At 29.0% G+C, this 113,341-nt stretch overlaps 3 protein-coding genes and 1 long non-coding RNA gene across 8 annotated transcripts in view; 3 read left to right on the top strand and 1 right to left on the bottom strand.

Moving 5' to 3' along the window:
* Window positions 1-3,947: 3,947 nt before the first annotated feature.
* On the bottom strand, window positions 3,948-99,322 carry LOC126743017 (protein Wnt-7b). 4 transcript variants are annotated; one of them, XM_050449940.1, is made up of 8 exons: window positions 80,610-81,278; window positions 77,698-77,980; window positions 61,630-61,727; window positions 61,393-61,521; window positions 15,290-15,561; window positions 4,841-4,977; window positions 4,565-4,788; window positions 3,948-4,491 (listed from the first exon to the last, which is right to left on the bottom strand). In XM_050449940.1, exons 3-8 carry the CDS (start codon window positions 61,646-61,648, stop codon window positions 4,340-4,342), a joined length of 933 nt encoding a protein of 310 aa, XP_050305897.1. In that variant the 5' UTR covers window positions 61,649-61,727; window positions 77,698-77,980; window positions 80,610-81,278; the 3' UTR covers window positions 3,948-4,339. The 4 variants fall into 4 exon arrangements, with proteins under 4 accessions (XP_050305897.1, XP_050305893.1, XP_050305895.1 ...); XM_050449936.1 differs by lacking the exons at window positions 77,698-77,980; window positions 80,610-81,278 and adding an exon at window positions 98,914-99,322; XM_050449938.1 differs by lacking the exons at window positions 77,698-77,980; window positions 80,610-81,278 and adding an exon at window positions 94,356-94,591.
* On the top strand, window positions 40,112-45,357 carry LOC126743018 (STAM-binding protein-like). The gene is made up of 2 exons (XM_050449941.1): window positions 40,112-40,688; window positions 44,940-45,357. The coding sequence occupies exons 1-2, from the start codon at window positions 40,211-40,213 to the stop codon at window positions 45,254-45,256; spliced, it is 795 nt and encodes a 264-aa protein (XP_050305898.1). The 5' UTR covers window positions 40,112-40,210; the 3' UTR covers window positions 45,257-45,357.
* On the top strand, window positions 60,869-61,875 carry LOC126743019 (uncharacterized). The gene is made up of 3 exons (XR_007662757.1): window positions 60,869-61,279; window positions 61,372-61,545; window positions 61,611-61,875. It is a non-coding gene; the product is annotated as an uncharacterized LOC126743019 (long non-coding RNA).
* Window positions 99,323-113,235: 13,913 nt separating the features above from the next.
* The window catches only part of LOC126743243 (proteasome subunit alpha type-5), a 6,111-nt gene continuing 6,005 nt past the window's right edge, over window positions 113,236-113,341 (top strand). For both annotated transcript variants that reach the window (XM_050450240.1, XM_050450239.1), the window contains exon 1: window positions 113,236-113,341. This exon is cut by the window's right edge and continues 40 nt beyond it. The gene's annotated coding sequence lies outside the window, so the exon portion shown is untranslated.

The following is a 113,341-nucleotide window of genomic DNA, read 5'->3' as shown; positions in this document are numbered from 1 at the left end:
TTACAGAGTGGTTTTGAAAATTTTAGTTTTAGTAAAAAAACGGTCCTAATTGAATTTTTTCCTTAGAAGACGATTATGTTATCTGTTTTATTGTAGTGATTTAGGATATTGAGATAAAAAATAAACTTTTGATTTTTTTAATGGAACACGCTGTATATTTTTAAAAACAAAAATCCACTTTATTTTTTTTTGTAAAAATATAACACTATGCACTTATTTTTAAAAGTGGCCAAATAAGAGCCAATTTTTATAAAATAATTATTTATCTATTATTTTTAATTTTAATAATGTTCATGCATCTCTATGGACACAATGCCCTATTGTTTTTTAGGAAGGCCATGATTGAGTGACAAATTCTTATACAACTATGAATTTAAAAAAAATTATATTAATTATTTTTTAAATTATTTATTATTTATTTTTTCATAAAAATTATTCAAAATTATTTTCATTTTCTCTTACACAAATTTCACATAATCTCTTAATGTGTCTTATCGCATTTAAAAGTACAAATTCTCTATAACTGTGTTATTATTGATTACCGTAATTGTTCAGAATTTGTATTCTGCACCATTTAAATTTTATATTTCAGGTAGCTCCTCAAAAAAAGTCCAAAGATCTTGGCCATCTTATGGGACCATTAGTTCGTATCCATTTTTGCCGATATTAGCATTATGTCCTGGTGCACCAGCTTTTATTTTTTTGATATTTGTTTATCATGGATTGTCTTGATATAGACGATTTCTACGAATGAAAATGTTGAGATGTATTTATTTGATGAATGTATTTATTAGTTTTTATTATTCAACTGATATTGAATGTAATTTATATTTTTACTTTAAATGTTATATCTATACTATATTTTAATGTATTTTTTTCATTAAATTTAACCATCGATATTAACGTATTGTTTAGTCGATATCTCTTTTTTTAATTTATTTTGTTGTTGTTTCTTTTTCCGCCAAAAATCCCCTTCTCCTTTTATTCTATTGCAAAGCCCTGAGGATAAATTAATTGTCTTCTTTAGTCTTTGACCAATAAACATACAACCATGTCATTTACTTGAAATAACTCTGGTCACTAACTAGTACATCAATTAAGTCCATAGTGTTATATATTTTTAAAAAGAAAAAAATAACACGGATTTTTCTTATTGAAAAACCCCTATTAAAACTCTTATTTCTATCATTTTTTAAGATATTGCTTTGCGGTTTTCGCGAACCTGTATCACTTTTTTTTAACTTTTAAAGCCACAAACAGAAATATTCCTACTACTTCTGTTCTTGAAAGGGCAAAAGTGACAATATTTACTTTTGGATATGCTATTATTTATCAGGCCCTGTATAAGATAAAAAAAATTAAAATTTCTTATAATAGATATTTTTATATAAAAGTCAGTGACGTTTTTAGAAAAAAATTTTAAAAGCAATTTTTTTTTTAAGGTTGGGGTATTAAATTTCGTTAATTGAAATCAGGAAAGTCAAATAGAACGACAACACGTATTCAATGTAAGAAATGAATTAATATCAGCTTATTGCTTTCGGCCGTACATATCATCAGGGATATGACTACGAAAAAACATCAACACCTTAAAATTTTAAAGATGAAAAGTAGCAAAGAAAATACAAAGGTTACTTTTTAAAAAAAATAAAGCGGTGCATAACTCTCTTTCGAAAATTGTTCCATATGTGCAGTTAAAATCAACCGAACAAGTAGCCATCCTATCTCTTAATTCACGTAATTTTGAAATTGGTTTCTTCACTAAAATTAAAAAAACGCTTCAGTCTATTTTAATGTTATTGTCAAATGCATGTTGTATAATTTTCGATTTTTAAAAATCATTGTGTTTTATGTAAGATTTATTTTCAATAATTTTTTTGGTAATAATCTACCGGTTTCACCTATGTAAAATGTACCACAAGTGCAATTTACCACAAGTGAATTTTATATATTACATTTTTATTTAGTTCATTTTCATTGAAGGTTTAAAAATAGTGATTGTGTTAATCTTGTAAACCTTTTTTTATTAAAATATCCATAAAGGAAAGCTGAATATCAGCCTTTTTTTTCGAAAGTAAATTTTATAGTAGACTCTCTGGTGTTAATGTAATTTAAAAAATTATTAAGGTCTATTTCGTTATGTTGATATATAAAAAAAATATCATCAATAAAAATTCATTAATACAATATTGACAAAATTCATTATTATATAAGATTTAAGTAGTTTTTATACAATAGGTTAAAAGCTCTAAAATTGTACTAATATTGGCCTTCTGCCAAATTATTACCACTCTCTAATTTTTTTAACAAAGGCTTACAACGTGAAAACTTACCAAAAGGCCACGTGTGATAAAAGAAATTGTAGAAAGTTTTTCTTGAAAGTGATTGAGAATTTTTAATGTATGAATCAGAATTATTAGTGTATGGGGAGAAATTAGTTAAAAGATATTTTGCAAGAGGGTGAATAGGTGAATTTATTCTACCTATAGGTCTTAGGGAACATTTATTGTTCCCCAGCTAATTGCTTTCAAATTTTTTCTGTAGGATCTTTAGGTAATTTACAATAATTACCATCATAATTTATTTTTGTAAAAGAATCATAACTTCATCTGTTGGAAGAATTTAATAACGTTATCTATAGGAATCTTTTTCCAGAAGTGTGATGCGATGTTTTTTAGGTAAAACGTACACTTTTAGATATAACACATGACATTCGCCAGAGCAGTTTTTATTGCTTCCATAACATCGACAAATTTTAACTCTTTGGCCGATACTTCTTAAGTATCTAGCAGTTATCTTCTCTTTTAATTGAAAGTACCTAGAATAAACAAAATCCTTCTAAGACAATGACTTAGAATATAAATGAGATTTGTCAGGTTTTTGGCAGATAATTGCTTATCGCTTAGGAGTTATTCTTTTTTCTGATTTTAAGTGAGTAAAATATACAAAATTCTTCCAGGACCGTTAAATAATTTGATTAATTTTCCAGGCAGTTGAAATGATTTTTTTAAGTAGCAACTTACTGGACTATAAACAAGATTTTCGTAGCTTAGAATAGATCAAATTCTTCCATGAAATTAATAATCTAAAGTAAATGAAAGATTAGGTCCAATGTATGGAAAATATGTAAATTGATGTTAAATGATTGGAAACAAATGGAAAAAAATGCAATAAAGTAATAAATTACTCCAAATGGCTCGAATATATGAAAAGTTTCGTCAAATGCCTAAAGAACATATAAATTGACTCGAAAACCTGAAAAACAAAAAAATATTTGAATTTCGTAGGAAATAGAGTAAACAGCCTGAAATAAAAATCACTGCCAATGCTTCAAAGACCATAACTCTTTTTTAATATCAACTACTTTATAACATCAAATGCTTAAAAAGCATAAAAAATTCAGTGTCTATGATCCTTAAACTGATAATAACAAAATAAAACAAAAAAAACAAAAAATCGAACTTAACGAGCTTTTACATCTTTCCATAATTTATCAAAATTATACCATGGATCAATGATCAATTTTATTCCTTTTTTTTATTCTGAAATTCTACGTCACTGATTTGACCGCACGCGCTGTTTGATGATATTAAGCGAAATTAGATCGACTACTCACTGGCATTACTCGTTGTTCTTTAACCTTATCATGTAAACTGGTAAAGCCTGATTGGTTGGCTTCATATCCATTCAAAAAACATTAACGAGAAATTAATTAATTAATTAGTTTGTTAAAAATTGGATGGCTTTCGTCGATTCACTGGAAAGCATACAAAATATATTTCAGAGGCTTGAAATTTATTTCTCAGTTTTTAGCGTAAATTAAGCTTGATTGAAAAAAAAATTAAATTTTAGAGCAAATTTGAAGTTATTTAAGTTAAGTACTTTAAAAGCCTGGAAGATAGAAAAGAAATTTACAATATGACTTTCATATGTAAATAATAACAATATAATTTATAATATTTTTTATTATATTAATTTAAAATATCTCACATTATATTGCTATATCATACACGTTTCCTTCTTCTGCCCATACGTATGTACATTAAACAATAATTCAACTAAACTAAACGATTAAAATATACAAACAATATTAATCTTACTTAACTCTACATTGTCAATAATGCTGATGATTACTTAAGTTCATACGAATACTGTTTATTGTCTATTATTATATTATTTACAACAAATAAATATTAAAATAGCTACAAAATAAAAATAAAATCACAAATACGTTCTGTGCTTTGTTGATTTGTGAAACCTGGACGCAAACAGTTTTAATACTTTCATGAGATTCTTTTATCTGCTTAGCAAAAATGTCATTATTTAAATGATAATTTGTTTATTTGCAAGTGTATTCTTCTGTTTTTTCACTACAAGTGTCACATTCCACCCTACAGCACCAGTGGAACTTGCATCTGCATTGGGTGGTTTTTATGTATTGGTGGGTGTTGTATCCTCTGCCGCAGCACATTAGGTCACAACCATCGGTACCTAGAAACAATGGGAAAAAAATTTATTGCATAGGCAAATATCCTTGGAATTCAAGTATGTAAATTTTTCTTACCTCTTGACGTTCGATTGCACGATCTCCCAACTGTTCCCATACTTCCCGTCGTCACGTCCCTTTCGCAATAATTCGGAGACATTTGCAAAAATATCAGCTCCGCCTTCTTCGGGGTTTTCTTGGTGGGCAACTTACCTTTGGTAAGCACCAAATGGTGGGGTTTACGGTGCCTCCGCATGTGAACGTTTCTTGGATTGGGGCCTTGAGAAACTGCTACCACTGGCCTATAGTCACATACATGATTATATACTTATAGGTGAAATTATTAGTGATTACCTTGCTCTATAGTACTTCTCCATTAAGGCGTCACCTATTTGCCTAAATGTCGGTAAAGTTTTCCAACAGGTTTTCATCGTACAACTCCCTGATACTCCGTGGCACTTACATTCTAGTTGTAAATTTAGTTTGACTATCTGTAATCGAAATAAAAGAAAATATTATTTAATTCATCAAAATATCAGGTAATATTACTCATCAATATTATACACATCGATCGGGAAAGAGAGTTTTCAAATGCGCATTCGCCAAAATGTCAGGTAAGTGTGTTGATTTTATTAGTATACATATTAATCGGTATAGGGCATTATTAAATTTCTTTCCATAGTAAAAATGAGAAAGAACAAGTTCAAGAAACCCATCGAATGGTTCTCACGACCCTGCCAGCCCAAAAAGTCTTTAATTGACAAGCCATTGTTGAGTGATATGCCCGCCCCCTGCCAAAAAACGCAACGTTCCTCTCTTAATTCTCGTTTTTACGCTGTTATCTGAATGAATGCAAACGCATTATGACCGAGGGTTTATTGTATTTTTTTTTTGGTAATTTTTAAATTAATTAAGGTTCCTCTTGGGTGGTATGAATGGTATTGGAATTGTGGGAGATGGTTTTGCATGTTCTCTGGTATGGTCCTTTACCGTATAAACCTGCAATAGGGAATATATTTAACTTTTTTTCAAAATCTGCTTTCTTGAGCTTCGGTCTACTTTGAAAGTTTTTAAAATTACTTTAACATGAGGTTTATTAGCGTGAAAAAAAATTTGAGGCAAATTCTTACTGGAAATAGGAAAAAGCTAAAGTCTAAAAAATTGGGTTGAACTGTCTAAACGAGACAGAATAAGAGATTTAGTTGCCTGAAATGTTAAAGAAAAATCAGGCAGAATATCCTGGAAATAAAGAAAAATTAGTTTCTTATAAAAATCCGCTTTCTAAACCCCAAAGTTTAAAACGCTAGATTTAAGTGCCTGGAAGAAACCAAATATTTTAATTCATAAAAAAGTTTTCAACAAAGAAGTCTCTGTACATTTCTCTAAAAAAAATTATAAGAATGAATAATATAAAACGTTTAAAATGCCTAGAATCTAAGTACAACCCTTTTTGGTCAGACTTAAGGCCTATTTAGGTTGATCAAGTAGTGCAAAACCACCAGGATATTTTTCTTGTCAACTACTTAAATAAGGAGAAGTTGGATGTTTCTTCCAGACAGTTGAGGTGGGAAAATGATTCTTATTATATATTTTTTTGAGTACTATCGAAGAAGGATCTTTCCTGGAAGAAAGGAATTTGTATATTTCTTACAGGCCAGTTGAGGAAGAAAGTGGTTAATTCCTGTCTAGAAAAAAGAACTTTTTCCCGGTGTTCGTTTGAGTGCCTGGAAGATATCTTAAATTTATCTGTATTTTCCAGGTAGTTGAAGATGAAGAAGTAAAAACTTCTGGATTTTTTTAAAAAATACTCGAAAAATTGAATATTTCTCCTAGGCAATTAAAAAAGGAATATTTTTAAAAATCCAGAAAAAAAAGATCTTTCTAGTAATAGCATTTCTTCTAGGTTAACGAGAAAGTCATATTAGATTAAAAAAATTATAATAATTTCAGGCCTTAATGGCCAATATAAAGGTCCTATTACAACTTTATTCGGTTAGATGATGAAAATAGTATACCGTATGAAATTTTGCTTCTTTTGGTCTTATTTATACACACACATTAAAATCAGAAAGCCTGAAGTTTAAAAAAATTGCTTCAAGTGCCTGGAAGAGACCAAATATTTTAATCTACAATAAACTGTTTAAAAATTACTTTAAGTGCCTAAAAAAGTTTTAAAAAGAGGCTTTGCTACCTGAAATTTTGCCTCCTTTAATTATATTTACACTCATATTCGAAACATAAAATATTATTTTTTTTTTAAATAATTCTATTTATTATAGTGTGAAGCCTACAAATTTATTTACCTTACCTTATTGTATTTACCTTAAAGGGTTTAAAAGTGACTTGAACTATGTAAAAAAAGCATTTTACTCGAGATTTAAGCACCTTAAGTCTTTTTTTTTCATGAAGAATCATATTAAAAACAGGGAGAATTAAGTTGTTATTCACAAAATCTGCTTTCTTAATCTTAAAGTCTAAAAAACTGGCTTGAACTGCCTGGACCAAACAAAAAATTATATTAATTTCAAAATTAGTAAAAATAGACCCCAAGTTGTTAGAGAAATAGGATGTCCTTTGTCTATAATAACCTTTTTATTCACTATATTATCACTGGTTTTTAGATAGCATCAAAAATTTACAATATTACGCCTCTTGAATTAAAAAAAAAACTCTATTTCAAAATTAAGTGTTAAATTAAGTCCTGGATTCTGTTTTTAATTTTTTAGGTTAAACAGTCTGTAATTCTGCTTTGGCTGTTTTTTCCTTTTCTACTTTACTCTTTTATATTTATCGTTGTTCTTCTTTATGTTAATGTAATTAGATTATATTGGGTACAATTTATTAGCTTATAAGTATAATACTGTTTAAACACTAAAATTTTATTTCTTGCGAACTAAATATATGCACATTTTTTTAATGGAAACACACAGAAATTTAGAAGTGCATCGTGTTTCCAATAATTATTTTTAAAAAAATCAGGCAAATTTAGTTTATTCTAAAAATCTGCTTTTTAAAGCTTATAGTTTAAAAAACTGGATTCAACTGCCTGGATAAAACAGAAAATTATGTTCGTCATACAGGGCTCAAAAACAGCCTTAAATATATTTTTTTCAGACAGAATAGATTCTATACAAATTAGCAAAAATGTAGTTTCATGTAAAATTTAGTTTTTATATCCAGAATTTTATAAAACTGGCTTCAACTACCTGAAATTTTTTTTTAAAAAATGGGACTTCTACTTTAGTTCCTAATATCTAAAAAGGTGATTGCAAAGGCCAGAAAAAACCAAAATCATTATTCTACTTTAAAAGAGAACATTTTTTTTTACCATCAACGTTTACATCTTCATAGATCTAAAGTAAAACTGTAAACCTTAGGCGTATAAATCAAAAACAAAACAAAAAATGCGTATGTCCCTTACGTTCCATGTTAACAGTAGACACGCAAGGCCTGCGGCCAAACTATTTGTCACGAACATATGCATATAAATCAAGAAATTGTTGTAATGCTATAAAAAAGGCGAATAATAACGCTCCTTGGGCGCCCCCGGGTGATACTCTGTAACACGCCAGCAGTACTGTTAAGTTGTAACATTATATATCATTTTGGTGGTTTTTCTTGTGTATTGTAAAGTGGTACCCACTTGTCGTACCATATACTTAACTATGCAGATTTATTGTTGTATGAGGGACCATGGTACAAAAATGCTAATTGGTAACAACAACTATTACCTAGGATAGTAATTTTAGATAAAGTGGATCGAGTTTATATTTTTATTTATAGCCAGTTTTTAGTAGTGGTACCCGAGAGAACGATCTCATCTTCAAGTCACTTTAGCAGTTCAAGCAAGGAAAGCTAAGATTGTTTTTGACCTGATGTAAGGAAGGACAATCTGAATTATTTGAGCTCATATTTCGAACTGTAATTGTTAAATTGATTTATGCGATGCAATAAAACAAGTTAAAAGAAATACAAAAATATCAGATTTATTTATATTATAGCAAATGTATTTTATACAAATTTATCAACAGGTCTCGAATACCAACATTTACGGTTTTAATTCAATAGATCCTAAATGGGGTGTGGAAATTTACATATCATATTCATAAATTTGAGGTGTCAAGGTTGATTAGGCCATACATACTCTGTGTATGTATTTTTCATTTAAGGGATATTTAGTGTCTATGTTTATAAAACATATACAGGGTATCTACTATAAAAACCGCCAAACTTTAAAAGGTGATTATACAAGTCATTTGCAACAAAAAGTCGCATAACATTTTGTCGAAAAGTTCTTAGTTCTTCTGATATTTAACATTTTTTGATTTTATCAAATTTCTTTGTTTTTTTTTATATAAACAAGAACATCTCCGTTATTCTTACCACCACATAAAATTTAGATATACCATCTGAAAGAGAACTAAATTTGCTATAAGATGGGTATATTTAAGGTTTTAAGTAATTTTATGTACCGGGTTTTATCAGAAGTTAAATGTAACATTTGGGAAAGGTGCAAATTAAGTGATATCTTCTTCGTTGTCGTTTTTCTAAAATTTGGTAAATAGGGACATGTTTTTTTTTCAGAAAAAACTACTGCGTTTAATATGCTTTCCAATGATATACTCATTTTTGTGATAGCTATTTGTTTTCACAGCAATATCATGGGCAAAAGAAAGAAAACCACAAAAATTGAAAATTTTTAAATTCTATATTTCTTGATCTTTTGAGCACCAATGCGGTGAGTATGTATTTGTAGATCTATCTTCCCTAACACAACAACCCCACAAATTTCCATTAGAGAAGCCGTAAACAAATAACATATCGCGATATTCATTCTTTAAGAAAAAAGGCAGGTTTTCCTTCTTTTGTAAATGGCAATGAATCCGCAAAAGAAGGAAATTCACAAACCATGTATTACTTGATTTTAAAGCAAAAGCATAAATATTTACAATTTGACAAGAACTGTCATTAAGTTTTCACTTCAACTTAAAGTAGTTAAATAAGTAATTTGATTTAAACGTGCTTAAAAAAATAATGCCTAGTTTCACAAACATTGAATATCGGGACATCTTAATTATTTACGGTGTCGCAAATGGAAACTCGCGGGAGGCAGCAAGGGAGTATGCGCTTCGTTTTTCTAATAGACGGCAACCCCATAGAAGTATATTTGCAGACGTGTTCAGACGCTGTGGGGAAGCTGGTTCCTTTCGAGGTTTGCGGATTAGAGAAGGTGGTCAAAATGGGCAACGCTGGAGACAAGAACCTGCGATTATGAGAGCTGTTACAGAAAATAGATCTAGAAGTACTCGCCTAATTTGCATCCGTTTCATTTGAAAAAAGTTCAGGATTTATTGCCAGTGAATGGTGAGGTGAGGCTTCAATTCTGTACGTGGTACTTGAATAAGTTGCAAGAGTGGTGAATAAATCAAATATTTTGGACAGATGAAGCAACATTTACAAGAGCCGGAGAACGACTGTTGTTTCACATTTTCAGTATATGATAAGGGTCAACGTATGGATAGGATTAATGAGAGGTCACCTTTTCGGGCCAGTAATACTTCCTGATCGGCTCAGTTCCAATGAGTTTTCAAATTTATTAAATAATGACCTTGTTAACTTCTGGAAGAAATCCCCTTGGCCGCTAGACAGGAACTTTGGTTTCAAATGGACGGCTGTCCAGCCCATAATGGCAGAATTGTGCAAAATTCCTTGAATCAATGCTTTGGGGTGAAATGGATCAGAAGATACGGTACGGTAAGATGGCCGCCCAGAAGCCCTGACTTTTATGTCTGGGGCACGTTAAAATCTAATGTTCATAGTATTAACATTAATACTCGAGACGAACTAATTAATCGATTTAGTGTGTGCAATAAAATGCGACAAAAACGCGTTGGGCTGTTGATAGTGCCAAAAGAAGATGAATCAAATGTATTGAACAAGAGGGAAGACATTTTGAACAATTGTTATAATTTTATGTTTGTTTAATGAAATTTTGATTTTTTAATTTTGGTCAATCAAGAAATATAAAATTTAAAAATTTTCAATTTTTGTGGTTTTCTTTTTTTTGCCCAGGATAGTGCTGTGAAAACAAATAGCTATCACAAAAGTAAGTATATCATTGCAAAGGATATTAAATGCAGTAGTTTTTGCTGAAAAAAACCATGTTTCTATTTACCAAATTTTAAAAAAACGACTATTTTTGCATATTTCCCAAATGTTATATTTAACTTCTGATAGCACCCGGTACATAAAATTACTCAAAACCTTAAGTATACCCATCTTATAGCAAATTTAGTTCTCTTTCAGATAATATCTCTAAACTTTATGTGGTGGTAAGAATAACGGATATATTCTTGTTTATATGAAAAAAAAAACAAAGAAATTTGATAAAATCACAATACCAGAAGAACTAACAACTTTTCGAAAAAATGTTATGCGACTTTTTTGTTGCAAATGACTTGTTTAATCACCTCTAAAGTTTGGCGGTTTTTATAGTAGACACCTTGTATACTAGGCGTGGAAATACAGCGTCCTTTGAACTCGAAGATTCTGTATCTCACACCATTGCCAAATTGTTCTGCAAACGTTACTAAAACTAGTGCATATTGATATTAAAACAATTTTTATTGTAGGTTTGCTATAGGTTGTTTCTGATCAAGATATAAACATTGGGTTTCCTTTAAGTTAATTTTTGATAAATAAACAGTGTTATATTGAAAGGGGAGCCAGAATGATAGTAGCTCAGTGAGTAGAGAGAATTTTAAGCAAAAAGGAGAGACCTAGTAAAACAATTTTTAACAGATCATTGCTTTAAGTTTTAATTGACTAGAAGGCCAAAAATTGCAATAATAGAAAAGTGGAGAGGTTCAGAAAATGTGTGTTCTTGTGAAAATTTTGCTGAATATGTGAGGAAAGCCTCTGCAAGGTTAAACCTTGATCTAATAATGACTGATGAGAAAATTAATGCATTTTATTTACAGTATCAACATAGGATGGATGCAATGGACTTGTTTTACTTGATAAGGGCTTTAGTGGCACCAGTTGTAGAAACCTATCTCCTAGATGTAAGGGAATTGTTGCAATAAAAAGTTAACATTTCATATATACTTTTTCATTCCTCCAACTTTCAGGCAGTTCGGTATTGTAAATTATTTTTATAAAATGATTCGAATATGAATTTTATAAAATTATTTTTATAGAATGATGAAGAATGTTCAACTTATGGCATTAAAAAAACCATAGATAATATATTTGAGAAAAAACCAACCACATGACAAAGATGAAGTGAAATATTTGGGCGTAACAGTTAATTCATTCTTAAAATGGAACAAACATATTTTTAATGTAACAAGAAATCCAAGATTGTTGACATATATGTTTATTTAATAAGAAGGAAAATATTGAAACAGAATCAACTTTATGCACTGTATTGCTTATTAGTGTAATCAGTACTAACATTTATGTTGTAAGGAAATCTCATCTCATGTATGCATCAAAACATTGAAGAGTCATGCCAATACTGCCCATAATGTAATCATCTAAGTAAACTACTGCAATTTTTAAAATCTTTGGTAAATTGCAACTAACTCCTAATAGGTAACTAAAGATACTTCGGTCATCCTTCACTAAATTGATTGAAAATATTAATCCTACATGTTTCGGGCATGTAACATGTCCATCATCTATAACTCCTAATAATTTTATGAAAATCTTGTTCTAAAGAATTCCAAAACTCGTTAATTTTTTATGTGATTCACAACAGGCTCCCCAACCCTTTAGCGAGGCATCAATACAAATTTCCTTTCTACAAGGATCTTTTTTATTTGTCGCTTACTTGTACCTAAGTTTTGTCATCACCATATATACAATTTTTTAAGTATTTAGGAATTAACATTGTCTTGGTAAAAATTTACGATGTAAACAAAAAATCTTTATTGTTAATGAACCGAAAACATAAATACGGGTGTCGTGTTACAGGAGAATCTTATTAAAATAAGATAGATGTTACTCAAAAGTGCCGTGAATAAATTCTTAAAACAAAATGTGTGGTGTATATCAATATAGTATACTATATCAATAATCTAGACGAAGAAATTCAGTATCTTACTAGTAATATTTGCTCATTATTTAATAGACATGCACCCTTTACGACGTCAAAAAGGTCTAAGTCTTATACTTTGTGGATAAGTGCAAATGTGCAGCATTTTATAAAATAAAGCATTGTCAAGTCTAAAAATTTGGTGGATTGGGCATATCCTAGACAGATGCGTAATCTTGTGGTGGGAATGATTAGGCGAGAAAAAAGAAATTATCTGCAATTTCATCAGAACATCAGAGATAGTAGGACAGTTATGAAGAGCTATTAATAATCTAAGTCTAAAAAATGTCCTTAATCGTTCTATTTTTTTAACTCTCCGAGATCAAAACAAAATTAATGACTATTTTACTTCAATTTATAGCCCGTTAGGTAATTGCCCGGAAGAAGTTGCTAATTTTCAGAACAAGCAGTTTAAGCATGATCTAAATTTTTCATTTCGATTAGCCAAAGTTGAGGAAACTTCTAAAATAATCTTGCACATGGTTCTGATTCAATATCAGCGTCAATGTTGCAACACTATATTCCAAAGCTATCTTAAATATTACGCATATTATAAACTGTTGCCTAAAAACCGGATATTTCCCTGGTATGTGGAAAATTCCTCTCTTAACACCTTTGGCTAAAATTATTAATCCAACTAATTTCTGCGACCTTAGACCAATTTCAATTATCCCGGTCATCGCTAAAGTTTTGGAAAAGTTTATACAGCCGCAAATTTATGACTTTCTCACCTCCAATAATAATATTTCGCATAAGCAATCTGGGTTTAGAAAACAACATAGCGCAACATCTATCTCACTAAACGTTACCCAAGAAATAATTTCTGCAATGGATAAAGGTGACTCCACAGCACTTATAATGCTTGACTTTTTCAAAGCATATGACACCTTAAATCATCGTTTGCTTTTAGCTTTGATAATGATTCTCAAATGTTTTTTTAGATCCTACTTATCCAACAGAAGGCAAATGGTGGTCTTGGAAGATCACACTTTTTCAAATACCAAATATATAACGTCTAAAGTACCTCAGGAATCTGTTTTGGGACCTCTCTTATTTCTGATGTATGTTTCTGATTTGTTTAAAGTTGTAAAATACTGCCAGATCTAGGGGATATACGTAGATGATATGCAAATTTATCTTTTTTTTTAAAGCTGAATCTGTATTAGAGGCACCAAATAAAATAAACGACGATCTTTCCAGAATTTCCTTCTTTTCCTCTCAAAATAATTTAAAACCCAATCTTTTAAAGTGTTGTGTTATGGGCTTTACTTCTAAGAACAAAAAAAGATTTGCATTGCAAGTATGGTTGAATGTGCAAAAAATATTGGATTGCTTTTGGATGATGAATTGCGTTCTAAGTTTCACGTTTCTAATGTCATTAAAAAGTCATACTATTCTTTAAAGCCATCGTATGCAAACAGAAATATAATTAATTTTAAAGTAAAGAAAGTACTGTGTGAGTTTTTAGTATTACCTATTATGAATTACTGCAATATTGTTTGTTTTCCATGTTTACGACAAAATCACTGCGTACCGTTTGCAAAAACTGTAAAATCAATGCTGCAGATTTATTTATGGACTAAGAAAGTATGCGCATGCAAAATCTATTCTCTTTGCAATTGGCGGTTTTTGTGCATAGACTGCTAGCGTCGTCTACTCCTCCCTACCTCCGCGAAAAACTTACTTCTCAGAAAAATTAACAGGAAGCAAATCTAAGATTTATAAGTAACGTGTCAATTCCTAGATATTAAACAGCCTTCTTTCGTCATAGTTTTCTGTATAATAATGCTGTGGCAATTTACAATGACCTTGTTCCGAATCCTATAAAAGAAATGTCAGTAGCGGGTTTCAAGAAAAAACTAAAGCTGCATTTGTTAACGAAACAGAATAGCTACATTGTCAGTAGGTATTTCTTATTTTATAATTTTTGATATTTATGGACCAATGGGTGTATATGTTTATTTTTATATTACTATTAGTGTTACCATTATAAATGTTACTGTTTTTTCTTTCTGTTGTGCTATCTAAAATAATTTTGCTTAAATTTTTTAAATAGGTTAAGTAAAGCCATTATTTATTTATTCTCATTATGGTTTTCTTTTAAGAGTGCTAACCATTTTTTGCGTTCAAAAAGTTTTATAACGAATGTCTTGATTGATATCTTAAAAACTGCATATTTCATGTACATCTCTCCTATGCCATTCTGGTATGGGGCCACACAGCCCAGGTACACAAGGTATTCGGAGTAGAGAGGAAAGCTGTAAAGATAATGACAGGTTTAGATTTTAGAGATGCCAGGATATGTATGTTAGTAAGCGTTTGATGACTGTATTATGGCAAACTATCATACGCGTGGAGAATCTGTATTGATAATTTTCTGGTTAAATAACTAAATGAATTTTCTTCTTTCATTTTTCAAACTTCCTACAGTTTGTATCTTTTTCCACAATTGTAAGCAAAAATTTCGGAATATGAGCGAATGATCCTTGGACTATTTTCGTAAAGTAAAAAGTATGATATTACGAAAATCTTTTCCAAACATTCATTCAAGGTGTAAGCAAACATTTCAGAATTATCTGCTATTTTCAGCCATGGTGTCCAAGAAATAACGTCAAATCTTCAAGAGGACTACTTACTTTAAAGTCAAAAATCTTAAAAATGAGCATCCCTTTTAGGAAGAAAAAACCACTTTCCTCAAAACTAACCTTTCTTCCAGCCTTATTGTTATGCAAATTCATCAGACTCCTCTCGTCCCCTTCGAACTCCCGGGCGTCCATAAACTTCCGAGCGAACCTGGTGCCGTACTCGATGTCCACGCTACACCCGCCCCATTTCCAACCTTCGGGCGCTGGCTCCTTATAGCGGCTCGGGCCCTGGCACCCGCATGCGCTGATGTTACCTCTGGCACATGCCGCTGTTATTGCGAAGGTCACACCCGCGCTGCTTATGGCATAAGTGAAAGCCGCTTCTCTGGAACCTGGAAACGACATTTTGTCTAGTTAATTTGAACCATTCTTTTACCTTGTTCAGGCAGTGGAAATAGTTGTTACTTCCTGATTTAGATTTTTTTGGAAATATTTTCTTTGATCTTTAGTTATTTGGAAAAAATTGAACAAGAAAAATTAATTTGCCCGATAGAGTTTTTGTTACTATTTTCAGGTATTTGAATTATTTCTTTAAAAATATTTTCCAGGCAGCTTAATAGTTTTTTAATTTTATTTATATTTATTATATATCGTGCATTTTCCTTTTCATATTTAACTATATCAAAGAAATTAAACAAGAGATTTTGATCTGCCTGGAAAATTTTTTCACAATAAGCATTAATGATTTATCTCAATTTATTTAAAAGTGTTAAAACCGTTTTTTATGTATTTTAATTAGAATATTTGAAACGTATTAACTTTTGCAATTTTCAACTGCTTGAAATGAATTGATTATGAGGAATTTATCTGCCTGGAAAAAATTATTATTATTATTATTATTATTACTATTTTCAATGCAGTGTCTTCAGTAATTTATTTGAGATAATAATTAAAGCCATTGCTTAGTCCTCGAAGTAAATCTATTAAGAAAATTTATTTTTCATCTGTTTAGAAGAAACTTACAAAAAAGCCAAGCAGTTTAACTCATGCCCCATTAAAGCCCCCCTTAAAACAGAACTATATTATAGTGAATAAATTAATCGCAGTGAATAATTTAACCATGTTTCATCTCATAAAACCCATAAGAGCCTTCAAAGCACTCTCAAAAATTTTCAATTTCTCATAACGATAAATATAAGGTCCCTAATGAACCGGAATAATCTCAGGAACGACACGTCGGCATATGTCCCGCTGTGGTGGCCATGTCATCGCATAAAGTTAGATTATGACATGCCCATAGACCAACATCATATAACAAGAACGTCCCGCTGGCAGAATTATATTATGTCGTTCAATAAAATGCATGTAAACAAGCAACATTTACACTGATACGACGTTATTATTAGGCCATGTTTATTCATAAGTTTCATTCTCGGGCCAATCACGGTTTAGAGATAGTTTTATTAAGTGCATTCTTTATCGTGAGTCTTTTATTACTTAAATTAAAGGTTGCATTTACGAGTGTGTCATTAAATAAGTTTTAATTACACACATCATAAAATGATTCCTTCGAAAAATTCATATTATCGATGCCCTCGTGGGTATATATTATGACTCGAATGTAAAGTACCACCTATAGAGTTGTACCCGATAATATGTATGTATATTAGTGCGGAAAAAATTACACGCAATTTTCGATTTCCTTTGTGGTTCAGGTGTTTTAAATAGCCTGATAAAGGGCACGGCCCATTTTTTAAGATTTTCCAGGGACGGATTTTCAGTTGGCTTTTAAATATAGGAAAATGTTTCAGTGGTTGGTAATATCTTAAGTTGATTTGACCTCAATCTCCTATCTAGGTCCTTAATACCACAATCCAGAGATGTTCAGATTTTATAGAAAAGAAAAAGAAAATCCTCCTCTATTGCTCTCTCTCTCTCTTACTATCCCAAGCCTCACTTGACACTGCTAAACTCCCATTTTAGACAAATCTACTGCAACAGCATATTCCATCTTTTTCTCGGTCTACCCATTGATCTTCTACCATCTCAAGGAATACTGTCTTTATCGATCTATGGATTTCCGATCTTACCTCATGACTTATTCGATTCACTTTTGTGTCTGATTATGTTTACATCTCCATACATTGCCACCAATTTAGAAATATGGCATTTTTCCCACTTGCTGCTGTTTCATCTCTATTGGATCACTCTAAAGGCTTTCCTTTTATTCATAAGATTCTTATTTATTTTCTGCTGAGTGAGGGTCCAGGTTTAGCTGCTATATGTAATCACTCAACGAATCAACGAATTACCTACTTCTTCTTTTAGACAAAAAAAAACCTCTTACATGTCTCTTACTGAATGAGTCACTGCATCTAAATCATCCGCAAAAGCCAACAGCAGTTTTGAATCTTGATACACAAAACCTGCATATTCCATCATCAAATTAATAAACTATGATCAAATAATAATGGTGATAGAAGTCTTCTTGTCTAATCCTAATGTTACACTGAATAGCGTTGATGTTCTGTTTCCGTCACTTTCTTGTGCATATTTATGTTAGCTCTTCTAATTTCTTAACCAGTTATATGATTGCCGGAGATTCACGTAAATTTGGTGGACATCTAGGATGAACTTTTTTAATATTTGTCTGATGAAAAAAAAAATTGATCCATCGTTGACCTTCCTGCACGAAATCCACAAAAAGAAAATCGATAATTTTTTTGCCCTAATTTTTAGATGCAGTATTTTAAGTTACGTGAGAAAAATATAATTCCACGTAAATTAATGTATCCATAAAATGAAGACAATTTTGGCATGTATTTATCTTTATCGTGAAACCCAAATATCAAGAAGGATCGTAATGAACTTATAAAGTCCAGATAATATCAAAATAGATCCAATGTGATATTTATTTGATCAGGAGATATGATATGTCCTGTGTCATTATCAATATTATCACTATCATAATATTCTTTCTTTTTTTTACCTCTTCTGATTAAGTTCTTCATCAGTTTCCTTTAGAACCTCTTAGAATTGTGCCTAAATTGTGAAGCCTAAATTATTTATTTTAATCTCCTAATTCAAATCTCTTTATTACTCATTTTGAGGGATTTTATGTTTCTTCTTTTCAGATAGGGGGCACATTATAGGCAGTTAAGCAATTGGTTAATTTTTATTATAACTTAAAACTTCAATACAGAAAATCTTTTTTCATTTCTTTAATTATACTCCAGCTGAATTGAATCTTCTTTATTACAATCAGTATTATTATCGCCATCATTCTCTTCATATTTAAAAGATGACTTTTATCACTGATTATCATTCAAGTCTTCTGCCGCTTAGGAAATTCTTTTATTACACCTAATGAACCTAAAATTTAACGAAAAAACCGCTGTTAAGCAAAGTATTGTTTTCGTATCCGGTGGGTCGTTTCTTTTAGATCTGCCCACTCTTTATAACGTTCAATTGAAGCGCATCAATCGGTTGTGAATCAGTGGAACGTGGGCCGAAAACTTCAACGAGGGATGCTAATATTCGGTTTTAATTATTCCCATTATATTGTGCAATTTATTTCGCTAAATTCGTACTCACTAAGGACCGTACTCACGTTTTAAAGATTCAAAATAGGTTTGTGTTTTGTTAATTTATTTCGAGGCAGTTTTCAGTTTTTTAAAGAGAGATTATTTAAAAAAATATATTTTTCCAAATAAATTTGTCGCTACGCCTATTTATTTTAAGTAGTTAGTTAGTGTTGAATTGAAGTTTTCTCAGTAGGTTCAATGTAGTCGAAGTCATTTGTTAATCTAAGAAATGAATGCCTTAAATAAATTAAGTCATTTTTCTAAAACATTTTAACCTGTTTTACTATTTTCCATTTAATTTCTTTTCCACTGATAATTTGACTTCAGCTAATGGAAGATATGTCAAAAAAAGGTTAGTTTTTGTTTCCTCTTTTCAGGGCAATTTTTCACTTATTCCAGGCAGTTGAATTAAGAGATAAATGTCTATTTTTAGTTTCAGGTAAAATACTAATTTTTTTATTTATTTTCTTTATGATTCTTTTTTTATTTCAGGCAGACGAATTAGACCCATTCCAACAACGAGTAGAACTTCAAATTCAAATTGCTTATCTAAAAATGTGTTAAAAATCATTAAACGAATAAAATGTATTTTATTTAATTTTTAAATCTGCAGTAATTTAGCACCTTAAAATTCGTATAAAAAATTGGATAGCTCAATATCCTGGACAAGTTTGACACCTCTTAGGCACCAGTAGATTGGAATAAGATCCTCCCTATATCGTGTTCCGTGGACTTCTTCCTGGGTTATGAATTTAGAGATTTTTCTTATTGTATATACCAAATTTTCCATTCTCATTATTCTGACAGCCCTTCGTTGAATAAACAAGGATGGCATACCACAGATACTTGAAGATATCCAATGAGAGATTGTCCTTTAGATTTCGAAGCAAAAATCATTTTTTTCTAATAGTTTGGAGTCAATAACCATTAGAAAGGGGGTCAACAATAATTCCTATAAACCTTGTTTCATCGGATAATGACTTAAAGGCTTGCAGTACTCTGGTTGGAAAAATTACCCTTTTAGGTCAAAATTAAAAACTAGGAGCACGTAATGTTAGGACATTAAAAAAGCGAACAAGCCACATATAATAATAAAGAAACAATGTTGATCTAGCAGTAAAATGAAAATCGACTAAAGGCACGTAGAATTATGATAGATAAGATGGATAAAAAATAAATTTGACAAAAAAATAACTAAGAAGGCGAACGATGAAGGTCTACTAATAAAACTACTAGTATAGACTTCACATTGTTCACCACATACAATAATAACAAAGTTGATCTAGAAATAAAATAACTAGAAGGCACCTAGAATTGCGACAGTAAGAAAACAAAGTTAAACTTTAAATATGCTAATTAAAAAAGAAACATAACTAGGAGCACGTAAGTGTTCAACTGCCTGGAAGAAATTACTGTTGTGCTTTTCAATGTCTCTATGTAGTTGATGTCATCATTCATCCAGGAAAAATTACGATTTTTTATTAGAAGTGTAATTTTTTAATATTCGATGCAGTTGAACTGATTTTTGAATTTAGGTAGTTTTTCCTTAAATTATTTTATGATTTATTTTAACTCTCTGGAAGAAAATATGATGTTATACAGCTTTAATTTTTTATTTCGTCATAAATATTATTATCAGCTGTCTTGACTTTGGTTGTCTTGAAGAAATGGTTATTTCAAACAGTTGCAACAATTTTTTATTCCAGAAGCGAATTAAAAAATTCTATGTAATTTTTAAGTCCGTTAAAGTAGAAAAGTCAGTTTTTGTTTTCCAGTTTTTTTAACAGTTAATTTTTAGCCATTTTCTTAAACGAAATTTTTCAATTATTCCAGGCAGTTGAATTGACTTTTTATTTCTTCGCCTTTCTAACTACGAAAAGAACTTCAACTGCCTGAAAAAAATTACCAAAAACAAAATGTGTTAGGCTGTTAAAGCAAAATTTTGTAAGTAGTTCACGTTATTTTTAAGGCAGTTAAAGTAGAATGTCGATATTTGTTTCCCAGCTTATGTTAACAGTTAATTTTTGGAAATTTCTTTAACTGAACTTTTGATGCTTAGAAAAAATTATGCACATATTTACTAAAGGGATATATATTCACTATATTTAGTATAAACAAATATTTTCTCAAAATTCTTTTTCAAAAAACACATTTAAAAAAAAAGATCCAGCCGTCTATAAGCATTAACGAGATCTGTCGGCAGACATTAAATATGACACCCAGTTTCTTTTATTGCTAATGAGAACCGGCCATTTTCAGTTTCTGTTAAATGATAATAAATAATCTCGTGGATATAATGTTGTCTTTTTAATAGACTATTAAGCATTTCCTTATGAGTGATTTAATTGGCAACATGGATACCTGGTAGTCCGGTCATACGTTATTAGTACCGCTCGGAAAAAAAATCGCTAAAAGCTCGTTAGTGGTCTTGAATGGGTTGTCGGGTAATTAATTAAGCTACAAATAAGGCTTAAGTTAGATATAAATTAGTCGCGAGGTTTGAATAATAACGTTGTCAGTTCGGGTGAAGTTCGAGTGGAAAGCATTAGCATTGCTAAGGTAATTGCCTTAACTCTATTTCACTGAATGATACATCAATCATACGTTCAATGGGCAATAAGATTTTGCTATTTCTAGAGAATAGTAATGCGGAAGAAATAATTCTAATTGTTTCACTATAGGCACGGTCAAGGAAGAATTTGTATGATTAGATGTATCGCTGTCATGTTATGCTGACACGCCTTAAGGTATTTAATAAAAGGCATATTTGCCAGAGAACTTTGTCAGATGATATATGGGCATTTTGTACCTTTAACCTTTTTTAATGTTCCAATGTCTACCTATTTTGTTACAAAAATTAATTTTATTTTTTTCTAGGTTGCTTAATCAACTTTTAATTTTTTTTTGAGAAAACGTGTAAATTCAATGATTTTATTAGAAGAATTTGTATTTAAATTTCCTAATATATAATGTGATTCTTTTTATCTCAATTTTTAAGTTTGATCTCCCATCTTAATTTTTTTTTTAGCAAAAGAAGCTAAAATAGGTGTTTAATAAATTTAATAACAGAATGTATGTAATAAAAATTTCTTTCAATACTTATAAATTAATTTGTTTGTAATGTTTTTTATGTTTGACTTTTATCGATTCTCCAATTTTTATCTTTCTAACTCTTATTTTAAAGGATATATAACATTTGGCAAAATTGATTCTTAATGATTTTATTAGACCGATTTGTGTTTTCAATTTTCAAGATTTATAAAGTTTTCTTCTGAAAAAGCTCAAGTAGTTGTGCAATGACTTTCGCAAAAGAATTTGTATTTTGTCAAATATTTAGTTTTCCAACTTTTTTGGTCTTACAGGTTTTTGTCCTTAAAATTTATAGTTTTTTATTTTTTTAAGGATGGTTTTTTAAACTTTACCAATTTATGTGAAGTATCCATCCAATATTGAATAATAAGATTTTTATATTTGAATTTTTAATTCCTTAGCTCTCTTTGCTTTAAAGATACAAGCATTTTTTCCTTATAAAATTTTGTTTTTTTTTTTAATTTTTTTTAATTTTCAAGCTCTATTTGTTGAACATTTTAATTTTCATATTTTTAAATTACTTTGTCCTTGTCAATATTTTTTCATTTATTTTTAGGATTGATTTTTTTGATCTTTTAACAATTCGGAACTTTAGGAAAAAAAACAGTGAAACAGGTATTTTATGATTTTTTGTATTACAATTTTCATCTCCTTTGCTTCAGAAGGATGAGCATTTTTGTCCCTAGAAATGTTTACCGTTTTTTTCAATTTTTTAACTTGATTAAGTTACGAACTTTTTGGGAAAATCCTTCAATAGGTGTTTAATTAATTAATAAGAGAAACATGTGTTTCAAATCTCTAACTATTTAGTTGCAGAGATATGAGCATTTTGTCCCTAAACATTTTAATTTTTTTTTAATATTTTGAAATTGTTAAAGTCAATGTATTTACGTGCTAAAATAGTTATGTAATGATTTTATTAGAAGAACTTCTGTTTAAATTTTCAGATTTCTCAATTCAATTTTCAACATTTTAGTTTTACAGAAATGAGCATTTTGTCCCATATTCCAGGAATTTAATTTTTTTTTAACTTTTAAGGTTAATTACCCAATTTTTAACGATTTTATTAAAAAAATTTGTGTAATTCTCAAACATTTTAAGAGCATACTTTTTTAAAATACAGGGTCTTTATCTATAACCTGACACATTTTAACTCCTTATAACGAGAACGGAAGTTAGTAAATGACACCTTTTTGAAAATTTTCCTACAATAAATACCTATTAAATAACATTCTCGGTATCAAGTGACAACAATAACAATTGTAGTTTGTCAAGGAGGCTGTGAGGAGGCAGTCCCAATAATTTGATTTCTATATGTATTTTTGCATTTTTTAAAGATTTTGAAAGGTTTAAATATGTTTACCACCCGGGAAAAAGCACGTTGCGTGTTATTATTTAGTGAATGCAAATCAGTTACGCAAACGAGAAGAAGATTTAGGCTGATTTTTGAAAGGGCTTCACCTTCACGCAATTCTATACTTTATTGGGTACGCCAATTTTCCCAGGAGGGAATAGTTAAAAGAAAAGTTAGAACAAACCTAAATGCACTAGATAATCTGTTGGATGATATTTTGCTGGTAAAAGAAGTGTTGTCCTTAAACAATAACCAAATATCTATTAGGAAGATAGCTCAAACGACAAATATGTCAAAAAGTAAAGTACATAAAATTCTAAAAATAATTAAGTTTAAACCCTACAAAATTTAAACTTTCCAAAAAATAGAAAATCGCGCCTGCGATGTGCGAAACACTTAACTACTAGATCTTTTTAGAAATGAGCCGGATACCAATTTAATAATGTCTGATGAGGCAACATTTTACATCAGTGGTCGAGTAAATAACCATAACTGCCGAATTTAAGGATCTGAAAATCTTGAATTGAATTTGAAAGAGATTCTCCTAAGCTGAACGTTTGGTGTGCAGTATCGAAATCTAAAATTTATGGGCCATTTTTCCCTCAAGAAGCAACAGTGAATGGAAACAATTACACCGATATGTTGAAAACATTTTTTTATCCTCAACTTCCAGCAAAACTCCAGAGTCGCAGGGGATTCCTTAGATATTACTTTTGGTAACAGATGGGTAGGGCGAGCAGGTCCAATCGAGTGGGTACCTTATTCTCCCGATCTAACCATTCCAGATTTTTGTATATGGGGATATGTAAAAGACCGTTGCTACAATCCAACCCCAAGAAATTTGGATGAACTGCGCATGTAGTAAAGGTTTTCAACCAAATTACACCGCGAATGCTACAAAACGCTTTCGGCAACTTATTTTTCAGTCTACATTTGTGTTCCGAGCAAAATGGGGGTCATATTCAGCAGCTAATTTATTAGTTATAAATTAAAATTAATTTCTTCAATTGCTTGTTGTTGAAATTGTTGTAATGTAATACATAGAATAAATACTTTTTATAGACATGGCAATAGCGCAAATTATTTAATTATGATCATGCTAAAGCGATACATAGGCAATTACCAGAAAATGTTTATCAATCACCGAATATGTATTCTAGGAAAATTTTCAAAAAGGTGTCATTTACTAAAATTGGCTCTGTAAAAAAAAATAATGAGTTTAAGACAATTTATACATTTTCGGAAAGGGGATTTAACAGGCTTTCATGTGAAATTAAAAAGTACAGGGTGTTACATTTAAAATTTTTGAGAAATCAGCCTTTGGAAATCATCAATTTTTTTCCTCCTATTTCAGGTAAATGTTGAAACTTGGCAACACTGTCAAAAAAAAACTTTAAAAATATTGATGAAGTTCTGTGAAAACCGCACATTGTTGTCATTTTTCGTTCTCGACTTATAAGCAGTTAAAATGTGTCAGTTTATAAATGGACACCCTTTATATTATATTATTCGAGGACTACTGATGGGTTTGCTTTTAGTGAATTTTTACTTTAATTTGAAAAAATAACGTATGTATAATCAATGGTTATTTAGTTGTTATTCCAGAAGAAGATGAAGAAGAAGAAGGAAAAGAAGAAAAAGGATTAAATATAAGGCTATTATTCAATAATTTGATAAATATTGCAATAATTAAAAAAAAATCCAAGGATAGATAAAAATAATTTAACGGTACTTATTGGTATTTAAAATAAAGCCAAAGACCGCAATAAAATTAATTTAACAAGAAATTAAAAAATTTAATTAAAAACCATGGTTAACATGTTTTTGTTTTTATCTAAGATTAAATTTAGAATCAATGTCCAATTAATTGGAAAAATGATACCAAAACCTTAAAAAAAAATTAAAATTAAAAAATTATGTTATATTTATAAGCCATTTAATGGAAAAATTACCTCTAAATTTAAGTCGATTCAATTTAATTAATGATAATCAATTTAAAAATATTTATTAATTAATAAAATCTTAATTTGAATATATTGAATATATATGGTGATCATCAAACAAAGTGAAAAAATCCTAGATTTTAAAGGTAAAATCCAATAAATTAATAAAAATTCTTCAAATTTTAGAAGAATATCCAAGAATTAAAAAAAAATAAGTTAATTTTATTGGTATTTGTAATAAGATCTTGAAATTGATCTTGAGTGAAAATCCAAGATTTTCAGTCAAGGCAGGTCTGTTCTATTTTGAATTAAATTTAGGGTAACTATCCAATGGTTTGGAGAGAAAAAAAAACAATATTTTAAGAAAGGATTCTTAATGATGATTTAATCCAAGACCATTTTCCAGAAAGAATTTTAATAAATTCTTAAAGTCTTAAAAAAAATTATGAATAGACAACCTAAATTTAATATTATCTATTAACAAATCTTAGGTTATCAATAAACAAAGTGGAAAAATTGTTGATTATAAAATCCAAGAAAAAAAAGAATTTTTGATATTAATCAAAAGTCAAATCCAATAAATTAATCTAATAGATAACTCTACAGGGAAAACTGAAAAGAATCCTTAAAGTTTTAAAAGGAATTCATGAAAAGGCGACCTAAAACTGTAATAATTTAATAATAAATATAAGCAGGTCATTACTGATCAGAGTAAAAAAACCTTTGATTTGAAAGGTAAAATCAATTAATAATCCAAAGTTAAATTCAAGACCATTATCCAATAAATTGGTAGAAATTCTTAAATTTTAAAAGAAAATCCAAGGATTTAAAATAATGATTGAATTGTATTAGTATTTGCAATTAAATCAAAGGCTGCAACCCAATAAATTTCACAATAATTCAGATATTTTATTGAAAATCCAAGGTTAAAAAAACGAGTTTATTTTATTTAGAATTAAATTTAGGACAGTTATCCAATAGTAAAATTCAAGGAAAAAAATTAATTCATAATTCAAGGTCATTATCTATCTCTTGAATTTAATTGAAAATCCAAAGTTAAAAAACGAGTTTCCTTAATTTAGAATCAAATTTAGGGCAGTTATCCAATAGTTCAGGGAAGAAAACATTTCAAGAAAAAATTTAAGTATAAAATACTTAATGATGATTTAATCCAATACTATTCTACAAAGAAAAATTGAAAAATAATCCTTAAAAGTTTAAAACGAATTTTCTGAAAAGCCTACCTAAAGTTGTTATTATTTAATTTTAAATATAATGTTATCGTCGATCAAAATAAAAAAAACCTTTGATTTTAAAGGTAAAATTCAAGGACCAAAAATAAATTGATAATCCGAAGTTAAATCCAAGACCACTATCCAATAAATTGATAAAAATTCTGAAATTTTAAAACAAAATCCAAGGGTAAAAAAAATAATGTGTTAGTATTTGCAATTAAATCAAAGGCTGCAAGCCAATAAATGTAACAATAATTCAGAAATTTTATTGAAAATCCAAGGTTGAAAGAAACGAGTCTATTTAATTTAGAATTAAATTTAGGACAGTTATCCAATAGAGTGGTAAAAACTCTTAAATTTTATTGAAAATCCAAAGTTAAAAGTTTGTTTAATTTAGAATTAAATTTAAGGCAGTTATCCAATAGTTTGGAGAAAAAAAAACATTTCAAGAAAAAATTTGAGGATATAAATATTTAATGATGATAATTTAATCCAATACTATTCTACACAGAAAAATTGAAAAAAAATTCTTATAAGTTTATCCAATAAATTGGTAAAAATTCTGAAAATAAAAAAAAAATTCAAGGAGTAAAAAAATGCTGGAATGATGTTGGTATTTACAATTAAATCAAATGCTGTAAGCCGATAAATTTAACAGTATTTCGGAGATTTTGTTACAAATCCAAGGTTCAAAAAAAACCAGTCGATTTTAATTAGAATTAAATTTAGGACAGTTATCCAGTAGTAAAATCCAAGGCCATTATCCAGTAAACTGGTAAGAATTTGTACATTTTTAAAGAAAACCCGTAAAGTATTGACAAAATTATGGGTAAATCAAAGGCCGTAATCTTATAAATGTCACCATACATCGGAAATTTTAATGAAAATCCAAGATTAAAAAATGCTTAATGCTGAGCATTTTGCTGGCAATTATATTTATTTTTAATTTTTAACTTTTCCTTCACTCCTTTCCACCCGGAATTTATTCATATAAGTATTAACATATTATTCAATTAAACTCGTCACAACAATATAGATTTTCCTTTTAATTCAAAAGTGTCTAATATGTATTTGAACACCCATCTAGAATTACCTAGAATGTGGGCTAAACCATTTGATTTTCGAGCGGAATTAACCGGAGATTTGCATTGCAGGATACACCTACTTCCTAATGTCTTTATTGCCGCAAAGAGCTGTTGACTTTTAATGGGTTGTTTCTTATATTTTTTACGTGTAAAGTTTAGCGGCAACAGCGTGAATTACTTGTGGGTGTGCAAGTTTATGAGAATTGTAAATTTTCAACAGGATCCAAGAAATATTTAATAAACCTCTGATTGATCATTCATATAAAATATTACCTATACCATATCCAATGGAAAAAAAAACTTGAACTATTACACAGAAGGTGCCAATCAACCGGTTTTATTTCCCTATTAAGTGATTAAAAAAGCTTAAGATTGACACCTTACCACAATATCTCCATAAGCAAGATAAACAAACATTTTCATACCGACTTAAGCTCATATTAGATATGCAAATCTTCTTATGATAATCACGTTTTAAGCCTTATTATACGGATTTTCTTTGCATTATTGACTGACTAATTTATCAGGGTCTTAATCACTTTCAATAATTTAGGATTTAGTAACGAAAAAATGTTCATATTTAGGATACGGTATAAAATTAAAATTACAGAAAGTGCGTTTGTAAAAACAGCGCTCTGTTCTAGAGACCTCACAATAGAATTAAGAGAGATGAGAATATTAAGGTGGCATGTGTATTCAATACTATGTTATGGAATAGATAGTTGGATGCTTAAAAAACAAAACATAAGCAAACTACCGTCGTTGCTCAGGATATCATGGATAAGAAGGAATACAAGAATGGAAATACTTCGAGATATTAGCATAGAATATGAAGAAATTATATTCTAGTTTTTTTTCGTAGGGGCAAAGTGCTTCATTTAATCATTTATTGAAAAATACTAAAGTATAGGGTGAGTCTTATTTGGACTTTTTCTATTAGATAAATGTTTAATAAATTACAAAAAGGAGTCAAAGAATCTTATAGCTATATAAAAAAGCCAAAGATAAAGATAATAATTAATTGAAAAAAGTTACAAACAAATATTGTTTATTTTGCTTAATTAAAAAACCAACTTATAAAATTGTCAAAAATTGAAAAGTGCAACGATGAAAATTGTAAATAAAATTTATTTTTATATACTTTCAACAGATGTAGATTTTAATAATATATATATATTATTATTTGAGAAATTGAGTTAACATTTATTTTAGCATACCTACCTTAAAAAATGTAACCAAACTATCCCAACATATTTTCATAGATACATTCATAAAAAATTCTTTTTGATTTACATAATGTTTTACATTATGTAAATAGCGCGCCCTAAAAGTTGATAAATACTGAACATTTTATTGACAATTTATTGACTTTTAAATTATTTCATTAGATTAACATTATAATAGAAAATATATATAATACAAACATACATACACAAGACTATGGTATGAGACAAAGAATATAAAAAAATTACATCACTTGGTTAATATTTATTATAGGAAATAAAAAAGTGAGGTTATGGACGATAACTTCTTAAATATTTATTTTATCACAAAACTCCTGAGAATAAAATATGTTTATTTTTTCAATTTTATTAAGAAAATATATCGATTTTTTTTCGATAATAATTATAAATATTGATTTATTCGAAAAAATAAACCGATTATGGAAAATCTCGCTCTGTATAAATCTAATGACAAAAACGTGTATGATTTGTTATAGTAAATAAAAAATAAAACTTTTTCAATTTATAGATTTTTTAAAATAGGCAATACTAAACAAGATATGAGAAAAACAAAAAAGTGAGGTTAAGAACGATAACTTCTTAAATATTTATTTTATCAAAACTCCTAGGAATAAAATATGTTTATTTTTTAATTTTATACAGGAAATATATCTAATTTCTTTAAAAGTAATTATACAGAGTGAGTAATTAAGAAAAAATGCACTAATTATGGAAAATCTCGCTCTGTATACACCTAATAATAAAGTTTTTTATTACGTATTATAGGAAATCAAAAATTACTCTTTTTTGATTTACACCTCTTCATGCACAGGCACTTGTTCATAATCAATAGATATGCATTTTTAATTTAATTTTCCTATGGGTTAATTTAATAGAGAAACAAGAGTATAACGGGCTTCTCGTTTTTAGTAAATACTTTTGTCATTTTTCGACGTAGTAGAATGTGGTGATCAAGGTAGTCGAACGACCTACTGAGATCCAGAAAATATCAATAAGGCGCAGACTGAAGTAGATTTTCCAACCAATTTATTTTAATATATATTAATAAATTTATTTTTCTGAAGTTAAGTATTTATTGACTTCTTAATACTGAACCTAACTAGAAGAGAAAAATTAATCTAAGACATATTACAAATTGCTGCCTGCTTGACTGCCTGGAATAGTATCAACCAAAGTTTCAAAAAAAATCACCTTAAATGCCTGGAAAAGCTTTCACTAATAACATTAAGATACCAGTTTGTATTTTGTAACTCTGACAATGAGTGAAACATTGTAAAGGTTTATTGCTGCTTTATGGCTACCGACTTTTCCTTGTGCTCCTATGTAATGGGAAATTGATTATAACACTATAAAAGCAAAAAATTACAATATGTAGAACACAGGATATTAGTATGAAATGCTTAGACTAATTACGCAAAGAAAGATAAATGGAAAAAGCAGCATTGGCTGAAGGCCAATTTCTTGCTTGGAAAATGTAAGCGATTGATTTAACTGTAGCTCAATGAGAATAAAGTAATGTGAAAATATCAATAGTGATATCCAACCTTCTTATGATAGTAGACGGAATACATTAAACTATATTTTATTTCCAAACCAACATGGTTGTCCACAAACAAGGTAGAATAATTTGCAGATAATGATTTCGTTTCGTTCAGAATGGTCGCATGCTCGGCACCGATATATTTCGCTCTCGTGACCCTATGGGACTCAAGAATCAATTAAAAAGTCACCGTATATCAATAATCGGTTGCCTTATAAATAAATCTATAATCGTAAATAACCGTAACATATTTTACGAGGTGCTTAATTAGCGATTATATAAAAGCGGTTATGTAAGAATTTAATAGCACTGAAAATGATAGGGTAATAGAGTTCCTAATAACGCCAGAAGATTAGACCTTTATGACCGGAAATTATGTTAAGTTAGTTTATAAATTGGTTGTACTTTAATGGTAATTTTGTCTAAATCAAATCATGTTATCATCGGAGAAAACTGGAAGATTAAAAATATCATAGGGAAAAAATTAAAAATCTTTATTATAAAGCAACAATTAAAATTACCAAGTAAATAACTTATCAGACAATTAGTTAGTTCTAGGCATTTAGACAGAAATTAGTTTTCTGCAAAAATATTATGTTAACAATACAGAAAATAAAATTCCTTATTCCTTTAGAAAATTAAAAATAACAATTTGTTATCAAAGTTTCTGATGAAAAATTTTAAAATGACAATTAAAGCTAATGTTTAAAAAAAAATTCAACTTTCTGGAATCTAAAATAATGTTAATAATTGCAAATGAATAAGCAGTGAAAAATTAGAAATTTTTGCAAAAAAAAAATTACAAATCCAAGTTGTCTACCTCAACATCAATAAAACAAAAATATGAAAAACTTAAGATTTCTGCAATAAAAAAACGTAAAAAAAAACAAAATTCCCCATGTAAAAATCCTAAATTTGCTTAAAATTTAATAAACAAAACCTAATTTTTGATCTCTATAATATTCACGATTAAATAAAGAGAAATAATGTTTAACTTACTTCCAGGCATTTGAAGTCAATTTTTTTTGAGAAAAAAATCCTAATTTTCTCCAAAAAAAACAATTTGGATTTCAAAATTTATCTAAAATTTAAAATTTTAGGAACAAATAACGCTAGTGACTGGACAAAAAAAATTAATTACTTCTAAGCAGTTAGAGCCAATTTTTAGGGACAAATTGACTGGAAAAAAACTAAAATTTGAAATTTCCCTAAAATTTTAAAAATACAACAACGAATTTCTACTTAAAAATACCCAAAACTTTCAAATTTTTTATCTCTGTAAAATATCAGATGAATGGAATAAATAACATTGAAAACAATTTCCTGGACTTTTTTTGTAACTCACTAGAAAAATTAGTACGAAAAAATAAAACAAATACAAATAACAAGATACACTTTTAACAATTTGTGCCACATCAACGGATATAAAACCCAAAAAATGTTAAAAGAAAAATAAATTAAGAATAAACAATAATGAACTAAAAATATCGAAAGATATAGAGGAGTTTACAGAACCCTGTAAACCTTCTAACGGAAGATAAACGTTATTAAAACATTAAAAATCATATCAGCAAATATATCCACGGTCTTTCAGTTCAAATAATGAAACCAAGAATTAAAGCAACACTTTACAAAAATGGTGCTAAATTTTACCAAACCTTGCACAAATAGATAATAGTTTTTTTTTGCAACAATGCTTTGATTATATTTTGTTCTTTTTATAATTAGTACCAAATTTCAAAAAAATATATTTATATTATTTGGTACATAAAAAGCCTCTTATTTATACATATTACGATTACAAATATAGGCAAATCCCGTGAACTATTAAATATTATTATAAACAATGGCCTTTCTGGCTTTTTGGGAATTTTTTATCAAAAATTATATTCTTAAATTTATATTCTCTCTAGAATTAAAATTCTCAGGAACAAATGTAACCTTAGTGGCTGGACAAAAATAAATAATTATGTTTGTTACTTCCAGGCAGTTGAAGATATTTTTTTTGTGAAAAGGTAAAGTATATAAATAATATAAAAATATAAAGTATATAAAAATAAAAATTCTGAAAAAAAAAAAGTTAAAACCCTAAATCACTTGAAAAAAACTTTATAAATTTCTTTACAAAAAATTCTAATAGTCTCAAATGTATAATATCTGTAAAATTTTTAATTTCAGAAACAAATAAGAAAAAGAAATTATTTTGTTATTTGTTTTTTCCCATACTTTATTCCCATACTCTTCTAATTCTATAACTGAAATAGGGATATATATAAGAGAATTCAACTTTTCCACCTTTTTCTATATCATGGCATCATTTTCTTAATAGTGTCTGGATCGCCTGGGAATAGTGTTTTCCCCCTTTAACTTGTCAGATTATACTCGAAAAACCACATTTTATTCCCATACTTTTCTAATTCTGTAATTGAGATAGGTATATATAAATGAGATTTCGAGTTTTCCACCTTTTTCTATATCATGTTCTTTATAGTGTTTGAATTTCTTTTCAAAAAATTTCAAAATTCCCAAATTTATGATCTCTTCCAGATACCTGGAATAGATAAAGTTAACATCTGGCCAAAAGAATCGATTTATTCATTACTTATAATTACTTTCGAAAAAAGTGCAGCTCTCTAGAAAAAATTAGAAAATAATGCTGATTACTTTCAAATTAATAAAACACAAATAAAGAAAATTAAAAAATTCTAAAATAAAAAAATTTAAAAAGCCAAAATTTCCCCAAAAATTAAAATTCTAAATTTCTGCAAGAATTTAAAAAGCGTTACACTAAAAAAAATTTCAAAACTCCAAAATCCTTATATTTTTTTGAAATTTGAAATTTCAAAAAAAAAATAATTTTTTCATTACTTCCAGGCTTAGTTAAAGCCAATTTTTTAGAAAAAAAAGGTAAACTATTTAGAATAAATAAGGATTAATACAGATAAATAGAAGATAAATAAAGAACATTATAAATAGAATAGATAAAATGAAGTTAAGTCGGCAAACTTGTAATTATCTATAAACTCATATAAATTGTGATATAAGGACCTATTTTAATTAAATTCAACACAGTAGTTATTCTTAACTTCTTTATTTTTTCTAACTAATTTTAGGTCTGTCAGTTATTAAACGTTTATGTTTAGAAGTTTTTCAATTTTATTCTATCTATATTTAGTTATCAGTTTTTTTGTAAAAGTGAATCTATTATTTTAAGTGCTAATGCATTAAGTATCAAATATACAGGTCATAAGTTACTTTATTTGAATCTTTATTGCTTTTAAATTAACCATTTTTTTTGGCTTTTACATCTACCCAAGGAAAGCTGAAATTTGCCTTTATTTCGAATTAAAATAATTTTTGTATTGTATTGTAATGATTTGAACATTTAATTGCATTTATGGAAATATAAACTATTTATTATTATAAATAATACAACATGAAACATTCAGATTTTCTGAAAAAAGGATAAAAATCCAAAATTTTGTATCTCTGTACGATCCAAAATGTCAGAAATAAATAATGTTAACGGATGGCAAAAAAATGTTTCTTCATAACCTCCAAGCAGTTAAATCCAAAAAGTTACTCTACAAGAAATAATAAAAAAATACTGCAATACAACACAACAATTTCTGAAAGAAATAACTTACTTTCAGTAACATACTTGGAGCCAGTTTTCTAAAGGAATATAGAGATTTTGACAGTAGTTTGTAGTCTCAAAAAGAAATAGAAAAGCGTTTGGAACACAATATGGAGAAATAAACACTCGCTGTTTAATAACCTTCAAAAAGCGTGTGATATTGTCCCAGTGACCAAGTTGTGGCAAGTGCTAGAGAAGTTATACGGAGGTAAGATTAGTTCTATAAAGATTTATGACAAAGGGGACTACTGAATTACATCTACACTCCTCAAGATTATTTGGAGGAAGTTTTGGAAATCTGAACTTATAAGTACTCCAATGGGAGATCATTAACAGCTTACATTTTGTGCATGAAGTAACACTTGCAGAACATCAGGATGATGTCATGAAAAAGGGGTGAAAAATACAATTAATACAGAGAGAACACAAAAGACACAAAAATCCTAAATACCGATTGCTATAATTATAGTAAGCATTACAGATTATGGTCCGAACACGATGAAAATGGCAACTAGTATACAACTAAATAGTAAATAGTATACTCTGGAATAACCACATCACTTGGAACACAAAAACAAGAATATACAAAAGTATCATAGAAAGAATTGTAACATATGACTCAGAGCCTTGGATAATAATTAAGAAAGACTCGAAAGGATGAATGATCAGCGATTGCCAAAGCGAATGCTACAGTGGGTGTCCAATAACCGCAGGGAACCAAGAAGAATCTTCTGAAGATAGAGGTCGACAACCACATAACTGGAAACGATAAAACTGGTAGTTCATAACATATTGAGGCCTGTAATAAAGTTTTAAGTAAAGCATGTAAAAAAATACCTCGTTAATAACTCCGTTCACCTCCAAATCGATTAATTTCAATTAAGGCACCTCGCGCTTAAATCTATTTAGCGCTTTTCCGTAAATTTATTATCTCCCCAAGTAGTGGTATCGGGATAAATCTTCAATGTCCATTTACAGTTTGTTTACCGGCCGACTCCTTAATAAATAAAAGTCGCATTGGCAGCAAATTAAGATAAGCTTTAAATATTAGTTGTCGTCTAATCCGCGCGCCACTACTATACCAGCCACATTATTTATTTCTTTTAGTTGAAAATAATTTGTTCGCTTTATTTATTTTTATTTTTTTTATATGGCGATGGCTTATTAATTTGGGTATTCGTGCATTCATTATGGGATTTTAATTTGGGTTTGATTAAAAGAAACTGGTTTTTTGGGTAACGGTTGCCTTTTGTGGATATAATGCCAATGGGTGATGTTTGCTTCTTTGTTCTCTTTGCTACTCTGATGTATGGAAATATAGTGATAAATTGAATATTTAGTTGGCGATTTAAGCCAAACTTTTTACTTTATAAAAAATCAGTAGTTACATGTAATACCCACATAAAAAAAAGTGCTGTGGGCAATTGAGATTAGCTTATTGATAAAAAAATTAAAAGGATAAAAACTAATTGCTTAATAATTCCAGGCAAAAAATCTCCTGAAGCCAGTTTCGGAACTTTCTGGAAAGAAAATAATAAATAGTTGAGTTTTCTCTGAAAAAGTGAATGTTATTTATGTTTACTATATACAACTAGTTTCACCTGCCTGGAAACAATAAAGATTTTACGAACTCCATAATTGATTTTCAGAATCCTTTTTATGAGTTTCTTTTTTCAAAATTACGTTGGCACTTATCGCAAATACATTTTGCGTTTAACCGACCGAACCCAATTATCCAATTTAGCTTATCTTAATCCGGTGGCCGTTTTAAAACGGCGACCTTTTAAGAACTCATTACTTTTTTTTCTGGTTGAAAAAATACTGAAAAAATTCGTACACATTAAAATCTGTACGATTTGCATACCGCTTCAATTACCGGGCAGGCAGATAAGGCCAGTGTGGGCAGCGGACATTTTAAACACAGGTGGTAATTACTGTGTTACATCTTAATTAAGAAAGTTCATTTAACGCCTCTTAAGTTAATTAATTTCTTTTTCTTTTCATGAAATGTTTGATTAATATTTACTTGTACATAGCTTTTCTCTATCTAGCTAAGCATTAATTTGTTTAAACTGACTAGAAATAAGGCAAACTCGTATTTTTCTTTAACATCTAAAGTGTTATTATTTGTTATTTTTTTCTATATAGAAGTTTTTACAAAGTTTCTTTTAAAAAAATTAGATTTACTAAACATTTCTATTCCATTAAAACAAAAAGTTTCCACAAAGTTTTTCAAAAAAGTCAATCCAAATTTTCTGTTCTTTCTTGCGAATAACTTACACGTAACTTACTTTTTCTTTTGCAGAAATTAAGAATTTTTTGGATTTGCCAGAAATTAGTAAAGAAATGTCTTAGTCGTTATAACGTTAACTTTTCAAACAAAAATGATGGTAATTATTTTTTTTTTGTAGACATTAATGCGTTGTTTAGATTAATCTATAAATAATGAAAAATATTTTTTTTTTTTTTAATTTTTGATTTTAATTATATGGCACTTTTGAGTTCATTCCTTCAAATGCCTGGATATAATTAAAATTTTTCTTTTATTTTTTAATTCGTTTACGTCATTTTTATTTTTTGAGCAATTTTTTTTAAGTTAAATAAGCCAGTTCTCTATTATATATATTGAGAAAATTTCGAATTTTACACCTAATTTATGAAATTTTTGAATCTACATATAATTTAAAAAATTTGTCAAAACGTTTTTTTTTCCAAGTTTATTAAAGCAGTTTACATTTTTATTTTTTGGGAAAATTTGTAATTTTACACAAAATTTGAGAATATGGAATTTTTCATTGGTTTTTCAAACTTTTTTTTTTGGCCTTTTTAAAAAAAAAACTGGCCCTTAACTGTCTGGAGACATAATTGAAATGTTTATTTTACTTTCCAAGTAAAAAATATTTTTTTTCTTAGTTATTGACACAATGTTAATTTTTTTTTTGATAATTCATAAATTTTGCAAAATTTTGCAAAATACCCTCTAAGTAATTAATAATTTTAATTTTTATCCGAGTCGGTAACTCTATTTTTAATTTTTACGATGTTAAATTTTTTTGACAATTTTTGCAAAAGACTGGCTGAGAAGCCATTGATGGAATTTTTCATTTAATTTTTTTTTTTCTAAATAATTATGAATTTTAATTTTGATCTAAGTAACTGAATATTTTCAAAAATTGAACAGTATTCTAGATTTAAGAAAAATGGAACAGTTGGGTTCGTTTTTTAAAAATGTTAATTTTTCAGCCATTTTCTTCAACTGCCTGGGATTAATTAATATTTTTTTATTTTAAATTATTTGGATTTACCTTATAAGAAAATATATTTATTTCTTGCAAAAATTGACACAATTTTTAATTTGTTTTTTGGTACTGTGATATTATCTACTAGCAACGCAATAATTTTGATCTTTACGTTGTTTGTATTTACAGAACATCTGATGCTGATGTAAATGTTTTTTTCCAAAAATTACTAAGCTGGCTTGAGTCTCTGCCGTTAAAAAGCAAATTCATTTTATGTGGCGACCTAAACATTGATTTTTCCAGTGTGCGTGCTGCTCAAGAATCTCTCCAGTCCATTTTCGACTCTTTTGGCTTAATCATGCCCATTAAATCACCTACCAGAATAACTAAAACCAGCTCTAGTACAATGTCGTATCTTCCTTTGAGCCAGATTTCGTCGATTGTACTGTCTTAAGCTCAGGTTTCTCAGACCATGAAGCAGTGTTAACAAAGTTTTCCATAACTAAATCTAAAAGTAAAAATGTTCCACGCAAATTAGGCCGTATTTTCTCGGATAAAATTTTTTTATATTTTAGGCACCTTTGTCAATCAACTGACTGGAATATTCTCTCTGACGACGTTGATTCAGAATTCTCTAGATTTGTAAGAACGTTATCTAGTCTTTCTCACAAATCCTTTCCTTTGAGACTCTTTTAAAAAGAAGCAACATAACTCCTGGTCTACCCAAGGCTTGCGTACATCTGCTAAGAACATGCGCTTATCTTAAGAAATTTTCAGACAGCGCTTTTTTTCATGAATACGTAAGACTTTACAAAAAGATTTATCAGAGAACTTTAAAAGCCGCCAAGGATATTTACTATAACAGGAGACTGGCTAAATCTAAAGATGTGGCTAAGGAAACATGGTCGATTGTTAATGCTTTGAGAAATAAGCCTTCTTTGTCGAATACTATCTCCACTTCCTCTGAGAACCTTAATGATTATTTTGTAAATGTGGCAAATAATTTAATGAGTACCATAACTCCTTCCCATGATCCACTTTCATATCTTCCCATTGCAAATGAGAATTTCCACAGTTTTTTCTTTGCGCCCGTAGTGTTACCAGAGCTTTGCAGTTCAATTAGGGAAATCAAAAACAAAGGCTCTTCTGGAATTGATGGACTTACTCTCAAAATGTTTTCAAATCTGCCCGAATGTATATTATGTCATCTTATTACTCTAATTAATCAGTCTTTTTAAAAAGGTGTTTTTTCTAACTGCCTTAAGTTGGCGATAATAATTCCGCTACATAAAGGAGGAACAAAGATAAGTCTTCCAACTATCGCCCTATCACTCTTCTTTTCACACTTTCAAAAATTATTGAATGATTGGTTAAAAAAAGACTTCTATCATTTTTGCTAAAATATAAAATACTTACTTCTCATCAATTTGGATTTTTAAATAGCAAATGCACAAATGATGCTATGTTTTCTCTTTTTAATAATGTATACTCTAGCTTAAACAACCAACACCCTACAGCAACAATTTTCTGTGATTTTTCTAAAGCCTTTGATTGTGTTAATCATGACATCTTATTAAAAAAGTTGCAATATTACGGATTCAGAGGAGCGCCTTTTGAATGGTTTATTCCCTACATTCAGAGTTGGTAAAAAGTTACATATTATATAATGCAAAAAAAATGCACAATCATCTGCCATTGGAAATTAAATCCATCACATCGTTTTTTGCAGCATCCAGCATTCTTACTGGAGAGAGCTTTTTACATAGTTAACGATTTTTTTTTTGTAATCATTGATTTAAAATTTCACACTAGCTGATTATGTATTTTTACTATCTGTACATGTTTAGGTATACTGCTTTGTGTAGCTATTTTAGGATTTTTTTATAACTTTTTTTTTGACATTGTATACATTACATTGCATATTTTATAATAATATTTTTGACAACTTACAATTATTAAATTGTATTAATCTGTATATATTGTAGATATTCTATTCTATTTATTTATTTTTTTTTATTTTGTTTTGTTTTTCTTTTCTTTAATTGTGTTTTGTTTGTATTTTTGCGTCTTTTTTATTTTATAGCTTTGTCTACAAATTGTAACAATTTCTTGACAATAAAGCATTGATTGGTTAAAAAATTTGAATTTTACGCAGAATTAAATAATGTTGTATTTTTAGAACTCAAACTCGTTGACATGGAGAGTGTGATATTAAGCATGAAGATTTTTTTATATTTATATTTGACTTTTCCTATTTTTGCCTACTTCTAATTTTTTAGCAAATTTCCAAAAACCTGGTTTTGACCGTTTAATACTTTTCTTTTATTTAATTTTTTAAGTCAAGAAAATATTTAGAGTAGTCATTTGTTTTTTGAATTGATGTACTCAGTTCTCATTCAATTAAAGAATAATTCACATCCAATTAAAGTAAATTATAACCTTGTTACGGCTTTTTTTGAGCATAAGACTTTCATTTTATGTCAAAACATTCAATCCTAATTAATTAACTATGTTTATTTCAAATATGTTTAAATTGGTATGAATATAAAACACGAATGTTAATTTTTTTACTTAACTTAGGCAACTTATTTTGTTTCAAATTTTGCACAAATTTCAGAAATTTTATTCTTTTCCTCAAAAAAAAATAGCTTAAGTATTTTTAATTTTTGTTAGGCACTTTCCAAAAAAACATTTTTAACTGCCTGGAGATAATTCAAATATTTATCTTACTCTCCATCTATTTAACTTACTTAAGAATTAATTTTTTTTTGCATGAATTTAAAATTTTTTAATTTTAGAAGAATGGGTTTAAAAATTTGAATCTTTTCAGCCATTTTCGAGAAAACTAACTTCAACTAACCAAAAGAAATTGACATTGACGTAGTAGCAATCTATCAAACTGTAACCCTATATGAAACAAAAAAAAATCCCGTGAAGTAGAAATTATTTTAAACATTAAAGAAACTAAAACATAAAAAAAATCTGAACAAGGCTAAATATTAACCTTAACGACAAAAACCAAATCCTGACGTTAACATTAACCACAAAAACCCATAATTTTCATTTTTTTTAAAATAATTATATTAAACCATGACCGCGGTACTCCATAAACAATTATGCCCCAAAGCGCGCCTTCAATCCCTTATGGACCTATGCGGGACGGTCGAAATAAGCGAAGATATTAGCGCGAAACTTTACTATGAATCCGGAGTAAACATGTACAAACAATTTAACATATTATACGATATGGGTGCTTGGGAAAACGCCCTCTGCATCTACTGGAAATACGAAAATCTATTTTTCCACAAAATCAGGAAACATCCCGGATATGCCAAGGTGTCGGTCAATATTAAATCGGTGAATGCCGCAAATTTTAGGATGATGAAACCGAAAGGCGAGCATGCTAAGAAGGAATTATTTAAGATGTTTAAGAAGAATTGTGATTATTACATTGAGGAGTTAAAGATGAATAAGTTGATTCATAAAAGGGATATTTGTAGATCCTTTGATAGTATAATAGACGAGGATATTAGGAGAATATCAGTGTATTCAGTAGTCTCGAATACAGGTATTTTAGATTAAATTCACAATTTATACACCATTTCTTTTACAAGATTGTGAAAGTTGTTTCTCGAAATGAAAACAATTTCAATTTTTTTTCTTTTTTGCGTGATTTTCTTTAATTTTTTGCAAAAGTATTTTCTTTTATTTCATATTTTCTGGATTGTCTGAATAACTTAATAAAGAATTATATGACAAGTCATATTAATTTTTTTTTTCAAGTCATATCATTGTAAATTTTTCCCAAAAAAAGTGCCTTTTACTACCTGGAAATTTTTTTTCAAAATTAAAAAAAAAACATATATATGGAAAGTTTTAGTTTCAGGTTCCAAATATGAATTTTATTCCAAGTTGTTGAAGTCATTTCTTGTTTTTTCCAAAAGGTTTCCAAGATAACTCACTTTTACTATCTGGACGTAATAATTTATTTTTTCCAATTTAGTGACGTAATTTTATGTTTTTGCATAAAATTCCATAACAATTCAACGTTATAATTAAAAAAATGATTTTTTAAGTCGTTGACAAGATTTTCTTTAATATTTTGCAAATTTTATCAATATTATATTTAGTTTATCCGATATTAAGAAAGATTTTTATGCCAGGGCATAATAAAAATTTTTTTCTAAGTTTTACCTCATTTTTAATGTTTTAAAAAAGTTCAACAAAGAAATTCAGAATTTTTTAAATTATCTGAATGAAACGAAAAACTTTATGCCAGATTAAAAAAACAGTTCTTTTTAATCATGTAATTTCCAATTTTTTCAAAAATGTTCCCAAAAAAGTGTCTTTTACTACCTAAACATAATAAACAAACTAAATTTTTTATCCCAGAATTTAATTAAATAAATTAAAAAATTCTAGGTTTACGGATATTTTGAAATTAATAAATTTTAAAATTTTGGTTTCAAAATTCACGATTAAATTTTTCCAAATTGATATGGTCATTGTCAAAGGATTTTCCAAGGACCTGAAAGGAAATTTCTTCGAAAAGGTTTTTCAAAAAATTGGATTTCACAATTTTTTATAAATATTTGTTTTTCTCAAACTTTTTGCAAAATTATTAATTTTTTTAAATATAGAATTTTTTCGATTACCTGATCTAGAATTATGAATATTTTGGTATCAAGTAATCAAACATTTTTTCTTCAAGTTATTGAGATCATTTCTTGTTTTTTCCAAAAGGTTTCCAAGATAAGTAACTTTTACTATCTGGACATAATCAAACTATTTCTTCCAATTTAGTGACGTACTTTTATATTTTTCCCTAAAATTCTCTAACAAATTAATGTTATAATTAAAAAAAATATTTTTTTAAGGCGTTGACGAGATTTTCTTTAATTTTTTGTAAAATTTATTTGGTTTTGAATTATCTGAAATTATTGAAGATTTTTTTGCCTGGGGATCGCTCAATTTACAAAAATTTTCCCACAAAACTGACCTTTACTACCTAGAAATAATAAGAAATTATTATTTTCTACAAGATGATAATTGAATTTTTGTTTGGAATATTTTGAAATTAATAAATTTGGACATTTAGTTTCAAAAAGCACAATTTTTTTAAATTGATATGGTCAATGTCTGTTTTTGCCAAACGGTTTTCCAAAAAACCGACTTGTGCTGCTTAGAATTAATAAAAAAAAATTGGGTTTCACAATTGTTTTGAAATCTTTGACGTGATTTTCTCGTCTTGCAAAATTATTATTTTTTTTAAATAAACAATTGTCTGGATTGCCTGAAATTAATGAAGTCAGGTCATTATTGCATTTTTTTTCCAAGTCATTTTTAATTTTTCCCAAAAAGTGGTCTTCTTGTATTATTCTTCCATAACTAAAAAAAAACTAAATTTGAAATTTTGATGGTTTCAAGTTTCAAAAGTGATTTTTTTTGAAATTGGGTGAGGTAATTATTGTTTTTCCATAAGTTTTCATAATTTGTGAGTGCAAGTTTAAAAAAAAATGGGTTTTTAGAAACCGTTGACGAGATTTTCGTTTACAATAATTTGCGAGATTTATCAATATTATAATCAGATTGTTCGATAACAATTTTTTTCCAAGTCACGTCATTTTTAATGTTTCAAAAAAATTCCTTGAAAAACTGGCTTTTACTACCTGGATATTATTTCCAAAATTAAAGAAAAAAATCCTGTGTTCTGGATATTCTGAAATTTTGGTCTCAAGATTCTAAATTAATTTTTTTTTCTAAAAAAAATTACTTTTAGTGCTTGGATTTAATAGAAAAACCAATTTTTTCAAAAAAATTCAACAGGAATTAAATTTAAAAAAACACCTTTAAAAAAATGTTCACGTGAATTTTTTGAATCTTTTTGCCAAAATTAATAAAGAATGTTTTTCCAGGTCGTAATTAACATGTTCTAAGCCACCACATTTTTAATTTTTCCGAAAAAGCGACTTTTACTACCTAGACATGAAAGAAAACTTTTTTACACGATTATGACATAAAAACAAATCCAGATTTATAAATTATTCAAAACTAAAAAAATTATAAATTTTGGTGTAAAAATTGAATTTTTCCAAGTTGATTTCCCGTTTTTTCCAAAAGATTTTTCAAATAACTGGCCTGCACTGTCTGAACGAAATTTAAAAAAAAAAAACTGTTGTTTTTTTATTCAGCGACGTAATTCTACATTTTTTCCAGAAGGTTTTCCAGATTGATTGATTACAAAATTAGAGAATTTGAGTGTCGAGAATAATGTTTGAAAGAGGTGTTATTTTACTTCTCTGATAGAGCTCAATGTGTTGTGCCAAATAGGGTGTGCCCCAAGAAACAGCTTTGGACCTTTTACTGTTTTTGTTATATATTACTGATATGGTACATGCAACTCAAAAGTACCTGAAATTATTGAAGTATTTTTTCTTAAATCACCTCATTGGGAAAACTAATCTATTCATCCAATATACAGTGACCGCCTAAAGTTCCGCATAAATTCGACAAAAATTAGAGACAGAAATGTGGCGGTGCGCCAACTTGCTGGAACCACAAATTATCTATCTGTCGGGACAGCAGGGTCTTGTTCGTCTGGGTATAGGGCAGCCAAAGCAGGGATAAGATCTTCTTAAAGAAAATTCAAATAGCGTTGTCCAGTTAGGTTTTCTTCGAAAAAGTATGGCCCTATTACTTTATTTTCCACGATACCAGCCCAAACATTAATAGATTTACGGTACTGTGGTGTATGAGCCTCAGTTGCCCAGTCTGGATTTGACACTGACCAGTACCGACAATTTTACCGATATGCGACACAGTTTAAACAAAAAGTTGCTTCATCCGAAAACAAAACTCGTAACACAAAGTGGCGGTTGTTATTGCAAATGTTTATCATTTGCTCGCAAAATTGGTTTCTTCGATCAGGATCGTCCTTATTTAATTCGTGTATTAGTCTAATTTTATGAGGGTGGTATTCATTTGCTTTTAAGATTATTTAAATTACTTTATTATCAACTGAAATTTGCGAAGTTGCATTGTTTGGATTTTCTTCGACGGAGAGCAGAACGTTTAATTTTGTTTCTTCAGAACTTTTTGGACGACCTGATCTTGGCAATCCCTAACATGACCTAAAATTATGAATTTGTGCTCTATTCTACTAACTGTTGACTGAGAAATAGGATGGTTTGGGTATTTGGCATTAAACAGTTCACTTACTTCTTTTTGCGTGCGCACTCGATCCTCGTACCCTAGCATCATCAAAATTTAAATTCGTTGGGGTTCCATTAAATTAGCCATAATTTATTCTGATAAAAACTATTAATTTTCGAACTGACAGTGACATTCGAAAATGGAGATTCTTTACAAGTGCAACCATGGAAATAGAAACAATTGGCAGTGTTTGTAACATTATTTTTATCCTCGATTTTACCTTAATTTGTAAATAGACGTACTTATTTGTTTTCTTGTTATTTAAACGTAAATATTTGGGAAACAGTTGAGTTTTGAGATAAGGTGTGTTATACGAAACTTGCTTGGAATTTCACCTATATTTCACAAATGCAATAAAAAATATAGCATTCCGCTTAAAAAAATGACCGATGACGTCATATCATTGTTTTTTGTGCCACCCTATATACAAAAATTTATGTGAAATAATGCGCAACTTAAAATAAAAATCGACGGGTCCGAGTTTTCTCAAAAAAATCATGTCTCTAATTTTTATCGAATTTATGCGGAACTGTAGGCGGTCACTGTATACCACGAAAATTCCATCCTATCTTGTATTATTAACGTTATTGTGAACTTTTATTTTCAGGTGGCGATCAGAATCACCTTACCTCCAATAACCGTTTAACAGATCAACAACAACAACAGCAGCAACAACAACAACAACAACAATATGAAACAAACTCAGCAAAATCTGGAATAAAAGAAGGAAACAAAAATAATCCCTACGACCCCTCAGTGGAAATCCATAGCAAGATGAGTTTCCAAACTGCAAGGAAATTAAACGAAGATGCCACGAAGAACTTGCAAAGGAGAAGCCTGTTAAAAGAGCCGGAAAGGTGCTCGATGGCATCGAAATCCAGTCAAAAGAGTAAAAGCGATAAAAGTGATAATTCAAAGAAGTAAATTTATTTTTTTTTTGGGAATGAATGTTGTTTTATTAATTCCAGGCAGTTGTAGTGGTTGATTTAAGAGCTTTTGGATAAATTAAATGGATAAAAGTCAAAGGCATTTTGTTCAAACATTCTATATTTTATTAATGCAGTAGTAGTCGACTTTCTTGTTTATTTCTGGAAAACCGTCAAGAACTCAAGGAAAATATTTATGGGGAGGTTAAAGGCAGTGCTTCAGAATTTTTGGAAAAATTACCCTAACAGCTTGGACAACGTTTAATTTCTCATTAATTCCGATTAGTTGTAATTAATTTTTTGGAAATATTGAATAATAAAATTGACGATCTGAAAAATAACGAGAAAAATCCGTGTGGTTTACTTGCAGTAAGTTGAAGGGAATTTTTTTGATTTGAAAGCAACCACTTAATTTAGAAAAACTTAAAAAAAAACATCCACCAATGGGGAGAAACTATATTTTTATTGCACAAAGAATGTAAGTGTTCCAAAAATAGTGTTTTAGGTGCAAAGTAGTTGGATTTTTTGGAACACTTTCTCAAACAAATCCTTAATAATGACATTCTTAATTAATTCCTGGCGGTGGAAATTGTTTTTTTTTTTGGATTTTTATCAATTTATAAAACAATGTAAGTCAAGCACTTTATAAAAATTCCTAACAGTTCAAGAAGTTTTCTTTGAATTTTTTGAAAAAAATAGAAAATGATGTCTATGGCACAAACTCTTTAAAAGATCAATTAGGTTTCAATTAAATGCTAAAGATGCTTAAATATTTGTAATCTTTTTTTTTTGGATAAGTTACAGCATTGTTACTTTCAGCCGGTTGAAGGTAATTTTTCATTTGGATTTAACTACTTAAAAAAATTTCTTAATTCCAGGCTCGATATTTGTTGTTTTGTACTTTTGTCAATTTTTTCAAATATTTTAAATTAACCACACTCGAAAAATTCCTGGAAGTTTTCCAAAAGGTTTTTCTGGACTTTCTTTTTTCTATAAGAAATAAACAATGCTATCCACGGTAGGAATTTTTTTTTTTAATATTTCCAGCCAGTTGTAATTAATTTTTTTATATAAATTAACTGTCTTTGACCGGGCAGTTGAAGAGAGTTTTTTTTTAATTTTTAATAAGCATGAAAAAAGTTAAATTCCTTCTTAATTTCAGGCAGTATACTCGATTTTTTTTAGTATTTCCAAGCAGCTGTAGTTTAATTTTAACGTTTAATTTTTGACTTTTTTTGGGCAGATAAAATCGGTTTCTGAATTTTGAAAATTTAAAAAAAAAGGATTTATTTTTTAAGGAAAGTTCAAAATAGCTTCGACAAAATTTAATTTCTAATTAATTCTAGGCAGTTGCAGTTAATTTTTTTAAGGTTTTTGAAAACATTGGATATCAACATCGACGACTTAAATAAATTAACTAAATTTTTAATAAATTCTAGGCAGTTGAAATCGGTTATGTGGTTTTTAATTTTAATTTTAGAAAAAAATTCCAGGTGAATTCATACATTCATTATGCTTTTATGGACTTTTTGTTAATTTTTAGGAAAAGTCAACTGTTCTGGAAAAATTCCAGGGAGTTCAAAAAGATTTTTCTGAAAATTTTAATTTTCTGGAAAAAATAAAAAATTACGTTCATGCCACAAATTGTTTGAATTAAATTCTATAGATCGTTAAGTACGATTTCTTTTATAAAAATAATAATCGATTTTTTTAATTAAATTTTTGTTACTGTCAAGCAGTTGTACTCGATTTTTATATTTGGTTTTAATTTATGGAATCATTTGAACACAACATCAATGAAATGAAAAAAATGAAATTTTGTAGTATTTCCAAGCAGTTCTAGTTAATATTTTTGTATTTCTTTGGACACATAAAATTGGTTTTCTAGATTTTTGAAAAAATTTATTCAAAAACTCTAGGAAAATTCTAGGGAGAGATTGAAAAGAGTTCTCTTGAATTTTTTTATAAATTTATTTGTTTTATTAACTATCTTCGACAAAATTTGATACCTTTAGGTAATTAATTCCAGGCAAATGTATTTTATTTTAAAGTTTTTGGATAATGAATATTTTAATTAATTCTGGCAAGTTAAAATCCGTTTTTGGATTTTTTTGTCAATTTTTGGAAAAAATTAGGTCAACCACTCTGGAAATAATTCCAAGAGAATATTCTGGATTTTTCTGATAAATTAAACAACATAGAAAAATTAAAAAAATTTACTCTGAAGCTGTTCATAGTACTCAGTTCATTTTAAATTGTAATTTAATAGGTATTTATTGTACTTTCTTTAATTCAGTATTATGATTATTATTATTATGATTATTTAATTTTTTTGGGCAGATCAAATTGGTTTTCGGCATTTTTGAAAAGTATTAAATCAACGACTATGAAGAAATTGGAAAACTAAATATTTATTACTTTTAAGCAATTGATGTAAGAAAAAAATTATCTTTAATAAATTCCAAGGAGTTGTAAGTCAGATATTTGTTTTAATTTTGTGAAAACAGTCCACAACTTGGAAACTGAAAAAAAGATATTTCCGGGCAAGTGAATTTTTATAGAAAAAGTGTAACAGGAATAAAGTAGAAAATCAATATAAATAAAATCATTTACTACCAAAATTACCAATTTACTAATTTAAATAAGTAAGTGGTTAAAAAAATCATTTGCAAGTTCGCAAACCACTATCAATATTAATTAAATCAACATAAAGTTAATAAAGCAGGAAATATCTTAAACGTTCTTAAATTCAAGATAATAAAAGAACTAACTGACAAAACAGCATATGATATCTCCAAAAACGAGCTGACATAATGCGCTTTTCTCCTCGAAATCCAGCTGATGTTAAACAGTATTTTGCATAAATTTGTCTTCCTAAAGACCCGAAAATATCACTGTTACATTGTGAATTACCGGTGTACTGATCCTTATCTGTATTATTTTTTTTAATATCAACCGAATACATACAAGACTCTCGACAGACCTTATTTATATGCAAATATCGACTGGTTTCAACCTCTGCTGCCTCGTCATACCGTATCGTATCCTTATCTAAATTTCTATATTAAACGGAATCCCTTGTGCTACCTGTGTACTATAATCTACCATAAATAAATCTAAGACCGTCTAATATATGCGCGCGATGACATTTTTACGATTACGTAGATTAAGTTTCTCTTAAGTGTTATTACTGTTAATATGGCGTTATCAACCCATTTTATCACGAAATTTTTAAATTCATAGCCGGAAAATTATGAATACAAATTACGGAGATGTTTTGGTTTTGATAACGTTTCTTCCTTCTTTGATAACCGTTTTATTGAACATCGTTAGTTTGGGTTATGAAATTTTTAATTTTAAGACCCTAATGTTCAGTCCAGGAGATTGTATCATGAATAACATAATATAAGACCCTACAGTCATTCTAGAAATATTCTGAGTTTCAGTTAATTAATTTCTAAGCGTTAAATCAGAAACACTTTGATTTTAAGGGTTTCAAGATTAAATCAATAATGTCAATTTAGAAATAATGTATCTCGAATTAAAGGGTTTCGGAGCAAATTTAATCTTGGTAGCAATCTAAAAAATTTTAAACTTTTAAGAATAAATTAATGAATTTGGATTTTGGGCGGCTACGGCTAAATCAATGTTACTTGTCTAAAAATGACCTGAATTTTAGTTTTTCAATTCCTACCACTTTGGAAATATCGAAAATTTCGGGCTATTTAATAGCAAATCAATATTTTTAGGGTAGCATAACAGTCAAGAAATATCCTGAATTTTCAAAACTCAGGTCAACTATTATGTATTACTTTTATTTTATTGCACTACTTCAGGAAAATCCTGCTTGTACCTTATACATAGTAAATAAAAAAATAATAAATATAAAAAAAAACAAAAAGTTCCGAACCACTGTAAGGCGCGTAATGGCTCACCATCGGATAACCGTGCAGGCACGTATATACGTACGTATTAAATGAAAAATTTTAATTAATGAAGATACAGATTTATTACTTTGCCGGCAATAAATAATGGTAGCTGCAAAAGGTAAATTCGCCCACGCCTCCGTGTTAATAAATCGAAAATATGCGCGATAATTAATTAATACACGCTGTTAATTTACGGTCCGGTCCGGTGTACGTGTGTGTGTGTGATTCGTGTGAATGTCTTTGGGTGTATTTAATAAATTTTCGGGTCATTAATGGGAAAATTAGTTAATAAAATAGGGGCGTAGATAGAAGGTGCAAGTTTGTTTTCTGGTTTTTAAACAATCATCACAAAGGGACTAAGAGGATCAATGTTTAACACACCCCTTAATTCTTTATTCGAACTCCTAAACTGATACTTTTCTTGACGTTTGATCTACCTATTTAATGGGGAGATCTCTTTGATCAAAATAAACGATTTATTTCAAAACAAAATTAAAAAAACTCCAAGTCAGGGTCTCATTAAAGATATCTATATATAATTTCTGAAAAAGCTACTAAAAGTTGTTGGTTGTAATGTGATCTGCGTAGGTGCCTGATGATGCTCCAATAGGACTGAAACACGTGTAGCTTTTTAAGAAATTATAAATACATATGTTAAATGAGACCCTGACTTGGACTTTTTTTGTGGCCTCTTGGAGAAAGAATGGAATGTTTCGATTTATTTCAATATTAGAACATGCTGAACACTTTACACACTCTAAGCCAAAAAAATAAGAAGTAAATCATATTAGTCATAGAGAGCCAAAAGGTTGATTGCTGATTTGGTTTGGGTTTGAAATTGATTACTGCCACCTTATTAGTGTAATCTATTACAAACTGTTTGTATTTTAATAATAATTTCGAAATAAATAATAAAAAAAATTTCTTCCCGGCAATCGGACACTTTGTATTTGTGATACCCTATAGTTGCCATTGTATCAATATTTTTCGATAAAGTAGGCAAACTTTAATATAAATATTAGCAAATACATTGAAAATAATGAAGCTTTAAGTAATGGTCCATTTATCTTAATAAAATTCAAATATGAAAAGAAGTAATGGACCAAGTTTTTCATGTAATGCTGATTTTATTCTTCTATTACTTTTAATGCAATTTCATCACTATATTTGATGATATTTAAGACTAAGGCAAGTATTTTCAAAAAAATTGTTTTTTTTTTAATTCTCCTTGTTTTCCTCGTTTTATTCTCAAGTCCAAAGTTTAATTATTTTTACGCCTCTTATAATTTTTCTATTTCTAAGTTTTCCGAATATTTCGTACGATTATTAGGGGTTTGAAGTGATTTTTATATCTTTTAGGCGTTTGAGATAATTTTGAATATAATTTCAGGCACTTCTGATTATTTTTATCACACATTTAAAAGAGCTATTTATCTTATTCAGATCTTTGGAACCCTTGGAAAGGCATAACTTGTAGGCATTTTATTTATTTTTCAACATTGTCTACGTGTTTCATTATTATCATTTGTTATCTTTCACACACGTATTTTTTTTTTTTTCAGATATTGTGAATTTTCTTTTATCTTGGATAATCATTTTTCCAGGATTTCATTTTTGTAATTTATTTTTGCGTTTTTCTGTCATTTATATGTTTTTTTAAATTTTATTCCAGATATTTTGTGCCGATACAAACACTATTTAGAAAATGAATCGATGATATAGAAAAAGTTGGAAAAATCGAATTCTCATTTAGATATCCCTATCTCAATCTGAAAATCAGAAGAGGATAGGAATAAAATGACGTTTTTTGGGTATAATTAAACACATTTCGGGAGAAAAGCACTATTTCGAGTCTATCCAAACCCTATTTAGAAAATAACACGATCATATAGAAAAGGATGTAAAAATCGAATTCTCATTTATATGTCCCTATCTTAATCTGAAAATTAGAAGAAGATAGGAATAAAATGATGTGGTTCGTGTATAATTATAGACATTCCTGGCTAAAAGCACATTTTTTTTTTGTGTAATTTTGTTTTTTTTTTCGTGGGATTCTAAATATTTTTTATACTTTCTTGAATTTTGGATACATATTTTTGTTTTTTTTCTTGATATCTGATGTATATAGTTTTCAGAATTTTCTACATTTCCCTGGTCATGATTTCTTATATCTTTCAGGCATTTATTACTTCGTTTTCACTTTATCAGAGATTTTAATATTTTTCTTGGATTTTGGCTAATATTTTTTCCAGGATTCCATTTTATTTTAAGTCTTTCAGGTATTTTTATTTTTTAAGATTTTATTTCAGTTTTTCGGGTCATTTTGTGTTTCTGCCAGGGATTTTAAATATTTTTCATATACTTATCGGGATTTTTGAAACAAAATTAATTTTCCTTTTATTCCAGGCATTTGGCATCTTTTTTCATTTAATTTCACGCATTTGTTTTATTTTTATCATCCAATATCATCTTGTACATCTTGATTACTTCAAGTACGATATTCGATAAATTTTTAAAGTTTTCCAGGATTTGCTACATTTGCCAGGCATCTAGCTTTTAGATATTAGAAGGAATTAATCATGTCTTTCAGACTTTTTAAGTCGTCTTCATTTTATTTCAGTCATTTTTTATATTTACAAGGCATCATTTATTTTGCCATATCCAAAGATGGAAAAATTTAATTTTTCTCATATGTCAACGACTTTTCCTCATCGTGAACTTATAGTACTGCTTGAATATATTTCTTATTTTTTCATTTCAATTTAAATCATAATAAGTCATTTGGTTAATGAACTATGAGCCATTTATCAACTTCCTGTGTCTTCATACGCACCAACCCTTAGACTTTTGCATTTAATTCCAGGCATTTTACATATTTTTTTTACATATATTTAAAAGAGCTTTTTAATTTTGTTCCAGGCTTTTGATACTCTCTTTTTATGCCTGTTCAGGCATATAATATAATTTTTTTCAATTCCAGGTGGTTTTCTAGGCATTTTACTTATTTTTCAGATTAATGTTTGTTTCGTTTGGTATGACATAATCATCGCTAAAGGACTAGGAGGATCAAACATTTTTTAGTTTCACCAACTGCATGTCAAGAATATGGTTAACTAACAAGTGACGTCACACCCGCCTTATCGCTTTATTCGAATTTCTAAGCCGAGTCTTTTCTTGGTATTTCATAAACGATTTAAAAACTATTTATTTCAACATAACAACATGGTGGGCTCTTTAGAAAAATTATAAAAATGAGTCATATCAATCAAAAAAGCCAAAAGGTTGATTACTTATTGGATATGAATTGGATTTAATGAATTGATGACTGGCACCTTGTTTCAAACTATGTGTATTTTAAAAATAATTTCAAAATAATCAAAAATATTTCTTCCAGGCAATTGAATCTTTTTGCATTTGTGACACCCTATAGTTATTGTTTATTGTAAATATTAGGAAATACATTGAAAATAATGAAACGTTGAGAAATGGTCCACTTAAATAAAAATTCAAATAGAACGGGGTTTGTTTTGGTAGTGAAGTATCAGTTTTTGTGATCTTCATATGATTCTAATTTTCTACTACTTTTTATGTAATTTCATCACTATATTTGATGGTATTTGAGCCCAAAGTAAAAAAAATCCAAAAATTGACTTTTTTTTTCAAAGTCACTCTCTGTTCATTCTCAAATCCAAATTATTAATTATGGTTTTATATTTTTACCCCTCAGACAATCTTACTATCTTCCAGGTTTTCCAATTATTTCCCATGTTTCTCAGGCATTAATTTTTTATCTTTTAAGTAAGTAGTTGAAGTTATTTTTTATTTTATTTTGTACGTCTTTCAGGGATTTGACGTAATTTGGTATTTTCGAATTAGTTTTATACCTTTTAGGTATTTTCTCATGTCTTTTAGGCATTTATCACTTCGTGTAATTTTATTTCAGATATTTTGTCTTTCTGTCTGTCTTCCAGGGATTTTAAATACTTTTCAAATAAGTCAAAGTCAATTTACCTTTTAATCTAAACAATTGGCGTCTTTTTTTAATATCATTTCACACATTTGTCTTATTTTAGTATTGGTTTTCAAAAAGCGTCCAAGTCTTCCAGGATTTTCTAAATTTTCCAAGAACTTGACTTACAGACCTTAAAATAAATAAATTATGTCTTTCAGGCTTTTTTTTACGTCATTTTCATTTTAGTTCAGTCATTTAATGCTCCAGGGTATCATTTTTTATATCTAAAAATGGAATATATATCTAAAAATTTTCTAGTACGTCTATCACTTTTCCTCATATTTGATTTAATTTCTTCATTGCAATCAGTCAGTTTAATTTAATTCAGTATTCGTCATTTGGTTCATCAATCTGCTGATGAGCCATTTATCAAAATACAAAAATATATTACAAACATTAAAAAATTGATACTAAAAAACTATATGACCATGACTCTTTAAGTTCAAAAAACTCTAAGGTATTATTAGATGCCTTTTTAATTAAGCATGATTATGCTCTTTTTTTGAATTAGTTAGGAAAAAGTTCTTTAACCAGTGAAGGTAATTGATTCAAAAAAGAGTGTGACACCCAGCAAATCAGGCCTACACTGTCACCTCTCTAGTCTGCTAGAAAGTGCAACTAGATTGAACCTTCCCCTAGTGATTATGTATGTCATAAGTCTTGTATTTACTCTGTTATTTTTTTTAACATATGTTCGAAAATATATGCATAAGGGAAAGTTAATATACTTCACTGTTAAACTGAACATGAATCTCATAGCTCTTCACTATAGACCAAAAACGTGAATCGAATGTGATGAAACACCCCACCTTAAGATAGCGTAGGCCATTTTACTGTAGAAAATACCAAAATATGCAACTCTTAAGGTTATCAGAAAACCTTACACATCTCAGTAGAATGCAGTTCTATATGTTACAACTTTATACGTTTTTCAAATATTGAAAACATTAAGATTGTCTAAAAAGATAAAATTAAATTTTTCCTTAAGGTTATCAGAAAACCTTACACATCCCAGTAGAATGCAGTTCTATATGTTACAACTTTATACGTTTTTCAAATATTGAAAACATTAAGATTGTCTAAAAAGATAAAATTCAAATTTTCCTTAATTAATATCATGGTATCTTCTCCAATGCTATGCAACTTTATATTGTTCTAGTTTAAAGGCATTAACTTCATAGCTAATATTCAGAGAGAAACAAGAAATCAAAATTTCGTTTAACTAAAAATGCTTTGAATTGATCAATTTCTCGTGACTGTATATTTTTTAAAAAACCTTTTACAGTTCTAGGTACCATCTGTTACACTTCAACAGTTCACACCACTTTTTAAAAATAAACTACATAAACCTTTTGTACCCCACCCATACAAAAGGGTTTCATGCTCAAATAGAGATCTTTTAAAAGGTCCAAAACCCCATAAACCGCTACAAATACCGATCTTTTGTACGGTTCTAGGTCTCTTTACGAAAACCGGGGCTATATTTTTCATCAATTGGGCATGACGACCATCGATTATGGGCCATCTGAATGATCCACCCGCTGGCAGAAGACTTGTTTATGTTTGTTAATACCTTAGTTTATAGCCTGTCGCAGATTAAATGGTATAACATGATAATCCCACAAGTTGACGCGAGGTTCATATTATTTACCATCGGGAAAATAATGAGTCTTGTCCGAGTTAATGCCGGTACTTAGTCGGATTAGAATTTGTTATGGATATTTTTATTCGGCTGGTGGGTAACAGTTGATCTTGGAAAGGATACGTGAAGGTTTTTATTTGAATTATTAATACTAAATTTAATGTATTTGATCTTGATCGAAGATCAAGAAGTAACAAAGACTAAAAGTAGTCTAATGTTTCTCTATTCTATTTCAGGCATTTGAAATAACCATTCATATAAATCAGTGATACAATTTTTTTTTCGTGCATTTCAGAGTTATTTATGTAATTTCAGGCACTTGTGCATGGTTCTTACGACATTTACATTAAGACTTGTGAGGTTTTTATCTATATATTCCAGAGATTTGACATTATATCACTTATTTCAGGCATTTTCTGCATGACATTTTATATTCTTATTTTTAAGGCTTCTGAAGTAATTTTTTATATAGTCCAGGCGTTTCACGATATATTATTTGCACGCTCAAGAATTTTAATGTTTTTTATATTTTTCCAGACTTTAAAGAATTTTTTTAATCTTTTAAGTTTTTAGTATAATTTTTCATTTAATTTCAGTGATTACATGTCATCTTATCTATTTTCGAGGCTTTTGAAGCACAGTTATTTGTCTTTCAGGCCTTTAACCTTTTTTCAAATTTAATTTCGGGCATTTGAAATGTTGTTTTAGGATTTCCGGGCATATACCATGGTTTCCAGGCATTTTATTTCAATTCAAAGATTTTCAAAATTTCCCAAGCTACTGTTTATTTTTTATAGTTTGACATTGTTTTTTTACTTTTCCGGACATATCAAGTCATTTTAAAATATGTATTTGATTCCAGGCTTTTGGAATAATTTCTTCTTTAAGGATTTCTCTCTTGATTTATATTTTTTTATTTAATTCCAGGTATTTCATATTAGTATGAGTATTGTGTGTCTTTTTTAGCGATCTTAATTAGCTTTTCATACTTCTCTAGATTTTGGAAATTCTTTTAAATTAATTTGTCATTTTTTAACTAATTAATAATAGTTCAGCTCCAGACAGTTGAATTATTATCTTAGCTTTTTCAACCATAGACAATATTATTTAGCGCTTTATTTAAGGCTTTTAAATCTTTTTTGTTTTTGTCTATTTTTCAGGCTTTTTAAGTCTAATTATTTTTTGTTTTCCAGGCAGTGTTTTTTTTTTTCAATTTTTATTCAAGTGATTTTTATGCGTTCGCAGAATTTAGAGATATTTTTGTATTTTTTGAATTCATTTTGCATATTATTCAAATGTCCTTCGAGCTTAATTTATAGAATTAATCGAGTTCTATTCATGCCTTCCAGTCATTTGACTTTTTTTTTAATTTATTTCAGGTATTTTATACCATCATGCATGTCTTCCAATCTCATTTTTGCATATTTTTCTTTTCTTTAAATGTTTGTTTAAAGAATTCAGAGTTTATACAAAGAGTTTTCTGTGTTTATTAAGTCTAATGCAGACAATAAAATGCATTTTCAAAAAAAACGTTATACCACACATGTTATATCAATATGCATATCTTTTGTTGATGTCACATATTTTCCACACTTTTCCGAATTTTGGATATATTTTTTTATACCTTTCAGGTACTTAGCATTATTTTTTATTTTATTTCGGATATTTCAAATATTATTTCAGGTTTTCCTATATATGAGTTCATTTTGCCTTTTTTCTTCATATTTTTTAAATTAAATCATTTATGACTTCCAGGCATTTGACATTTTTCTAATACTATTCCAAGCTTTTGAAATAATTTTTTTTTTCAGAATTTGACAAGATTTTTTACCTAATTCCATGCAAGTAATGCCATTGTATTTGACCTCCAGGGTCTGAAATATAATATTTGACCTTTTCCAACTATTTGAAGTTTTCCAGTGATTTAAAATGTTTTCCATATTTTTTCGGATTTTAAAAAATTGTTTTTTAGGTACATAACGTCCTCTTTTCATTTAATTCCTTTGACTTAGATTTTTCAGACATATAAAATTATTTTACTTCAGGTTTTTAGATTTTTTTTATCTTTCAGGCACTTTATTTTTTTATTTCATTCAGTGAAGTTTTTCAGGTCCATGATGTAATTTTTTCATCCGATTTTAGGTAGTTGAATTATTATTTTATATTTTTCAGGCATATACAATCATTTTCAATTTTATTTCAGGCTTTTGAATTATTTTGAAGGAATCTAATAAAAAATTTTAATTTCTTGTCATTTTGTCTATTTTTCAAGAGTTGCAATTTTTTTGTATATTTCACCAATTTTTGAATATTTCTTTTATTATAATTTTTTATTTAATTCCAAAAATTTGTTATTCTTTTGTATATTTTCCAGGCTCTTAAAGTATAATTTCTTATACCTTTTATGCGTTTGACATTTTTAAAATTTTTATTCCAGGCATTTCTAAGTGATTTTTATACTTTCCCGAAAATATTTTTGATTCTTGGTCTGTCAAGCACTTGACATAAGATATTATTTCAAGCATTTGAAATATTATTTCAGGTTTTCCAGGCATTTAAATTCATTTTGTATTTTATTCAAGACTGTAGCGTGTTTTCAGTTTGTTAGGTTTTAATTAAAACATTGGAAAATAGTCAACTAATTTATTTACACTACTAAACACAATCACTTACGACTACATCCGCATATTATTCTGTAAATAATATCGTTGATAGCTTCTAGACTTTATATGGTCCATCCCAGGATGTTTGAAGTTTGACAGACCTTTTTGTCTCTTAGGGTCATAGAGCCAAATTAAGTCAAAGTTGTTGTGCATCTAGCCTTCGGCATTATCATCATATTATGCGTCCTTCGGATGGAAATACGCACTTCGACGACATCGATTTTTCTACGCAGATCACTGGCGTAGTCCTTCTTCCAAACTTTAGATCGCCTTGGATAAGAAGTTCTCTTTCTATCAGTATTTGCCATCAGACTGCGGGTGTAATTCAGCTTCATCAGGATTTAAAATTTCGACCTCCTCTTCTACCTGCTACCTCCTATTTGCCTTCTTTTCTCTTTACCGTCGTGGTCAACTATTTTTTCCATCTTCCAAATTTTAGAGTTTCATTGTGCCCAACGCACTGCGTTTATTGAATATGACTTGACATTGAGAGAATACTTGGCTACTGGCTTTTTCCGTTCTTTTATCCAGGTTAGGACTCTTAGGATATCAAGATCTTTCTCTTGATCTCTTTTAAGATCCTCATTTCGACAAGTATCGACGATGGTGATTCTTAATAACTGAGCATGTTTCTCCTTTGCTCGCTGACAACGTTTGCAGTCCTCTGGACAGGGTCTTCTTGATAGAGCATCTGCATTTCCATGGATTCGCCCTACTTGATGTTCAGTGTCAAAGTCAAACTCCTAAAGCTTCTCTATCGATCTTGCTACTCCAAAGGGTCAGGATTTTTAAACTGTAGGAGCCATTTTAAAGTACATGGTCAGTTCGCAGTAGGAACTTCGCATAGAGATAATTGTAGAAGTGCTCCATCGCTTTTATTACAACTAGTTACAATTGGCGAGTGACGCAATAGTTGAGTTCTGGCTTGGACAGCATCTTCCTGAACTATTCTTCTTGGCCATCCTTGAACAACCCAGCCCACATTGCTAGCTATTTTTCCTTCAGGTAGGGTATAGTTCAGGATATGTGCGCTTGTCAGAGGCTATTTTAGATGATTGAAGGCTTCCTGACATCATTATAATTTTTGTTCTCCTTCTATCGAGCTGGTCAATAGTTTTGCAATGTTGGCAAATCCCTTTACATAGCGTCGTTAGTAAGTGCATAATCTCAAAAAGCTGCGTAGTTCATGCTTCATCTTTAGGAACTAGGCAATCTTTGACAGTCTGGACTTTTGTCTTTTCAACCGCAACTCTTTGACTGGAAACGACGTGACCCAGATACTGCACGGTTTTTTGAAACACATGACATTTCTTTGGGCTCAACTTTAATTCAGAACCTCGTAGCCTCAAGAACACTTGTTCTAAATTTTCCATGTGTTCCTCAAACGATTTTCCTACCACGATAATGTCATCAAAATGAACCAGGCAAGTTTCAAGATAGTCATGTGTGTCATTACATCAACTGAATGAAAATGTTACTTCCACTTGTTACGATCTCCGCCACTGAATAAAGTATAAAAAAAAGTCTGTGGTGGCTCTTTGCTGGCGCCATCAAAAGAAGAAGAAGAAAGTCCGTGTAGAAAGGCGAGAAAAAATGCAAGACGTTCATATATGGGCATTTAAGCACGAGAAGAAAGAAGAAAGAGACGGACGGTAGAATTGCGGTGACATTAGTTAATTAGCCTCCGCAGATTTATAGCTGATGATCGGATACGCCTTTATTGGGGACAATGGGAAAGAGCCGTCACACTGATTTTTAAAGATACCGAAGAAGAAAGGGCGCTGCTTTTTATCTGCCTGTCTGCGTTTATTGCGTACGGTTTCAATTTTACGATCGAAACGTTTAATGAACAAGTTTTTTCATTACTTTCACTGGTTCATATAAATTAAAAGAGAAAGAGAACACTTGTGGAGATCATCTACTTCTGAGTTCTCTTCAAATCCTTTGGCCTTGGATGATGATAATTGGAAAGGTGCAAATATTAAGTAGCCCAAGTCAAATGACTACTAGCAGGTCCGCTCTTCACCAACTTAATGAGGCATTAAACCCCCAAGTCCCAAGTAACAATTTGCAGTCACCTAAGTTAAGATTACTCTTATTTTCACTAGTTGCAACGTTGTTTTCAGTGCAAAATTTAGTTGGTTTTGCAACGACGTTTATTTTCGACTAAACTTCGACGTATTGCCCTTGTATCGCAACTGTTGTAAAACTCTGCCGTTTTTACAACGTATTTTTTTACTATAGATGGTAGCAGTAGTAATTTACACTTAAAACAACGACGTGCAGCCGTGTACAATTTTTCGGATCAAAAATCCAGTAAGAACAACGTTACTTCATCGTTAGCGAATGGGTATTACATTGCCTGATCGCCTGTGTTAAGCATTTTTCGCTGTAGAGGGAGCTTTTTAAGAGTTATAAGAAGAAGGTGAAAAACTAAGGTAGAGATAATAAGAGGAAGAAAAAGTATTCAATTCAACATAATCTACTTAATCTATATTTTTCTTTTTATAATTCATTTTTTGCTTGAAATTATTTGGATTTATTATTTTCGAACTTTATAACCTTTCTTTACACAAGAGACAAACCAGTTTAAAAACAATGGAAAATTTTAGAAAGTTCTGTTTTTTAGGATTTATATAGCAGCAGCCGCAATGAGAACTCTAAGTTTATATTTTTCAAAGAGCTTATCAATTTTTTTGTAAAAGTTAAAGTTAATAAACTGCAAACAATAATTAAAAGAATAAAATTCCTTCCTCTTGCTTCAGGAAAACCAGGGACAAAAACAGCGGGTTTGTTATGTAACCAATAAAAAAAATTACTTATTATTTTTTTGGAAATCCGCTATAAATTCAGGGCGCGTGTGTTATTAAGGGCTAAAATAAAATCTTTTCACAGTAAATGTATGGTTTATCAATTAAGTGCTTGTAAATATTTCAGAACGGGGTATTTTACCCGTATAATTCACTATATTAAACTACATACAAAACAAATATTAATAACAAAGGATTGTTCAAAAGATGGATTAAAAAGGTTGTTTTTTTTTGGAGTAGCTGCCTACTGGAGTTATCTATTAGTTTATTGTTAAAAAAGTAATTAATTTTTCTATCGTTATGGCGTCCATCGGTCCAAAAATCAGTAACTCTAAAAACGTTGCAAAAGCATTCAGAACGTTAACACGTAGTCACTGCGTGAAACAACCAAAAAAATCTCTTTCCAATTGGTGTAAAACAGGGTTGTCTCTACGGTTAAGACAACGTAACAATGCAACGTTGTCGCGTCAAAAAAATTGCTTATTGGAATAGAACTTTTAATAAAATCCACGTTTTTCTAATGTGTATCATTTAATTTTCTGACCTCTATTTTACAGTAAATTACCTTGATCACAATTATGGTAATAACTTAGAAAAATAACATTAAAACCAACAGTCATGACCTATTTGAACGAACTGAAACGGCACGAGCAGATACAGATCGCACAATAATACGTCTCTTTTAATTACAACGCCAGTGTAATTCTATACATACGAAACGAAAATGTGGGACGATTAAAGTTATTGTATGCCCACAACCGCAACTTATTATAACAAATTTATATCTGATACTACCGATAGCCCCGTCTGATATGCCTTATTTGTATACAATGAGAAACTGGGAACAGAAAGACGAGTACGCGACCGGAATACGGATGAACGCGTTTTATTTTCGATCATCTCGCGGGAGTTTTTGATGATGATGATGCATCATGTGACTCATTTTGTTCGGTTTTAAGTGGAGGGTATACAAGTTTGATTCTACAGTAATTTTTGACACATTTCAATGAGTATTCAATTTTTGCAAAAAATTTCTTAAAAAAGATTCTACTTATAGATGAAAGAAATACCTACATACCAACAATGACCACATGCCCGAACGAGGACGGGTTCTCTATTCCGCTGCAATTCCATCTTTGGTGTCTGAACTGGTACTTGCACTCGTCAGTTGCCATCCTTATTCCATCTCCTACAGCTACCATGGCATCTACAAAAATGAGAGAAATATTAAGTACTTGTCATATTAATTAGAGAGAATTGAATATTATCGACAGTATATCATACTTTTTCTTGCAGTTTATAAACAGATTCTTACCCGGTGATTGTCTGCACATCTCTCTCTGCCTTGGCGTCAAACCTGGTATCCTAGAGCAGAACACTTCTGCCCCCAAGTTGAAAACGCCGTATACTATCCTGAAATAAACAATTAAAAATAATATAAGCAACAATTATTTTATATTAAATTTAGCAATTTATTCGTAACGTAAACGATAAAACATTTATGATAATCAGTTGCGTTTCTATTACTGATGATGTGATTTTTCACTTATAAATAATTGAATTGTTTCTAGTTATTTATTACTCAGTAACTGTGATTTGGCAGGGCCAATAAATAATCGTTTTTCCTTGGGAATTTTATTAATAGTTAATTATGAATAAGTGAAAATCGTGAGTCAGTTTTTAACATTTCGCTCCTGAATGAATGGTTTTACGTAATTTTTTTGTATTTACATATGCGATGTTTCTTTAATGAATGATTTAAAATAAAATTCAATCAAAACATGGTCGAACTTATGAGAAATTATTTCCAAATACCTGAAATACTTTAAAAAAATAAAAGAAATCTGAGTGACGATAATATTTAAAAAAAAATACAAATCTCGAAAAATATGCCTTAATATAAAATTAAAAAAAAACTTCCAATTTCTGACACACCAAAATTATTAAATGAAATTTTTGAAATTCAATAAAAAAAATGAAAAAGAAATACCTGATAAAGAAATTTTAAAAATTATGTACATTTTTTTAAAGACTATTAAATAGAAATTACATTAAGAAATTTGGAAAACATACAAAATCAAGTGAAATTCCAAAAAAGTATAATTAATTCAAACCATATTTTAAAATCAATTGAAACTTAAAAATAAAGTTTTATGGTTAAACTAAAATAAAAAATATTTCAATTGTCTCTGAAGTTAAAGAAAATTAAAATTCGAAAACAGCATTTTTTGAAAATTAAAAGAAATTACGTCGAAAGCTTAAAAACGTCAAAAATGCATCTCAAAAATACGTGAAACACTATTTAAAATGCTTAAAAAATTATTTCAATTTTTTTAAAAAGTAGAATGAAAAAAGTCAAAGGAAATATTTTAAATGGCTAAACAATGACTATAAAAGCTTGGAAAACATAAAAAATTATTCTAAATCCCTGTAAAATATAAATAGCTACATCAACAGCCTAAAAGACTTAATTACTCAAAAAATCTCAAATACATGAAAAATTATGTTAAATATTCGGAGATGATAAAAAGTCATGTCAAATGTTCTGAAAAAACTATTGAAAAAACTTCTTAAAATAAATGTAAAAAATTAATTTTAACTTAAATTTAACTAATTTTAACACCTTATCTAATTAAAAAAAAGTGAAATGTGATTTTAAATGCCTGGAAAACGTTAATAATTTTAATGCTCGTTAGGTTAGATGCTTGAAATAAAATTTACAATTTTTTAAAGGCCTGCAAGATATGAACTATAATCCCCTTTTTACTAGACATAAAAAATTACTAAAAATGTTCAGATCTCAAAAAAGAGTTTAGAACTCAAATCAAAAAAAAAAAAATTGGATACCATAAAAATCGCAATGAAAAAAAATATTTCAAATGTGTGGAAAATAAAAGAAGAAATTATCCAAAATTTGAAAAACATTTGAAATCCCTGGAAAATATGAAAATTTAAATGCCTTAAACATAAGTTACTCCAAAAAAAGGCAACATCAATACTTGGAAACTATAAAAAATAAAAACTTGAAATATATTTAAAAAATTGATTTATTAATTTAAAAAATATCAAAATTCATTTACAATCCGTGAAAATGAATTAACTTTATGTTAGATGCTTGGATAAAATTAAAAAATGCTCAAGATGCTTGCAAAATCTGAATAATTGGAGTAGTGAATTATTTCAGATATCTGGAAAATCATAGGAAAAATTCTACAAAAACTCGATAAATATATTTGAAAATCTTTAAATTGATAAAAAAAAATTGAGTAATTTTATAATTTTTTAATAAATGACAATATATTGATAAATGACAAAAATAAGAAATAACATTAAACCTTTGAAGTCAAATACGTGGAATAAAAAATATTTTATTAGACGCAAAAATTCACTTTTAATATTTGGAACAAAACCCTAAAAAAAACATTATTTAAATCATTATAAAACCTGTCCGAATATAAATATATTAAAGGAAATTGTAATAAAATATATTATTAATATACTAAATAATTTTTAAATCAATTTCTGACATAAGCATGTAAAAAGGCGAAAATTAAAAATATGTCAAACTTATTTTTTGAAATAGAAGTTATTCCACCATGATATTCATGAAAATAATAAATTTTTATAAAAAATACGAATCTTTATACATCTATTAATATTCATTGCTTCCAACAACGGACGAGCTACTGCATTATAAGCAAAAATTCTAATTTCTTAGTAAATAAGAAACAAATTAATCAGGAATTATACCGTACCGATCGTAAATGCCAAGTACATAGGCGTGGCCTAATAGGCGGTAAATTATGCGTTATTTCTTTTTGTAATTGTTTAGTTTTTCCAATAAGAATTGAGTATATGGGTGGTAACAATGGACAAGCTCATAAAAATTCTATGAGCGTTATTATGTATGCGACGGATTTTTAACCAATAAGATGTTCCTCGTATGCCTGCGTTATTTATTTGTTTTGATTTTTAACATTGAAATTGAATTTAATGCGCATTGAAGTATTATTGCGCAAATTGTAAAAATCCATGTATTAAAGTTTTGATGTTATATATGTGTTTATAAAAATAAAGGAATATTTTTTTTTTAATTAGGATATTCATCATTTTCTTGATAAGGCACGAAATTACTTACTTCTGCTTTATTTACTTGGTTCTTTCTGGAAAACTAAAAGATATTAAAAATTTTAAAATACAATAAACATCGCCAAAATTAATATAAAATTCTTTCTTCTAAAAAAACATTTTAACTATAATTAAATATCTTAGAGATCTTAAAATGTATTGGAGGAATATCATAGGATTTTCGTGAAATATCTTAGATATAATATATATTCCTAAAATGTTCCTGTATATTTTCTCTTTATTTTAGTGATATAAAATTAAAATTATATATTAGATGTTAATATTTACATAACGAATAATAATTAAAACAAAAAAATATTTTAAATTTTTGAAAGACATAAAAAGTTAAGTCAAATGCCTGGAAAGCTACGACGAAATCAATTTTAATTAATCACGTCAATGGCCTGCAAATCTTAAAAAAACAAATAATAATCTTTGTCTGCAAATGGCTGCATTGTATATATTGTAAAATCTGTATCTAAAATTGGTGTTAAATCCTTGAAATGAAATGGATGGAAAATTATATTTGAAATTCTTGAAACACATAAAAAATTAGATCAATAGGAAAATGCTTTGGTAAAAATTCCATCTGGTTTTTTCGGTAATATCCGACACCCTATATAACATAATAATTCTTGAGAAGAGACAAATTGTACCCATTGACTTCATTTAAGAATCATTACGTTTAATTTTTTTTGCATTGGGTGGATTTTCCAATGAAAAAATGACTTTTTCTTGAATCCTCCTACTGGATATTTCATTTGCGTTTATGGACTAAAGCAGCTCCCGGTATAACCGGAAGTCACACACGCACACCACCCTATATTCTCGTACTTTCAAAGAGACAATTAATTTAAATAGAAAGCCACGCAATCACTAAATCAAACTGGCCGAATACATTATAAATATTCAATAGCGTTCGCAATTCCGACAAACAAGGGCGATAAGCACTCTAATTGGCGCTTATAATCGCGACTAATTACCGCTAATCTATACCCTAAATTTTTAACGGTGTGGCGCTTAATTAGACAGTTCTTGCGACTTATTGTCGCACGTAATACGTTATTTCTTTAAACAGACGAAACATAATGAAAAATGATTCTGATCGATCATTTTCAAGTCAAAGTGAATAGTGGATGGATCGAACATCACCTCATAAAGCGCTAAATTTAATAGCGGTTTTAGAATTAAAACTTAATTTTATGATGGATTTCTCCTCCTCGAGAGCTTCTGATTTACGTTCCTTTAGTTTACGGGTTAATTATGACGGGTTTGGTTGCATCGTTGCACTTTCAAATCGTTAAGAATAACCGCACTATAAGCACAGTACTTTATTGTACTACTACTATTGGTTATTAAGTCTTGAATATGTTGTTTAGTTGGGTACTGTTATTTTATTGAGGGCGAGTCTTATTGTTACTTGGATTTATTTTATTGGATAAAATAGGCTTGGTGAAAGATTTATTAATTTTAGGCGCTTAAAGTTTCTTATATAATTGCCTGTTAAGATCTTATTCATATTTAATTTCTGTCAGTTAATAAACATTTAGTGTCTATGACCTATGACTTAATAAGTTGTATGTTCAACGATCATTCAACGTATCTTTTTTAATGCAGGAATTTTACACTTTTATATAGGAAGGAATAAGGAGGCAGCTTCAAGGAATTTTATTAAGATGTTAAGCTAATTAACGTAATTCTTTACCTCTTCCAAAATATAGTCACTTTTAACCTTTATTTAATGATGAATAAGATTTCAGACATTTAGATTCCTCTTAAAACAAACACTTAACATTTTTAAATTCTCCAGGCACTTGGTATACCCAAGCAACACATCATATATATTATTACTGTAAAATATGTATTTATTCAACGATTTTGTAGTAAATTTTTGGTTCTGGTATATGTATCAACCGTATCAAGGTATATTTATTAAACTGTTGAATGAATATACGTATATCATATACTATTCTGTTCTACAAAAGGGAGACAATTCCAACATTTAAAAAAATTAACATATCTAGTTTTTAAACTCGATTACTACACCCACAATATTTGATGAAATTCGTCTAAAAAATCACTGTTTTCCATCCATATTATCCAATCTAATAACCCTGTTATTATACTACAAATGTATGCATAAAATTATATCAAATTTAAATAAACGGTGTTACTAAAATAAATATTGCATATATCTTTTCTGTAAAAACATTGTTTTTCATCAACCCACCCTTACCCCCCCCACCCACCCCAAATCTTTGTCCAATAAGAAATTCTTTTAAAAAATCACTGTCCATAATAGCCCTGTTTTTGTATATATATAATTATATCAAATTTAAATAAACAAACTCTGTTATTGTATTGGATGAAACCAGCTATTATTCATATGTATTATTTTGGAAAACAATGATTTTTTAAACAATTTCTTACTGGTAAGTTGTGTAGGGTGGGTGGGGGGTTAAAGGTAGAGTTAATGAAAAACGTGTTTGTTGCAGAAAATAATTGCCTGAAATAAAAATGCTTTTTAAGAAAATTATAGGGGAACGAAAAGTCTATAGTTTTTGTATCTGTACTTTTCTCACATAACCTTATGGTTTTCAAGTAAAACGTGAAAAACCTCTATTTTATTTCTCAAAAGCAAGTCGTATCGTTATGAAAATTGCAGAGTTGTACCATTTTTTATCGCAAATAAGTGAAAATTTAGTTTTTTATATACTTATTTTATTATAAATTCCATATTAACAATCATTAACGATTTAATTAAAGGTTTTGTACAGGTTTTCTATAACTAAAAATTTAACATTTTGTTAATAGTAAGTATATTTATTTAGAAGCTCATTCTATTAAAATCCTTAAACGTTTAACTTTTATGAACTAATATTTGTATATCAATAACATGTAACAAGCCATCTTGTTAAATGTGAATAACATAAACATAATATTAAATTCCTCAACGTATATCACGCGGACATTTTATTTGATATAATTCGTTGAAGTTCAAATAAAAAACGTATACCTGGTTTAAACCAAAAATAAACGCTTATTTAACTATTGTGGGTTGCTTCAATCAATCAATCAATCAATATATGCTTTATTGTCATAAAAGTAAATTTGTTGACAAAGCTGTAAAAAAGAAAAACATATACACAAACATGTAAAAAAGTTATTTAGCATGCTATGGTCCATCTTCCTAAAGGCATTCTGCTTCCATGAATATGGTTTACCTATACCGGTAAAACCAACAACATTCTTTAGAAATACTCCTCCAAGACTCTGAACCAAAACATTCAAAGCTAATGTAATGTCAATAGTATCAATATGTATAACACAGACAGATATTCTTCACTCCCGAAATATACAATTTTAATAAATATAAAACTGTAAAAAAAAATGAATCACAGAAATAAATTTAGGCGAAATGATATGGTGTACAAAATATAAAGAGTTAATAATAAAGTCCCGCAAGAAAAAGGTAAAAATGACTAAAATCTATCCGACAAAAATACAGTTATTTCATAATAGCCCTTTGCAACTAAGAGTTTTTTAACACGTTTTCTAAAAAGTTTCCAGCTACCTATACCTTTCAAATCTGCAGGAAGATGATTAAAGAGTTTTTTACCATCAAATATAAAAGTTCTTTTGATCAGTGAACTTGTAGGCATAGGCAAGAGCACATCATTAACTCGTCGACTGCTATATTCATGCCTATTAGTTGTGTTCACATTTCTAAATTTCTTATGAACGAGGCAAACAGATTCCAATATAAATAAGGCAGGAAGGGTTAGGATTTTATGAGTGATAAATAGCTGTTTGCAAGACTCTCTGATACTATACATTACACAGACGTCGGATCGCTCTCTTTTGCAAAACAAAAACACTATTAAATAAGTAATGTGTGCATGCACCCCAGAAACACAAACCATACCTTAAATGGGACTCCATTAAAGAAAAATAAACATTTCTCAAAACACATTATTGAAATTGCATTTAAAATTCATAACACTAGTTTTTGAATTTAAACACAATTTGTTGGAATCACACCATTTCTTGATTTCAACAATATCTCTGTTAACTGTGGTATTTAGATTCATCGCACTCGTGTCATGCCATAAAATTGTTGAATCATTCGCAAACTGAATGAATTTACCTGAGATCCTAAGATTGGCCATGTCATTAATATAAATGAGGAATCGAAGTGGCCCAAGAACTGAACCCTGAGGAACACCATGAGTCACAAGCTGCTCCCTTGAAGGGAACCTCTGAATCCATACCGCTCAAGTTTCCACAGCAGTATTTCGTGACTAACACAGTCAAATGCTTTGGTCAAGTCACAAAACACTGCTGCAGCAATATCACCACTGTTCAAGCTCAAAAATAAGGACTCAAAGAATGAAAAGATTGCATCTGATGTTCCCTTGGCACTTTGAAACCCAAAATGGCTCCGATCTTATAATTTGCTTTTCAGCTAAGTACCTACAGTGCCGAATCAGGTAAATTGAAAAATAACCGTACATTAAGTTCATCATAGCCAGACGTATTTTTCTTCTTTATCTCCTTTAGAGTAGACTTAAGCTCAACTAGATCAGTTGGCAAAAAGAAAAAAGAATCTGGTCCAGCCCTATACTCAAAAAACTGTTCATACTTGGAAAAACCCTGAATTTGACTTGCTATGTTACTATCTCTGGTACAGTAGAAGTTATTCAGCCTATCAGGTCCAATATTTACCTATACAATATTGCCCCATTTACCTCTTAGTTCATTTACTATCTTCCAAGCCTCCCCCTGAACATTATTTGAATTACCTAAGCGACTTTGCTTTGCAGTCTTAATTGTTAGTCTGTACAGTGTTCTATATTTGTTAAAATAGTTAATAAAAGCAATGTTATTTATATAAAATTTCCGAATATAGTGCAGTGATCTAAGATTTCTAGCAGACACCTTAAGACCCTTGGTAATCCAATTTTTTTTTGTTTTCGTTTTTAAGGTTTTTATCAGAAAACATTTATTAAAATTTTCACAAATAATTGCGTGAAATGACTCAGAGAGCCCTGAATTTATAACATTACAATTAAAATCATTTGCATCTATGTTGGTGCACACATAGTCAATTTGAGTGGTAGAGTTAGAAGTTATTCTATTTGGATTATTAACTACAACACTTAAACTATAAGACCTTAAAAGGTAAGTCAATTGGTTTGTAAAATTATTAGACAGATTTGACCAGTCAATATTAAAATCTCCGCACAAAATTACTTTCGAAAAAACATTTAAACCAAACAATAACACTTTTAGTCTAAATAAAAAGTCACCTACAGCGGCAGCAGGAGCTCTATATAAACATATAACATACAGATCAATAGAGCTACTATATATGACAATTCAAATACCCTGTCATCAGCTAAATTATCAAACTTACTTACTTTCACAAAAGGGTTAGGTTCTTAATATCTTCCCCTAAAATCTTTTCCTAAAATTTAAAATAATTTGTTACATTTTCGCAGTCATTTAAAATTTTATTCCAATGATTGAACACAATCTTTTCATATATTCTGGTGTCTAATTTATTCTCTATTTATTCTTTTTTTTCTCAGTTTTTTTTTTAATATGAATTAAGCTACCGAAAGATTATTTATCAGCATTCATTTGGCTAGCTTTTCTTCTTCCTTCTTACATTCTTTTTTCTCTTAATTTTTGCTAAATAAAATTATTCTGATTCTCATCCTATTCATCCTCTTCTTTTTTCTTGACATTTATTAAATATAAATAGTTCATCAGAAATTCACCAAATATTGCCTCAAAACTGTTTTTTTTTTTAATTTTCTTCTGCTTGCTAATTTATGTCAGAAAATAAATTACAAAGTGTATCTTTTCAAACTACTCCTCCTCTCGCCTTTTTTTTTCCTTCTACTAATTTATATCTCTCTCATTCTATCTTACATAAGTACATACCTTTGAGAAGTCTAAAATAATGAGAGCTGTAAGAAGAAGAGAATCATCAAATAATAAATGAAAGACAAAAGTAATACCTAAAGGAATTATTCCTGACCTTCTTAAGGCCACAGGCAAGGCCATATGAGATATAGATATGAATTTAAAAAAAATTAACATAAATAACGTTATCTAAGCACTTTTGTCAAACGTATACCAAATCATATAATTATCTATGCTTGTCCATTACATATGCTGAACACGATTACAGAAGCAATTACACAAATATATGCAAGATTTGCTCCCCTATAATGAGGACAAACAATGTTAAACAAAGAAGTAGATGGCACTTCCAAGAAACCGACTTTTAAAAGGCATCGGGTTAATAAATATCTCAAAAAGAAGAATAAACCTATAAATCTCGTTAAACTTTAAAGCTTAACCTATAATTGGCAGGTATTTATAGGGTTATTATACCAGTTAAACTATTTTAATGATCCCCGATTTCGTATACCACGTATATATGATAATTTCTTGGATTTTGGGTTAGGCGTTATTGCTTTGTAAATTGGCCATTAGATGTCATATTGAATGTTAATCGTCGCTCGTAAACTCGACGGTTTTTCTTGCCCTTTAAATGTAACCGGAAACGCAATAAACTATGTTATTTCATATAAGAGTGCATTTTCTGCAATATATATTTATATATCACGATTAGTAAGCCATTACCATGGTTTGATTTATGTTGGTCTGGCACGTCTTATTTACACACCTGTTATACCTTATGTAAATCGGATTTGGTTTTATCATTAGCTTCCAATAAAGGTAATATATATTGCTTTTTTTTATTGAGATCTACCAGTGGCGCAGGAGCATATAACATAATTCATTGAAAAATACTTTCGTATTCTGTTTGTCTTCTTTCTAGTTATTTTCTTGAAAAATTAAATAATTTTAATATCCTCTTAAATGTATATTTTTTTCTTCACTTTTTTCACGATTTAATAGCCAATGCGTAATGAGAGATCTTCAAGATCTTCTTGCTAATTTGAGTCATGTGAATGAAAATGCCCTATACAGGTATGGAAAAATTACTTCAAACGTGTGAAAGAAAAAGAAAAATGACTTTAAGTGTCTGGAAGATATGAAAGGCGACAAAAAATGTTTTAAATAACCTTGAAGGAATTCACAACACTAAGCAATGACTTGAAATATCATGAAAAAAATAAACTTGCTTCAAATGCCTGGGAGAGCTATAAAATTAGTTTAAACAACTAATTAAAGTAAAAAATTACATCAAATACCTGGAAGGAAATAGAAGTCTGGAAAATATGCAAATAGCTTTAAATATTCCGAAGAAATAATCTTAATTTAATGAATTTCAATTAGTGATGAATGACTTGACTAAATATGTGGAAGAAAATAATAAATAACGCCAAATGTCTGCGACATACGGAAATTGACTTAAATTGATTAGGAACACAGTTGTTGAGAACACATGCTACAACCCAAATAACCATGACGAATTAAGGAATGGCCTTAAATGCGTACAAAAAGTGACTTAAAATATCAGGAATAAAACTAATGAAACGTCTTTAAATGCCTGGGAGGCCTAAAAATTATTTCAAGTACTCGATTAAATTTAAAAAATCACGTCAAATACCTGGAATGAAATAGACAATTTTTGGAAAATTTGGAAGATATAATAAATGCCAAAAAGAAAAATTACCTGGAAAATAAGAAAAATTATCACAGAACTTTGAAAAGCCGCAAACAATTAAAAATACTACAAATGTGTAAAAAGGTTAAAACAGTTTTAATCTTCTCCCGAAGATGCTAACATCGTTAGCGAAACACGTGTCAAGATTTCGTTATTTGTCACACCAAAGGTTCCCACCATAGCACTATTTATGCTCGTAAATGTCCAAGTATAAATATTTGTTGACTTTTTGAGTGTTTTAGTTTTTATTGATTATCATAAACTTTGTCTTGTTGGTGTTTAACTGCAAACCATATTGTAGACTGTACGATGTAGCACTGTTCTCGCCATTGAGTTTCCTCAACGTTAGACTTTTTTCAACTCCTCAGTTTGTCATTGAAATACACAAAATATCGTTGCCAACTGTAATAAAAATGACGGAACGACACTGAAGCAGCACTGATGATAAAAAACGTCACTGCGCTAGACTTTGCAGCACTGATGCAGCACTGATGAGTGTAAATAGTTGTTTATCATATCCGAAGCAATATTCCCAGGCAGCATGATTGTCCAGTGTTGGTCCAAACTAAGTCGAAATGTCCGTGCATTAATAATAGACTTCAAACTAAACTTTAGCCTATAGAATTTCATTGATCCTCCAAAAGAGGCTTTAAAAAAGTATAATCAGTTTACTTAAGTCCAAGGGATAGATTTTCTTGAGAAGGCATTGGATTCTTATTTTTATAGATGCATAAGATCTCTGGTCGAAAAATGTTTCTTGAATATACATAAATTTACGAATTTCTTAATCCTAAAGTTAAAAAAAAGAGCACCCTTGAACAAATAAAAATGAAAGCTGGACTGATGGTATGTCGCTCCCATTTTTGGCCAATTGACAATCATCACAGCGATGAGTTGAGTCGAGTTGCTTACTCGCTTGTGAGGTGACGTTAACGGCTTTTCAGTTCCATTTAGTGTATTTATGATTATATTTTATTATTGAAACCGCATATTAATTATTCGCGAACTGTGCCAGTGTAAATAGATACAATCATAGATAACATAGCTCAGATAACACAGGGATGCCAGAAACATACCATTTAAGCATCATTCATAACCCAGTGCTTTGGACATTTATCATAAATTCTAGCAATGATCTCAAGCTTTAGCTGTCATAAAATAAGCATCAACATTTTTGACATCAAATATGTGTTTTATTCATCACTTAATGTGAAAATGCTTACACCAGCAAATTATTTGAATTTTAAGTGTAAATTTTCATTAATAAGACTTAATTATAGCACAAATTCATACATCAAATAGTTTGTTTGTAAATTCACAATTAAAAACATATCCTACCAGTTTAATCCAGACGAACTATGTACGATATGGTAATTCTCATGTAAAAGAAACATTTGAACACTTATTTTGTAAATGTCCACTATACCAATACTTAAGACCGCCATTTTGGACAGATCCTCAACATTTGGTAGATCTAATTAATGATCTAACTTTGGAAAAACTGAAAGGGATATTTTTTACTGTAGCAAATATTCTAAAACTGTATCTCCAAGTTATAATGCTAAAAACAGCTATCAAATTCCTGTGGCGCATATACTACATGTATATTTAAGGGTATTATTTAGATCATATTAATTTAAATAATAGTCCAAATATCATTGTATTTATTATTTATGTACTTTTAGGCCAATTTATATTTTCACATTTATAAATATAATTTTAACTTACTAACTTAGTGTTAAGTGAGGTTGTATCAAAAATACTTTACATTTTATAATTACTAACCCAATAGCATGCTTATTGTAATGGAGTGAATCTTCTAAATACAATGAAGGAAGTAAGTAAGTAAGACAAAGTGTCGTTTATAAATTATAAGTAAAAATAAATATAATATACCTACTACAACTTCACAATAACATTTTGTTTAAATCTCTACACATGTTTTCAAAACTATCCCAAAATTATGTAATTAAATTAACCGCCTTAGAATTGACATATTTATACTCTTAATTAATGGTTACAAACTAAAAGACACCAGATTTACATTGGCAGCACTAGCTGTAGTTACCGTTTTCACTGGCCTAATGGCCGCTTTTGGGTTTTTGTTAGTGTGACGAGGCAATGTGGTATAAACGTATTTTAATACATTTGATGCGAATTAATATCAGAAGAATAAATATAGAATAGAAGTATTATAATCTATGGTTTAGTATTTGAGATTTGAACGGTGTAATTTCCTGTCGTTTAATTTTCATGCTTGTGAATGAAATTGGCTGTAGTAGTTATAAGGGTTTAAAATTCGTCTATTCCTTCTGCAGATACGTAAGACTTTCTTATACCCCTAGTTCTAAGGTAAAAAAATAAAATATATCTAATGCTATCAACTTTTATAAAATGCTATCAAATTTAAATGAAACATTTGTGTACATTGTTTACTAAAGAATCATATAGTAGGAACATCCCACATAAGATGTCATACAGACGTTGATAAGGGTGACTTGGTCACTACCAGCAACAATTCTGGTACTTCTGTAACGAAATAGGGTCGTTGCTGGCATGTTTCTGTGTTATTAAGGTGTAGACCAAAAACACATGGCATAATTTTCAACCTTATGTGTTAATATTTAAAAATTCATGCACATATGTAAAGCATAATAAACCAAGATGGCAAAGAAAATCTTAGGACTTATCTATAGAATTGCCTTCTTTTGGGAACACAAAACTGGACACTAAACAAAGAACCTCCAAAAAGTTGGAATTTAACTACACTACTTATAATCCGGCACTTGGGCAGTATGGTATTTAGTATCCGCTAATTAAAATACCCAATTAAGGTGAGTTTTCAATTTTCATTGTAAGAAAATCGTGAACAGTACCAAGAATTCAACAAATCTTCCAGGTCAAAGATGTTTGCGTCAGTAGTGGGATATTGAAGGATAAGCTGGGATCCCATCAAAAATAGAATTAATACTGAAATGAAAACAATTTTTTTGACACTAATATTCTAAGCCATAAGAATTCACCTTTTATTTCATAATTATTTGGATATACAACATACATATTTCGAACACCCTATTTAAGGGACAAAACAAATGTTGCTTCATCCATTAAATAACTTCATCTAGAAGACCATTGGACCTACTATTTTATATATAACATTGACAAGTTATTCATCATACAGTGGACAATTATATTCAATGATCCTATGGCTGTCTACTTTTCTAAGATTTGGTTCCCATGTGGATATCCATTGGGTTTTCTGAAGAAATTTAAAGTCTGTTGGACCCTTATATTTCCAAAAAGAGGAAACCTTTGGATGTGCGTAGGATACATTTGTGCTATCTGGGTGTGTTTTCCAGGGAGTTAATGTCAGTGCCATATTAACGACGCAGAAATATGAGAATGACTTCAAATAACTGAATTTAAGTTAATAGTCATACTGTCAAGGGCATATTTCAAATTGAAACAATAATTTTTTATCTAAAAAGTTAAAGTAATTTAAAATTTTTTTTTTACTTTTTAAAGCAGGTTTTTCATTCTAACTCTAGTATAGGTAACTTTTTGTTCTCGATTGAAATGAGTTAATTTTTATCTATAATTAATACAAGTAATTAAAGCAAATTTAGTCCTAGTAATTAAAAAGGTTACTACAAGAATCAAGCCTCGCTACTTTCTCCATCACTGACTAACTAATTAAACAAAATCCTCTTAAGGTTATTCTAGCATTAGCATTAGAAACATGCTGCAATTTGCTTAAAAAATACGTTAATTTCTTTGCCAAACACAGTTACAAGAGACATTGTTTCGTGTTTTATGGCACATTATTGTTAGTTTACTTATTGAATTATCATTAATACGTACTTAACGTCACAAATTTAGATCAAATATTCATTTTAAGGAAGATTTTTGGAGACACTTATTGGTTTTATGAACTCACCCAGCAACGATTACAAAAAAAAATATCACGGTTCATCATAAAATACCTCGATGACAACCGTCCCGGGTGGTCCCACCGTAGATATTTTACCCCGGACAAGAACCCCCGATGCGCCCGGTTCGTTTTTTTTCTTTTTCCCCTCGTACGAGTTAAAAAAAGATGAGAAGAATGTTGACTCAGCTAAAATTGATGAAATGTTCGATTCTCCCGCAGGGGGAGTTCCCTGTAGACACGATTATTAGCCAAAATATAAATCAATGCGAAGCCCACCTTTCTTTCGAAATTGAGATGTCGATAATGGCGGATATATGTACAGGGCTGATTTTTTTAATAGTGAGGAAAAATAAGATTATTAGGTCTTAATTCTCGCCGTTTAAAAGCCTACACCCGTATAACCAATATCTAGTTTTCAAGCTGAAAATTTATAATCCCAAGTCATGGGATTTTAAAATCCATTCAAGTCGATAGTAAAATTAAAAAGCCGTTAAGGACGGGTTTATGGCAGCCATTTTATTAGCGACGATTTTATGGCTGCCACCAAATGCGATAAGTTAATAATATTTAAGTTCGCCTCGAATAGCTCTTCGCCTAAGAGGTTCTGCCACTTTTTTACATTCAATGTGAGAGAAGACTTTTTTTTTATTGGAGGTGCCAAGTGAAGATGTTGGCATTGCATGTTATATGATGCTTAAACAGGTTGAGCAGTATTTTAGAGGCAAGTTGTTAGATGATTAAATAATACAACTTGAAAATAAATGAATATATTGCACTAACTTTGGGATTCCTGAGAATGGGGATATAAGAATAAAAATTGAACTTTTCAATTTTTTTTTTCTATATCAATATTTTTTATATTGTCTGAGAAGGCTAGAACTGGTGGTTCACCAATTACATTGAAAATGTATTTTAAGCCAAAAAATAATACTACATAAAATAATACTTCTTCTTCATCGACTGAATTTATGGATCATTGTTTTGCTTCAATGCTTTAAGCGTAGTCAGATTTTCCATCACAATCCAATTTAGTTGGATTTTTTAATTTATACAAATGATTTGGCAACAGCTGATCCTGATGCTGACGATGACACTACAATATCTGTCAGTGTCAGATAAGACTAGTTTTTTTAACCAGAGTCTTGAAAACTTCCAACTCATTATCCGATGAAACCAGGTTTCTAGGAGTTCTTGTTCGCACATTACTTACTACCGATATAATAAATAAGTAACAAAAAATAGTCCTTTACTAAACTTACACCCTGTATATTAAATTTAAATTCAGCAATAAATAACGTATCGGTCTAACTTTCAATCGGACCGTCTACACCCGTATATAAAACGGTTCCGTGTGGTTGTCACTCCGATACAACGAACGCAAAAAAAAATTGTAACTTCATTCTTGCATAAGAAATACAAATCGCCACCAGAAGCATTCTTTAAATTGCAAAACGTAAACCAGTCTTCGCGACTTTTTTTCTCCTTTACTTACTTCTGCAACGTACTTTTCCACATTAACCTTTCAATAAAGAGGAATAATTGTTTGAAAGAACTTTTTTACATTTAATCCTATATACTTAAGTTCGTAAAAACCAGTTAAATTTACATCACTCTCGGTATGATTGAACGTGAACACGCTCTTTTATGTAAACTGTGGCAATTTTATTATTAAGTACCTGCTGCCGGAGATCCTGAAGAGTGTCTCCTATCATTTGTCTTGACGGCTAAATAACATGTATGAAGAGATTCCGTGAGCAGGTCATGTTTTTTTTTTCATAAAAGGGTTTCTTCCAATTATTGTGGTCAGTGTAGTACATATATCCTTTAATGGTTCAACCCTTTTAATGGCTGATGATTGGGTTTAGATAACACCTTGACCTTTTTTTTTGACGATTTATTTACACCTTCAGCGTGCCAGGCAGTTGATGTGCCATTATCGGCGAGATAAGACGTGGTAACCTGAAGAATAAAATGGATAAATTTATTTGATGGGTTTCTTTAATTAAAGTATGTAGTCAGAGACGTGCATTCAGGTTTTGCCAAGGATTTTGGCACTTCGCAGCTGTTTAGTAATTCTCAATAACCAGACGCATAACGTTTTCAGTCAGGTTCTAGGAATGATTAAATTACCGTGTCTACATTACGATTGGCATGTAGAATTACTTGCAGCACTATATGTTTCTAAATCAGAAGCAACTTTCATTGATCACAGTAATCTAAAGTTCTGGTTTGATATGAACTCTAGAAAACTCGGCTTATTCAACATTGCTTTCTTGGTCCTGACTTAACTGATCTCTTTGCTGATTACTTTAAAATAGTTTAATAACAAAAACTACCCTACATCTAAATCTTTATGGATTAATAATATCAATATGAGAATTTTGACATAAATATTTCAAAATATTAATAAGGGTCTCGGGCCTGATGACCTCCATACTGAAATCGTGTAGTTTTTTCTGTATCATCCACTTTTTATTTTATTTAATAAATTATTAGAATTGGTTGTTTGTTCTGATTTATTCGCAAAGCCGAAAGTAAAAGCAATATAAATAAACCTGAGCAAACTAGATTTTGGATTAAAAGTTTAACAAAACTCTGTTTACTTATGGCAATTACTTAATGGGCGTCTTGGAGTGAGGTAGACTATCTACACTGACTTTTTCAAGGCGTTCGATAGATTAAGTCATTGGTTAATCTCGAGTATTCTTGAAGCGGCTTTGATAATTCTGAAAGCTTCGTGAAATTCACAATTTCCGAATTAACAAATCTCAAATTGTAAAGGTCAGTGGTTTTATATCCTAGGAGTTAAGTGATCCTTTAGATGTTCCTCAAGGATCATATTTAGAACACATGTTTTCAATTTTCCAGATTCTTATGTTTTGTAGAGGACTTGAAATGTTTTCTAGCTGTCTGCTCCTCTACTAGGTCTTTTCACACTGAAAGCATGCCTTAATATGTGTGTTCCCAATCATGGATATGCTACTAAATTTGCTACTGCTGCCAAATATGACAACAATTAAGGATCTTGGAATTGTATTCCATTCCTCTTTATTGTTTAAATTTTATATATCTAAAATTATATCAAAAGCCTTTAGGTTTGTCAAGAGATGTACATGCAAGAGATTCTACAGCAATGGAGAGTTCTGTAATTAAAATCCAAAATTGATGCTGTTGACAACTATGAAACATGATTACAGAGTTCTGTTTCAGATGTTTTATCTTCTTCCTCCTGTTGTTCGTTAGGAGCAAAAATATTTAAAGCATTCGTATACTGCTTTTGTATATTCTCCAGAGTTGCTATATTCATTCAATAGATCTGAATAGACTGGTTGACCTTGTATATCGTTCTGTGGGATTTCAGACTGATGTAAACTGGTGGAATTCAATTTGGGATGTTTCAATAGGACTCTGTGGTATTCTCCAATCATCCAACTGGAAAACTTGGAATTTTGGGCATCATTCAGTGAATTGCAAATTGGATTTCAAATCAACTACTATCAAAGCCAAATAACCAGTTACTTTGTGTAACGATCTTAATAACCGCGAATAAACCAGTTTTTCTTGGTCCGGAGGTGTGGCCGACCTCGCGATATCTCGGGACACATGTTGAAAATTGGCGAATGCTCCGGAATAATAGTCTACTTAAATCAGTTGACTATGTTTGCGTATCAATTGTTTTAGTTCACACCTAAACCCTATAATATATTTCTGTGTCTTATTTTCTAGTGATTATTCTTATTTCTATGATTATTGACGCAACTGAAAATTTTAAAATCATTTGCATAAAGTATTGAAAATGTTTAATAGTATTGTCATGGTCATTTATAAACTACTTGAAGAAAAGTGGGGGCAAATGACCACCCTATGGTATCCAAAATGTTACATTAATAGCCATATCAACTATTTGACTTCTATTAGACAAATAACTCCTAAGCCAGCCCCAAAAAGGCTCAAATATCCAACCAGACGGGACGGTTCACCTTGTCGAATGTCTTGGAGAAATCAGTGTAGATTGCCACAACTTGGCACGTCCCTCCAAGGCTCCGAAGAGGTATTCAGTGTAAACCAGTAAATAATTCACAGTGTATGGTTTTTTTAAAAAGCCATCTTGTTCAAAATATAATTTTTGATGCAAAAATGGAATTTTATTATGCACTTTCTTTTCATCAATTTGCCAAAGAAGGATACTTTACTTATACTCCTGTATTTTTTATGTCATTAAGTAATCAATTTCTAAATATTGCTGTTAAGAAACTAATCTTCTAAAATTAGGACATATTGCTATAATTAAAGAAATATTACGAGTATAAGTGTTACATATTATTGGAGAAAGAACAAAGTGACAATTATAAACAAAAAATTAGTTAAATTATCCGAATCTGATGCAACATTTGATTTAAGGGATTCAATATTATCAAGCATCTCCATTTAGTTAATATAAACATTTCTAAGATCATAGAAGCAAACATATTTACTGAGGATGATTTGACATATCATCATCAAATGCCATATTACTTGGTAACACCATTCCATTATTTTTAGTGTGAATATCCCTCCAAAATAACTTTGGATTGCTCTAAATACTAACCTCCAATAGCTACTTCGAAAAGCTTTCGTTAGTTGACCACAAACACCTCATAGTCCTGCAGTAAATCAGTTTTCTTATATATTTTACGAATGAATTTCAACTTTTACCACTACATCTAGGAACATTGAGTGTCTTTGAACCCGGGACCTTTTACATGCAAATCGGATTTCATAACTTTTAATAAACCCCAATAGCCAATAATATTTTGACTATACTTGTGTAACATCTCGTCCGTCGACAACGACATCTCGGGACACACGTAAAAAGTTGGCGAATGCTCCGGATCAATGGTCTATCTAAATCAGTTGACTATTTTTGTGTATTAAATGTTTTAATTATACTGTTTACAATACAATTTAACTACATAATTTATGAAAAATAACTATAAAGTTCCGCGAATATATTCAAAAAGAGCGACACCAAATTCACAGAATATTTCTTACTTTATATGGGATTTAAATAAAGTAATATTATGTGTAATAAGAAACGGCATATCTATAGGCATTGGCCCCGAAGGCGAAACGTATAAATAATTTTATTTTTATAATTATTCTCCCGAGTGAACTATTAAAATGCATTTATTGCCATAATAATATATTAATCGAAAGTGACAATAATTTATAATATGAGTTATGGTGTACATGGTTTTAATTTAAAATTGTAATTGTATCAACCGTAGATTTACATAAAATATTATCCGTTTTTTTTTGTTGTGCTCGCGCACGAATGATCACGAATCCGATATGATAAATTGTTATTATTTTGCAAGAAATTTATTGTTTAAGTATTACGCCCACGAAAAGAGGAAGTTGTGCAAAAATTATTTATTTAATGTGCTCTTTGATGTCAGATTTTATTAACGGTTACTAATATAATATAAATATTCGATCTTACTTTTAACCCCTTTGGCACCAGAATACAGGGTTCAGACACATTAATCATAGATAGCTTTAAACAACAAACAAACATTACAAAGTTAAAAACTTCATAAGATTTACATTATCTGAGAAAACTAATTTTATATTCATATTTTCAGTCGTCTCGGTTTAAAGCCAATGACACAAGGAAAGTACTAAATTCCAATTCGTAATCGAAAATAGTCTTTTGAATGAACATGGGAGTCACAATAAACCTTTCATTTATAGATGAATGCAGGGAATTATTGGTTTGAAGCCAGCGGGGGGTTTTCTTATTAAAAAAAAAACCTACAATAGATTTTATCCACGTTGAGTATAGTGGTGGAGTTAATTATGCAAGAAAAATAAATTTTTACGACGATTTAGGGAGTAAATAAAATGAGAACTGTGGAAAACTTTCGTTTATTTGGAATAACACACCGTTACAACGTTGCCACGTTGTAAAGAATTTCAGAGCTTCCAATAATGGTATTTTTATGAGAAAAACTATAAAAAAGCTCCAACGTGGAAACACTGTACCATATAACGAAAGTTTTAAATAGAATTTTAAATGTCATAAAAAAGACCCAAGTAAAAAGTTGCCAAGAAGATCCAATCTGATTAACTTACTATCGTACAGTGCTAGTCATTTCTAAATAATGCTACATGTGATCAGGTACTTACTTCCTAACCTAAAAATACGCTCAAAGGGGTTGCGTACCTCTTAATTTTCGAACCTCTAAATTGTGAGAATCGAGAAGAGCGTCCTAAAAATCACTGATTTTAAATATGCGCCATGTTAATAATATATAGTTATTATTGTATAATAAAGATTTGTTTGAAACAATGTCAAAAAACGTAGGTAGCTTGCAGGTACAAATAAAGTATACGAACATTTTAAGAACTTAAATCCTATTTTCTATATAAACAATTTATTATTTTAAATTACTGACCTTAGAGAGCATAAATTTAATTTTTTTTATAAAAAATAATAATTACAAGTATTTATTTGGCATCGGTTTTACATAAAGATACGTTATAGATAAAAAAGTATAAAAAATCGCTAAAATATAAAAATAACTAAAATTACACTGCCTAACTGCCTTCAGGTTTTAATAATCACTCGTAATTTGGTCAATTCAATTAATTCTTTGTACAGTATAGATTTGAGTAACTAATTTGTACTCCATCTGTCTACCAGTATAAATGCCAGTAGTTTTATTTTTACTTTATTATTGTGTACATCTACAAAAACTTTTAATATATCACAGACCTATTCAGACAAAAGATGATGTTTTAATTTAAAATCAACTAAACATAAATCTATTATATACTGAAGTAAATTAAACAGCAATATTGAGCTAAATAGCAACATTATACAACATTAAATTTGTGTACATACATTGAAAAATGATTACCGATTCTTGTTTAAAATTCGACTTCATTTTTGTTTCTATATAATCAATATAATTAATTTTTTCAGGCTTTTGATTTTTTTATATAGCTGTTCTTTTATTTTTTAGTTTTTTTTTATAATTTTATGATTAGGACTTTTTATCTTAAGCCTATAACTAATTCTAAGATTTTTTTTCAAAATTTAATTCTTTTACTTGATTACACTTTCCAGGGAGTTTATAATTTGTACTATATTTTTTCTAGTAATATACCAATTTTTATTATTTAATATTAATATTGCAATTTTGTCATTGTAAATTTTTCCTTTAATCAATCAGGATTTTTTTATCTTGATTCTTAAATAATTTTTTTCACGTTTTAGTTGTTTTCCAAATAATCAACATATTTTGTCACTTTATCCAGGCAATTAATTTTTTTATATATATTTTCTCTTATACATTCTTTGATTCTGTGTATATAGACGATAATGATTTTTCAATAAATACACACGATTTCTGATTTGGCGGAATATCTCAGCAATGTTCATATTAACTTAACGGAAGCCTGTGATGCCACAAAATCTCCTAAATCAAATTTATTACCAGATCTGGATAATCTACCTTATTCTAAAGGCATAAGCAAAATATCTCAATTCTGCTATCTTATATTAAAATATCATGCAATTTTTTGAGAAACGATCCACTGTTAATTATTTCCTGGTTAACGCTGAATACCTCTTGGAATCCTTGGAGGAACGGTGCCAGGTTGATGCAATCTACACTAACGACGAAATTCTCCAAGGCTTTCGACAAGGTGGATCCTCTTTAGTGAGTACTTTAGAGTACTTACTCTTCAAGTAATTCTTAAATGACCAGACTATTAAATATTCAATGATTTTAAAATTTGCAACTGCAGCAAAAATTACAATAATAGTAAGAAACACTTAAACAAGTTTGAAGTGTGGTGTATTTAAAACAAACTGACTGAAAAATAAGCCACATGAATATACTGTAGGGTTTAGGTGTGAGTTAAAGCAATCTAAATAGACTAATATTGTTCCGGACATTCATCAATTTTCTAAATGTTTCCCAAGATGTCGCGAGAGCAGCCATTACTTCAAACCAAGAACAACGCAGTTATTAAGGTAGTTGTTGTGGAACATAATTTGCATGCAAACTCAATGCTCCTAGATTTAAGTTTTCTAACCACAAAATCCTAAGGAAACATCTCAAATTGAAGTCAATCCTTGTATTTCTCGTATATAACAACCTTGGAGAATCTACAGAAGAAGTCAGAACATTATACGGATTCTTTAAATATTTTTGCTCTCAACGAACAACAGGAGGAAGAAGGCAAAACATCTGACACAGATCTGTCAATGGGATAATTTTTTTATTTAAATTTCAGACCCTGTATGGTTCCAATGATTTATTAAATAAAATAAAAAATGGATGAGGCACAAGATACACGATTTAAGTATGGAGGTAATTTGGCCCTACACTCTTATTAATGTGTGTTGAAATATTTATATAAAAATTACTAATATTAATTATTCTTTGCTTCTATGGTGGTACACGTTTTAATAACTGAGTGTGCTCTTGCCTGTTGTCTTGAATTTCGCATCATTAAGCGTTGCAATGATGATGACTGAGCCATAGATCAAAACGTGTAGGTCCAAAAAAGTTTTTGTGCTTTTTTACTAGTTCAGGCAATGTCTTCTTGTTTTTTGTCTTAATGCATTCTACAAGTGTGGGTGGTTTGGGATAACCCTGTCTTTATGTTCAGTTAGCGACGCTTCATTTTTGAAGCAATATTAAACAATTCTTTCATTTCCTTAGTTGTATTCTTCAGCAGGTATTATTTAAGGTTGCACCATTATTAGTGCATCCTCAGTATTTTCTTGGTCAGTCTCTCTTTCTTCTCTTTTCTCTACATTAATCTTCTTAGTTATCCAGAATTACTAAAACACTAAACAGCGGAGTTTTCCCGAAATGCACTTTTTCCGCATGGTTTTGAACTAAAAAAAAATCAATTTTTATCATATTTAACATAACTGACACACATTACCAATTTACTCATTACTCGAAAAGAAAACTCCCATTCATTAAAATGCTACCTACAATGTTTCATTCTTGAAAACGTCCATAATAAGAGAAAACAAGTTTAAGAAGCTCACGTTAAAAGTTATCTAAATGAAATCGGTAGTTAGTAAGTCAAAATAAGACAGCAAAGCAAAACGCCACGATGCCCACACTTAACAGATATAAATCTCGTATAAAATCAGTGAGAATGGCTTTTGGAATGTTTAACATCGATTTTTCTATATAATAACGTACTGTGAACAATAGAGCTATTAAAAAATTCTTTAAAAATTACCTTGAGGCAATAAAAAACACCTCGTTAGTGTGTTTTGTGCCCTCCAGGACGTTATTATGTTAAACAATCTTATATATAATACCAAGAAAGGATTTATGATTTCATTTCTCAATCCCCTAATAATAATAATAAAAAAAAGCTCGCAGACCTTTGTGGTTAGATCTTGGTGATTTATATCATTCCCATTAACGATCTCACGGATTTCATCAGTCCGCGTAATCTGTATCGAAAATCAACATGATTATACTAAATTGCTCATAAATGATTCATAATTTTTTTAATAAGCACTGGACCGTGTAATTTTCATATAAATAATATAGCAGGAACTTAATATAAAATAGGCCATTTATAATATAACACGATCATTGATGGTCGTCTATTGAAAACGAAAATGCTTTTATGTTATACAAACAGAAATTATCGTTCATTTAGGGTAACAATGGTCCAACAAAGGTGTTAAAATTTGTTAAGCAAATGACCCGATAGTACGTGATGATGTACCGTAAGTGGAAAAACAAATATATTTGTTGTAACAGATTAGGTAATAATTAAAAGGTTCTCGTTTATGGAATTATATTTTTATATGTTTTGAAGACCGTGGTTTTGAAGATTTGTTGTTGTCCTAAAAATTTACTTTAGGATCATTCTTTGGTTTTTTTTTTGATATTGCAAAAGAAATTAATAAATATTTTATGGAAGGTATCGAAAAAATGTCAAAGTGGGCGAAACTCTATTCATGAATGGACCCATAAACCCTTCATATGATCAGAACAACGAAGAACATTGAAAGCCTCAATTTAAAGTAAAATATTGGATAGTTAGAAACAGTGAAGGAAAGACTGCTGATCTGGATGAGGTAATTGTGGTCTGATCTCAGTATTGTATAGATCTGTATGTTGACAATTACTATCTTAAGAGTCGCGAAAACAACATCACTTAATTTAAACCGGATATTCTGCTCTCGAAGTTTTGAAACATTAATTAGTCTTCTAGAATGAATGCTATAGCAGCCAAGGCACTAAGGTTTATGAGACAGGAAGGCTTGAGAATAATTCATTAGTTATGGCAAGGATTACTGGTTTATGGTCAGATAACTCTAAATTACTTGCTTTGATATATCATATCAGTAAAGTTTTCCTGTATAGTCTTCGATCCTATTTGGAACACGATGTTCTATGGCCAATATCCACTGAATTAACCATATTCACAAAGAGAAGAAATATTTAAGTTTTGTCGATTATAACAAAGCTTTTGATTATAATAATTATGTGATGAGAGTATTGCATGGGTTTGCCGATTATACGACCCTGATAGCTGCTTCCCAGAGAGAAATTCTGATAATCCTGATGAGACTTGAAGATGTCAGTGCTCTTTACGGCCTAAACGTTTATTATAACTAAAAGTGAAATTATGATTATTGATAGAGACCATAAAAATGACCCTGAAACTCTATTGGGACTATTGGACATTAAAAGCTTTCAAAAATACTTAGCGAAGTCGTAGTTCTTTTGAAAGTTTTCCTCCCTCTTTCTTGAAACTCTGATATGCAAAGCATCATTTTATATTAACCTATATTTTTATAATTTTTAACAAGTATTTATGGAAAATAGAGGAAGAAAAATGTTAAACACCATTTCTTTCTATCTATTGTAGAGCCCTAAGTATGAATTAAATATAAAATAGTTTTCGTTAATAATTGACCAATATGCCGACCAAATACCGCTTGTAATTCACAATCTTGTCCCAAATTTACAAGAACAAGTAATAAAAGTCTAATAATAAAAATATTTAAAAAATAAATGAAAAAAGTAAGAGAATCTTTCAATGAAATGCAAAAAAAACTTGATAATAAATAAAATGGAAAATTGCAAGAAACCAGCTGCCTGGACGAAGGGAGTAACTGATTTGATTGTTGGAATTTAGAAAAGAAATACAAAAATTTCCTAATAGAAAAACTACATTAATTAAAATAAATCAACTGCCTGGAAAATGGGATCAATTTTTCTTATTTGCCTGGAAAAAAATTGGAATTTTCCGAAAAAAACTTAAAATGTAGTTAAGATGAGAACAAATTTAAATTATGGAAAAACTTATAAAAAAACTTAAAATTGTAAAAATTTAAAGACAAAAATTTAGAATGAAAAAAAATAAAAATTGTAAAAAACAGTTTAGGAATTAAGAAACAAAAAAAACTAAAGGAAAAAATCAATAATGGTAAAATGTATGAACTGCCTGGAAAATGCATTGTATCATTTTATATTAACTTATATTTTTATAATTTTTTAACGAATATTTATGGAAAATAGAGAAAAAAAAATGTTAAACATTATTTCTTTCTATCTATTGTAGAGCCCTGAGGATGACTTAAATATAATTTGAAACGTTGGCTAGGAACAAATAGTTTTAGTTAACAATTGACCAATACGCTGACAAAATACCACTTTTAATACACAATCTTGTCATAAATTTACAAGAATACGTAAAAATATTAATAAGTCAAATAATAAAAATATTTAAAAAATAAACGAAGAAAGTTAGAGAGCCTTTTCATGAAATGCAAAAAAAACTTGATAATAAATAATAAATAAAATGGAAAATTGCAAGAAACCAGCTGCCTGGACGAAGGGAATAACTGATTTGATTATTGGAATTTAGGAAAGAAAATTGAAAAAATTAAATACAAAAATTTTCTAATAGAAAAATTACATTAATTAAAATATATCAACTGCCTGGAAAAGAGGATCAATTTTTCTTATTTACCTGGAAAAAAATTGGAATTTTCGGAAAAAAACTTTGAAATATTGTTAAAGAATTATAACAAGAAAAATTTTAAATCATGGAAAAACTTATAAAAAAATTAAAGGTAAAAATTTAGATTGAAAAAATTGTAATATTATTAATAAAATCCTTAGATATATAAACTGCTTGGAAAATGTGATCAATTATTTTAAGTTTGAGAAAAAAAATTTAATTTTAAGAGAAAAATGAAATGAACAAAGGCAAGAACTAAAAGGAAAAAAATTATTAATAAAGAAATTACGGAAAATTATAACAAGATAAATTTATATAAAAAAACAGCTGCTTGGACAAAATGATGAACTATTTTAATTGTTTAGAAAAAAAATTGGCGGGTGCTTAGGTCGCCGACATGGCAATGTTAACTGCCTGGAAAATGTGATCAATTATTTTAAGTATGTGGGATATAAATTAGAATTTTAAGAAAAAAATTTAAGGTGTAAAAAGTGGATAAAAAATTAAGGTAAGAAGCAATTTAATTTATGAGAAATTTATGAAAAAAAAATTAAAGATAAAAATTTAGATTGAAAAATTATAAAATTATTATTAAAATGCTAAGATATATAAACTGCTTGGAGAATGTGATCAATTATTTTAAATTTTAGAAAAAAAAATTGAATTTTAAGAAAAAAATTAAATGAACAAAGGCAAAAACTAAAAGGAAAAACATTATTAATAGAGAAATTACGGAAATGGCTCAAAAATCAAATATTATTTTATTTGCTGATGATACTATGCTCTATATAGTTGGTCAAAATCTACAGCAAATGGTTTGCGACATGAACATAGAACTTGGCAATTTGTTTGACTGGCTTTGTAACAATAAGTTAAGCTTAAATACCACAAAATGAAAATTTTGTATATTTGGTAGACGGTCGAAGACATCTTCTATTGACATTGAAAGTGTAAGTGTTTGTGTGGATGGACAGAAATTAGTTTACGAGGATCAAATTAAATATCTCGGAGTAATTTTAGACTCGAACTTAACTTTTCAGGCTCATGCGGATTATATCATGAGAAAGTTTGCTAAAAAGGTAAGGTTCATTAATAGAGTGGGACAAAACTTATCAATGAATACAAAAATATTTAATGCTATAGCTCTTCCGCATTTACAATTTTGTTCAACTCTTTTATATAATTTACCGCAATATAAAATCTCTCAATTCGAAAAAATTCAAAATAGGGCAATGAGAACAATATTGAGATGTAACCGCTATACTCCTATTAAAATTATGTTAAATGTCTTAAATATGTTGACCGTCCATCAACGAATTATGTTTAATGTTAATGTATTTATATTTAAGTTGAAGAAAGGCCTTTTACTTACCTAATTATATACCTTACTTACCTAATTATATATGTGATAAGTTAGTGCTATTTCGTGATGTCCATAATTATAATACTAGGAATTGTACTGATTTTATTTTAGCTCATAAGTGTAACATCGTTCAAATGCTTAATTCCGTGCTCTATAAAGGTTTGCTCGAATTTAATAAATTGCCTAATGACTTAAAAATCTGTAATAATATAAATAGTTTTAAACGATTATTAAGAGTACATATTTTAAAATTGTATTATTAGGCCCATGTTTTGTTTTTTATATTTAATTTTTGTCGTTTTAACGTCTTTGAATTGTATATGTAGCAATTTACTATAAATAAAGATTATTATTATTATTATTATTAAAATTATAATAAAATAAATTTATATAAAAAAATCAAGTGCTTGGACAAAATTATAAACTATTTTAATTGCTTAGAAAAAAAAATGAAAAATGTAAAAAACAGTTTAGGAATTAATAAATAAAAGAACTAAAGGAAATAATTAATAATGGTAAAATATATGAACTGCCTGGAAAATGTGGTCAATTATTAAGTATGTGGGAAAAAAATTGGAATCTTAAGAAAAAAATTTAAGGTGTAAAAAGTGGATAAAAAATTAAGATAAGAAACAATTTAATTTATGACAAATTTATTTAAAAAAAAAATTAAAAGTTTTTAATGGGAAAATTACATACATACATAAAATAATGGCAAGAAAAATTAAAACTGCCTGGAATATGTGGAATTTTCAGAAAAAATTAAAATATGTGATTAAAAGGAAAAAACCATTTAGAAAGTTATTATGAAAATCAATGGTAACCATATAACAAATGCATATTCTACATGTGGTCCCACAAGCATGTTATAAAATTTTATTATTGTGTTGAGTTGAAAATTCTTTCTGGTTATAATGTTATAATGGGTCATGGTCAAATTTTGGATAATGTGTTTAACAGATTTATAGGTCACACTGCGTAATAGACCATATCAGAGGCCTTAGCCAAGTGTAGAAAATAATGTTGCTGCTAAATTTCCCCTAGAATCTTTCGTAAATAAAACAGTAAAATTTTTTTACTAAAAACGAACATGTCTAACTTCCGCACTTTTATGAGATGAACTTGTTAACCTCCTCAGTTAAAAAGAACTTTAACACACTAAAAACTTTCCAAAAGGCGCATGAAAACAGTCAGCATTTAAAACCACACATAACGATAAACTTAGTAATTTTAATTATCCACATACCAAATTTTAATGTCGAACGTTAAATGGGTTGTAAACCACACCGCCAGGGGGCGGAAGAAGTTGATTAACTGTTAACGCAATAAAAGGCAACATACTAGACTCTAAAAGTGGTCCTATGTCTTGTCAGCTGGCCAATGTACATACAAGACGTTCTACGCCACACAACTAGTGCAATAAAATAGATCTCATCGGAATTACCATTGAAACACCAGCGAACGTAATCATAATCATCTCATTTATGCTGTAATTTGGATTTAATGGTTTTCTAATATGGGAATTAGATTGGTGTTTTCTTATCTTAATATCTCGAGACCTATTTTATATAGGTTATGGCACGGTAACAGTAAATACAGTTTTTAATTCTCATAATCATTTTTCAATGCGATAAGAAAAATCTTCTTCGAGGTGCGAACAATTTCGTAATCTCGCGGGATTAAAAAAACATTTAATTAGCATTTTCTAAAGCTCTGCTTATAATTTTCCGGTAATTGGTGTATCAATCTTTCGACGAGGTGTTGCAAGATTACGTTATTACGAGATTATCATTAATTAAAATATCGTTTTTGGGGATTCTAATAAGAAATCTGTAGATTACTGGATGTTTTTCAAATGGCAATAAAATCACGAATTTTATTGTTTTATTATGTTCAGAGCCTTAATTTATTACGTATTTATGAATAATATCGTTATATATAATTGGATTAAAATTGTGTTTGAGAAACGCATTTTGTAAATATATAGCAAGGACGTGATGATTATAGTAATTTGTTTATGTAAAAATATTTATATAGCTACGTTATTGGTGAATCTTTTTTAAAATTAGGTAGAACCATTACATAATTAAATGAAAATTAAGAAATAATTAGAAAAAATTTCAAAAATAAGAAGTGTTTAAAAAATTAGTAAATGCTATCCGAAATGTTAATTTTCTCCAGTTAATTAAAAAGCGAAAATTTAAATAAATTTAAAAAAAAAACATTAATTTTTCCTGTTTGCTTATTTAGTAAAATCATAGTTAGTAATAATAATAATAGATATTTCTGGGTTATCGCACTTTTCCAAAAATGTATCAATAATTAGAATGTTTCTGTTACATTCTAAGAATAATTTACCTAAAGAAAATTCTCAAAAATTAAATCTAATAATGTTAAAAATAGTATTTAAGATTAATTAGGGATTCTAATAAATTAAAAAAAAACAAAACCTGAATTTATTTAAAATATGTATATGTTATAAAATAATTAAATAATTTTTTATTTAAATTTAAATAAAAGTCGCTTGCTTTTTGGAAAAATAATCGAAAGTTTATTAAAGTAGATATTTTACATTGTGAAAATTTATTTTAAATTTGACGCAGTCAGTGATTCTATTTTAAAATAGACGAAATGTTTAAATATTAAAAACTCCTTAAATTTTTAATTAAAATATAAATTCTTTTTAAATATTTTAATCCGTATTGCTGTCTGTAAAATAACCAAATATTTAAATGTTGAAAAGGGCTTGAATTATTTATTTCATAAATTACAGAAATATTAGAGTATGTATTTAAAAAAAGATTTAAACTATTTTTAATTGGAATTCAAATATTTAAAGAAAATAAATTATTTTGAAATGTTAAAAGAAATTAAAACAATCTGGAAAATCAGTTAATTAATTTACACATCTTAGTTTTGATATATTTATTTCATAACAAACTTAATTTTTAAGTATTTAAATTAAGTTTGTTAAAATAAATTTTAAACTTTAATATTTAATTAATTATAAGTTTTGAAAAAAAATTACTATAATTTCTCGATATTTTGATCTTACTTGTGATTTTCCTTTTGATATATGAATTTAAAGAATTATATTTTTTTGTATTAATTATATTTGTCTTAAATTTAAATTCCTTAAATTATTGATGTAAAAAAGTATGTATTTAAAATAAAGTATAAGCAATTCCTAATAAGAATTAAATATTTAAATAGAATAAATTATTTTAAATATGTTATTAGGAATTAAACACAAATATTTGGAAAGTTATTTTAAAAAAAACTAATTGTTATACATTTAATTCTTAATTATTTTTAGTTTATTTATTTGACATCATGAAAAGCATTAAAGCAGTTTTCTGGCAATTTAAGTTTTTTAAAAAAATTTAATATGTTTTAATCTTAATTATGTTTTTTTTTTATTTGAACTATTTCAATAATTTCATTTTTGTTTAATATTTTAAATATTAAAAACCTCTTAAATTTGTAATTTTAATATTTAATTTCAATTGATATATCTGTGTATAACGTAAATACTTTAAGGGACATTTATGAAAGATAATATACATTACAGATATATTATACATTTAAATTTACACTAACTAATCAATTACATAATGAAAAAAAAACATTAAACTTTTTCTTACTTAAAAAATTATTTTTAATTATGGTTTTCTCAAAAAATATCAACAAATTTTTAATTACAATAAATTGCTTTAAAAAAAATCGTTTTTATATTAATTAATTATAATTGAATTTGATTTTTAATTTTTTTTATTTGAGAAATGTTGATGATTTTAAGTTTCCTTTAAATATTTTTAATTATACTTGATGCCTTAATATCAAAAGCTTCCTTAGTTTTTAATCTTAATATTTAATTAAAATATAACTTTTAGAAGAATTTTAATTTAATATAGATAATAATTAAAAGTTTAGGAAAGTGGATTTTTTATAATATGAATACAATTTTTTCAATTTAAAGATTCCAGTAATTTTAATATTTTTCAATAGACGATATATTTAAATATTAAAAGGCGTTTAAGTTTTACATTTATTAAATTTTATAAATTTAATTGAAATCTATATTTAAAAAAAAATCAGAATAATGTGGAAATTTAAGAATGACTAATAAATTTATTAATAAAAACCCGTTATTTTTAATTATATATTTATAAAAAGAAATCAAAAAAATTTTAATTTAAATTAAAATTTTCTGACGAAATAAAATTATTTAAACAAAATTAAATTTTGGTGTAATCTTAAATAAAACTCTTTTAATTTTTTTTTATTTGAAAAATGTTTGCGATTTTGATAAGGCTTTTATTTCTAAATTGACACTTAGCGTAAATGAACCTTTATTGATAAAATTTTAACATTTCTTAGCAAAAACTGACGGCATAAAGAAATCAATGTACTTTAAACGACCAATAGGAATATTCTAAGAATATTTAAGTATAATGTGTGTTTTAAAGTACTTGAGCCTTAACAACTAAATTAATTTTGTACTTTTTTAAGTAAAAATTAAAGGAATTCTACCAGACTATATAATTGCACGTTCCTATATTCATTTCCCAATTATTCCCCGCCAAATGAGTCATAAGTCTTTCATACAAAAAATCAGACCGAATCCGAACACCTGCATCATTTTTTTTATGTGAAAAAAGACATTTGACATTCATCTAATCCGACATAATTAAAAAGTCGCAACTAAAACCCGATAGTTCGTCGACTAATTACCATAAATAAATTTGTGACTTAACATCTAATTAAACTCTTTTGACACAACGATTATGCCAACCAAGAACGATCAGCTACGGACATATTTCAAGTTAATGCATCGGAAACAATTCAGTAAGCGAGTTAAAGTTGCCCAAGATAGCAAGTATTTAAATAAAAAAAGAATTTCTAACAGATCTATCATTATGTTGTTTTAAAGAGGAACAATTATTTTCTATTATATTCACTTACCGAAAATAATTTATCCATGAAAATATCGTCAGGAATCCTATAAAACGCATTCCGATTTCGATTAACCACCGCACCAACAAATTTCCATGATTATCACTCCGCCAAAAAAGAAATGATCACATGCACGGAAGATCAAGGAAGACGTCTATTGTCTTATGTCGAGCAACGAACAATACACCGATGATACAAAGATGCTGTCGCTATCTTTCTATTTTACGTAACTTTGTCAAATATAAACAATTGGGTATACACCTTCGATATAAATTTTAAAAATTCTCGGGCTTAGAGTAGTGGTGCAACCGTGAGCGTAATTCAATCATTGTTTTTTCACTGGGATCATTATAAACTACTCATTAGATGAAACGTTCATTTTTTACGATGGAACCAGATAATAATTTTTTTGAATTCAATTTTTCTATTAAGTCTAATGATGTGTTCTTCCAGATCCACATTTCCTGATGATAAGTACTAAGCAATAGGATCTTTGTCTTAAGTCTTTGACTGTCAAAAAAGGTAAATTAGAAGGTGAAGAAAAGCAACAAATAAAGAAATAGAAGAACGACAGGAGCAAAAAAGAAAAAAAATGGTAAACAGTAATAAATTCACTAAAATCAATAACACAAATGAAGAAATCATGAACAATCATTGGAGGAAGCTTAACAGGAAGAGGGAATCATTATTAATGAATTCGTCCATTATTTTAAATCCTGGAATCAGGATTCATATATACTATTTGAAAGCTTAATGGTCTATTGCTGCACTAACTAATAATTTACATGATAAAAAGTTAAGTCAGTTGCTAGGTACCTGGAAGTGTTCAATGAATTTCCTTAACGTTAATAGTTCTTAGAAGATAATTTGAAAAGCAAATGAATTTACTTGGTAACACCGATCTTGATTCCCCTACTGACATGATCAGCTTCACTAATCCAGACGCAATTGGTAACTGTTGCTAACTCTTAAGAAGAATTTTCAATACTAAAAGTTCTAGAATTAATGGAGAAATAATAAAGAACCAATCAGTAGTCAAAGAAAAAATTGCTCAAAGGAGACTTCTGAGAAATTTATTACTGAAACCAGCTTTGCAGTTACTATCAATATCACAAATCAAAGATAACTCTTTTAATAGAAGATTGGGGAATTAGGATCCAATTTACCAGTCGATTTATTCTTCTGCTCATCCAGAAGCTACTGAAAGGTCCCACGACAAAGTTCGACGAAATTTTGAGGAATATATGGCTGCTGATAATGGCGTAATATGAAGAGAATTCCTTGTAATTGTCCTGTAGTATTATAGCTGAACACAGAAGAGTAGCATGACGCTCTTCTTTATTGATCGAAGGTTTGGAAACCACTTTATGCTATATCGACTGGATAGTGCCAGGCCAAGTTGTTTGCTGCTCATCTTTCATTACAGATGATGATAAATAGTAATCTATATATGCTCCGTAAAATCTTTAGAAAAATTATTGGAATTTTTTATGGCAGGAACACTTCAAACTATCTGTACTGTATAAAATACGTCATCAAACGTCACTGATAATGTTCCCCATATTGATCGTCAAGCGAATTAATTCGACTAACTTTGAAATTTGCAACAATATTATTTATGGCCCATAAAAAATTTAGTAACAATATAAACGTTTTGTACAGACGATATTTTAATCCAACAGCAATAAACTTGAGTATTTCGTATATCGTAATTTTAAGGAACGAAATTCGCTTTTTGACGATTCATCTTTATTGAACATTAAGATTATGGGAATTAAATGCAAAAATGTTGGGTTATGTGTAATTACGTGGTTAAGAGTCAATATATGGGGTATATATAATTAGAAACATAGAGATAATAATGCTTTAATTTTTTTCATGCTATTTTACGTAAATCACCTTTAGTATAGAACTTTACAAGTTCAGGCCTTAAAAGTTTTTTATAGTGTTTGTAATGTAATAAAATATGTTTGGCCAACTATTAACAATTCTTTGGTAAACATCAACAACAGCGGTACGGGACATTTTATGAGAAATTCCACTTGGTATTGGCATTGGAAATTTACGTCATATGTGAGTTTATTGTAGGCAAATCCCAAAAAATTAGCAAAAAAAGCATTTTTATTGTTTTTTTTTCTTCAAAAATTTGGGCATGGCTTATACTAGCTTAGGCTTATTTTTACGTAAAAATGACAAATCACGTTTATTTAAAAATTTGCTCAAATCAATATATTAGAATTTTTATATCAAAAGCAAAATTATTTGTCCCTTACTGGCACGTCAATATTTTAAGTTCTAGTAGTCAATGTTTTGCAATTAATCACTTTTTTAAGACTTTTAAGACTATTTTAGTCTTTTTTGAAGAAATTATCAAAATCCATACACTGAAAGTCAAGATATTGGAATTTGTATACGAGAAGTGCCTGTAAGAAATAAAATAATTTGTCTCTTACTGACACGTCAATATTTTAAGTTCTAGCAGTCAATGTTTTGCAATTATTAATTTTTTTGAGACTTTTAAGACTATTTTAGTCTATTTGAAGAAATTATCAAAATCCATATACTGAAAATCAAGATTTTGGAATTTTTATATCAGGAGTGCCTGTAAGAAACAAAATGATTTATCTTTTATTAGCACGTTAATATCTTAAGTTCTAGTAGTCAATATTTTGCAATTATTATTTTTTTTGAGACTTTTAAGACTATTTTAGTCTTTTTTAAAAAAATTATCATAATCCATATACTGAAAGTCAAGATACTGAAATTTTTGTATCAGGAGTGCCTGTAAGAAACAAAATGATTTCTCTTTTATTGGCAGGTCAATATCTTAAGTTCTAGTAGTCAATATTTTGCAATTATTAATTTTTTTGAGACTCTTAAGACTATTTTAGTCTTGTTTGAAGAAACTATCAAAATCCATACACTGAATGTCAAGATATTGGAATTTTTATATCAGGAGTGCCTGTAAGAAACAAAATGATTTCTCTTTTATTAGCACGTCAATATCTTAAGTTCTAGTAAACAATATTTTGCAACTATTAATTTTTTTGAGACTTTCAAGACTATTTTAGTCTTTTTTGAAGAAATTACCAGAATCCGTACACTGAAAGTCAAGATATTGGAATATACCAGGAGTACCTCTAACAAACAAAATAATTTGTCTCTTATTGGCACGTCAACATCCTAAATTCTAGTAATCAAAATTTTATCTCTTAATCAATACCTTTAATAAGAAATTTTCAACTCCAAATCAATATTAATTTTAGTCGACATATTGTCATTCTTACAATATTTAGCATTTCAGATACTTTTTAGACTAGATTACTACTGTAAACGTTGAAATTGATGCTTTCAAGTCCAAATCAATCAACTTCCATTGAAAGACTATCATGCTTAAAATATCTTGAATCTCAGACACTATTTTGACTAAATTAGTTCTGTCTGTTAAAAAACACATTGAATTAAAGTCTCTCAAGTCCAAATTAAAATTGTTAACTTTCAAGTACCTTAATCAATGTACCTTGAATTTCAAGCCATTTTTATGCTAGAATAATACTGTAAAACACTCTTGAGTGTTGAGTCTTTTAGGACCAAATTACGGTTGCCAGGCATAAGAAGTTTCATTGATTCCAATAAATTTAGTAAAATTTCATTAATGTATATTGATTATAATGCCCAATAGAATTTTTCAATGCACCTTTCCTATTTTGGTTTTTTATGTTAAGTAGGATGATTTATTCCAATGATTTCATTAAAATTTCGCGAAACTCCAAATTAAACGTATTTTCAGTACCTAAAGTCTCGTTGTAAGTTCCAATAATATGGAATTTACAGATCATTATGTTTTCTTAAAGTAATCTCTTATACAAATCCCTGATAGTGAACTATAGTAACTTAATGAAGCTATTTTTGTTGTTCTTCAAACGTCAAAATAGCTAATTATTCACTAAAAATTAAACTTTTGACAAAATTGCATGCAATTCTCATATAAATTCAAGGATCGATATTATTTATTCCAATTATAATAATATTTTGAAGCATAGTTCTTCCTCTGGTCTAAATAATATTCCAATAAAACTTCTATGATTGAAATTCCACAAAATCTTGTATTTCTAGAGAATGCTAAACCAGTTACACAGGATTAAGTAAAACTGAAGGAATGGTTAAACATTTTGAAAAATTTTGAGTTTTATTGGAATTATTGAATTATATTTAAAAAAATATACATTATATTTCGGATGCGAATTTAGGTATAAAAATTGAATCATTGGGATTTTGGGTAATCTTATTGGAATTAATTATCTAGGACTACGATTTTATAGACTTCATTAAATATACGCGAAGTTTTTTTTGAATATTGCTGTGATATCTTAATTTTTCAATTTATTGAACAATAAGTCAATATCAATTTACAAGAAAAACAATAATACATAAAGAAGGAAAGAAAATTAAAATTAGTTTAAGAAAAATTGAAAAAGTTTAGATATATAGGAAAGAAACTATAGAGTAATAGAACTAATTTTTAATAGGAGTAAAACATTTAAGTACCATTAATGTGACCATTTACCTTATATTATGGTACCAGAAAAACAGCACAATCAGTGCCCAAATTCGCCTAAGTACCATACTGCAATAATTCGTACGTAAAACAAATCATTGGCACATTCAAATCACTAAACATCACTACTACAAGACACAAAATCTCCCAAAAGTGTTTAATAAACACTAAATGATAAAATTAAACGAGACTCATTTAATCTACGTTATAAATCATTATCGTCAATCATATCGGATTCAATCTAGATTATTTCGCGCTGGTCGATCGGACTTAGATCTGGTAGGTGCGCGGACCACCAAAAAAAAAATAATAATAAGATCGTCGAAACCCGAATTGAGAAATGCACCGGAGCATCAGCGGTATAAAAAACCTCTCAGATGGTACACATCCATCCGTATGGACATGAGAGATGGAATATACGTAAATACCGGTCAGGTTGATCTGTGGTGCTCCGTTTCACAGCTCATTCCACCTTACCGTATGTCCTACCTGAACCATTCCGACCAATAAGAACCATTGGAACCCCTCTGTGTGCATATAGATACCGATTATGTAGGCGCTAATTGCAAATGAAAATTAACTAATAAATAGAAATATCGTGTGGTAATAGAATATTGTGAAAACTGGTCGATCGGCGATAAATTTGAAAGAAAATACCGATACGTGTGGTTTATTGGTAATTTAAGTTGGGTTGGTGGATTTCCGCGGCCTTAAGTTGCTTGGGTTCATTTTTCTTTTTATCCTAACGAGTGGTGTTGCAAGGTTTTTCCGCCCAGTTTTTATTATCTTGTTCATTAGATTTTATAGCCACTGAGCTATCTGTTTTTGTTGGCTCTATTTAATTTGATACCCTATGCAAAAACAAAATTATTTCCGGAAGATCCAGTATAGAAAAAAGAGAAAAAGTTCAATTTTCATTGTTATATCGCCACCTCAGTCTAGGGAGTGATAAGGAATAATATACTAATAAATATCCTCTATTTGCCCAAAAAAAATACTAGTTTGCAAAAACCAACTAGTAGTAACCAAAAGAATGCAAATAAAAAGCCGACAATTTCAGAATTCTTTCAAAGCACATTCTGGTCCACACGTCATAATTATAACTTTAGTAGCGCTTATGGATTAATTATGGCATCAAAAACACATAAAATAGGCAGGAATGTATGAATCTAAAAAATGCACAACGTTTTGAAACAGATGAAGAGACTACGGATATAATGAGATGTAAGTGAGATACGTTAACCTACCTTCGTAAAGTAGTAATAGATGACCATAGCATATTTGAAGAAGAAGACAGTCGACAACATAGAGTCACAATATTGATATTAAAGGAATTTACAAAAGCCGTTAAAAATGTAGTTTATTTTTTGGATAGAAGAATAATCACACATCTTCTACTACAGACATTTTAACATCTTACAAGCATATACACCAACCATCATTGGTTATGTTTTCTCGATAAGTATATATATTATTTTCGATGATGATTTGGAGAAATTGGCAGAAGAGTATTCTGAATCCCAATTATTTATCATATTAAGTGATTTTAATCTTCCTTATAGTAAATCAACTGATGAATTAGTTGCTACTGCCTCTTACTTAGCAACACCAAATCAGGTCCAATCTATCTATACACAATATGGATAAATTGGACTACCACATTATTAATGAAACTTGCTCAATATTGGATTTAGTATTTGTAGCCTCCAGTGCTGTCACTGTTTAAGAAGTTAGACCCTTTGCTGGACCCTGACAGTCATCACCCTCTTTTGCAGAATGTGTCTTAACTGACAATTCTGTTCAGTTATCAGATAGTGGCTTTGAAAAAATATTCAGTAAAAATTCAGTATTGGTTTGAACTGAAAGAATTACTCTCAAAAAAAGATAGAAGAAATATATGGTTTCTGAGCTATCAGAGTAATCTGAAAGATTCTTAAAAATTCATAAAATCAAAAAAGTACAGTCCTAAGTGAGATCTTTTATGGGAATGTTAAGGTAATAAAATCATCCATTTGTTTTCTAGTTATTTTTCTTCTAAAATTTGACTTCATTAATGAATAATCTGAACACCCTCATATTAAACTTATCCATTTCTTTGGATTTTAACCAACTAATTTTTTTTTTTTTTAATGTACTTTTATAATATCAAGACCATTGCCTACAATATTCTGGTTACTCAGCTTCTTGAAATCTGGGGGTTTTCCAGAATGTTGGAAATACAATTTTATCACACCGATTCTGAAATTATAGGCTAATAGGGATCCACAGTATTCTTTCCAAGCTGTTCAAAAAGCTTGTACATGATTATCTTGCTTATTTTCTTACCACCAAATTAAGCAACAAATTCTGTTACATAGGTTTTTGAAGAGGAGGTCTAGTACAAGCAACGAATACTGATTTTTCAGAAGATTTTGATAATTGAAATCATGCTCTTTTGTTAAATAAATGATCTCAGTTTGACTTTAGGAGATCCTTACATAATTGGCTTAAAAGCAACTTAAGTAATGGCAAGCAGATATTGTGTAATTCCAACTCAATCTCCTTTTTACTTTTGATCATAATGACATTCCCAGTTGTTTTAAATATTTTATATTTCCATTGTTTGCTGATGATCTCAAGTTCTGGTACAAAGTTTTAAGTCCTAGTCACTACCCTAAAGTTCAACATGATCGCGACCGACTTGTTTGCGTGGCGTAAAAGTAACTGTATGGATCTAAATATCGGAAAATGTCATTCTACTTTTTATAGTCGACCTGTTCCTCTGCATTATATTTATTCTATTGAAAGTATTCCTTTGGTTGCCAAGTTGTCACTAGTGTGAAGGATCTCCCAGATCAGTTTTTCCTCTCATGTGTCCAAGTCTCTACAAACGTGGGCCTTCATCAAGACATACATTTTCTGATTCGTTCTCGCCTTGAATATGGGTCCTGTGTACGATCACCACCATAAAGAAATAAAAATAAGAAAAGTGTTATTTAATTATTTCAATTGTTATGTATTGGATTTACTGTCCGTTGATGAATGAATAAATAAATAAATAAAATAAAATTTTCAAAATAACGAATTTTCATTTTATTTATTTCTTAAAGCCGTAAAAAAATAATAAATAAAGTGCATAAACAAAAAATATACATGTACTATATATGGAGTGTATCAGAGTACAGTAACAGCTAATTCTGAAATCTTTTAATTTACAAAAGTAAATTTAACTGGCAGTTAAAGTACTTAATTTCAATTTTTGATTCAAACAGTTGAGGCCTTTTTTGTTAAATCGTATTTTTCCATATTACTTCGAAGTAGTTGAAGTGCATTTTAGTTCTTTTCCATGCAGTTAAAGCACCTTTCTTGTTATCAACTGCCTGGAAAAAATTAATATGTATTTGATCAATAAATTCAGTGTTCTTCCAGGCAACTGAGACTTTTCGAAGTAATTAAATCGACCTGATTTGTTCCTCTTCAAGTACTTTTATTTTATTAGAATTTTTTTTTCAGGTATCTATTCAGGCAGTTAAAGAGCCTAATTTTATCAGGCAGTTGAGGCCTTAATTTATTTTAAATTAGTGTGATTTTAGGTGATATCAAGTTATAATATTTTTTCTCGTCTCACTGCCTGGAAGAAATAACTAAATAATTCATCATCATTTTCTGATTTTTGTTCAGGCAGTTGAACTCTACTTTTTCCAGTCAGTTAAAGTACACATTTTTTTCTAGGCAGTTGAAAGAAGCAAAAATATTGCCTTTATTATATACCCTATCCAGTAGTGATTTTATTTATCACAGTAGTCATTTTACTTCACCTATTAAGAGCTGTAAAACTGTGATATTTTTATATAACTTATTTATTTTGGTAATAAGGATAATAAGAAATTGAAGTGCACTTTCATTTTTGTCCAGGCAGTTGAAGTACTTCTTCTACTTTGAACTGCCTGAATAAATTAATAGACATATTATCGGCAATTTAGATTTTCTTCAGACTTCAGTTGAAACTTTTCTCAGTAGTTAAATCCGTTTGAGGATATTGTTAAAAAATGTAGTGGAAACTGGAACAATTAGTAAAAATCCACTATTTCAATACGTCTCAGTCGAAACAAACATCCAGAATTACAATCAATTTTCATCCATTGACTCTCATGAGGAAAAAAGAAATTTCAAAATGATTGGGTCAATGAAAACCAACAAACAACAAAGTAAGAAAAAAAAAATAGAACAAAAACCGAACTAAAATCATCACATTAAATTAGTTTTACAAATTGTTTCTGCAAAGGCAAAAACAGGCCTTAATTTTTAGACCTCTATTTGAGTCCCAAGGATCATGTTTCATACAAAGAAAGAAATTATTATAACTTTATTGCAAAAAATTCTAAGATGTCCCAGCTACAGAATTTACAATGAAAACTTTACATTTAAAGTATCCACCATCATAAAACGTCTTTAGTCACGAGAACAATAAAAGTCTTCTTTAAGACGAAACATTGTAGAAACGTATAAATAAAATTGGCTAATATACATCTCACTGTGAGATATGGATATGAGTATTTCTTCTTTCCTTTGGGCTTTGCGTTCTTATGTGATTTACGACAGGAAAACTGTTATATAGACTGAAATAAAGCTTTTGTTTGCATCAGGAAGAAAGAATTCATAAGTAATAACAGGAGGCTTATAATAAAAATGGCTTTTCTATGTAATAATTATTCATGAATTTTACCTTCACACTATTTATAATTGCAATAAAGTATGTGGTATCTTATAGGCGTAATAAGAAAACGGCAATTATCGCACCATGGGTCCAAACGGCGGTTTTGAAAAAGCCGATTTACCACATCGTTTTAATAATTTATTTACTTTTAAAGGAGATTTTTTTTAGTAAATAAACCAATGACGTCACAATTGAATGTCGTTTTCTTAACCCACATATATAAATTATAATTTTTTCCTTTTCTTAATTTTATTTGTTAACGCTGTAAAAGAAGACAAATGACGACCGGTGATACTTACTTGTTTTTAATGACTTTTTAATGCTAATGGTCGCATTTTGTTTGGTCGAATTCAGCGTTTTTATGTTTTGTACTTTGTTATAATGGCTGCCGTAGCGAATTTATCAGTCTTAAAACAAGATTTAAAATCTTTATGTGTCCGTATTTCTTACGTGAAAATAAATATTGTTTTATGACCAGAGAGAATTGGTAAAAAATTTAATTGATTATAATTTATATTTATTTAATTGACATTTCTTAACTCAAGTTTCTTCTGTATCTTGACTTCAATTCAAAATTTTTAGAATTCTGCAAAAATATTCAATATAAAACAAACAGCCAAAGAATTTTTAAAAAATTCAATGTAATATAAAATATTCGGAATATTCATAATTTATTCCACATTTGTGTGAGAACGAACCATCAGTGTCCAGTAAAGGAGTTTGAGATCTCCCGAAATTTAGTTCCATACAGTTTATATGTGAATTAAAATTACCTACCCCAAGCAACACATCATATATTATTATCGTTACATATATATTTATTCAACATATATAGTCAAGGTATATTTATTAAGCTGTAGAATATACGTACATGATATACGATACTATTTACAAAAGGGAGAAAATTTTGGCATTTAAAAAAATTGACATGGGATGTACATATCTAGTTTTTAAACTCCATTACCACTCCTCAAATATTTGATGAAAATACTGACGCTGTTCTTATACTAAATATATAAAGTTATATATATAGTTTATAACAGATTTAAAAAAACAGTATTACTAAATTATTGTTTTCCATTAACACAACCCTTACCCCCTACCCACCCCAAACATTTGTTCAGTAAGAAATTCTTTTGAAAAATCACCGTTTTTTGGTCATAATATCTAATCTAATAGCACTGTTTTTGTATTAAATATTTATTAATATACACATATATAATTATATAAAATTTAAATAAACAATATATGTAATTAGATTAGATATTAACAACGAATCCAGCCTTTATTCATGCGTATTATTTTGAAAAAAAATTATTTTTGAAAAAAATTTCTTATACTGGTAAGTTGTGTGGGGTGGGTGGGGGGGGTAAGGGTAGGTTTAATAAAAAAAGGTTTTTTTGCAGAAAGTAATTGCTCGAGAAAAAAATGCTTTTTAAGAGAATTATAGGTGATAAAAAATCTATAGTTTTTCTATCTACACTTTTCCTAAATAGCCTTAAGGTTTTCAAGTAAAATGTGAAAAAACCCTATTTTATTTATCAAAAGCAAGGCGTATCGCTATGAAAATTGCACTAGTTGTGCCATTTTTTTATCACAAATAAGTCTTTAAATAGTATACAATATACTATATTTAAACGTTTAACTTTTATGTTATAAATAGTAATTATATATTATTAACACGTAAGAAACCCTCTTGTTAAACGCGAATAAAACACAAACGTAATATTAAGTGCCTCAATATGTATTACGATGACATTTTCTCCTATATTTATAGTTGAAGTTTAACCAAAAATTTACATCTGGTGTAAACCAAAAATAAAGCTTTATTTAACTATCGTGTGTTGTTTGAGGCTCTAAAACTAATCTCGGCGGAATATCCCTCAGATGCTTTAAATAAAGTCGTTGTTCTTATTTAAATACGTAATTTGCATTAATGAACCTAATGAAATATGATTACCCTCACTACATGATTTAATTACATTAGTTGTTGTTTGCAATAGTATATCAATATATCAATATAGAAATATAAACAAACATATAAACATGTGATATGCACTTTATATGTTAATACAATGTTTCACTTCTTAACGAAAAAAAGTGGTTTAAAGGTCTCTTTCTATAAATTCTCTCGATATTTTTACAATAAACATAATAATTGTTCCCTTACGTTCAGCACCTTATTATTATGTTTATTATTTGGTTATTTAATACCTAACTGACAACTGTTAGGCTATACCCATTAAGTTGTTAAGTTACTTTATGCTTTTCAATAAATTAGCCATAAATATTGTTGCGAAGTAACCCAAGCGTTACGTTCGTTTTTCGGAATTTGTTAATGCCACAGCTATATTGACATCCTGCAGATTTTGATTTATTAATACGTTCTATTGGGAACAACGTGTTTGAAAAGAGATACAATACTATCAGGTATAACGTTACTCATATCTGACAAAATAAACACGGTTCATTATGTTTTTTAAAAAAGGTTCACATAATGCATGTACGATGAATATGTTTTACGAGACCAGGATGTTATTATTTTAACGTGGGAGAAGTTTAAGGTAATTGGGGTACCAGCGTAACCAAAGATTCTTATCTTTTTGTTTTATTTACTAATCTTACATTTTTGTGTCTATGTGCTATGGAGTTTTTAGGGGTAAAAAGGATTAAGGATAAAAATGTCGTTTTCTATGGCACCTATGGAATTGATCGTCTTATACAAAGATACGCAAAATATTGATGATAAATATCGTTTTATTTAAAAAAAAATATTGGGTCCGATATGGATATTCTAGTCTACTAAACAAGGCTAAATTTCCAGATTTTTGCAATATTTCCGATTACAGAATTTAATTATTAGTTTTGTTTACTACAAACATTAAACGTCAACTTATTAATTGAATTAACAATATAAACCGTTTCAAATAAAAGTTTTTGGAATTATCGACCATTTCAAGTCGTGACATTCAAGTGTAATATGTGATTTTTAAGGTGACCACTCAATTTAAAGTCCAATATCAAAAAAACTATTGGGAATATTGTTATGAAACAAAAAGAATAAAATTCAGTGAAATATTTTTTAGAAATCTTGCTTAAGGTATAAAGCATTCTAAAAAAAGTTTTGGAACCATCGACTGTTTTAAGTAGAGAAGTCCAAGGGTAATGTATACTCTTCCAGGTGACTACTCAATTTAAATAAATAAATAAAATAAATAAATCTGGCCTTTATTTGAAAAACTATACAAGTTTATGGCGAAGTCTAGCAACACTACTATTCTACTTAACCACAAAAATTGAGAAGAATAGAAACAATCTTATAAAAAACTTATTATTAGATAAAATACACACATCCAAAAAAAAAACCGAAAAATACAGGTACCCTAATACTAGCTAACCTAATAACATTTTAAAACACATTTCACCATTGTAAAAAAGAAAAAATAATTTTCATCACAATTTTTAATTTTTTTTATTTTCACTTTTTCCTTTTTTTTCCCTTTTTTTTTCTTTTTTACTTTTATTTTTATTTTGATGGCAACAGAAACATAATTATCGAATCATGTTATCCAAATAATGTTGACAGTCAGTTAAAGCTTTGAGAAATTAAATTAAAAAAAACTTTTATTTTAGCCAAGTTGTTCAAGTTTATATTTAAACTTTAAAATGTTGAAAGACTTCATGTTTTCAGGTAATAAGTTAAGCAAAGTAATTGAATTATACGCAAACGATTTTCTAAAAACGGAAGTACGGAATTTGGGAATTGTGTATTTATGTTTGCGCCTAATGTTAATATTGTGAACTGCAGACTTAGTAAGAAAAAGACAATCTAAATGAGTACTATTTATTGATAAATTCATGGTCTTATATAAAAAACTACCCAAATGAAGTCTCCAACGATTTTCCATTCTGAGCCATTTAAGCTGGTTAACCTTACGTGATATATGATCAAGTCTACTCAAGCCAAATATCAGTCTGCAACAGGCATTTTGCATGACTTGTATTTAATTTTTTTCAAGATAAATACGACATGGAAAGTAAATAAAATCACAATAGTTGAATCTTGATAGTACTAGTGATTCAGATTTTTATTGAGATATTTATGATTTGCGTAAAGCAGTTTTAAGTTGTAAAATGTTTTTTTCTCATGTCTGCAACGTGATGTTCAAATCTTAGCTAAGAGTCCATTATCAAGCCCAAGTTACGAGTCATCTCAACAAAGTTAAGTGGCACTTGATTAATAGAAATATTAATATTATTCTTTAGACATACAGATTTTTTTTTATTTGCAAATAACATTACGTTAGATTTAGAAGAGTTTAATGTTAGATTATGCTCAGTTGACAAATGCTGAATAATGTCTAATTCTTGATTTACGAAATGTACAGTTGTGTGTCATCAGCATAGGTAACCTTTTTATAATGTTTTAAGGAAGCGAGTAAGTCAGACGTATAAATTATAAATAACAGTGGGCCCAAAATAGATCCTTGTGGGACTCCAGTTAAAATATCAATCCTATCGGAAAAGTTGCCTTTATAAAATATGCTCTGGGTTCTTTCTGATAGATAAGACTTTGCTAATTGTAATGCTGACGATTCGAAACCATAATATTTAAGTTTAGCAATTAGTAGCTGATGATTTATTGAATCGAATAGTCTAACAAAATAAGCAGAGTTGCAAATCCCTTATCATAAGCCTCGAAGATATCATTAGTTACTTTTGCCAAAGCAGTTGAGGTGCTGAAACCTTGTCGGAACCCACATTGGCTAACTGGTATAATTTCGTTGTCATTGCAGAATTTTAAGATTTGCTGGTATAGAATCTTTTCAAATACTTTTGATAAGGCAGGTAAAATACTTATTATACGTAAGTCGGAAAAGTTTTTTGGATCGTTAGATTTAGGTAAAGGTATGCCCTTTGCATTTTTCCAAATAGGAGGAAAATATTTCTTTTCAAAACAGCAATTAATAATATGCACTATACAGATTTCAATGTGAGGGATACAATATTTAAGCATACGCAGAGAAATGTAGTCAGAGCCGACAGAATTTTTTTTAAAATTAAGTAGTATTTCATGGACTTCTTGTTTTGTACACATCGTAAAAGAAAAATTAAGTTAATCATTCTTAAATTTATTGGAACTATAAAAATTTATTCCACTTTGACAGTCATTACTTGAGTTTTGAAAAATCTGGGCAAAATAGTTATTAAGAAGGTTAGGATCCGATCAATTTTGCGGTAAGTCTTGGCTATTTTTATTATTGACATGAATATTGAGGTTACTTAATGCATTCTAAGTTCTTCGTGGGTTATTTTGTGCCGATATAAAATTTAGATATTGTTGTTTTTTCCCTCCTAATGGCCGAAACCGTCAAGTTGCGTAATTGCTTATATGCTTGCCAGTCTGCGTTGTGTTTCGACAACTTATATGTTTGTAGTGCTTTATCCCTGTCTCGCATAAGCATTTTAATATTTGCTGTCCAATATCTAAGAAACGATTGGGAATATTATCATGAAACAAAAAGAATAATACTCAGAGGAATATTTTTTAGAAATATTGCCTAAAAGTATAAACCGTTTTAAATAAAAAAATTGGAATTATCGATCATTTGAAGTAATGAAGTGCGTGGGCCATAATATGATCTTTAAAGTGACTGCTTAATTTAGTTTTCAAGAAATTGTAATGGTATTTAGTATACCTTAAATCACAATAGCAACAATAAATTCAATAAAACACAGAGACAAAATTTTGAGGATCCTTATTGGAGGACTTCATAGTAATATACTTGCGCAACACTATAAAAAATATAGATATGACCTTAACAAATACATACTGGAGAAAAAGGCAAGATAATATAAGAAACTAGTTGATAATATAAAATGTAAAACCCACAAATAGTGGCAAAAATAACTAACAGATTAGCTGACAATAAAAACCCTTGTAATAATATACATCGAAAGTTTTTGTAATGAATATTTCATAAAAGTTGGACAAATAATCACAATCACAAATACTTTCCCTCGATATAAATTAATTAATATGCAGCATCTCTGGGTGTGTTCAAGTAAATGCTACCTACCCTAGTAAAATCTCTTGTCCTATATTTTCAGCAGAGAATCATCACAGGTGAATTTAAAAAATCAATTGCTATATCAATTTATAACCTATTATCCTTAACTCATTGTGTGCTAAATTATTATTAATTATTAAGCTATTGAAATTAGTACAAATTATATATTACTTAAACTTACAGGCTCTATTGACAGTAAACCAACAATAAAAAATGTATTGGAATTTTAAAGAATGTATTGGCGCTCTAATATTAGACAAACTGTGTTAAGATAATTACTATAAATGGTGTAGTCATGTTAGAAACCTTTGCGTAAAATTTCGACGACTAAATTGTATGAGTTACGTAAATTTATGAACAGCAAATTGCTATTAGTAATTTATAAATCCTTATTAGAATCCTGCTTACAATATTGCATCATGGTATGGGGCGGTTTGTTACACTTAAGTAAGAAAGGATGTCTGCAACTAACCAGCTATATTAGATATGCAGAATAAAATCACTCATACACATTTAACTCGATTAATAATAACTAAGCTTTTCCCATTCGCAAGAATGGCACACAAAGGCTTTACAATTCAAAGAAGTCAATGGGTATAACTAAAGATACTTCGGTCATCCTCCACTAAATTTATTTAATTACCGAAATATAAAAATTAAATATTAAATTACCGAAGTATCTTTAGTTACCCATTGATCTATTAACTCCACTACAAGAATGGATTACTTCTTCAACTTTAAAGAAGTAAAGTTTAAGGAGCTTTTATAGGTGATAATAAGGTTGAACCCTTCCGGTTTTTTCTTGTACTTCATTTTCTGACTATCATTATCCATTATCATTAATTATTTTTATATAAATAACTTGTTTTGTTTTAGGGAATTATAATGCCTTGCACATACAGTTTGCAGTGATCTAGGTAGGTAAATTTTGCAAAAAAATGTTACATTCCAATAAGGATGATATTTTGTTTACTGTTTAATTATTATGAAATTACTATCTCTAGGTAAAGTAAAATTATACACAAATATTGTTCATATCACATGAAATATTGCTATTATTAAATAATTGTAAAATTGGAATTCTGTTGTCTGTTGGGTATGAGATGGATATTCAGCGTTAAAAATGGTTAAAACGTGCAGCGTTTGCGATTTTTTTTTGGATTTAAGTTTTTAATTTAATTGTAGTAATTTGGTACGACTTAATAAACCGATATATGTCTAGGCCTATCATTAAACGTTCTAATTGTCCCGCACCACAGTCATATTTAATAACCTTTAATGTACATACATACATGGAGGGGTTTATTCGGGCGTCATTGAAAGATCGCACTGTGTAGTTCCTGTGTTTTGTCCGGATCGGAAATGTACAAAAAAAAATCATCATCTGACCGTTTTGGCAGTGAATCTTTTATTTATTTAAATGGTACCGAGTATATGTGGTATTGTTTTATTTGTTTTGTATATGAATGAATGAATGTGTGTTCTGTAGTCAAGTGGAACCATCGGACATATGCGGTATGATTTAATTTTTGATGAATGGTTTGTGAAATTTGATTCGATTGTTTTTTCGTATAACAGCTTTTTTGGTCCTTCAATTGAATTTTGATCATGCAAGTGGGACAACGGATGTATAAATCTAAATTATCTAATTATTAGTAAATAAATTGAGCTGATTATTAATGAATGAAATTCAATTTCGGTCCTGATTACTCATCTCAAACCCAAACATTTTCTGTAACGTTTATTAAGCTAATAATATCAAAAGTTCATGACAAGTTAAATGTTCATTTCCAATGAAACTGGAAATGTAACAAAAAACTCCTGAATTTGGGATATATTATAAACAAAGCTACAAAATTTACTGCTGCTTCTTTTATATATAAAAAATTATATTTTTCAAACACTTACCACCAGATATAAAATTGAAACTTTCTCATTTTCAGCTTCACAAGAAATTAATCTAAGATTTACGAATTAAAAACGCCATTATTCCGAAACTCCCTTATGATAAATTCACTTCCTATTTATACTTATATGAACCTTATCAAAAGACACCTGCCTTAAGACTACTACTGTGAACTGCAAGAACCATCAGTGACTTATCAAAAGCCCCTCCGATTTAATTTACCTGCAGGCCCGGAATTTGATAAGGACCTCCCGTTGTATACGGCCAGATAAATAATGTTTAATTAACAGATTTAAATATAAAATTTAATTAATTATCATGATAAATAGTTAATTGAGGAGTAACTAGATCGAAATTTGGAGGATATGATGGTTAAGAATGAAGAATTGCATAGGAAAGTATTGAACCATTATCATCGCAAGTTTCAGGTGTTTCAAAGCATTTGTATATGGTAAAGATAGTATGTCTTTTCGTACACTTAAAGTGATAAAATCATTTAGAAAATTTTGTGCTGAATTCACTTTATTATGCAGATGTCAATTTTAGGCGATTCCAAACTCTTGTAACATCCCTAATGCCGATAGTCCATTAACCACCATAGTCCAATTTAAACCGAAAAATATTTATGAAATATTTAAGGAATTCTGAAACACTTTATACATATTCCGAACAATTTAGCTTTTGATTATATTGATAAACACATTCTAATAGGTAAAGTGAAAATCCATGCTATAAAACGTAAAAGTTTCAAAGTAGTAAAACCGTATCTAAGTGACTAAATGATTTTTCTTTGATCAGCTGGAACGACTGAACCAATATTTGGCTTAGCTAAAGTTCGCCAGAGTTCTGTACTGAGACAACTTCTCTTTCCACTTTAAATAAATCAAATTCCACATATTTTTGAAGATGTTCATTTAAGGGAAATTCAGTATTGGTTCGGAGAGAGGTAAAAACATAGCTGCAATATTTGATTTAAAAAGAAAGAGGTAAAAAACTAAAAAAAAACTAAAACTGAACGTAACTATAATTAACTTAAACATAATCACATATTAATTATTTTTTTATTATTTGCCCCATACACCGCCAAATTCAGGCCTACAGGTTTGATTAAATGCTGTCTTTATCCCTTACCAAAGCCAGATTTTCCGACAACTTTTCTATTCAAATCGCGCCAAATGTTCCCTTTAATTATCTGATTAAAATCGCGTTAAGGGATTAAAATTGCAGACTCCAGTTATAATAACTCTTTTTCAAGAAATATTTCATAGAAATCTGCAAGATTTAATTGGTGGTTGGAACCTTTGCAGCGACATTCTTTGAATCGACACTTTTTTTTTAATCTTCTCCCGAAGATGATAACATGGTTAGCGAAACACGTGTCGAGAGTAAAATAAACAGTTTTGGTTAATTGTAAGACTGTCTCGTGATTTGAGATTTAATTCTAGTAAGTAAAAAAACGCTTAATTATATAATTTTAATATATTTTATTATATAATTTTAATATTTTACCAAATGTGTAAAATTATTACAAATTAATCTAAAAAAAAAACAATTTCCCGCCATAATTTTCTTAAAGAAACAACATACGGCAACAGTGCATTCGTTATTTTTACTCAACAAATGTCTATGTGACTTCTCACTTGTCTGTCGCAGCTGACAGTGACAATCTCGCCTGTCATCCATGTGTCACTGTCATTGCTTGCAAAAAGTTTGCGGCTTGTTTTCATAAAAAAATTACTTTTCAAAGAAAAAACCTTTTCTTAC

Source organism: Anthonomus grandis, chromosome 12 (assembly GCF_022605725.1).
Source record: "Anthonomus grandis grandis chromosome 12, icAntGran1.3, whole genome shotgun sequence".
NCBI lineage: Eukaryota > Metazoa > Arthropoda > Insecta > Coleoptera > Curculionidae > Anthonomus > Anthonomus grandis.
The sequence above is the reverse complement of the archived record's forward strand: the minus strand, read 5'-3'. Positions and strand labels throughout refer to the sequence as shown.

Coding starts and splice junctions, on each gene's coding strand:
- LOC126743017 (XM_050449936.1), bottom strand. CDS start 98,972: ATGGTACTTAGGCGAATTTGGGCACTGATTGTGCTGTTTTTCTGGTAC. Junction 61,728..98,913: donor TTCTGGTACCATAATATAAG/GTAAATGGTCAC, acceptor TGTTTATTTCAG/GATAGTATACGGCGTTTTCA. Junction 61,522..61,629: donor GATGTGCAGACAATCACCGG/GTAAGAATCTGT, acceptor TCATTTTTGTAG/ATGCCATGGTAGCTGTAGGA.
- LOC126743018 (XM_050449941.1), top strand. CDS start 40,211: ATGACCGCGGTACTCCATAAACAATTATGCCCCAAAGCGCGCCTTCAA. Junction 40,689..44,939: donor TTCAGTAGTCTCGAATACAG/GTATTTTAGATT, acceptor TTTTATTTTCAG/GTGGCGATCAGAATCACCTT.